The following is a 109,827-nucleotide window of genomic DNA, read 5'->3' as shown; positions in this document are numbered from 1 at the left end:
CTATTGTTGTGTTTCACTATTTTTTAGCTCTTTTAATCTAAAAGACTTAATCACTCAAAAACCCTTCAACTTTAATTTTCTTTTCAATTACATCATAACGTAGGAAAATCCTCTCAGAACCCTCCTACTTTTAGATTCCTTTTCAATTATATCTCAAAGTATTAAATTCATCTCTTTTCACATGAATTTTTTTAAAATAATCTTTTATTTTTAATTAATATTCTAATTAAATACTAATATTATTAATATTGTAAAAAATCATTCTTTCTAAAATTATATCCAATAATTTTTTAAAATCAAAACCATAAAAATTTCTAATTTAGAGTGCAATTAAAAAAAATATAAAGGTGGAGGGATTTCGAGAGGATTTTCCTACGTTAGGGTGCAATTGGAATGGAATTTAAAGGTGAAGGGTTTTGAGAAAAAATTTAAACGTTAGGGTGCAATTGAAAAAATGTTTAAAGGTGGAGGGTTTTTGAGTGATTAAGCCAATCTAAAATGTGCTAATAGTTAATTTTAACCGTTTGTATTGTTAATTTATTAATTTTTTTTTTAAAATTAAAAAATAACAGCATCTTCAAAAGTCATTATAATTTTTTTTTATCACTAATCACCATAAAAAAAATTATAATCACTCTTGAAGATGCTGTTATTTTTAAATGTATTCAAATATATTCCAAGTGGAAATTTAATTAGATATACAATTAACTAATATTTTAAAATGTTGTTAAAAAATAAATTAATTAAAAACCGATAAATGTCAACGCTTCCAACTCCTAATCTACCACAGTCTTTCCGGAACCTGCCACCGAATTTATTGTTGCTCGTCTTTCATGGAAGACGAACAGACCCTCGTCTTCCACATGTCCGATTGAATATAAAAGAATTCGGAGTCGGAATAGGAATTGTAGAGTCGAGGACGTTAAAATTTTGGAGGATTAAAAATTTCGGATTGAATATAAAAAAATAAATATCATTAATCTATATTAAATAAAAATATTACAATTATTTATTGGTACTATTTTTTGAATTTTTAAGGAATAAATTTTTTTTGTTATATTTATAATATTAAAGACTATTTAAAAATATGCTATTTATGAATAATTTATTTCGAATGTTATTCAAATAAAAAGAGTTCAACTTGATGTTTTAAGGTACAATTAAAAGTCAAAAATATATAATAGAATACTAAAAAAATTACAACGAATGGCTATTAAAAAAATCAACGGTTTTTTAGATTTTTTGCTGAAAAATTAATGTCATAGGGCAAAGATTCATCTCATTCTCTATGTATCAAAATATAATTATCTGTTTTTCTTTTATTTATAATTGAAGACAATATTCTCTAAATTTTCTTCATCCTCGGTTCTCTGTTATGGTTGTATATAAATCAATCTAAATATTAAAAATAATATTAATTTATAAATTTTAATTGTTAATAATTTTTATTTTTTCTAGACATATATTTCTAAAAAAATGGGCTTTCGAATCACTTCTCACTCTCTATTTTCAATTGGTAGAACACTTCTACCATCATGTAAGATTAAACTGGATTTTTGCATTATTTTATAATTTAAATGATCAGATATGAGCTGATGTGACTTGTTCTGAATAATCTCAACATTCATATTTTACAAAATTAAAATATACTTATATTGTTTTGGCCGCTGCCAATGATAAGTCCACTTTTAAATTTTTTTACTTAAAAATGACTCATCATTTTCGAAGAGATGGTCATTTTTTCTTATATTAGTTTGTTTAGCCAAAAAAAAAGGAGTATAGTTATGTACTAGTAAAGAAAGTCAACAATACGAGAGACGAGGTACATAGGCCTGTTATTAAAGTCAACTAATCTTAACTCTACAAAAATAAATTAATTGATAAAGGATTTTAAAAACAAAATAAGTGAACGGTTATTTCTAACAATTCAATAGTCATTTATTTGTCGTCTATTTATCTATAATTATTGATAAAAAAAATATTACTCATCAATTAAAAATAAATAAATACAGATAAACTTATTTATAAAAAATAAAATAAATATAAAATATTAGTTTATATCAATCATTTATAAAAAAATAAATTTTATAATATTTTGTAGTTATTTTTTTCTAGACAGAATTATATGCATTTAAACATCTATATAAAATTGCTTCATCTTTTTAAAAAAATTATTTATAAAGATGTATTAAACTTTTAAAATGAGCAAATTATTTTGAAACCTGAACATATATCATAATTTATAATTTTGTCTCTTTTGTTTGAAAATTAAACGATTTGGTCGGGGGTGTTTGATAACCCAATTTGTTACTTAAATTAATATATTAAGCACTTAATTGTTTTAAGTTGGTTTGATAACTCAAAAAAGTTCAACTAAACTTATTCAGTTAAGTCAAAAACCACTTAAAATAATAAGTCAAAAATTTTGACTTAATTTTTTTACTGAAAACATTAAGTATTAAATATTAGTTTCATCATTGAATAAACTTTATATTTTTATTATTTTCAATTAATTATTACTCACAAATAAAAATATTTTATCTCACATAGTATTTTTTTTAATATCACAATGAGTATATTGTATTTAGATCAGCATTTAAAATTTAAAGTACTATATTTTTCATTAGAAATATTTTATTTTTTATCTTTACTTTTCTTTTTATAATCTATATGCTATTTATTTTCTGTTTGTAATTGATAGAAACCGAACTCCAACATAACTATAATGGACCCAAGTCGTATAGGATCTACTCTTATGGGAGAATCCTAGCACTCGCCTAAACGGCAAAAACCTGATGGTATCGACACTCGATTTCATGAGATTCGCCAAATTTTAAGATTATAATTTTACAAAATTTTGAAAACTAGTTTTTTATTCTAAGGGCTAATTTTCAAATTAAAGTGGAGCATTTTTATAATCTTTAAAGACTAATTATCAACATATGCAACTAAAATTTAACATTTTTATTTATGATATATGTATTATTCATAATAGTTTTTATATATTCTTTATTTATATTTTAAAGATTTAAATAATATATAACTTATATTTAGTAATTTATTTTTAAAATAGTTAATTTTTAAATGTTTAGTATGTAAGTATAATAATTTCAGTAATGTTAAGTAATTGCAGAATTGCAGTTATCAAAAAGACTTATTTAATTCAGCACTTAAAAAAATCAGCAATTATTATTATCAGCACTTAAAATTCAGTTCTTAATTTTCAGCACTTAATTTTCAGTTTTATCAAACGTTGCCTTACACTTTTATTTTGCCAATAATTTATTCTTTCTATTCATTTTTGGTGTAAGTCAACTGAGTCAAACAACTTAACTAAAAAATTATGACACATGTAGAAAATCTGTAACGGCAATGGATGGTTGCCAAAATTTAGCCAATTTTAAATCTAATTTGAAATATCTTAATATAAATATATTGCTATTTTATTTTGATTTGATTAATGTATCTTTTAATAAAAGTTACATACTGTGAATGTAAAAATTTCCGCTGACAGACTCACCCACCATGTCAGGTGCGCGATGCGAGTCGGATTCGGATTAGTTAGGGCGAAGCTCTGGTAACCGGATGAGCAACCAAAATAAAAAAGATATATACATTATTTTAATCAAAAGATTAAATATTTTTGCATCTTTAAAGTTAATTCAATTTATTAAATCAATTCTTAATTGAATTATTTGGTTCAAATTAGTATTTTAGTTGGATTTTTATTCAATTGTCATTATAAATAGTAAATAGATACTGTAGTAGCAAATAACAAAAAGGTAGTTAGATGCTTATGTCCATTCACGCATACTTTGTTGTAGTCAAACCTTTTATAATTGCGTGCTGACTGTGTGTATTTTCTACTTTATCCTTCGAAGAAAAATTCTATATATTCTATTTTAATCATGTAAAATATAGTACAATTTGTGAAAAAAATAATAATTCATTTAAATACTTATTTAGTTTATTTAAAATTCCACTGATGTTTTACTAAACAAATTTACTATATAAATATAAATACTACCAATAAATAAATATTAATGATTAAAAACAAATTGTACTATACAAATATTTATTAATAATTATAAATTACACTTTCTACTATAACACCATTAAATTCTAACTTTTTTTTATTTATAAATTTGCAAATGTTTTGCAGCAGGTGGTACTCCGCAAGCAGCGGCCAGTCGTCGGAGTCCGTGACCAGAATTTAGCTAGCTGGCAATAGTCAACGTCGTTCAACAACAGTCAACAGTCAATTGTTAACGGTTAATTGTTTGATGACATCTCATGTTTATGAGTAAATTTTGATCGAATTTTAAATGTATATCGCTTAGTTGATAAGATATTTATCCAATTGATCTCAAAGTAAACTCCTCTCAACTTACCATGAAATTTAAAATAAATTATTAGATTATTTTTATCTGATATAAATATGATAATATAAAATAAATCAAATCCACCTAAAATATACAACATAGATCGACCTAAACTCCACGTTAGATCCACCACAAGTGAACATTGACAATAATAAAAACCACCAAAATCATTGTCAGATTCCACACGCAAATCATCAGATTAATATTAAACTTGAACTATGATCTGATTTGAATACTAAAAAAACAAAAAAACTATCAAAATTATCCGCGACTAATTCAGGCCGTGGGTTTTTAATGGCTTTTAAAACTAGTATTTTTATAAATATTTATTTTAAATAATTTGAGAATTATTTTTTGTGCTAATATTTTTGTAATTTTTTAAGACAGTCTTACAAAATCTTATAAAATGACTTAAATTTTGAATAAAGGGTTAACGCAGCTCCTAAACTTGTGCTCGGGATCAAATAATTATATTTTGGCTTTTTGGTGAGTTAGATTCAAAACTTGTATTTTGAACATCAAATAGATTAGCTGAGTCAATTAGGCTTCAAATTTACGTCTCGGGTCAAGTAAGACTATTTTGAGGTATATAAGATTATAGTTACTTCTTAAATTAAGTGAATTTGTGAATCTAATGAACTGATAAAATTAAAAATAATTTATTTGACTCAAAAATATAATTTTTAAATTTAATTTACTAAAAAATATTAAAATATATTTATTTGGTCTGAGATACAAGTTTGAGGACCGCCCTTATTTCATGAAAAAATAAAACAAGTTTCATGTTAAAGGGTAGTATGGTCAACAAAAGAAAAAGTCTCCATATGGGGCAAGTTGTTTATGTATTTGTTTGAGTGGGAAAAAAGGCATGAAAAAGCAATTTAACAGAAGAGCACATATCATTTTTCCATATTTAAGTTTTTAACATAATCATTACAATTTGATAGCAGAAGAACAAAACCAAAAATTCAGACAACAAACAGAAAAATAGGAGAAGGGTTCCAATGGAGCTTTTTTAGAAGATTTCAACTTCTCTGTACTAATTGTAAACTAGAAGAATCATTTTTTTCAACTTTTTTGTTCATTTGAGGACAGATTCGAGTTTGGGAATTGCACAAGAAAACAGGTAAAACACAAAGCTCATAAATTCTTCACCAACTCAAGAGATTTTATATTTTTTCATTTGGGAAAAATTAAGAAATGAAAAAGATCTAAACTTTGCATTAATGAACCTCAACATTTATTAGTTTCAGCTTTCAGGTAACGTCCCAACGGTACTGAAAGACCTCAGCTTTTATTTCGTTTCACTTCCCCACTCCATACCCAACATAAAATATTTCATTTCTTCATAAATTTATTCTTGTTTTTGCAGTTGTTGAAGCAAAAAGTTGATGATAAATGATGCTTGAAGAAAGAAATTTGTCAGTTTGGCCCTTCTTCACCTCAATTTTGGTAGCTATTTTGAGTATTGGTTATGGTCATGGGCATGAGTGTAAGAAATCTTGTGGAGTTGGTAACAAAATGAAGTTGGTTCCTTACCCTTTTGGATTTTCAAGTGAGTGTGAAGTTCAATTGAATTGCAGTGAAGAGTCAGGAGACATTAAAATTGGTGACTTTCAAGTCCAAAATTTAACTTCAGATAGTGTTTTAGTTTATGTTCCTGCAAATTGTAGCCGTTCACTTGATTTGATCAGAGTTTTATTTGGTCAAAATTATGCACCAAAATGGAAAAATGGTTTGCTTTTACAAAACTGTTCAAAGTCTTTAGATAGCTGTGTTATACCCTCAAAGAATTTCGTTAGCCAGTTGCATATACCGAGTTGCAACTCAAGAAGTGATAATATAAGCTGTTATTCTAGGGGGAATTCAGATATGGATGTGTTGAGTTATGATCATTTGAATTCGACTCAGTGTAAGTTCTTGTTCTCTTCATTTGCTGTTGGGGCTAATAGCCCTTCGGTTTCGCTCGAGTTCGAGCGAGTTGAGTTGGATTGGTGGCTTGAAGGGAGTTGTGAGGTTGATCGGGTTCAATGCGCAAAAAAGGCGAATTGTACGGATGTTAGACTTGGTGAGGGGAAGGCGGGATTCCGGTGCCGGTGTATAGAAGGGTTCACCGGAGATGGCTTTGAGAATGGGGAAGGTTGCCAGAGTGGTGAGTCAACTCAGTTTATTGAATTGTTTATTTGGTTGCTTTTGTTGATTAAATTAGTCTCTGTTTTTTGTTTATGTTTGGTCTAGTGGGGTGGGCATGGGTTGGCCTTTGACTGAGGCAACTGGGTATCTAAGATGATTAAATTAGAAAAAGACATTTCAATGAAATACTGGTTGGTCTATAGAACATAAAAGTAATTAAATATTTTCAAACCAAACCGAACTAGTCGATGCTGTCGATTTTTCAGTTCGGTTCAGTTCCGTGGTTTTGGTTTGGTTTGTACTATAACTTAACTGAAATTTGTTTACTTTCAAAACTGAATCGAACCGAACAACCAAATATCTTAATAATATCAAACAAACCGAATTTATCGATTTGGTTCAGTTTTTTGTGCACCCCTACTGCAGGAGGGTATTGGTTCAGGGTTTGTGAGCCATTCTCTTTTTTCAAACAATTTCTAATGAAACTATGAAAGCAATGCTATAATTTGGTTAGGGTTTAATGGCAAGGTCATTGCTTTGAAAATTATGTTTATATAATAAATACATGTTCATAGGGGAAAGGAGGAACAAGAAAAAAAATGCAAAGACTTTGACTTTAAGCTATGGATATGTGCATAAAGTCAACTTGGACCAGTTCAAAGCAAAGATTTTTTGTATTTTATCATATATTTTATCTAATTACAAAGTCACAGAATAACTAGGTATAATCTTCTTACATAGACATGGCGTGATTATAGCTGTAGTGTGTTGAAAGATCTTCCTCATGTTTTTGACTTTTAATTTGCTATTTCAGTTTCTTAGTTCTAACAAAATGTTTTAGCCTTACAGGGAACTAGCATTTGATTAAATTTTGTTTTAACCGTTTTACTTTACAACAACGTAAAGCTGAAAAGTATTTATAATCTATCCGGTCCTTTGGTCGTTGACTCGTTGTGATTTGAGTCTGAAATAGTTAAACATTTAAGAGTCTTGGTTAAACATTTGAGATTACAAATGTTTGAAGTTTTTTTAAGCAGAAGACAGTTAAGAATTTTATCAGAACTCGCATTTTAAGTATAGTTGGATATCTGAACAGGCGATATGGATGTTCAAATGTTGTGATTAGAAGTGCAGACTTTAATTTTGCAAATACTCAATTTTTTGTAATGATCCTTAAAAAAACGTAAAACTGGAAAAAAATTATAATCTGATGCTACACTATACATGTACCTATTCGGGTCCTTTGGCCGTTGTGATTTGAATCTGAATTAGTTCAACATTTAGGAGTCTGCAAATGTTTGAAGTTTTTTCAAGTAGGAGACAATTAAGAATGTTATCAGAACTCGCAATGCAAGTATAGTTGAATCTCTGAGCAGGCGATATGGATGTTTCAAATGTTGTGATTAGAAGTGCGGACTTTAATTTTGCGAATACTTGATTTTTTTTAATCCTTATTTCTTTGTTTGTGTCATCAGTCTCTAACTGCAATGCTTCAAAGTATATTAATGGCCAATGCGGCGGAACTACAAGAGTCGGTGTTCTTGTTGGAGGTAAGTTTCTTAAGCAATAAAGTTCCATTTTCATTGTTTATACTCTAGTGAAATCAATGGATTAACATTGAGTTGTCTTTTTCGTTCATGTTTCTTATCTATTTGTTTACAATTTAGAAAATCTGCAATTTAGAATTATATATACGTAATTACAGATCAAGATAAATAACATCAAGTAAATGTTCTATTGCTTTGCTTGATTTTGGAATTTGAAGATAATGTTGAAAATATCAAATTAGCTCCTAAGTTTGTCATCTTATAAATAGCTTAGCATGGTGTGCAATGTTGTGTTCTCAGGGATTATTGCTGGAGCTTCACTAATGTCCGGTCTGGCCCTTATCTGTTACTTTGTCCGACGACGGTCCAATTCTTGGAGAAACAGATTAAGTGCGAAGCGGCTTCTTTGTGAAGCTGCTGGAAACTCTAGCGTTCCATTTTACCCATACAGAGAAATCGAAAAGGCTACTAATGGCTTCTCTGATAAACAAAGATTAGGCGTCGGAGCCTATGGAACAGTTTATGCTGGAAAACTTCACAATGACGAGTGGGTCGCGATAAAAAGAATCCGCCATAGAGATATGGATAGTGTTGATCAAGTCATGAATGAAATTAAGCTCCTTTCATCGGTAAGCCATCAAAATCTGGTTCGCCTTCTAGGTTGTTGCATAGAGGAGGGTGAACCCATCCTTGTTTATGAATTCATGCCCAACGGGACCTTGTGCCAGCATCTACAACGAGAGAGGGGAAAAGGACTTCCGTGGACAATACGACTTACCATTGCTGCAGAAACTGCTAATGCTATTGCATTCCTCCATTCCACTATGAACCCGCCAATTTATCACAGAGACATCAAATCTAGCAATATACTACTGGATTACAACTACAGGTCAAAAGTTGCCGATTTTGGTCTTTCTAGGCTTGGCATGACCGAGTCATCCCATATTTCAACGGCGCCACAGGGGACACCTGGCTATCTCGATCCTCAATACCATCAATATTTTCATCTTTCTGATAAAAGTGACGTTTACAGTTTTGGAGTAGTTCTTGTAGAGATCATAACTGGATTGAAAGTTGTTGATTTTTCTCGAGCTCACAGCGAGGTAAACTTGGCTGCACTTGCTATTGATAGGATCGGAAGAGGTTGTATTGACGAGATAATAGATCCTTATCTTGATCCAAACAAGGATGCTTGGACGTTATCGTCCATGCATAACGTAGCTGAGCTGGCATTTAGATGCCTCGCTTTTCATAGGGATATGCGGCCTACAATGATGGAAGTTGCCGAAGAGCTAGAGCACATCCGACTCAGTGCATGGGTTCCAAATATGTACACAGCCTCACCAGCAGCTTCTACTTGTTCTTCACCGGACAATCAAAGTGAGAGGTCGTTAAGTGTTAAATCCGTTAAGAAAGCAGCGATAGCGAGCCGGAGATTACTCGTTCCGCAGACACCCCTAGATTGTTTGACTACATTGGAGGAAGTAAAGGATAGCTCCCCGGTTTCCGTGCAAGATCCGTGGTGTAGCGAACAAAGCTCGCCTTCGACGAACAGCTTGTTGGGTAACGCAGGTCCATCATAGAAACTTAGTTCTTTTTGTTGAACTACTTTCTGTGAATATTATTATTTTTTACAGTTATAGATTACAAGATATATAGTTTGTATGTTTGACCCACAGGCACTTTACAAATTTTGATTCTGCAAATTGTTCATGATGTTCAAAAAAGAAAGAATGTAAAAGCTATCACTACAGTGATTTTGCATATGTTCCGCAAGAATGTGACTGAAAATTTTGTCCACGAATAAGATGTTTTACGTGCTTTGCATTTGGCTCGTAATGTAATTCATTAATTTTCTATTTTAATTTTTTGAGAGAATCAATATTTATTTATTAATATTGTACTCATCAAACTAACATTAAACTTCTTTCAAAAAAAAAAAAACATTAAACTCTAATAACGATTAATAATAAAAAGTTAATTTCTAAAAGATACATCTAAAATTTCAAATTAAAATTCAACAAAATTAAAATTAAATTTCTATTTACATACAAAATAATATAATCATAGTTTATTATAATATTCAATATTACATCTAATAGTTTAATTATTATTGAAATTTAAACATATATAGCAATCATATAAATATGAGTCTACCTAAGAATTTTTCTCCTTATCACATCGATATATGTTTGATTAACATTTTACTTAGTACAAAATTAAAGTAATTCTAAATTATTAGTACATGATCATTACAAAATAAAATATTAAAAAATATAAAATTTTGGTTAATTGGTGTTTTTTTGCAAAATATAATTTTAGTCCCATAGTTGAATATATTCAGAAACATAAAATTTATAGATTTTATAATTCTAAAATTCTAAAAATTTAGAACAATTCAATACGGATAAAATTTTAAAAAATTGTTGTTCAATTTGGACTGTCGCAGTCCTTACATGCAATTCCCCGGCGGCGGAATTTAGGAATGTCAAGATGACAGAGGCCCGGCGCTGGTGATAACTTTGACGCCGGCTGCTGGAAGCAATCGGACGATATTATCGGTAACGGTAGCTTCGCCGGGAGGTAAGAATATCTTTAATGGAGCAGCATGCAAGCTATAGAAAAAATCGAACTCAACCGATTTTCGGTTCGGTTCTAAGATATTGAAAAAACAATCAGGTAGGCATATGATTTTCTCACTGGTTATTTGCATATTATCAAGAACTACTCTAATTTAATATTTGCATAGTTAATTAGTGATTAATTAGATAACATAAGATTAATTATATGCATATGTTTGGAAATTACTTTATAATTGTCATATTTTGGTTGAATTGCATTTTGCATTTAATAATTGGTCAATTCTGTGTGCATTTGTTAATCATTAATGTCATGATGGCTTGAAAAAGTTAAATTAAGCAAATAAGACTGCTCAGTCTTTTTTTCTTAATACAGTTTCTTGCTTAAACAAGCAATGGAAATAACTTATAATTACTTGCTGATTCTTGAAGACTATTCTAGACGTAAATTACATGTATTTCGCCGGCTAAACAAATATTCTTCCCCGGGTAGGAACTCATTTTCGCTGGATTATAAATCTAGTCTTTTAAGTTCCCTAGATTGTACCACTAACTACCCAAAACAAAACTTAGAGAATTAAGTAGAGATAACAAAAAGATTCAATGATCTTTGCTTATATCTTGATGCGTGTGATTATTGTCTTCGCATACCTCTGTGAAGCAGCAGTTTCTATTGAGATTGATGAGCAGGCATTGTCTTATTTCAAGGCCAAGATTAGTGATGACCCTCTTGGGGTTATGCTTTCATGGAACAGCAGCACCCACTTTTGTCAATGGCATGGTGTGACGTGTAGTAGTCGACATAAACGAGTGGTCATGTTAGATCTGAGTTCGTCATTTCTTGTAGGTTCCATATCACCGCATATTGGAAATTTAAGCTTTCTCAGGGTTTTAAATCTTCAAAATAATAGCCTTAGTCAAGAAATTCCTGCGGAAATCGGGCGCCTCCGTAGACTAGAAGAGTTAATGTTGAATAATAACTCAATCGGCGGACAGATACCTTCTAACATATCGCGCTGTTCTAACCTTGTGTTTATTAATATTGCTAGGAATAAGTTGGAAGGCATTATTCCTGAGGAGCTAGGCTCTTTGTCAAAGATGGAAGCTTTTGGTGCAAATAACAATCATCTAACAGGAAGCATCCCGTTTTCTTTTGGTAACTTGTCATCTCTTGTGAAGATTTTTCTGAACACTAATTTTTTTGATGGCAGCATCCCAGAATCCCTTGGTAGATTGACAAATCTTACAGATTTTTGGGTAGGAGGCAACGGGTTATCTGGAGACATTCCTCTCTCACTCTTTAACCACTCTTCTTTGATCAATTTCAATGCGGTAGTTAACCAAATTCAAGGGGTTCTTCCATCAAACATAGGAATTACTCTTCCTAATATTCGCCATTTCTCCATCTCTGTTAACCGGATTACCGGTATTATTCCACTTTCAATAGCCAATGCTTCCAATCTAGAGATACTTCTTATTTCTGATAACCAACTCATCGGAGAAGTTCCTTCTTTGGAAAACCTTCATCGGCTACAACACATAAGCATTACCAAGAATCTTCTTGGAAATAGCCTAAGCTTTCTGTGCTCCTTGAGGAATGCCACCAACTTGCGAAGCTTGAGCATAAATTTTAACAAGTTTGAAGGGATTTTACCAGAATGCATTGGTAATTTGTCAGGAACTCTAGCAGTTTTAACCGTCGATAACAACAGATTATTTGGAAGCATTCCAGTTGCGATTGGCAATCTTGTCAACTTACAGAGGCTTGACATGTGGAATAATCAATTATCAGGTGATATCGACTTCATTGGAAAACTCCACAACTTAGTGTATTTGCAGTTACAGTACAATAGTATTTCTGGTGAAATCCCAAACTCTCTAGGTAACTTAACTAAGTTAACCTTTCTAAATCTTCGAAAGAATAATCTTCATGGAAGCATTCCTTCGAGTATAGGTAATTGCCGAACTCTGCAGGAACTCGCTCTCTCAAGCAACAATCTCAATGGCTCCATAACCCCGCATGTATTTCTCATTTCATCCTTATTCTTGCTCGAATTGTCTGATAACCATTTTACCGGTGGTGTTCCTAGCGAGATTGGGAATTTGAAAAACCTCGGTAAGCTTCTTTTTCATGCAAACATGTTAAGTGGGGAAATTCCAACCGCTCTTGGCAGTTGTACAAGCCTTGAGATGCTATACTTGCAGGGTAATTCCTTCCAAGGCCCTATTCCTTCATCCTTGCATTCCCTAAGAGGTCTTGAAATTCTAGACATTTCTCACAACAATTTATCTGGCCAAATTCCTGAATTCTTGGCAACATTTAGTTTTCTTATCAATTTGAATTTATCTTTCAATGATTTTGAAGGAATGGTGCCAACTGAAGGGGCATTTAAGAATTCAAGTGCTACTTCACTTGTTGGAAACACTATGCTTTGTGGCGGTATGCCCGAGTTCCATTTACCTTCATGCAAATTAAAAAGGAGGAGATTGCTTGTTATTATTACTTGTTCTGTTGTTGGGTTTCTCTCGGCAGTTTCTGTGGTTGCCTTGCTGTTTTTTGTCAGGTTACAAAAGCGAACTCGTTCATCTACTTCCTCATTATTTCCAAATTCACTTTTGCAAGCCTCATATAAGGATCTCCTTGATGCCACCGATGGTTTCTCCTCATCAAAACTAATTGGTGCTGGTAGCTTTGGTTCTGTATACAAAGGAATTCTTCGAGAAAGTGGAGCAATTATTGCTGTTAAGGTTGTTAATCTCCAGCATCACAAAGCTGCTAAGAGCTTCATGGCCGAATGCGAAGCCTTGAGAAATATTAGACATCGGAATCTTGTAAAAGTGTTAACTGTATGTTCAAGCATTGATTCTCAAGGAAATGAGTTCAAGGCTCTAGTTTATGAATTCATGGCTAATGGGAGCCTAGATGACTGGTTGCATCCTCTTCCTAGAGTTGACGACACACCAAACAAGTTAAATCTTCTTCAAAGGCTAGATATTGCCATTGATATTGCTTCGGCCCTTGAATATCTGCATCACCATTGCGAAACTCCGGTAGTTCACTGCGACTTGAAGCCAAGCAATATTCTACTCAATGATGAACTAGTTGGGCACATCGGTGACTTTGGGATAGCAAAATTCATTTCAGATTTCTGTAGCAGTCATCAGTCTAGTACTATTGGATTAAGAGGAACTATTGGTTACGCTCCTCCAGGTTAGTAAGTTATCAGATGATCATTTTTATCACAGAACTATTTATCACTAATTCTATAAACTGCAGAATATGGGCTAGGAGCTGAGGTGTCAAAACAGGGTGATGTGTACAGCTATGGCATTCTCTTGCTGGAGATGTTTACTGGGAAGAGACCTACTCACGATATGTTCAAAGATGGAATAAGTCTTCATGAATTTGCTAAATCAGCTTTTCCAGATAGAGTGGTTGACATTTCAGATCCAATTCTCTTACATGAATTAAGGATAAGAGCAAATAATACTCCAAGTTCAAGTAGCACACCAAGTTCAAGTAGCACACAACACAACAGCGTTACAGAATGCTTGATTTCCGTAGTCGGAATTGGCGTTGCTTCTTCAGTTGAAGCACCCGGAGAGCGTATGATCATCAAAGATGTTACCATGAAGCTGTCTTCTATTAGAGAAAAGCTTCTGGCCGCTCGTCCAACCTGATGAATGACTTCTTGTTAGAGATGACTGCACTAAAAGCAAGCAGCTATTAACATTCTTCACATCCATGTCAGAATGCTTAATTATTTTTCTTCTGCTTTAGGTGCATAAGATTGATGACTTGTCAAAGATGCCAGTTCAGGGGGCTTGGTTTTTTTTTTTTAATCAAAGATAGTAATCGACTCTTTAAAGTCTCAATTGTTAGTGGTTAGTTACGGAGGCGTGGTTCGAACCCACAATCTCTTGATGCAGTTAGAGACACCTTAGCCATCTACGCTAGGCCCACATTGGAGGCTTGGTGGTTGGAGTGCCTAAGATTGATGAGTTGAAGTGAGAATACTTCAGAAATATTTATATTTAAAAATAGTGTTTTGGTGGGAGATGCCTAAACTTTTATTTCCTTTTCTATTCAAAATTCTTTTACTTTCCCACTCCACAAACTAACATGAAATGTTTGGTTCATGCTGAAGAATGATGCTTGAAGAAAAAAATATGTCTGTCTTTCTCTTTCCCATCCTTAGCTCAATTCTTGTAGCCATTTCAACTGTTGCTTATGGTCATGGCCATGATTGCAAGAAGTCTTGTGGCATCGGCGAGCAGATGAAGTGGGTTCCATATCCATTTGGGTTCTCAAGTGATTGCATAGTTCAATTAAATTGTACTCAAGAAACAGGAGAAATCAAAATTGGTGAATTTCAAATCCAGAACATAACCCCAGATAGTATTTTCACTCATCTTCCTGCAAATTGTAGTCGTTCACTTGATTCAATTAGACCTTTATTTGGTCAACACTATGCACCAACGTGTAAAAATGGGTTGCTTTTGCAAAACTGTACCAAGTCTTTAGATAGCTGTGTCATACCCACAAATAATTTTGTAAACCAGTTGCATATACCCAATTGTAATTCAAAGAGTGATAATATAAGCTGCTATTCCGGGGATAATTCAGGAACGGATGTTTTGAGTTATGACCATTTGAGTTTGACTCAGTGTAAGTTCTTATTCTCTTCGTTTTCTGTTGGGTCTGATAGCCCTTCTGTTTCGCTTGAATTCCAGCAGTTGGAGTTGGATTGGTGGCTTGAAGGGAGCTGTGAAGTTGATCAGATTCAATGCTCGAAAAAGGCAAATTGCACGGATGTTAGACTTGGCGATGGGAAGGCAGGTTTCCGGTGTCGGTGTCTGGAAGGGTTCACCGGAGATGGTTTCGAAAATGGAGACGGTTGCCAGAGTGGTGAGTCAACTCAGTTTATTGAATTGATTGATTTATTTGTTTAATGTTAATTTAACTAGTCTGTGTTATTTGTTTATGTTTACTTGTTGGTCTAGTGGGGTGGGCATGGATTGGCCTTGAGGCAACTGGGTATCTAAGTTGATTAAATTAGATAAAGACATTTCAATGAAATACTGGTTGGTCTACAGAACATAAAAGATATTAGTTAATACTATTGAATATGATCCGGATTCGATTTGAACCAAACCAATTTTTTAACCGAATTTATAAAGGTATAAAATTTTCAAACCAAACTGAACTAGTTCTTATCAGAGGTCTTGGAATTTTAGACATTTCTAACAACAATTTAGCTGGCCCGAATTCCTAAATTCTTGGCAACATGTAATTTGCTTATCAGTTCGAATGTATCTTCCAATGATTTTGAAGGAATGGTGCCAACTGAAGGGGCATTTAAGAATTCGAGTGCTACTAAGCTCTGTGGTGGTATGCTCAGCAAATCAGGAAGGAGGAGATTGCTTGTTACTATTACTTGTTCTGTTGCTGGGTTTCTCTTGGCAGTTTTGGTGGTTGCCCTGCTGTATTTTGTAAGGTTACGAAAGCCAACTCGTTCATGTACTTCCTCATCATATCCAAATTCACTTTTGCAAGCCTCATATCAAGATCTCCGTGATGCCACAGATGGTTTCTCCTCTTCAAAACTTATTGGTGCCGGTAGCTTTGGATCTGTATACAAAGGAATTCTTCGAGAAACAGGAGCAGTTATTGCAGTTAAGGTTATTAATCTCCAGCGATATAAAGCTGCTAAGAGCTTCATGGCCGAATGCGAAGCCTTGAGAAATATTAGACATCGAAATCTTGTAAAGGTGTTAACTGTATGTTCAAGCATCGATCCTCAAGGAAATGAGTTCAAGGGCCTAGTTTATGAATTCATGGGTAATGGGAACCTAGAAGAGTGGTTGCATCCTCTTCCTAGAGTCGACGACACGCCGAACAAGTTAAATCTTCTTCAAAGGCTAAATATTGCTATAGATATTGCTTTGGCCCTTGAATATCTGCATCACCATTGCGAAACTCCAATAGTTCACTGTGACTTGAAGCCAAGTAATGTTCTTCTCAATGATGAACTAGTTGGGCATATCAGTGACTTCGGGATAGCAAAATTCATTTCAGAGGGTAGTCACGATTATATTAGCAGTCATCCATCGAGTACTATTGGATTAAGAGGAACTATTGGTTATATGCCTCCAGGTTAGTAAGTTTATCAAATGATCATATTTAGAGTTATCTATACTAATTATCCATGTACTATTGCCTCTCTCCCGAACAGTCTCTAAATTTTATTTTGTACCACAACTGTCTTTAAACTTTTATTTAATAATTTGTTGTTCCTGCCGTTACTCTTGCGCCTTTTAGTCAATTTTAGTAACTCAGCGTGCCAACTAGAGTCCTAGATGGACATTTAGAATTTTAATTTTGCCACGTTTTTCTGTCAATTTTAATAACATGGCGTGCCAACTAGAATCCTATATGGACGCTTAGATTTTTAATTTTTGCCCTGTGGTGCTATGTGGCAATTTTAAGCGTCCATATTGGACTCCAGTCAGCACACCACATCATTAATATTGTCGAAAACGGCGAAAAAGTAACGGCAGGACAACTAAGTCATTAAATAAAAAATTAGGAACACTTAGAGTACCTGTTTAAGTTTAGAGATTGTTCGGTGAATAGCCCTCATTTCTATCCCACAACTCTTTGAAACTAGTATCATGAACTGCAGAATATGGGCTAGGAGGTGAGGTGTCAAAACAAGGCGATGTGTACAGCTATGGGGTTCTCTTGTTGGAGATGTTTACGGGGAAGAGACCTACTCACGATATGTTCAAAGACGGATTGAGTCTTCACGAATTTGCAAAGTCAGCTTTCCCAGATAGAGTGGTTGATATTTCAGATCCAATTCTTTTACATGAATTAAGGAGAAGAACAAATAATTCTCCAAGTCCAAGTAGCATGCAAAACGACAGAATTACAGAATGCTTGATTTCCGTAATCGGAATTGGTGTTGCGTCTTCTGTTGAAGCACCGGGAGAGCGTATGAACATCAAAGACATTACCATGAAGCTCTATTCTATTAGAAATAAGCTTCTTGCTACTTGTCGAACCTGATGATCGACTTCTTGTCCAAGATGACTGAACTAAAAGCAAGCAGGTATTCACGTTGTACCCATCCATGTCAGAATGAGCATACCTTCTTCATCAAGTCCGATACTAAAATTTCTTTCTTCTGGTTTAGGTGCGTAAAATCAATGACTTGTCAAAGATGCCAATGGGAAACATCGAACAAAAAAATGGCGAAACAATATTTTTATAAGAATGTCATATATATATAGAATTTGGAGTTCAAAAAAGTTTATGAAAATAGAAGTAAAGTGTCAAAATGTAGGACTCAATAAGTGGAACTGTGTTATTTCATCGTCTTCGGTTGTTGTCTATTTCAACTTGTAGTGATTTTACGTGGGCGAAGTTGGCCAAGCTCCTATACGGAAAATCTTGAGGAAATGAGTTCAAGGTTTCGCCGAAATGTAGAACTTGAAAAAATTCCATGCCACATAGTTTAAGCTGTTGAGGAATTTTGCAATGTTACAAAATGCTTGAATTTTGACATCTGAGATTCAATTTTAAACATCTTTTGACATCAAGAATGTGTATTCCTGAACATTTTTCTATACAATTTTTAAATGTTAAATAGTACACCTGAGTTTTTCCAAAATGGGTTCTACTACTAAAAAACTATCTAAGCTGTAGAAATTATATACTTTTTGCAGAAGTTAAATATTGCTTATAGGCAATTGAAAACAAAGCAGTAGCAAGTCCACCGGATTCAATTTGAAATATTCAACCTGCAGATATAAGATCATAAAAATTAGGCACCAATTTCTTCCACCATGATAAATTGTTACTAGTTTAAAAGTGATAACTATATCACCAAAAAATATCCAACCTTTTTAACTTTTTTCATTCGTGGCCCAACTTTTAATTTCGTCAATTGTATCCTAATTTCGATAAGTACATTTTAATAAAAGTCAAACCTTTTCGATTTTTTCATTTATGATCGAACCTTTTAATTTTGTCAAATTTTGATAGGTATCTTTCAATTGAAAATGGTAAAAGAGTTTCTCTTTTCTTAATGACTGGTTAGCTACAATTGAAATGACTTATCAAACTTAAGCAACAATTGACAAAATTAAAAGGTTGGGGCCATATATGAAGAAAGTTGAAAAGATTGGGCAATATTGAGTGATTAAGCCTAACAAAATTGATACTAGTAAGAATTGTAAAAGATGAGAAGAACACACATAAGCATATAAAAGATTACCTCAAATTCAGAGAAGAGAGTGGCATCTATCCATGACTTCTAGGATCAACAACTTGGTGCACTTTCCTTAATTCGGTGCTCGAATATTGTCCGAGGACACGAGCATGAGGAATGTCCGCTTCCCCTCGAGCAAGCGCATCGACATTCTCAAGGAAATACTGCCTTGGAAATCTACCAACTACATTGCCCTCTTCATTCCCTTGTTTGTCTAGAAATGCAAAGTGTGGAATACCCTCAACACCAAATTCATCAAGCTCTTGTTCCCACTTTGTGTTATCAACATTCAACATAACAAAATTAACCTTATCCCTAAACAAAGCAAAAGGGGGGCTAGTATCAACCTAAAAGGCAAAAGAAATGTCTACTTTGCTGATTAATAAAGACTTAAATGCAAGTATAACTCTCGCATGTTCTGCAATTTGAAACACAAACTTTTATATTTTTACGATTTGAATTGATCATTGAAGCTAAGATCAATACATGCTGATGTGGAATGTCGGAACCAAAATTGAATGGCATGGTAAGATGAGATTTAGCGTCCATAAATGATCAAAAGAACAGTATTGGAGAGGCATAAGAAGAGAAAGGTAAAGATTGTTACTTGAACTGTTGCTCAACTTTGTAAACATCTGGAGCTAGCTCTCGACATACTTCACACCAATCAGCATAAAACTCCACAACAGTAGGTTTTCCATTAGAAAGAGCCTGCATAATCAACCAATTTCTTTTCTTAACAATGTAATTGCTTGGATTAAATCACACTCAATAATATAAAAAAAAATCACCATGTCCCTCAATTAGTGAGCTTACATTCAATTAAAATATCAGAAAACATAGTAATTCTTTACAAACAAATAAAGCAGTAATTTTGATCTAAACTTAGGCATGATAGTAAGTATCCTATATCAATTTAACTCCAATTCATGCAAAACCATGTTACTTGATACATGATTTCATATTTTTAGAATGATTTAATTCTTGAATTCAAGCATCAATGTTACTCGAGTTCTTGAATTCAAGAATCAATGTTACTCGAGCTCTTGAATTCAAGAATCAACGTTACTCGAGTTCTTGATGTAACTTGAGATCTTGAATTATTGAATCAATTGCTCGGACATGCAAATTCTTGCAACTTTAAAATCACTATAATTGGACCTAAAGTAATAGAAATAAAAGAAAACCTCTTCATAGGGTAAAGCAGCAGCAGTAAGATCCTTCAAAGAAACACCAAAATCCAATCTTGCAGACAAGAAAAGCCCCACAGCAGCAACCAAAGAAACCGCTGCAATTCGCTTATTTACACTCTTATTTGGAAATTCAGGCAGCCCAGTTGAAGTTGAACCCTCATTTTTCACATCACTTGAAGAAATGGGTTCAACAGTAACCTTATCCTGCATCAAATTGAACCATCAAGATTGAAAATTTAGCATCAGAAAGTGAAAAAAATGAGCTTTGAACTTAATAAAGAAAACACAGACAAAAGTAGTTACAGTTGTGGAGGTTTCTGTGAGTTTAGGATCAGTTTGGCAAGCTACTAGAACATTCGGGAATCTGCGTGGTCTGATTTGGAAGCTGAGAGTGGTGTTGAAGGTGCATGAGCCATGAAAACATGGTCGGAATCTATGGAAGCTTAAAGGGTTTGAAACCACACGAGCCATTCAAGATAATTTCGTTTTCTTGATTATGCTGTGGTGTAATGATTCAAAATGGCTTATTTTGTTTTTAGTTTTATAATGGTGATTTCTTAAAATGGCTTAATTTAGATTAGTCTGTATTGCAAACTTCTACAAGATTTAATAAAGATTAATCGTTTTAAGGTCCTTAACTTTCAGTTTTTTTTATAAAATTTGGCTAACACTCATGGATTTTGATTTTAGGCCCCGTTACAAAAGAATTCCTAATCTTTAAAAGTGATCAATTAACTCCTAAATTTAGGTCTCTAAATCTAAAAAAACAACGTGAGCCTTCACTCTAATGGCGCCACATCAACTGCCATGTCATTAAAATATTTTGAAATTTAAAAACACTCTTAAAACTATTAAAATTTAATTAAAAAAAATTAAAAAAATTAAATCCAACCAAACCCAATCTAACAAACTCAAACCACCCATTTAACACGCCTGCCGCCGCCACTGATCACCTTTGTCGCATGGCGCAGTTGTCTTCTCAGGTATAGTCAAGTTAAATGTAAAACTGTCAATTGTTGAAACCAGAGAAATCATATTCTTGGTGTGGCGAGGCGGAGATAGCTTCTTAATATTCTTTGATGTGGTAAAGCCAAAGATGATAACAAAAGAATTGATTTCTATAAAAATATTCTAGTTCGAGGAAAGTATTGATTGGAGAAAATAGAATGATAATGCCGATTATTTCTTCTGTTTGAATTTACAAAAAAAGCAATTATTAACATTTGAATACTTTTATTAACAAAAATACACAATCCAAATATCTATTGTTTTAATTAGGGGGGTGTGCGTTAATTATTTTGATTACCGAACCGACCATAAAAAGTAAAACCTATCAATTTTTTGGACTCTAAAAAATCACACCAAAATAAACGCCCATGGAAGTAAGTTTTCCACTGAGCTAGTTAAAACTTCTATGTTATTTTTAACAAATTATATATAATATAACTTCGATTTTCATTTCGATTCAATTCAGTTTTAAAAATTCAAACCCAAAACTAACTAAAGCTAATTCAATAAAAACAAAGATGAAACCAAACTTACGCTTGGCTTTCGCTTAATCATTTCTTACACACACTTGGTTTCAATACTCAATATTTTCATATAGTTTTCTCCAATATCTTATCTTTGAGAATTTTTAATTTCAAAATTACATAATTATTTGAATATTGTGCAATTTTACATGTATTATATATACAAGAAACATTTAAATTAGACGCTAACTATCTCCCACTATGTTACATATAAAAAGTGTTGATCATGAAATACTTGATCTTTTACCGCAATCACGAAAAACTTGCGGATTGTAAAAGTCTGGTATTTAATTTCAAAACACACCGAAAAGATGAAAATGAAATGCTTAATTTACGAGGGCTTTCAGATAAGCTGATGAACACTCCAGCCATTGATTTTATTATTGATTTAAACTTAATTGTACTAGAATTTGTAAGAACTTAGATTAAGCTTCCCATATATAAAAAGTTATAGAGTTTCACAAGTGTTTCCAAAAACAGAAATGGAATGTCGAAAACATAAAACTCAACAAGTTCCAGTGCGATGTAGTGGTCAATAGTATGACAAACGTAAGGTCCAACACCAAATGGTAATATAATATACTATGCACGTGGCTTGTAATGTGATAAGATAATGATATTATATGATTTTAATTAATAATAAATTAAAAATAATATTTGATAATTCCATTTAATATTAATATCATCTTTAATTTATTTATTATTAAATAAAAAAATTATTATTGATTAGTATAAGATAAATTAAATATTTCCGTTTCAGCGCAACATAGCCTCGGGGATTCCTGGCAATTCTGTCTAACATTGCTGTTCTGTGCATGCTTGTAGCTGAAATAGCAATCATAAGATTCACAACACATACCATTAAAGCTTACAATTTCTATAACTGTTTATCAGAGAAATCTAATTCACATTCATCTAACTGAAAAAACATAATCAAACGACGAGATTCATATCATAATTTGGTTCATAAACGGAAAAACGACACAAGAAAGTTCTTAAAGTTTGTCATCAAAATGCTAACATTTAGTTTTCCATGTCATATACTAACTAGAATTACTTGGTGTCATGAAATATAGTAACTCCGAAGACATTCATCTCCATGAACTCGAAAACACAAATATCGCCTTCCATCAAATTGTTGTCCCTCAGAAATGCAGTCCATCCCTGCCCTAAGCTCAATTGCTTCGCCTTATTTCGTTGCACTTTAACCTTCCATTCTCTTCCATCAGAAAGTTGAAATGTTAATTCCACAGGAACTTCCTTCAGAATCTCTTTAACTTTAGCAGGCACATTCTGAGAAAAAATACAACAATCTCTACTAATTAGACTTTAAAAGGAATTACTGATATCGAGAAAAATGTATGTTTCACGAGAACTCATCGAGTCCTATATTTAAACATCTTGTTTCTGTTTCCGCAAATGCTTCTGAAACGCCGAAATTTCACAGTTTTCTTACAACATAGAGAAAAACTAATGAATTTGTCGAAAAAAAGACTTACCGCGAATCTATACCCAACACCGCGTCTTCGAATAATGATCTTGAAACAAGGCTTTTCAGTCTTGAAATTTACAAAATCAGCCATTGCTCTTTGTTCTGTCTGTGATGGAGTAGTTCTAGTGGAAGAATAGTCAATTTCGCAGCCAGAGTTATCGCATATGCGTACCCCGAAAGTGTAAAAACCTAAGAGTTTGAACACTAGCAAGTACTTCTGTTGGATTGAGTAATGCTTCACAAATTCATTCCAATTATGATCAAAGTAAACTTTGTTATCTGATTTTGTCAATCCTACTTCCCATGCAGTTCCAGTTGGGTCAATGAGATTAACTTGATCTATAAACGCATCAGGGTTATCCCTCAAGAACTTTTCAGGAATCTCCTGCAAGTAAATTATGCAAAAGCTTGTTTAAATACTGTTTAACAAAATGTATTAAACAGAATAAACCAATACGGAGCTCTCCTGTTGAACAACAGAATCCTAGGTTGCACGGAAACTTCTCGAGTCCTTTCCTTATCTAAAAATGCTTCTAAAACTCTATATTTAAAACATATTCTTTCGAAAAAAATGTCGTTTTGCTGTTTTTCAATTCGGATCTATTGTTTCAGGTTTTCGTTTCCGTGATATATAGACAGAATCAAACCGAAACTATACTTCATTTTATCTGAGGCCAAGTAAAGATCCTATAATTGATCTCATTTTTGCAAGCAAATCAGAAACAAAAACCAACAGAAAAGAAAATGCAAAAAGCAAGATAGAAGCAATATCATAACGAAAATAAGAGGAACAAGAAAAGAAATACTTACCAATTTCTGATCATGTAAAGTTTCTGTAAAACACACTCTGAAGAAAGATGGAGCCATTGAAGAGGCAACAAAAATTGCTTTGGTCTCTTACTTCTTGGACACAGGAGTTGTAGCCTGAAGGAATGGTATTTTCCAAGTCCATGGATAAACTATATTTACATTATTTACCAAAAAAGGGAAGCTATTAGAAAGTATTTTTGTTCATATTCTTGAATAAGCTAGTGAATCCTGTCAAATCTCAATGGCTGCTGTTCAAAAAGAGAGTCTTGATGAGTTATCTGACATTTCTGCAAATATGTACCTTTGCTTACAGTAATACTAAAATATGGAGTTTCCAAGTTCTTATCTAATGCTAACATTGTAGCTTCAAAATAACCTTAGTAGTTAGTAATTCTAACTAGGATTAGCTGCTCATTATTATTAAGGAAGAACACCATAAAATACTATATCGTACAATTGGATATTATTCATCACAAAAAGGAATTAATTATTGCATAAATTGATAGCCTTGAAATTGGTTTGGCTCAAATTTTAGACCAAATATAGTAATTCTATAGGATAATAGTTCTACTACAAGTTTAGCGGAATAAAAAATAGCTACTCTATTCCGTATCTATTCTACTACGGAAACTAGCTACAAGCATCGACTCTTTCTTTTCTTCATTTCTTGCTTCTTCAGCTTCACCAGCATTGATATGGCAATTAGTTGTGTCCAAGTTCTGCTCTTTTCATAGTCGGAGGATAGTGAACCTCACAGCCAGAGTATTCATATATGTGAACTCCAAAACTGAAGAAACCTAAGAACTCAAAAACTAGAAACTCTTTCGGCTGAATCGAGTACTGTTCAACGAACTTGTTCCAATTCTGATCGAAATAAACAGCATCATCTGATTTTGTTAAACCTACTTTCCATAGTCTCCCATTTGGAACAATGAGATTCACTTCATCCCCAAATGCATCGCAGTTTTCGCGATAAAATTTGTTCGGGATCTTCTGCAAGTTAGAGATCAAATTTAAAGAAAATGAAATGGAAAAACAAGAATCAAATACAACAGCAACATCAACAACAGGCATTATTACAAAGAAAAGTGTAGTATAAGAAAAGAAAATAGTTACCAATTTCTTGTTCTGCAAAGTTTCTTCAAGAATTACTTTGAAGAAAGCTGGGGAGGGTCTGTTTTCTGAAGAAGTAGCAGATAAAGGTAGACTTGGAGCAGAGCTCAGTTTCTTCCTGGTAGCCATTGATTTTGCTGGTTAGTGATACTTTCAGGGTTTGGTTTGCTTCTTTATTGAACAAACTAGTACCTTAAAGCTCTCTTCTTTTACTTCTTGGACCATGGAAATGTTTAATTGATCTTTTTAGTCCAAAAATGGAAAGCTAGTATAAAGAAGTCTTGTCCTGATTATCTGAAACAGCAAGTGAACTGAACCATAACCTGAGCTGCTTACAGCTGTTGAGTAATTGCCTAAGATTAATTTAATACTAATATCATTATATAAAGCAAAAAGTACATATTATGAAGGAAATTGTATTAAAAGTTTAAAACTAGTGAGTCTGTCAAAAGATCTGAAGCAAAAGTTAAGTTTCTGAAAGATAAAATCATACAGGATTTCTAGTCCTGAACTTTCTACAGGCATTGATTGCTCCTTCTTTTCTTCCAGGTATCATATCTGTTGTATCTTCAACTTCACCTGCATTCAATTATGAACATGTTACACATTCACATACTATAAAGGGTTCATAAACTTTATTTAAAAATAATTATGATTCCAGCATTTTGTGTTTCAGCGTTTCAATGCAACATTTGTATCTTATATAGCTTCTTGAATCGAATAAGACCCCGCGGAATCGTTCCGATTTCGATGTCGATGGAAATACATTCTGTTATCTAATTTTGACAGTCCTGTCTTGACTTCATCCCCACAAAACATCATAGTTAAGTGTTTATACCATTTCACACCTATACCATTTGAGGTATAGCTCGTTCCTAATTCTTACATCTTTCAGTAATAGCTTTAATCATCAAAATCATTAAATAGAATCATAAACATAAAGAGAAGACTTACAAAAATTTGAAGTGATATTAACTTAAATAAATTTAGTTTAGCAGCTGATTACATAAATTAAACACCAATTCAAATCTATTACATAACATTAAAATTGGACCAAAAACACTGTAGCAGGAACAGTGTTTTTGGGTTCCAAATTAACTTCTCTCTTTTAATGTTATTACAGAATTGCCATTTTCCTTATTTTACAAATAAAACTGACGTTTTGCTATCTGAATTTATGTAATAGATTACAATTTTGCCATTATACCTAATAGGGTTCCACTTACATCTCAATTTTATTTAATGCCATGCCTTTTGGTTTAAATTACAATTTTACCACTTAACCTATTAGGGTTTGCTATTTAACATTCTCTTCTTCACATAGGGTTGTCTCTCTAATATACTTTTCATGTTTCTTCTTCTTCTTGCAACGGATTCTTTTATTTACTTCCATTTTATTTTTATTTTTCTTATTCATCTTAATCTCCAATTTTTCTCTTTGATTTCAAAATCAATTGCCTACTGTTTTGTATTTTTTTTTGTTTCTCTAATTCATTCTATGGTAAAAAAATTCTTATTCTGTTCTTAAAATTAATTTTGTCTATTGTAATTATATAAGAAACATAAAACGATTTTGTCTACTTTTATTATCAAAAAAAAATTAAAACGATTTTGTCTGCTATTTTGCTTTTTAGTTTGTTTATTCTTAAATTTATGTATTTATTTGTTTTAAATTGCTATAATTTTTTTTAGATCTCTGATTTTAATTAATTTTGGGTTTAATTTTTTTGAGGGAAAACAAAACATAAAACGATTTTGTCTGTTGTTACTATCAACAAATTTAAAACGATTTTGTCTACTATTTTTTTTTAAAAAAATTGTTTATTCTAAAAATTATCTATTTGTTTGTTTTAAATTGCTATAATTTTTTCAGATCTCTAATTTTAATTAATGTTGGCCTTAATTTTTTCACTTTACAGTTCCTACATTTGTTTTATTCTTATTGTATAAACATGAGGTGTTTTGCTGAGATTTGATGCATGATCAAAACATGCCAGCTCAAATATTAATTTGACATTTGGATCTGAGGTGTTTTGCTGAGATTTGATGCATGATAAAAACATGCCAGCTCAAAATATAGTTTAACACTATGCTGCCAGCTCAAATATTATTTTGACATCTGGATCTTATTCACAGCACCTGATGGTTATTCTAGAGTGTTCATTTTATTGAGTATAAATAGTTTTTTTCCTACAAGATATAAACATATACAAACAAAAAAAGGTAATTTTCAGATAGCAACATATTCTGAATATTTTTTTATATATATTTAAAGTTTGTTGTTTTCTAATATTTAATTTTGTCAGTTTCTGCAGAATCTGGAGCTGAGATTTGCAGAATCTGGAGCTGAGATCAAAAGCATAAAAAGGTAATATATGTTTTATTGGTACTCTTTTTGTTATTTTGTTGTTGTGCTTTAGTTTGTTTTCCTTGCTATGAGCTCCACAACATCAATGAAAAGTTAATATTTTTTTTTTTGCTTTCTTAAATTCCAGATGACTTTGGTTAGAATACCAAATGATGTTGTGTTAGGCTGTATTCTGCATCAACTTGGTCTTCCACCTCACCATTATAAAAATTCTGAAAAAATAGAACCGGATATGCATGCATCTACAATTGTTTTTAATTTCTTTGATGCCCAAGTAGGCCAAAACTGCCATGAAATGATGGCCATGAGTTTTGAAAGTGTTGAAGAAGCAAAAGAAGTAGCTGCTCTTTATGCAATAGAGTTCTTGAAGCATCATTATGATCTTGACATTTATGATTATAACAAAATAGAGCTTTTGGAACTTAGAGCAAGGACTGAAAATGTTAATGTTGAATGTGAGTGTGAGAAGCTGGTGGCTAAAATCAGAAAATCAAAAAGGAGTTTTCGTCGAATGGAGAAAGCTATGCTGGAAGTGAATAGGATTACTGGAAAAGCTATCATGAAAAAAAAATATTTCTGATGTGTTCCATGTTTTGGATGGCTGGAAATGACTTTTTTTGGTAGACTTATATGGTCTCAATCATGTATTATAGTTTAAAATGTGATTGAGCTTTTGTTAGCACATGTAGTGCTATTTTTTGGGAGAACCAAATACAAATGGTTCTGTGATGTTCTCAGAATATATTTTGTAATGTTAATATGTTTGTATTGTAACCTTTTAATGTTAATAGAATGGTATGTTTATAATATAATTTTGTATTGTAAATATAATTATATGTTCTTATCATCAGTTATTATATTGTTAATATATATATAACCTAAGTTGAAATTATTGGCTAAGACTTTCTATAATTACATCTTTTGATTTTCTTAGATTATTGTAAAAACGTTTTGTTATCTTTTTTCATAAGTATACATTTAGGTAATATTTGTAAGTTGATCGAAATTTAAAATTCAATTTCAGACAAGTACAAAATATTAAATTTAAATTTCGATCACCTTTAAATTTAAATTTAGTTATAGAAACCACATAAATATATAAAATTGGTGGGTTTTTCGAAAAAGAAAATGTCTCCTTTTTTGAAATCTATAACACATGCTCATATATTTAGAGAATATATTTTTTTCAATTTTCTAAAAATAATAAATTTTAAAAATCAGTTTGTTGGTAGTGTTTTATTATGAATTTTAGTTTGGCTGTCTTCCATAAGGTCATTCAATATAAAATCCATTGGCAAAAAAGGAATATCAACTAATTAATTACATTTAAGGTTCTTTCTTGATAATTTATTTTAATTTATACAATTTTAATTTGCCATTCATATTGTAGCAATAAAGTTAAAAATATTACCTCCAATTTTATATGAATTTGCTAAACATTAATTTGTAAAAACTAAAAAAAATCATTTCACTTAAATAGTTTACACTTTTAAAATTATCACTTTAATTTATTTGTTTTTTTTATTGTCAATATTTAAGTTTTTGATTGAATATTTTTATGTTGGATGGTTGATAGATGTGATTTATATTGACGGTAGATTTTCAACTACAAAACTACAGCTATTGAAGTCATTTAATAAAAAGAAACAATCTTTTTAATTAATAATTTCATGGTTAATGATTGTAATTGGCAGTCCTTGATCGGAGTTGTGTTAGAAGCATATTTTCAGTTACAACTATTCTTTCAATATATCTGCCTATATTTACTGTTTATTTCTAATGCTTGATATAAAAAATGAAATGTTCTATTACTCAACAATAAACTTCATTTTACTTAAATATTTTTTTATATTGCAGGTTTTATTATCCCTTCAATACAGGTCGGCTTTTCTTTGCAGAGGTTAGTGTTGTATCTATTTTATCGTAGTTATTTACGTTTTGACATCTTAAATTTGTTATGTACTGTTGTTTCTATGAATTATGTACATAGTCCATAATTTTGTAGGTCTTTTAACATATCTGATAGTATATGAAAATAACACATATTGACTAACATACACGGTCACAATTCAAATTAAGAAAGGTCTAACAAAGACAAATGATGTTATATGCACATGTAGAAATAGAATTACAAGTTATACTATTATTAATGAAAACAGTAAAAGAAAACTTTAAAATTCTAAACTTATATTTTTTCTAAAATGTTACTTTTTGAATTTAATTGTTTGATATTGTTGCCTCCCATCGCTTAGACGATTTTTGCAGAAAAACACCATTAATAAAATTGCTAGAACTAATATTTATCCATATCTTCACTCTCAACATAACTATATATCGAATCACATATATATATTTCGTGTTTGAATCTAGAATCTTAGTATATGATCAAGATTGTTCGACTTCAGCCAAAACTATAGTTTGTTCACAGTTGATGGTCAAAATAAAATATTGTGGGCAATTCTGAACAAAATAATAAGGACAATATTTACTAGCTTTTTTAAACATCATCTCAATATTATTTCTCAAATCAATTGAAAGTCAATGTTATGACAGCTTTGCAAACCTTTTACATGTAGAAAGTATTAACAAAAAAATAAAATTTATGGAAATTTTCATAAGATATGCACATGCCAGAATTCCTAATAATAGAACCATTATGGTTACCAATTTAATTTTCTAAAAGTTCAGTATTAGTATAATATCTTAGTTTCTTAAAAAAATTGAAACTACCAAATACAGTTGATCATGTAAAAAAAATAGCATCCCAATAGATTTGCAAATTCGCAGCAAATAAAAGGAAGTTGTAGAAAACTTTCTATCTACGTTCAATTGTTTTTTAAAATAACATATAACAAGGATTTTTTTTATCGGTCACAGATGAAAACTATAAAGATTCCTTCTGATGTGTTGTTAAGCAATGTCTTGGAGCAATTGAAACTACCCTCTCAAAGTTATGAGTTTGACGAATCCAAGAGGGGTTGGTTGTACTGTCATGTTTATTTCGCTTATCGACATCCAACCACTCAAACTTTAGTGAACGACTTATGTATTTCACGGTCAAAAACTGATGTCGGAGCAAAGGAAAAGGCATCGTTGCTTGCCTTGGACTACCTCAAAGAAGTTTGTAATCTTGAAATTCTTGATGTTAGTTCGACTGAGATCCAAAAGATAAACAAAACCTACGGAGACTTGCATGATTTTCATAAAGAACAAATTCATCGTTCATACCGTGATCTTCAATTAGAATACAAAACTTTACGAAAGAATATAAAAAGTTATCTACGTTGTTTGAAGACCGCTTCCAAAATCATCTCGAAAATGAAGCGCCTGTCTACGCACGAATAAAATATTTTCATGTGTTTTGACTTATGTTTTTATTTCTTATTGTCGTGTACTAAAACTTCTAATGATGTTTATAAGTAATGTATTGAAACTTAAGTACTTTTTTGTATAACATAATGTAGATTGCCTAAACTTAATCAAAATTTTGTTTAAATTGTCTTAAATTAATCATCATTTTATATTTTCTCCAAACAACTACAGTAATTGTCGCGTGACGTGCCAGTGTTTTGCAGAATTGTAAGTACATATATACAATTTTAATATGGACATCTACAATAGTAGAACTCGAAAACGAAGAATTGATGCTATTCTATCAAGCATGAACCATGATGATACTCATGACGATATTGAGATCACTTCAACTTATTTGGATTCTAATGCGCCAGAATGTGAGTGCCCACATTGCGGCGCTCTATTCTGGCGCTGTGAGGCGGTGAAAAAACAAACAAGTAGAACTCATCCACAATTTAACCTTTGTTGTAAAAATGGACTTATCATTCTTCCACAACTAAAAAAAGCACCTGAAATTTTACATTTGTTATTGAACGATGATACAAGTCAAACAACTAAAAAGTTTAGAGAAAATATTAGAATTTATAATTCCATGTTTGCATTTACTTCTGCTGGTGGTAAAATTGATTATGATATTAACAAAAAACCAGGTCCATACATATTTCGTATTAGTGGACAAAACCATCATGTAATTGGTTCTTTATTACCCATTGAAGGCGAAAGACCAAAATTTGCTCAGCTGTATGTTTTTGATACTGATAATGAGGTTCATAATAGAGCATCATGGATGAATCAAAATGATTGTTCAAACTCTATTGATCAAACTATTGTTCAAAATCTTATTCAAATGTTTGATCATTATAATGAAATTGCTAAATCGTTTAGAATGGTTAGAGATAGATTCATAGACGTCACTCCTTTACCTATCCGGCTCAAATTAATAGGTAAAAGAGAAGGCGACAACAATCAATATAATGCACCTTCTACAAGCGAAATAGCTGGCCTTTTAGTTGGAGATTTTGGCTATTACGACAAGAGTAGAGATATTGTTGTCGAATATAATACTGGAATGCTTAAAAGAATCAGTGCATTACACCCAAGTTTTATGTCTATGCAGTTTCCAATTTTATTTCCTTATGGTGAAAATGGTTATAGGATCGATATAAAGTATAATAATTTTGTTAAAAAAAATATAAAAAGACAATATGTAACAATGCGAGAATATTATTCATATATGATACAACAACGTTTTTCCGATGAATCTGCTTTATTAAGAGGAGGACGATTATTCCAACAATTTATTGTAGATGCGTTTACATGTATTGAACAAGAAAGATTAGATTTTATCAAAAGAAATCAAAAGACTCTTCGATCTGAAATATATATGGGAATACAAGATGCTTTCTATCGCGGTGATAGAGACAGTAATAGTATAGGTAAAAGCATAATTCTTCCGTCTTCATATACAGGCAGTCCTAGATACATGATGGAACATTATCATGATGCAATGGCAATTTGCAAATTTTATGGACATCCAGATTTATTTATAACATTTACATGCAATCCTAAATGGAAAGAAATAAAACAAATGTTAAATCTCATTGTTGGTCTAAAGGCAGAAGATAGGCCAGATATAGTTTCTCGCGTCTTTAAAATGAAAATAAATACATTATCTTCTGATATTAAGAAAGGCAAATGTTTTGGAGAAATTAGTGCATTTTTATATACCGTAGAATTTCAAAAAAGAGGCTTACCACACATACATTGTTTAATATGGTTAAATTTGAAACAAAAACCTATGAGTGTGAATGAAATAGATACTTTTATTTGTGCAGAGTTACCTGATAAAAACACTGACCCTCTATGCTATAACTTAGTAACTAAATTCATGATACATGGACCATGTGGTAACATAAATATAAAGTCACCTTGCATGCGTAATGGAAATTGTTCAAAATATTATCCAAAAAAATTTAATACTGAAACTTTTATTGACCAAAATGGATTTGCTACTTACAAACGAAGAAACGATAATAATTTTGTTGAGAAAAATGGTATAAAAATTGATAATCGTTTTGTTGTTCCATATAACAGAAAATTATTGATGGACTATGAAGCACATCTCAATACTGAGTTCTGTTGTTATTCTTCATTAGTAAAATACCTTTTCAAATATATTAGTAAAGGATCAGATAGAATTCGAGCAGTTATTGAAACAAATAATCCAATAGACCAAAATACAAATACCAATAATATTGAAAGAGATGAAGTTAAAAGCTACTTAGATTGTCGTTATATTTCTCCGTGTGAAGCTGCTTGGAGGATTTTTGAATTTCCAATTCATCATAGAGAGCCTGCTGTTGAAAGATTGGCAGTACATTTGCCAAATAAAAATATTGTATATTTCGGTGAAAATACAAGTATCAATCAATTGCTAAATAATAATTATAATACAAAAACAATGCTAACTGAATGGATGACAGCAAATGATTTATTTGAAGAAGCACGTCATCTAACATATATTCAATTTCCTACACAATGGACATGGGATTCTAGAAATAAAATGTGGCATAAAAGAAAAAAAGGACATGTAATAGGAAGAATTGCATTTGTACATCCTAACTCTGGAGAACTTTATTATCTCCGCATGCTTCTTAACATTGTAAAAGGACCAAAAAACTATGATGAAGTCAAAACTATTAATGGGATAAGATATGAAACATTTCAATCAACATGTGTAGCTTATGGATTATTAGGCGATGATAAAGAATGGATTCAAGTAATTAAAGAATCAATCTTATGGGCTACATCTAATCAATTGAGGCGTTTATTTGTCGTTCTTTTATTGTTTTGTGAGGTTAGTGACCCTAATAAACTGTTCAATATGTTCTGGAAAGATTTTGCTGATGACATACAATATAATATGTCAAGAAATTTAGGATTGCCAAATTTATCAATTTCTAATGAACAATTAAAGACATATGTACTCATTGAATTAGAAAAACTCATAAATCGTAACGGATATTCACTTGCAGATTATAATTTGCCGTTGGTTAACAATATTTTATTAAATGATCAGACAAATAAATTAGTACTTGAAGAGTTAGCTTTTGACGTTTCAGAGATGAAAATAAAATATAATGAGATGATTGTCACTTTAAATACTGAACAAAAAATAATATTCAATGATGTTATAGATTCTGTTTTTTATAATAAAGGAAAACAATTTTTTATTTATGGTCATGGTGGCACTGGAAAAACTTATTTATACCAGACAATCATATATAAATTTCGTTCAGAAAGTAAAATAGTCATCGTTGTTGCATCATCAGGAATAGCTGCTTTGTTGTTGCCTGGGGGTCGAACTGCTCATTCTAGATTTAAAATACCTATCAACTTAAATGAATGTTCAACTTGTGAAATTAAAAAAGGAACGCAGTTGGCCGAACTAATAAAAGAAGCTGTTTTAATAATATGGGATGAAGCTCCAATGAATCACCGTAATTGTTTTGAAGCGGTTGATAGATCATTGCGTGATGTTCTATCATCATCTGAATTTGATAAAAGTCATTTACCTTTTGGTGGGAAAACAATTTTACTTGGAGGTGATTTTCGACAAATATTGCCTGTCATCCCACAAGGATCAAAAGAAGATATACTTCAAGCTTCATTAACCAAATCTTTAATTTGGAAAAATTTTAAGGTTTATAAATTAAAAAAAAATATGAGATTAGATCACAATCAAGATGAGAATATAACTTCAATTAATATATCTTTTGCTGAATGGCTACTTGCCATTGGAGACGGTCAAATTATTAGTAAAAATATTCACATATTCGATGATGAAAATAATTGGATCGAAATACCTCGACAATTTCTAATTAATTATGATGATAATCCAATATATAGTATTATAAATCATGTTTACACTGAATTTGAAAAAAATTATACAAATATAATATATTTAAAAGAAAGAGCAATTGTATGTCCTAGAAATGAAATTGTAGATAAAATAAATACAGCTATGATCGACCTTTTGCCTGAAAATGAACAAATTTATTATAGCTTTGATAATATATGTAGTAATACTCCTAATAAGGAAGAATTAGAATTACTTTATCCGACAGAATTTTTGAATACCCTTAATTTCAATGGATTTCCTCAACACGAATTACATCTAAAAATAAATGCCCCTATAATGCTGTTAAGAAATTTAAATCCATCAATAGGTCTATGTAATGGTACTAGATTAATAATTGTTCAACTTGGAATACGAGTAATTGAGGCTAAAATTATTAATGGTTCTTTTGCCGGAGAAAATGTTTTCATTCCTCGAATTGTTTTATCTACAACAGAAAAAAGATGGCCGTTTACTTTAAAACGAAGACAATTTCCTATTAAAATTTGTTATTGTATGACGATAAACAAAAGTCAAGGACAAACTTTAAATAAAATTGGAATATATTTAGATAATCCTGTATTTACTCATGGTCAATTATATGTTGCACTTTCCAGAGTTACAAATAAAAATGGAATTGGAATTCTAATCCACAAAAATCAAAAAGATGAAACTTACAATTATATGAACTTTACAAAAAATGTTGTTTATGATGAAATATTTGAACAAATATCTATTTTTTGACCATCGTGTGTTTATATATATTTTATTATTGTTCTTTACTTTATGTAGGATGGCATCCATACAAATATCTGACATCTCAAAAGAAACAAAAAATGTCAAGTTTATTGCACGAGTCGCTCGAACTTGGAATTTTATTAACCCTCATAATGCTGATGATATTTATAGTTTTGAGTTTCTACTCATTGATGAAAAGGTATAATTTTATTTTTACATGCTTCATATATTTCTTATTGTAATATTTGACAATATAAATCATATGAAAATGATTTTTGGACAGGGAACAACAATTCAAGGAACTGTTGGAAAAAATATTGCTGATAAGTTTCGCCCCCTGCTTAGTCAAGGAAATATTTGCTGTATATCTGGTTTTATTGTTATGCCTGCTCAAAACAACTATAAAATCAGCGATCATGCTTTTCGTATCAAATTATTACCAAATGCCACTATTAAATTGATCGATGATGTGTCACTTTCCATCCCCTTTGACAAATTTAATCTGCTGACTTTTGATGAACTCAAAGACCGAATAGGAAAGATTGATTATCTATGCGGTTAGTAAACAGTCTTATCCTCTCTCTCTCTTGCACACACACATATATGATGATGATTATTATTATTATGATTGTTATTACTACTTATTAATTTACATTTATGTTGTTTTAAATTAGATGCCATAGGTCAATTAGTTACTATGGAAAACATTCAGCAAATAAGAATATCAAACAGAATCAAAAACAAGCGGACAGTTTTCATACAAGACTCAAGGTAATTCATATTTTTTTTATTTCAATTTTTTAAAAAATCATGTTAGTATAATTAACAGTTTTTTTTTGTTAGAAATGAAAAAATAGAAGTTACACTGTGGGAAAAAACAGCAATGGATTTTCCAGAAGAACAAATAATTGCGTCCGCAGAACAAGAACCCGTGATTGTCGTTTTTGCTGCCATGACTGTGAAATCATTTAATGGTATTTACGATTGACTTACACCAAATCAGTATTATTTGTCTATAACCATTTTGTAAATTACAATTTTTTTTCTTAGATGCCACAATTCTAAGTGGAACATCAGCAACAAAACTCTACATTAATCCTGAATTACCTGAGATTGTTGCTTTTTTACAAAGGTAAAATATTCTTCTAAATTTAATGTTGTATCTCAACTTACTGGTTGTAGGTTCTAATCCTATTTGGGGAGATTTTTTAGTTCTCGCTTTTTTTCTATATAAAAATTACAAATTATTTGAGTAACTTCATGTTACGTAGCCTTTTATATCAATTACACATTTTTGCAAATTTATTGTACTTATTATTCTAATTGTCTTTAGCTTGCCAAATCCACCTGCTCAGTTTTCATCTGTTGTCCATAATTCTTTGCCACCTTTGGATCCTGAAAGTGAAAAGAACACAAATAGAAAAACCATTGCTGAATTACTGGATCTCGATATTCATACTGACAAGGTACCCTTATGATAGATTAATACATATCGTACGCATAAGTAAAATGATGCTTATCAAATTTGCACTTTTAAATTGAAGGACGAAAAATTCACTTGTGAGGCTGTTATCAAAGAAATTGATGCTTCAGATGGCTGGTGGTATAGAGCATGTGCCCGTTGCAAAAGTGGTATTCAGAGTTACAACGAAGATATCTATTGCAAAAACTGCGGGGTTATATCCGACCTTCCAATACCTTGGTATTCTTAATAAACGCTTTATAAATCATTTTAATCTACAACATACATTATTATTAAAAAAAAACTTATGTAGGTACAAATTAACTATCATGGCTGAAGACAATACAGGAATCGCACCTTTCATAATTTTTGGAAATATGGCTACAGAATTGGTCGGACTGCCGGCGAGTAGCCTTTCTACTATGTCAAAAGACCGATGTCAAGCTCCTGCTCTCATGGCAAGGATTTATGGTTTAAAGAAACAATTTCAGATAAAATTAAGTGATCGGATACACGATTCTTCAGAATTGTCTTTTAAGGTTATTCATATTTTCAAAGACACAGTGGTTATCAAGAAAGAGACTCCAAGTCCGACAAACGCATCATCATCTCAGTTGCTTATTCGAGATGCCAATTATGCGTTGTCCTCGCCAGAAGGACGGAAAATATCAAAAAGCACCGACGAAAGTTCAACTTCATCAGCAACTAAATCAGCAAAAAAGTCTAAAATAGAGTAATTATTACTTCATCGTGAATGTTAGCTTATGTTATACTACTCCTAATAATTTCATATTATACTTTTGAACATCCACTTCTGTAAGATATTAATAATATCGAGTGAATCCACTTCTGTAAGATATTAATAATATCGAGTGAATGTTAATTTTTAATTTCCAACTTTGTTTGTCTTCATCTATGTACCTGTTTGAATAATTACATTAACACTAAAGCTGTTTACCCATTAAAATTATATATGCAATCTTTTAAATTACTTTTAGTATCTAGAATTACTAATTTAAAGACTTCATTAATATACAAAACGAACAAATAACACGCAGTTCTGTTGATGTAAAATATATTGAAATTTAATTCATAAAATAAACATTATTAATATTATTATTATTATTATTATTATTATTATTATTATTGTTGTTGTTGTTGTTAATATAGTTTAAATCATAGTATCTATAAAATATTATTATCATTAATACATATTAAATTTCAAAAAGCAACTCGACCCGAAGCATCGCGAGGGTTTCGTACTAGTTACAAAATAAATTTAAGTATACATAATATAAAGCAAAACAAAATTATAAAATAATTAAGATTTTTGAGCTTCAGGTCCTAAAATTCCATTAACAATAGAACTAGCCACCAACACACCAATAAATTCCGCCCCAACCACAGCACCAGCCTGTGGCAATCCTCCAAATTTAACCGCCTCTTCAATCTCTTTCTCCGCCGTTTCAATCCCTTCCTCCGCCGTTTTAATCCCTCTCTCCGCCGTTTCAAGTCCTTTCTCCGCCGTTTCAAATCCTTCTTTCACTAATTCCTCCGCTTCTTTCTCCGCGTTCTTCAGCTTCTTTCTCAGTCCGAATAACGGAATATCCTGTGCTTTGGCTGGTGCGTCTCTCAATGTCAATGCCGGCGCTGCTGTAACCGCGTACAGTAAGTTTCTTCTGCTGATGAGTGTGGATTTTGGAATTTCTGCATTGCGAGATGGAGCGTGGTGGTTACGCGCTTGATTGAGTGAGAAAGCTTGGATAGTATTTGGTGCAGAGATTGTGGAAGCCATTGATTCTCTGCTACAGAAGGATTATCTTTTCTGTTTTTGGTAAATATAGCGAAATAAAAGACCTTCTGTGGTCGTTTTAAATAACAAAACAGTCAAACAGTGTCGTTTTATAAGTTAGCATCAAGATGCTGAAAATTTGACACGTTCCTATTATTTTTGAAGTCTAAGCTAACTCAAACAACAGAAGGGAAAAGGGTCAAAAAAGCCCCTAATGTTTACTCCAAGGAACAAATTGGCCCTTAAAGTCAAGAAAGGTCAGGACGGGATTAATGAATCCAGAACGGGCCTATTCGGCCCCTCACACTAACGGGCATCAAATCATCGTTAGTGAATGACCATGTGGCAGATGATTTGGCATGTTATCGTTGGTGACTTGCCAAATCACCTTGCCCCTTTAAAAAATGACCTTTAAGAAAATGAAGCTGCTGTCGATCCAGCACCATCAACCTCGTATACATATTGGTTGTTTCTTCGTGGTTTTTTTTTCATTTCTTCTTCGTTTAAACATCAATAGACAAAGGACAGTAACGACTCGACGTTGGTGTCATTCGTCGAAGCCATGCTCCAGTTCTTTTTAAAGCAACCAGTAAATGAACGACATGAACAACACATCAACAAACGGTGAAAAGGGTGAAGAAGATGGAGTTGACAGAGTCAATTAGTTTTTTTTTAATAATTTATAATTAGGTTAGTTAATTGGATTAATTGGAATTTCAATTAGAATTAAGCATGACTAATTACGGTTAATTTGACCGTTTTTCTCATAAATGACCTTTTTAATCTTTTTAACAAGTTGAAGGGGTGAATTGATACTTTATTCACTGTTTTTCTATTTCCGCCGGGAAGGAGGGGTTTTTCAAGCGCTAAAAACACAAAAAATAAATAAATTAAAGCACTTTAAGTTTTCAATTTCCCCCTCTCCTTCCACTTCCATTCATTTTAATTCTCTCCAAACACAAAAAATAAAATAAAAAATCAAACTCTCAAATTAAATCGAAATCAATGGCAGTAGAAGAAGCTGCTGTCATGGTAACGGAATCAACAGAGACAGTGACGGTAGAACAAACCCTAACCGTAACCTCCGTCACCGTCAAAACACAGACGTCAAACGAAGCCACAATCGAATCCAACACGGAAGGCGGCACTGAGTCAACTTGCAATAACACTAACAACGGAGAACAACCGCCAGCTATTAACTCCGACGATTCGTTAGAGGAGGCGGTTGAGCTTACTGAGAAAGGAACTAAAGCTCTGGATGAAAATGATTACGGCGAAGCTGTTGAGTGCTTCAGCCGTGCTCTTGAAATCAGGTTAGGGTTCTGTTAAAAAAATTAGGGTTTTAGTAGTTAAGATTATAACTTAGTTTTTTTTTATCTGTGAAATTAATTTAGTAACTGTTATAATGCTAGGGTTACACACTATGGTGAGCTGGCAGTTGAGTGTCTGAGTGCTTACTATCAATATGGGCGTGCTTTGTTGTATAAAGCTCAAGAGGAGGCTGATCCGTTGGGAACAGTACCTAAAAAGGAGAGTGAGATTAAACAAGAATCTGATAAAGATGGGTCTGTTAAGAGTTCTTTGAAAGCGGAATCTTCGACTGCTTCTGCTGTTTCTAGTAATGTCGAAGAGGATGGGAAGAAGCCTGATTCGAATCACGGAGAAGGAGCGGTGGATGATGGTTAGTATTTTTTCGTCGCTTTTCTTTACGGTGATTGTTTATAGAAGTAATTCAATATTTTAGAGAGAGGTTGTTGGAGGCGTGATATGTAGGTGTGTTAAGATGGTGAAAAATGAGTAGCATCACTCGTGAGAGTGTAACATTGCTCACTATTTTTTTTTTGTATCGTCATTCTGTGGCAGCTTCTGGAGAAGATGGTGAGGATAGTGATGATGAAGACTTGGCCGAAGCGGAAGAAGATGGCGGTGATGACTCTGACCTTGACTTGGCATGGAAAATGCTTGATGTTGCAAGGGCAATTGCTGAAAAACACTCTGGTGACACAATGGATAAAGTGGATGTGCTCTCAGCGTTAGCTGAAGTTGCTTTGGAAAGAGGTATTTTAGCTCAACTTTGTAAAATTGATACCTTATTGAACTTACTAAAACTTGCTGATACATGCAGTTGTTTTCTAGAGGCCTCTTTTCTCCTTATTTTTCACTACTTTGCTCTGTATGTAGAGGACATTGAAACATCGCTCAGTGACTACCAGAAAGCACTTCTCATTCTAGAACGACTTGTTGAACCGGACAGTAGACATCTTGCTGAACTGTATCTTTTTAAGGTTTAAATACTACTGCAATATGGGATGATAAATATCACCTATTCTAATGAACTATTTCCATCACAACCTTAACTATATTTCAGAAATTTCCGTATATGTTTGTGTTTGGAGGTCGGCTCAAAACCTCAGGAAGCAATAACCTATTGCCAGAAAGCTGTATCAGTTTGCAAGTCAAGGCTAGAGCGACTTAGGAATGAAGTAAAGGGTTCTTCAGAATCTAATATATCATCAGCAGTTTCTGAATTAGATGACTCTGTTCAGCAGTCATCCAATGGCGCAGAAAACTCCTCCATGACAGATAAAGAAGCAGAGATTGAAACACTTGCTACCCTATCAGGGGATTTGGAGAAGAAGGTAACTACGACCATTGGAACTAGGGGTGTGCATTCCGTTTAAACAAAACCGAATTAAAAGTTTGATTTTTCTCAAAATCAAACTAAACCAAACTAGTCAGTTTGATTTGTTTCTTTGGTTTGGTAATTTTGGTTGGTTAGTATGAAAATTTAATTAAATGTTTTGTTTAAAACCAAACCAAAACCCTATTTTTTTTATAATAACATACCAAATGGAAATAATCGATTCAGTTCGGTTTTTGCACACCCCTGATTGGAACTAGCATCATAGATATTTTGTTTGAGTTTGTTATTAATGTCATACCAAGATAGAATTTGTCGGATGTTTGCACACCGTGATTAGAACAAGTATTATAGATATTTAGTTTGAGTTTGTTGTTAATCTCAAATTTTGGATTTGCAGCTGGAAGATCTTCAACAGCTTGCCATAAACCCGAAATCAATTCTATCTGAAATCCTGGGAATGGCTTCTGCAAAGGCAAAAGATGCAATAAAAATTCCATCTTCTGCCATTATGAGTTCTTCACAGATGGCCACTGCTGGCAGCAGTGGAGGTTTTGACTCTCCAACTGTTTCAACTGCTCACACAAACGGTGCTGCAGTCACTCATCTTGGTGTTGTGGGAAGAGGAGTCAAGCGAGTGTTGACGAGTGCTAGTTCAACAGGATCTAGCCCTGTGAAGAAGCCTGCATCTAATTCAGCAGACAAAGATGACGGTACCCACTAGCATTTCCAAATTGAAAGGTCCTTGCTTTGGTCGTAGTAGTGTTCCGAACTCGTGTAAGTTCCGTTATTCTGATATTAATGTTCAAAATACTGTGATCAAGAATCGTCATGAACAGCTTGGTTGGTTCTGCCTAGGACTGTTTTCATGAACAGCATGCTGTTGTCCTATGAAAGTCGTAGAAACTATTTAACTATAAACCTATAATTGATCTTGTGAAATGAGTCGACGAACAATATTATCTATTATAATATCTATGCATAGAGTTTCTTGTTTGAACATATTTTAAGTTAAAATTCGATATGGTGCTGTTTTCTGCAACTAAAGGCCGATTCTGAAATCTTCTGTTGTTTTGAATTTTTTATTTACCAGTTAAGTCATTAGCTTGCATAATCTGTGATTAGTTTCTCAATTATGTGTTTAGCGTTTTTGTTTCTTCTGTTTCTATGGAGTTTGGGTTTAATTGCAAATAAATGTTTAGCATTTTTAGTGCTTTAATCACAACTTTTCAAATTTTGGCAAACTAATTGCTAAACCTCTGTAAGTTTTGCATTTCAATGCGTAAAACCAATCGACCGTTAAATTGTGCTGTAAAATGTCGTCATTTCATACATATTCCGGTGTTCCATCAGTACAATTTCACCCCCTTCTTGCTTTATGCATTGAGTTGCAAAACTACATATGCTTTAATAAAAGAGTCAGGGCGATTATTCGCAATTATTAATAACTTTTCTGATTAATTGCAATAGCAGATGGGAAACTGATTATAATCAGGTATTAACGTAGCACAGCATACGCTATAATAAAAACATTATTTTTATCTAAAAAACCATTATTTTTCCATCGTTATTGATGAAATAAATATTATAGTATAATAATTTATATTATGATTATTTAACTAAATTCTCCAAAGCTCACACTTGTAGACATTGTATTCCTAGCAAGCTGGCAGATAAAGTGTTTAGGAACTTATAATAATTGAATTCTTTTATAGACATCTTTTCCCAGCCTTGTTTATTTATTGTGTTTATTTTTGTTAATGCTGTACCTGCTTATAGATCTGCCAAAATTTTCCTTGCAAGCAAAGTGTTATCTGCCTTCTGTGCTTTTAGAAAGCTATTCCTGCATTGTTTCCTCTTGCTAGAAGAATGTACTGTTTGAGCAGTAAGCCACTAATTATAAACGAATAATTATACAACGCAATTGTTGCGCCACGTCATTCGTGCAACAAACCAATGAGACATTAGCCATGTGCAAATGTCTAATGATAAAAAAATAAGCAATAAATAAAAATTCATTATTGGCTTGTTATAAAAATGACGTGGCACGTCCGTTATGTGGGATAAACACTCATTATAAACACATGAATTTGACAAAAAAAAAGTTGATAGATTTAGTCCACCATTAAGTCAACTATTTTAAAACATATTATTGAATATGTAAAAAATTAACAAATAAAGTTACATTAATACTACTCTTTTAATGATGTATTTTAAAATAATTATTTTAATCTATGAATGATATGTTAAGTTTGAGATCAAGACAATAGATAATACCAAACCAGTGTTGGGTAGCATAAAAAATCTTAGTCCCTTTGTTCCATAATAATAAACCTATATGGTTAATTGCACACAAGTTAAAAAATTATTTGTTATAATTAGAATAATATATTTTTCTATAAATTCCTTACTTAAACTATTTCTTTTTTTGATAATTGGGGAGGGGGGAGCGCTTGTGGGAGGAATTGAACCCACGACCTAGCAGTTTGCTGCCTAGCGCTTATACCATTTGAGCTATAGCTCATTGGTACTTAAAACTATTTCTGTTTCACAAAAATAGATATAATTATTATTTTAGGTGTATCAGAATATAGGTGAATTTGTTATTTTAATATGAAAAGTTAAATTAAATTAACAAATATATTCTTCGTTAATTCAACTAGTCTCTCCCCTCTTTGTAATTGTCGTTTAAGTGAAATATTTTTTCTATAAATAGGTGATGTTTTAGAATCTTTAGATGACTTTTATTAGTTATATTTAAAATTTGCTCTTCTTAATTAATCATTCTATTAAACCAAAAAATTAATTTATATAGCTAGACTCTTTATTTATGAGCTTGATAAGTAGACATATATTAATCTTTAAAGTGTTTATGCACCAACTGTTCTGAAAGACGAACAAAGTAGTTTCTTAATATTAATATTTTATTTTAAAACGACAACTAAAACTAATAGAGAGAATACATCTATTATATAATATGTTCTTAGTCATTATTAATAATTGATTTATCCAACAAAGATATTAATATCAATTTAGATTTTAAGATGTATTGTTCACACCAAAAAGTAAATTTTTTACGATTAGCGAAAGAAAGTGTTTATGAAAGAAATAAAACTCACTAAAAACGCTCAACTCTTGAGCAAATAATTCCGTCTACACATAATTGACGAGCTAGTAATAAATACATTTCTAAAAAATTCAAACATATTAATTGTTTCTTCGTTATTTTTCACTATCATTCTTGGCGTCACTTCTTGCTTTCTTTTACTCAAAAATTCTTGTGCGCTAATGCATAGTTGCCATTGGATTAGAAGAAGGCAATCCTAGTTGATTTGATATTCAACATAGAAGTAACTACTATTATTTCGTCCACCATGCTTTTGGATTAGAAGCTTGACTGTTTATCGAAGCCGACCGTAGCTTCATCCTTCGATAAAAGATAGGATTATTCATTCAATTTATAAATATTTAAAAAAATTAATCCATTTAGTTAAAAATAATACATTTATTGCACTCTTCTTTCTAATGTAATCTTATTAGATAGGAATCTTAAATGACTTAAAAATACATATAGAATTATTGTTTATATTAAAAGTATCAAAAAATCGAAAATTATTGTTAATATTAATGTCACAATCAACTTAATTTAGTTGGTTAAAACTTTTTTAATTGAAAGTATTTTAAAAATTTATCTAGTTAATCGATTAAAAAAAATGAAATTAAGTTTATAATTTAAGACGTCCGAAATAGAAACCAACTTATTCAAGTAAGACATCATAATCAACTGGCTATATTAATTGGTTGTATAAATAGAGACGATGGATTAAATGATTTATAATTCTCCTTGATTTACATATACCATGTCGCCAACGATAATGTCTAAGAAATTTTGTTTGTAACACTAAGCTTAGATCGATGACATCAAAGTAAAAGAAGTTGGTGTATATATAACATAGTTTAATTTGATGATTGAAAACAAAAAAACATCAAAACCAATTGGAAAGCACGAAAAATAATAATAACAAAAATGTGTTTGAGAGTGGAATGCAAGCAATGTAAGAAATATAGTTGGGCTGGTTGTGGTGAGCACCTTGCTGCAATTTATGCCAATATTGAGAATGGTAAGCATTGCATGTGCCGCTCATGGCCCGGTGTTGCTATTCCAAAAGTGCAGCAACCTATCGACCAACCACCGCAACCATCAGCAACAACACCAGGTATACGTAAAGATGCGCAAAATGCACATATACTTTCTTTAGGACGCCGTGTTCCAAAAAAAAGAAGGCGTAATGCCTTAAAAAAACTCCGACTTTATAGCCCCCTTTTCGATCCTATCACGACGTTGAAAATTTATCAATTTACCCTATTTTCGCATTTTATCGTTTTAAGTATACCATGAAATATTAAATTGACGGGGTTACAAGTTTTCAACATCATACACGTGCTACTTTTATTAATTCTATTGATTATATGCGAAGTCTGCTCACTTGAAATTATTCAGCTTGAATTTGCTCGTGTATCAATCAAAATCATACTTGAAATAAAATTTTCGAATCAGATCATAGTTAATACAATTAATTTTTTTCATTACTATTGATAAAAAAGATAAAATATTTTAGATTTTTAACCTTATGTTTTTAAAATATATTTCATTTTTGAGTAGAAAGTTTTTTTTTTATCTTCAAGTAATGTTCAATCAATTTATGTATTAATCAGTTTAACAGAAATAATTTGTTAAATCGCTTTGTTTACTTGTGTTCAAGTTTATTCTTTTCGTTGTGACCCGATTTTTTTGAAAAATCTGACACAGCTCCATTTATAGTATTAGGTCCAAAGTCTAATAATGAAAATAAATTTTTAATAGTACCACAAGTATTACAACATATTTAAACTACAATTTACCAGTTGGTCGGAATTTAAAATGCATATTTATATTATATATGTGAAACCTTACAACAAATAAATGTGTGCATTGTGCAGGAATTGCAAAATCTTAGAAGAAGGGATGATATTTTTAATTTATGCATCTAAGAATATTTTAAGCTTGGCTATGCCTATGGCAGAGAGAGTGAGATTGTGGAAGACAAATAATGTAATGTGGTAAACGATGGTCAATGCTGTATTGACCAATTATGTGTAATATTTTTAAATAAAGTTGCTTTGTTTGGTTGCAATGTGTATGGGTTAATGAATAAAGAAATAATGTCTGATTATCTTGTGCAGAGTGCCCTAATTATGCTTAAGCTTAACGCACTAACTATCTTGGGTTTTGCTCTATTTTTGGATTAAGTAGTCATGCTCTTTGAGTTGTTTTTGAGTTGTCTGTTTAAAATTTTAGGAATTTAAAGTTCTGAAAATTAGGAGTGTACTTTTAGTTTAAACTGAAGCAAATCAAATAGTAGATTCTTTTAAATCGAATCCAATCGATTTAAAAAATTACTAATTAAAACCGAATCAAATCAAATCAGTCAGTTTGATAGTTTTTTTTGGTTTAGTTCAATTCTTTTTGTTAGGTTTATATCTAAATCAAACCGAATTCTTTTATTACTAGAATTGAACATAATAAAAAAAAATTATGTATATAATATTAACCAAACCAATTAAGAAAATTGTGTTTTTACAATCTATATAAGACAATTTGACCTATTGATTAAATATTTGGTATGACCTTTCCATATAAACTGAAGTTGGGGTTTTTTTTATCCGATCGTCCATTATGGATTAACAAAAATTATAGTCATACTATATTAAAATGATACGGATGATGACATGAAACGCAGCCGATGAACAGTTGTAGAAGTTACATGAAACAATACACCCACAAAAAGAAGGGTTTTTGATATTTGGGTGCCTCAAAGGCACCCAAAAATCCAATATAGTGCCTCTTCTGGAATTAATTCCAGAAGAGTGCCTGGGACCACGTGGTCCGCATTCTAGGAATGCGGACCACGTGGTGGTCCGCATTCCTAGAATGCGGACCACGCTAATCCGCATTCCTAGAATCCTCATACGTCTTCCAACGCGTGTCGAACATTTTAACCATCCGCGCAAAAATTGCCTCAAGCATTGATGTGATCGGAAGCCCCCTTATATTCTTCAGTGTCGCGTTGACAGACTCAGCATAGTTAGTTGTCATCACATTGTGTCGTTGCCCTTTTTTGTCATACACCCTTGTCCACTTTTCTTTAGGCCGCTTTTCTTGCTTAGTCAGCCATGCATACGCTTCTGGGCTTCTAATCTCGATCGCTGCCATGTAGCGTTTATACTTGTGCTTCTGATATGCTCGGCCTATGTGGCAACCATAATATTAGCGCATAATAATAACCTATGTAGCGTTTATAATGACTCGTAAAAAATCATTACCTGCTTTATCCGCCAGCTTCTTCAAAACCTTGTTCCTAAACTTGGTCTGAAAATTACTACAGAAATGTCTGATGCAAAACTTGTGGGCGACACCGGCCCATTCAGGACGCTTCAGAACCGACAATATTCCAGCGTGCCGATCAGATATAATGGCCACCTTCCTTTCGCAAATCACGTGCTCACGCAAATGTTCAAAAAAGTACTCATAACTGGCAGTACTTTCAGATTCAACAAGTGCAAATGCCAGTGGCATGATGTGACTGTTCCCATCGATTGCCGACGCGATCAACAAGGTCATTTTGTATTTGCCATACAAATGAGTACCGTCGACGAACAAAACTGGCTTGCAAAAACGAAACCCTTCAATTGTCGGTTTGAAAGTCCAGAACATTCGGATGAACGTTACGACTTTCGGCTGAAGGATCCCGTCGGTGTACACCTCAGCGCCTACAAATCACAAGTTCAACAAAATTAGAATTATTACTTGAAGCAACTCGTTATATAACAAATTAGAGTTATTGCGTATACCTTCTGCATCCCAGAAAGATCCAGGGTTGACATGCATCATCTCGTTCATGAACTTGTGAACCATACCAAATGATTCATACCAGCCACCGTAAACATCAGCTATTGCCTTTTCCTTTGCATTCCAGGTTCGTTTATACGGAGGCCTAACTCCAAGTTGTTGCCAAATTCCAGCTCTGAGGGTATCGATCCGTATATCACGTTGCAGCTTTACTTGACCCTTGATATAGTCTGCGATTGCAACAGACCCAAAATTCCGATGGTTTGGATCAGGTAACAGCTGATTGCACGTGTGCGGGCCAATATATTTTGTCAACGTCCACGTCTGAGTTGCTTGCAGAAGTGTAGCGCGCAGCCACCATTTACATACAGGGTTCTGCCTGCAAGCCAACACTATTGTCGAGTTGGTAGTCCGGCGACCCTTGAACTCTCTTCCCACCCCGACCGAATAAGTAGTCGCACAAGCTCGGACGGCATCGCGATTTGGGAATACCATCCCTACTCGGAATTCCATCCCAGGATCCCACATAATCTTTTCATCATCCTCTGGGGCGACGTCAAAGTCGCAAAGATCCGCCGTTCTTACATGCTCAGGAAGTTGCGACTCATATTGTGAATCTGCTCCTAAGTCTTCCTCGACATCCTCTTCGTTGCTGTCGTAGAAATCCTCTTCTTCCTCTTCTTCCTCTTCACCACTACCCCTCTCAGACCCGCTTGAATCACCTAAGACCAACTGATCTAGTAAAGTCTTGTTGCGAACCACGGCCTCGTATTCCACGTACAATTCCAAAATCTCGAGTTGCGGATACCGCACGACCTCGTTCAGAATTCCAAATACATGCTCGTTATTCTCCACAGAAAACAACGAGTACGACCGTATCGCACCCTCAACTATTCTTGGAAGCCGGAAGTAGATTTTTGAAATTTCTACTTCCCCGTCGGTAGAAACTGCTCTTCTACAAATATTTTGTAATTCCTCGAAACTCATTCTCTCGCTAAGCGCCATATTAACCGGACGACCCCCGTGGTATTCTATTCCACACGGAGAACTCACAATACGGCCATCACACCATATCAACAAAGATATATTTGGACTCGTCATTTCTAATTAATAAACAGCAAATTTTAACACCGTTATATTTAAAATGCTAATCTTAAATTTATAGCGTTAACATATCAATCGTAATTACTATTACTTTATTTCTAATATTTTTTTCAAATAAAAATAAATTAAACATATCCTAATATAATTGTATGAAATTTCTAATTATACACTTCCTTATTACATGCATTTCTAAGTTATAATTAAAGTCTAATATTTTGCTATATTAAAATTAATTTTATAACAATTTTACATATTATTAAATTTCTAACATTTATAAACACTAAAATTATTTAATACAATAATTAAAAAAATTACACGTACTAACCTCTTGTAGTCCTTTAAATAAATATCGAATAAAAAATATAACACTTCACGAATAGATCCGTTTAGCTCCGAAATATAACTTCTTCCAACTTTTTCCCGAAATATTTTTCAAAATATAACCTCGAAACTACTTTTTTTTCTCCCCTCTACTCTCATTTTTTTTCTTTGATTTAGTAACTATTTTTTCTTACAAATCAAAAACCCCCCATCCCTTTTATAGGCAGCCTCACCGTTGGGAGCTGGTCTCCCAACGGCCAATTAAATGCGTTCCGCATTCCATGAATGCGGAACGCATTTAATTTACCGTTGGGAGACCAGCTCCCAACGGTAAATTGGCAGTGTTCCGCATTCCTAGAATGCGGACCACGTGGTCCCAGGCACTCTTCTGGAATTAATTCCAGAAGAGGCACTATATTGGATTTTTGGGTGCCTTTGAGGCACCCAAATATCAAAAACCCCAAAAAGAAAACTCTAAGATTATCCATCAATTTAATTGTGACAACTTAATATTTTTCATATATGACAATGTTTAAATTTAGTTCTCTCCATTAGCAAAAAGAAATCAACAAGAAATAAGTCATCAAACTTATCTATTTCAATTCCGCAATAATAGAACAACTTGGCTCTTCATTCTTTTGTGAGTGTCCTTTTCAATTAAGACGAACAATGAAACCATAGACATAGAAACAAAAAATTTGGTGTGTGACCCAATTAAGCCATTCCTGTTCTTTTATTTTGTGCATTTTGTCTAATGATTAGTCACTAAAACACGTGAAATGTAGAAGTAAAAAAGGCTCCTTCCATTAGTCTACTCCAGCAATCATCTCCCTATCTTTTTGACACTTTCATTTAACATACAGTAGCAATTATTATATCACAGAGATTCAGTTTCTATGCAAGTGGGGTTTCTTTGTTGTTTTTTGAACATCCACACCCACTATTTCTGACATTATTATTTCACTATTATCAATCTCCCTTAAGTCTAAAGTTTAGTTTAATTATTTGATAATTATGCATATGACTCACTAACCCTATTGTTACTATTCAATTTATTTCTTATGTATGATCTGTCCAATTAGTCATCCATAAACGTAGATAATACTATACCGCATCATAGAACGTTTACTCATAAATCTACTTTTTTTAGTTCAGTAAATTTTATTTTAAGGTGTTTGGTTGTTTGGATTTTATTTTAATTGAATAAATTTCTAAAGTCTTCACAAAGCTTTGATCCGATATTTTAGATCGTTCAAAAATCTTTAGTTTTAGAGCTTTAGATCCATATTCTTGTAGATCTAAGAATTGGAAGATGATATTTGATGTTGTGCTTGCTTCTTACTAGATCTACTCTTTGGATTCATGTTGAAAATGACACTCGAAAAACTTAAAGTTTTAAGGATAGAGCGGTTTAAAGATCGTATTTCAATATTGGATCTATAAATGTATTGGGTGACCATTTAGTGGTTTGTAAAATCCTTATTGATGACTAATCGATCTGTATGTACTGCTGTATTTACAGCTCTCATCACTATTTTAAAATCGTCTGTCAACTTATTGACAAACCGTTGATTTATGTAATTTTTGTTATTATTAATAGAAATTTTAGCCTTTGACAAAAAAAATATATAAATAAATATGATTTGTTTATGTTTTGAATACCCTTAAGACATTATTATTTTACAGTTTTTACTATCCTCAATCTTTATTGGGATATTAGCAAATAAAATTGCAACTTTTCATTAAATTGTAATTTTGTCACAAATTTTAGATTTGACATTGTTATATACGAATTAATTTATTTTCATAGGTCATGTTTGGTTTACGGAATAGGTGCGGAATGGAATAACTATTCCGTATAGAATGACAATTCTTTGCTTTGGTTCATGGAATAGGTATTCCAAAGAATTGCTATTCCATGATTTTGTGGAATAAGGACTCCTCTTAAAAATTAAAGAATGCCTATTCCATTCCTTATGGAATAGCTATTATATTCCATACTATTCCATTCCACGAACCAAACATGGCCATAATTCTATCATTGTTTCAAATTTATGTGGCAACCAAACTTTTGCTGCCTCCAAGTTTGGTTGGCATATCAACATAAATTCACCAAAAATCAAAACCATGATAAAATTTTAAAAACTTTATTTTGTAAATGACATTGCTGATCGTCGAAAGCTGTGATACAATTAAAATCCAGTACAAGGGTTGCGATTTTTTTTGCACATATCCCATCTCTATCAAGTTTTAAGTTTATTTACCAATGAGCTATAGCTCAAATGGTATAAGCGCTGAGCAGCAAACTGCTAGGTCGTGGGTTCGTTTCCTCCCACAAGCGATCCCCCCTCCCCAAATTATCAAAAAAAAAAAGTCTTTAGTTTATTTCAATTATGATAAGATAATTATGCATAGGACTCACTAATCCTATTATGGCTAGCATGTTTTATTATACAGATTAGGTAAAGGATCCTCTAGCTGTTCATGGATTTTCATACTATTTATATCACCTAATTAATATGGTTATAAATGCTGGGATGGAAGTTTAGGGTGGTAGACATGCTGCTATAAATGATAGTCATAGTTGTCAATTTTTTTACCTTATTTTTTTTTTATTTCACACCTTATTATTGAAGGTGGGAAATCCATCATCAGGAAAAAATTTCAAATTTTCAAATAATTCAGCCATCCAAATATATTTGGGTCATGTCCTCCATGTGATCATTTATGATATCATACAAACATTTTGAATGAATTTCAATGTAAACTCAATATATAATATATAGTACTAATTTCATTTATGTGTATAGTTTAAACCTTATATGGCAAAAATGTCTCCCTTTTGAAGCATATTCTCTCTATGACAGTGTTGTAATCAACTATTTTAGTGGACCGGCCAAAAGTAATGTACTAATTTTATATTTTGATTCGATTATGACATAATTGCTTCTAAAATAAGAGAAAAAACAAATCACTAAAACCCAATCATCATTAATTTTAACTCATAAAAGTAATTATGAAAATGAATGTTGTTAATTGTACTACAGGACATGCTTCAAACTTAGAGTTGAAAAATCTGATATCAAAAATCATTTCATGACTTCTTATTCTCATACCCCACCTACCCTTTATTATTCTATCAATAATAAAGCTAATAGGACCTTGGAATTAGATTGATTGAGCCATGCCCAATTGCCAATCCAGATTAAAAACTAAACTGAGTGTAATTTCAAGAATAAAAAATTCCATAATTTACGCAAAAGCAAGCAAGCAATGAGCTAACTTCCACTGTGAGGTAATGATGGTCCTTTAGAAGGAAAGAAGAAAATAGAAATTTCTTCTAAAACAAGACTTTATTTCTTCATCTTCTATAGAGAGAATTAGGCATATAAAGAAAGTTAGTTTGATTTTTTTTGATTTTGAGTTGGAGTTGTTAAGATTCTGATGTAATACAAAGAAAAGACACTAAAAAAGAAACATAATATACTCTTCAACTTTTTCGAAATCTGTTTCTAGCTTTATATTTGTCTTGTTTTGAGTTTATATTTGGATTCCATTACTAACAGTTTTTATGTTCTAAACACTCATCTTCCTCGTCTCTATACTCATCATGGATCTGGCTTAACTCTCTACAAATATTTTAGAGACAAGAAAATATTTTCTTGACCAAGAATGGCAGCTGAGAAACAGAGTTCCAAAGGGCAAGCATGGTTAGACTAATACTAAAGTTCCATTTTCTTGTTCTTTGAATAACTGTCTTTAACCTAAAGAGACTCAAGAAAATGTTTATTATGCAGGTTTTGTACAACTGGGTTACCAAGTGACATTGTAATTGAAGTTGAAGATATGACCTTTCATCTCCATAAGGTTTGATCAGCCTAATAACACCAAAAACATCGGTTTTTTTATGTATATTTTCTTGTTTTGTTCTATGGTTTCTTGATTGTCGTTTTGTTTTGTTTTGTTTTCTTTGGTTCAGTTTCCTTTAATGTCAAAGAGCAGAAAACTTCACGAGCTAATAGCAGAACAAGAAGCAAACACAGAAATAAAAGCAAAACAAAACGAAGAACAAGAAATAGAAGAATCCGAACCTGATGAAATCGAGGAGGTTCACTGCCATATTACCCTCCCGGATTTCCCGGGAGGTTCGGAGACATTCGAAATGGCCGCCAAATTCTGCTACTCCGTGAAAATAGAGCTCACTTCCTCCACCGTCGCGCCGCTCCGTTGCGCCGGAGAGTTTCTCGAGATGACGGAAGAGTATTCGGAAGACAATCTGATCTCCAAAACAGAGCGTTTTCTCTCACAATCTGTACTCAAAAGCCTCAAAGAATCAATCAAAGCATTAAAATCATGCGAGAAAGTAATGTCTCTAGCAGAAACCCTAACCATTACACAGAGATGCATTGATTCAATTGCTTCAAGAGCCTCAACTACTGATCCAGCAGCTCTGTTTGGCTGGCCGGTTAGCGACGGAACAACTGAGAATAAACCGTCCGCTACTTCAAACCAAGCGTTATGGAACGGAATTGAATCCGCTGTCCGACGGAAAAAATCTTCCGCTATAGCCTCCGTCGCCGCCGGTAGAGGCGGCACTAATGCAGATTCCTGGCTTGAATATCTATCGCTTTTGAGTTTGCCGTTATTTAAACGGTTGATTTTTGCAATGAAAGAGAGAGATCTGAGTCCGGAGATTATAGAGAGCTGTTTAATGTACTACGCGAAAAAATACATTCCAGGCGTTTCAAGATTGAATCGGAAGCCACCGTTACCGTCATCTTCTTCTTCAACTGTAACGGAGAATGAACAGAGAGAAGTATTAGAAACAATAACTTCAAATCTTCCGTTAGAGAAAAACAGCACCGCCGGATCTTCAACGACAACAACTACGGCGACGAGGTTCTTATTCGGTTTATTAAGAACGGCAAACATATTAAACGCATCGGAATCGTGTCGTTTAGCTTTAGAAAGAAAAATCGGTTTGCAGCTAGAACATGCTACACTCGACGATCTGTTAATCCCTAGCTATTCGTATCTTAACGAAACTTTATATGATGTTGATTGTATGGAGAGAATTTTAGGTTATTTTTTGGACGGAATTGAAGAGAGAAATACCGAGGTGGAAGAAGAAGGTGTTGATCGGAATGTGCGAACTCCGTCGTTGATGCTGGTTGGAAAGTTAATCGACGGTTATTTAGCTGAGATTGCTTCTGATGCAAATTTAAAACCGGATAGATTTTGTAACCTGGCGGTTTCTTTACCGGAGCAAGCTCGGCTTTTCGACGACGGTTTATACAGAGCTGTTGATGTTTATCTTAAAGTAAGCGTACTGTAATGTAATTTAATTAGTTAGGATTTTAATATAATGTTTTTAACTGTGAATTTGTTGTAATTACAGGCGCATCCATGGATATCAGAGAATGAGCGGGAAAAGATCTGCGGAGTAATGGATTGCCAAAAGCTTACATTAGAAGCTTGCACACACGCCGCTCAAAACGAGCGGCTACCGCTACGTGCGGTGGTTCAGGTTTTGTTTTTCGAACAGTTACAGCTGCGACACGCAATCGCCGGAACTTTAATAGCCGCCGAAGTAGCTCCGCTGCAGGATCCAGCAAGACCGTCGGTGTTGAGAAGAGAACAGGAGGAAGTTGACGTGGAGGAAGGAGGAGGAGCAGAGGTGGCGGGAAGTAACACGTGGAGGAGCGCAGTGAGAGAGAATCAGGTGTTGCGACTAGACATGGATAGCATGAGGACGCGGGTGCATCAGCTGGAAAGAGAGTGTTCAACGATGAAGAAAGTAATTGAGAAGATTGATACGGAGAGTGAGAGTACACGTGGCAGTGGATGGAGAGGGTCAATAACGAGGAAGTTTGGGTGTAAGTTTAAGAGTCAAGTGTGTGATTCTCATGAATCAACGGCTGTGAATGTAAGGAAAGGAAAACAACATCATCATCACCAACAATAGACATTTTCTAGTACGTAATCATTAATTTGTTTATCTAGGAATGGGCGTGTATGATTTGTTCTAGCTGGTACATTGTAGTGTAATTTAGTTTTGCCACGTATGAGCTTCGGAAAAGCTGGAATAAAAATTGAAAGTGAACTTTTTTTCTTTAAATTTTCTGACCAAAGTTTATGATGTTTGATCGTCCAAAATTACGCTACTTTTGAGGAGAAAATTATTGCAAGGATAATGTTTTTATGCCATTCCTTTCTAAATCAAAATCACCCTGTGCCAATAGAGGAGATTCACATCTATACTATATATAAAAGCACGGATGGGGGGACAGGCAAATTTACCGAATAATCCTTTTCAGTTTAGTATTAAATAAAGGTTTTATAGTCATTACCTAATTAGTTATTTAATTAATCACTATTGTAATTAAAGTCCTAATTAGAATAGGTAGCTAACTTATCTCCAATTTAGTTTTAATATGTAAAAAATAACTAAATTGTCTCCAAATTAGTAGGAATACCTATCTTTTAGTTTGATTGAACTACAAAATTAAAATATTATATTTGGTCAGTATATTATTATTTAAATTTCTATCTTATTATTATTTTTAAAGATATTATTAATAAAATTAAATTAATTATTTAATTATGGTTATTATAAAACCAAAAGAAGAATAAATTCAGTATGGAACAAATTTGATAACCGAATATATTATATTTACTTTTACAAAAATTCTTAACTAATTTAATATTAATTATAAATAAAAAATTAATATAATTATAATAAATTTACTATTATGTTCATTAATGAGTTACGTTACGAGCCACGTGCATAGCACGTAATGCGAAACTAGTTGTTTAATAAGCTTTAATACTAATACAAGTATAATTCTTTTTTTATATTTTTCTATATACTACATCATTTTTTTTTCTGAAGATTAAACAAATAGACAAAAATATAAAAGGTTTTCTCTTTGAATACGTGCCCATAATATACATATTCATAGATCGGGTTTGGACGTTTGATATTTTCAAATGCAATTTTAAATACGATACATAACTCAGTTCGAGTCTGAATATTTAATATTCAAGTCCGATTTTATAATATATTTTTATTGTTCAGGTCGGATTTTGATGGAAAAATTAATCAGTTGTATAAGTTCAAGTTTATCTGTACAAATATGTTTCTATTTACTCGTATTTGGGCTTGGGGGCCGAGATTTATGCAACGTTTCAGTGACAAAGTCCGGCTCAAGCGGGCCTTACAAAACGTAATCCCATGCTAACCAATCGAGACAGCCCAACAAACCCACCCTGGCCCATTATGGTACAGCCCAACACGCATAGTCTTACTCTTACAACACTTAAAACGACAGCGTTAGAACACTCATCATCCTCATGTTTCGCTCATGGCTAAAGCTGTGAAAGGTTAGTCATCAGGCAAAGCCACGTGCAATTAAGCGCGGGTAAATTCAATCAGTCAACACCTTAAAATAAACAGACAAAAACACAAAACGATCCGAAATTTAGTTTAATTACATTTTCCTTTTGAACATTCAGATTGGAAATAAGCTAAAAACAAGGACCCACCTCACAATCACACTCAAAAACGGTAAGACTGTCTTATGATTATCCACATACAAATTTTAATTACGTGTCTATCCAGCTTCTTAATTGTCCTGTTCTTATTTATAGAAATTTTTTAGCTGTTCAATTGCTTTCTTACTTACTCTAATCTGGTTTTTTCTGGGTCTTTTTTAAATTTCTAGATCTGAAAGAAAAAGAATCAAGAAATTATGGGGAGGATTGAGTATCTGAAAATGAAAACTGAGGATGCAGCTGGTATGAAAGGTGATGATAATGGTAAATTGATTGAATCTGATTTCAATGAACTCAAGGTTGCTGCTAAGAAACTTATGAATGACGCTACTAGACTTGGTGGCCTTGGCTTTGGTACTTCTTTTCTCAAATGGGTTGCTTCTTTTGCTGCTATGTGAGTTTCTTTCTGATTTATCTCCTTTGTTTTTCTTGAATTGTACGAGCGTTTGTGGGAGGAAATGAACGCACGACTTTAGCAGAATGCGCGCTTTTTCTGTTTTTTTTTTCTATTTTTAAAGTTAATGTTGGTGCTATGATTTAAAGTGTTTGCTTTTTGTGGGATTAGTTGTGTTAAAAAGGAAAGGGGGTTCCTTTTTTCTGGTATGAAGTATGCATTGTGTGTTTAGGCTCTAATTGTAAAACTGTTGGACTATTTTTGTTTCATTTTTTTTATCAATATCCTTTCCTTATGTCATAATGGGAATTAATGATTTAAGCATTGGTTATTGTTTAAGAGTATCTATGGATGTAGAGGAATTTTTTGATAGAATTTGTTTTATCGCGTCGTCTGTTTGATAGAGCCTATGATATGCTAACTCATATATGATATGAATGAAGTGATGAAATTAATTAAAAAGAATTAATCATTTAATGACGTGTTGGAATATTAAATCTCTGTCCACGAATATGATATGGAATATATATCCTTAAACCAGGTGGAATAGAAGAATCGGATCCAAACCTGGCCTAAAGACTTAATTAAGTTGAGTTGAGGAATTTCATCTTAGCTGAAGTTTACGTAGAATTTGCGATTGATTGGTGTCTAGAACTTGGAAGTCATTGACTGTGGTTGAATCCAAAAAGTCATTAAAGAGTTTAAATGAATTGATTCGACTATCAGAAGTATATTTGATCAGCATTACTGCATATTACTATTAGTAACTTTCTAACTGATGTTCATTTCAAGTCTGTATATTCTTCCAGAGATATTTGTATGAGTTTCGTATGGAAGTGATAACTCTCAATGTTCAATGCAGATATTTGCTGATACTGGATCGGACAAACTGGAGAACAAACATGCTGACTTCACTCTTAGTCCCTTACATTTTCCTTAGTCTTCCTTCAGTGTTATTTAACTTCTTTAGGTAATAAACTCATGGCTATGTAACTTATTTAGCTTTTCCATTGTTGAATCTTCTGCTCAATTTTATTCATTGGCGTTTGTATCTAACTTTATTCAGAGGTGAGGTTGGAAAATGGATTGCTTTCGTCGCTGTAGTGCTTAGACTTTTCTTTCCTCGACACTTCCCAGGTATTGCTCGCTCTTTTCTTTTTTACTTCATCTAAATTTACAGTTTCATCTGGACATGATATCTTGCATGACCATTTATTTTCCTTTAAATTTAGTTGCTAGTATGTGGTATTACTCAAGCTAACCATAATATTCTATGTTGCACGGAACTTTGTCGATTTCTACGTTTCCATGATTTATTTCCTGAAACATTTCTGAAACTTAAAAAACTTTTTGCTATAAGTCTATTCTTGTAAAATAATGTCATTTCCCCCATTTTTCAATTCAATGTTTCTTGTCTAAACATTTTCATTTCTGTACAACATGGAGGTAATTGATTTATTCATTATGCAACCTCCAGTTCTGTTTACCACCTCTGCTTTTCTTTCTCACACCATCTATGTCAGGCTGGTATAAACAAAGTGTTATTTAGGAAGTTCGTCAGCTCATTAGCGCCTTCTATTATCTTAGGTAACAAGTAATGAATGCAACCACTATCACTTATCAGCAATAAGATTGAACATCATAGCCTATTTGTCACTCATTGTTACTCGAGTCATACATAGATGATGAAACAATTTTGTTAAGTCAATTAGTACTAATGTATATACAGATTCGCGTGTTTGGTTGATTTTGCTGTGTCGTGACCATTGACAGATTGGCTGGAGATGCCAGGATCTTTGATCCTACTACTGGTTGTGGCTCCCGGTTTCTTTGCACACACGTTGAAGGAGAGCTGGGTCGGTGTCGGGATATGCCTCGTCATCGGTTGTTACCTATTGCAAGAGCACATCAGAGCATCTGGTGGATTCAGAAACTCATTTACACAAAGCCATGGAATATCAAACACTCTTGGTATCATTTTCCTCATAGTTTATCCAGTATGGTCCCTACTGCTCCACGTCCTCTAAGCTTTTGTTGTTTATATCAACTTGGTGCGTCTCTACAATGAGACTTTGATCTGTGATTTCATGTTACATTTATATCCATTTCATAGTGCTGTTCATTTCAAATGTCCATTACAATTCTGAGTATCTATCTTAAAACAGTTCTAACTAAAGTGAAATATTTTTTTATGTTTTAATTAAATATGTTTTTTAGGCAAGTTTTAAATATGTTAATTGTTGTTTCTAAATAAGATATTTATTTAATAATTAGTCATAATTAATTTCAAATACAAGTTCTTATGTTATTAAAGCAATTAACTGTATAGAATTATCCAATATGTTTTTGGTTTTGAGTATTCTTGTTATGATATTATGTGATATTTGCAATACAAATCCTAACGTTTCACTTCTTTTGTGATTTAAGCCTAACATTTAAAATGTCAAGAAACAAATTCTAACCTTTTCAAATTTTTGCATTTGCAGCCCAAATCGTTTTTCGGTCATATTTTGCATATGTGATAATCATATTATTTGACATATTAAATTCTAACGTTTAAAATTTTTGCAAATAAAATCCCAACCTTTTATATTTTGGCACTTTGTACTAGGATGATAAAATGGTTGGAATATGAGATAGGTTACAAATTGCAAAAATTGGAAAAGTTAGCATTTGTTTTATAAAGTTTTAAACGTTAATGCTAAAATCGCTAAAAAAATGGAATGTTAGGATTTATTTTTCCAATAACCCTAAAATTATTTATGAAGTTTAATTATAAATAATTAAATATCAATTAATAGACATTAAAAAGTTAAATAAAATAAAAAAAAACAATGAGTTATAATTCAAATATTATAAGTATCTATCCACAAATTGTTAGGCCGTGGGTTCAAATCCTTCCAAAAGCGTTTTTTCTCTCCCATTTTTTTTTTAAAAGTTAAATAAAAAACATTTAATATAATGTTTCTCAAACTTATATGCTAACTTCAATAACATAAAATATTTCAATGAATGTAAAATAAAAAATTAGAGATTTTTTTGTCAAACAAAACACATCTAATTTCTAGCTTAGAAAACAATTGCAGTCCAACTAAACAACCCACAATGTTGCTATTAAGAGCGTTGAAAGTTAGGGTTAGGGGAGAAAATGGGGGCTAAATCTAAATAATAAAAGGGTAAATAAGTAATTGGAAACCACCCAATCGAAACCCTAATTATGCCTATAAAAACAAAGCAAACCTTAAAGTCTCACTCATCAGTTCCTGCTCTTGTAGCTGCAGTCGGAGTTAAATTTACATTTTAAAAAAATTTCGTGTTCAGATTTCTCTAGTTTTTATGTTTTTTTAAGTTTTTTTTAAGTCATTGTTAGATTTTCTTTTTTCTTTTTTCTCAACAATTAATTTTCTTCAACATGCTTTATGTCTGTTATATTAGAATTTTGGGTAATTCTCGGTGATGAAGAAAATCATAGATGACGAGTCCGATCAATCCATTCTTTTAAATCGTGACGACAATCGAGGCATTTGTCTGAGAGAAGTCCCAATTTTTACTAATTCGTTTTACATTTTCTGTTCATAGTAATTTTAATTTTTTTCTTCTAAAACTTGCATAAATTTAATTTGGCAGTAATGAAGATTGTTTATCATGTTCTTATCATTTTATATGATTTGATGATGTAATAACCTCCTACTCATTCTGAATTGCCTTATATTTACCAACTCTTTTTTCACATTTTGACTTGAACTTGAAATTATCTATTTGATTAACTTTTATTTGTTTAGAGTATTTAATTGAAAGGGATTAATGCAGCAATGATGAGAAGAATTGAACTCAATAATTATAAAATTGAGGCGTTTGCCTTTGATGATCCTTCAAGCACTTTTGAGCTGCTTAATCTCTATTATCGGATTACATTAAAAATAAAATTAGATTGATTCCGAAGTCATAATCTATTTTGCAAACAAGTAACATCTAAGACGATGTTTTTAATTTATAAAAAGGACTAAATTAAGCACCAGTTTTAAAGCAAAGACAGATTGAAATATTATGGAAATAGACCGGAAATATAACCTAAATCATAAAAACATATCATAGATGAAAATGATAAAAAATATAAAACAAATTAAAATTCTATAATTGATTGAATTTTTTTGACACCAATTTCACCGACTTAACTTCTATTGATACTTTGTTCCATTTTAAAATGTAAAGAAGTGTGTCGAAAAACAATGAAAAATGTGATTTACTCGCTCTCTTAATTTGATCTTCGGTTAGAAGCCGAAAAATACAGTCTCCTATGCTCGAAATCAATAAAAATCGGCCTATTGACTTGATGCACTTTTATGTGCAATTTGACTTCTTTGGATACAGATCAGTTAAGAGTAACAATTTGTGCCCTATACCTGAACTGAACGTTATGGGTCTAATGCCAGCGCTCAAACAAATCTTCTACGATTTACGGATATTGTTGTTTTATGATAACCATCTGAACAATTGGCCTATTAGCTCAGCTGGTTAGAGCGTCGTGCTAATAACGCGAAGGTCGCAGGTTCGAGACCTGCATGGGCCATTTTTTCGCTTTTTAAACTTTGGAGAACAGCAAGCTTTGTTGCAGTATGTACAGTTGGATTTCATAAGTAGAAAACTGTAGATGGTTGAGAAAGCTAATGAAGTTGTATTTCAGTTAATGTATCTTTTTGTGTTTCAGTAGCCTTATTCATTATCAGAATTTTATAATGGATTAACTTATGATTTATTTTGGTATTAAGACTCTCTTAAAAAAAAATTATGATTAAATGAAAAGTATAATTTACGTGAATTAAATTTCTCATATTCATGAAAATTTAAAATTAGTTTAATTTTATATTTTGTGCGAGTAACAAAGGCATAGTTTTATATCCATGTAATGTTTTTTTACAAGTAGTTTCATAATCCTTTTAATTGTAAAAAACAGTAATATTTAAAAAAATTGAGATAATATTAAAAAAATTCATAAACTGTACATGTTTTTTCAATTTAATCAAGAACTTTAAAACGTTTCAATTGTATGTATGAAGTTTCATTTTTTTCTCAAATTGATACAGGAGATCATAACATGCTGAAGTCGCTGTCAAAAATGATATTCATCTCAGCAAAATCGCACCAATAGATGAGTGTCACGTCAGCATATGTATTGAATTGAGAAAAAAAATGAAACATCCTGCGTATGATTAAGACGTTTTTAAGTTGTTGGTTAAATTGAGAAAATAAATATAATTTGTGAATTTATTTAACATTACTCTAATATTGTTTTATATATTATATACACCGCATCTTTCTAAAAAATGCATTATTAAAAAAAAGCTTGTGTAAAATAATTTTATGAATAAAAATTATCAATCAAAATGGAATACTTTAGAATAGAATTCTCTCAATTTAGAAGAGACGGTTAATTAGTAGAGAATTTAACTCTGTGGTCAATATAATAAATAAATTTAATTTTTTATTTCAATTCACCTTATTTTTTGCACATGTTGTTCACTCCCAAAATTTAAATAGCAATTTGCCCTTCGACTTAAAAGCAATGATCAACCAGTAGAGATTTTAACCTTTTAGTCAATTTAATATTAAATTTAACTTTTTTATCAAGTTATTTCGTTTGCGCATATGGCTTAGCGCTTGGTTAATTAGCATATTTTTTATTTTTTAAATTTAAAAAATAAGTAATTATTAAATTTAGCATGATATATTTCAAAAAAATATATCTAATAGTTTTGACTAATTAAATAATTAAAAATTAGTTATCAAATAATTATAAATCATTAATGTATGAATAATATCTTAAAAAAATTTAATTTTATGAATGAACATAAATAGAAACATATAATACCTTATCATAGTTTTTAATAATTACAAATTAAAAAAGGCCTAAAAGTTCCATATTTTTTTGGAAAAATTAAGCCTTTTATGAACATTTTTAACTTTTATTATTAGTTAATTTTTTTATTAGAATTTAATACCACCTCGAGCCAGCATAAATTCAATGCATTAATAAAAGATATCAACTCAAATTGAATTCAGATTGAATTTAAATGTGAATATTAAGTGGCATGGATACACATACAAAACAAATGGACACTTGGACTCATAGACGGAAAAATAATACTAGTATTATTTTTAAACTTTTGTATGTTAACATGAAAATTTGTGTTTGGAACAATAATTTTTCGACACAATTTTAAAACAGAAAATATTGATTAAATAAGAGTCGAAACCAATTAAGCCTTCTATTATAAATATATTTTATTTATTAGATCAACTAAAGCTCAATCAAATCCCACCCATAATAAGGTATATGCTATAACTTATTTTATATATATATATAAAAAAACGGAGCGTTTGTAAAAAAATTTAAATTCAAAATTTAACAATTTATTTTCCAACACTTATACCATTTGAGATATAGCTCATTTTTCTATCACTTAGGTTAGGTATGCACCAGAACAATCATTCATATTTAGATGTTCTACAGTCTAGGAGTTTTGGCATGGTTGACAAAATTTTTAAGACATCTTCCTGAAATTTTAGCTTCAATTCAGGCCTCAGCAGCCAGTAGGCCGATTTAAAAAGGAATGTATATAACTACAACTAGACTTTTTTTAAGTCCGCTAAAGTAAAGTAGGTCTATTTTCGTGAAGAAAAAAAATGTTCCACAAATTCTTAATGTCTCTCACAAGGCCCATATTAATGGTTGTAAGTTCTTGAAATCCCACTTCCATGACTAGCAAAGCCCATTGTTGAACAATGAATGTCCTCTCACTTCCAATGACAAACAAGAAAAATCAGAAACTATGAATTGATTCAAGGCCACATGACCTTGGAGTTTTGTCCACACAACATCATCCACCCTATAAAAAAACAAGAGTATCTACATCCCAATGACAAAACATGACACGTGTCATCTCAATAACAATTATCATCACCTTCAATCAACCAATAGAAAGATTAGAAAAACCTTATCCTATCCTCTTATTATCTTACTCACACCATAGCCACCAAAATAACTTTGCCACACAAATAACATTTATCACTCGTTCACTTTTATTTCTTCTTAGCACATTGCACACTAAGAGGAAAAATTAGAAAAATGGCAGCCTCACTACAAGCTGCGGCTACACTGATGCAACCAACTAAAGTTGGTGTGCCATCTTCTAGGACTAGCTTTGTTCAATTTAGATCATCTCAATCTGTTTCCAAGTCTTTCGGGCTAGAGCCGAGTAGCGGTGGTCGGATCGCTTGCTCTTTGCAATCTGATCTTAAAGATTTGGCTCAAAAGTGTGTTGATGTTACCAAGATTGCTGGTTTTGCTCTTGCTACTTCCGCCCTTGTCGTCTCGGTATGTTTTATTTTTACCTATTATTTTGTTTATCTTTCCGTAAACGCTTTCTAAAACGTACAATATAGGTTGTCATTTATGCATAATTTATAGTAAGATCATGTCTTTGTGTGTTCTTTTGTGATATACTAATATGATGATTCTTTAATCAAGAGTAAGTCAAGATAAGTATTCTTGCTGCCTTAATTGATTAGTGCAAATTAATCTTTTTAAAAATACAAATGATTTTAAGAAACTACATTTGTATTGCCCTCCAGCATGTAAAATGATTTAGAGATGATGTGTACGTAAATTATGTGACGTTCAATTTTCGAGAAAATTTTAGATGATGAAGTTCACCGCTTATAAAATTATCAACTTATAAAATGTGATACGTTAACGATATGAATTAAAATGTTTGACATAAAAAAAATTATGGCCTTCTTGAATTAGTAAATAATCATGTTATATGTGTCATATTCAAAATGATTTGCGTATAATCTTATTTGGTGAACTGATTCACTTAATATTTTTTCACATAGATATTATAAAGCTATTCAATCACGTAAATAATATTAATAATTATTTATATTACATGAAAATAGTAAATCAACGGATTATATTCGAATTGGAAATAGCAAAATGATAATTAGATTAAATTTCAAAATTATTTTTAAAAAAAATAGAAGAATAGACTTCATGATTATTAATTAGTTATGTTATGCAGGGAGCTGGTGCTGAAGGAGCTCCAAAGAGACTAACCTACGATGAAATTCAAAGCAAAACATACATGGAAGTTAAAGGAACCGGAACAGCCAACCAATGCCCAACAATCGACGGCGGAGTCGACAAATTCGCCTTCAAATCCGGCAAGTACACCGCCAAGAAATTCTGCTTAGAACCAACTTCCTTCACCGTCAAGGCAGAAGGCATAAACAAGAACTCCCCACCCGAGTTCCAAAACACTAAACTCATGACTCGCTTAACCTACACTCTCGACGAAATCGAAGGACCATTCGAAGTTGCCTCCGATGGCACCGTCAAGTTCGAAGAGAAGGACGGCATTGACTACGCCGCCGTGACAGTGCAACTACCCGGAGGCGAACGTGTGCCGTTCCTTTTCACCATCAAACAGTTGGTTGCATCCGGCAAACCCGAAGCCTTCAGCGGAGAGTTTCTCGTGCCCTCGTACCGTGGATCCTCATTCTTGGACCCTAAGGGTAGAGGAGGATCCACCGGATATGACAATGCAGTTGCATTGCCTGCCGGCGGCAGAGGTGACGAGGAGGAGCTACAAAAAGAGAATGTTAAGAATACTGCTTCGTCCGTGGGGAAAATAACCCTAAGTGTGACCGGAAGTAAGCCGGAAACCGGAGAAATTATCGGGGTTTTCGAGAGTGTGCAGCCGTCTGATACCGACTTGGGAGCTAAAGTTCCAAAGGATGTGAAGATTCAGGGTGTTTGGTATGCTCAGCTTGATTCATAGAATGTGTGAGAGTTCATCTCTTTGATTTTCTGTATTAATATTTTTCTTGGTTCAGATTTTGCTAAATGTTGATGAAGGTGTTTGCTAAACTTTTCTGTGACACAATTCAGATGCTCAAACACTAGAATCTTGTATATTAATTACTATTATTTTACTATCATTATCAGCATTTAGCTACAAGTTTTAGTTGTGCGAGGAAAATGGAAACCAGTTTAAGTTTGAATTCATAGCACATGGGAAAGTTTAAAGTTCAAACTCGAGCCCGAATAAATTTAAGTATTTAAATTAGAATTCTTTTGCAAAAAAAAAAATTAAAATTCAAGTTGAAGTGTGCTATACAAGAGTTTAGTTCTCAAATTGAAATTCGAGCTTGAATGTATTATAAAAACTCAAGTTCAACATCAAGTGAGTTTAAATTTAGCTTAAGTTCGATTGCGTTATACAAGTTTGAGTTCAAACTTGCACTCGAATGAGCTTAAATTTTAAAATTTCAACTCAAACAACAGAATGAATTACTTGAGTTATTTAAAAATAAAAGTAAATTATTCAAATATTTATCATATTTAATAATATTAAATTTTTTAACAATGAATACAAAATTTTACCAATCAAAATTGGCAATTCACAGACAATGATCAATTAATCAAATTTCAACTTTATGTCAATTTAGTCTTACATCTGGCTATTTTTAATAATTTATTTCATTTTTGATAACATTAATAGAAGAATCAATACCATTGATTTTAAGAAAAAATAGAAGAAAAAGAATGTAGGCTAAATTAGATGAGAAAATCTCAACTCTAATACAAAGTAAAAGGATGATATATCTATAAGGAAAATACTATATTACCTTTAACATAATGATAAGCATAACAATCTATTTAACAATTCTTACACCTAATTCGGCAATGTATTGCTCACCTTCTCTGATAATTATTATTTTAAAAAGGGGAAATTTATATAAAAAAAATAAGTTTATGATCAAATTAACTATTAAATTAAAATATGTACTAATTAAACTTGGCTTATAAATTGAGAGGAAAAATTTCCATTTACGTCAAAATAAAATTGATGGCTTCGCAAAGACAGGCTTACTGTTGCCTGTTCTATGTTACGTGAGATGGCAAAACTGTATCTCTAATGTCCAATAATCAAAAAGTCAATTAGGAACAGTTCCATTTTCCTATTGGTTTGCTTTACCTTTTTCATAATCAGATGCTTAAAGAAAGATTTAGTGCAGTGAGCATATTTACTCATTACCTCAAATTTGGCTAATTTAGATTTTCAGGTCATTAAATTTTGTAGAGAAAAAGCAAATATTCTTTAAATTGTGCTAAAATTGGCCCTGCACTAAATGTCAGTGATTAATTTATCTAATAATGTTAGCCAAGTTGTGATTTGTTAATTTGTGAATAGAATGGAATTTTGAATTAGAATTTCAAAATTATAATTAAAGGTCAATCATGCCGTCCGTCCGTTTCCTGTTACTGAAACTGTTGTGTTAGGTGAGACAGAATATTAAGAAATCAAACATGTTTTAATTTTGAAAATAATACTATGAAAAATGCTAGCCACTCTTTAAAATCGGTTTTAAATCGGTCGGTTCGATAATTGAATCAAATCAAACTATCCGAAATATTTTCTTTAATTAGATTGTAGTTGAAATTTACACATAACCGAATTATAATTAAATAAAATAATATGTTTGGATAGAGCGGCTATATGTTAGAAAAAGGAAAATTTTATCTAGAACAGATTCACAAAAAATTTATCAACCCATACAATTAAATTTTAAAAAATTGGAGTAAAAATTCATCCAAATTCAATTAATCTTTTTTTTTTCAAAAGAATTACCTATAATGAACAAAACTAATCAAAAATCAAATCAAACTGAATTCTAATTTAGTCAGTCGATTATCCAGTTATAATTAAATACTAGTATATTTTAAGAGATACATAAAATTGAGTCGGAGAGAAACCATATTTCAAGTAATTAGACTAGTAAATTAATACACATTATTTATATATGATTATTTAACTTAAAAATTTATATAATTGAAAAAACATAATATTTTAAATATAATTTAAAATTTCAATTAGAAAATAACTTGAATATGTTGAATTGATTTAATTCGGCTTCTATTCCACAGTGACAGCCAACTGATAGTGTGTCTATAATCTTAATTAGCCACTAGCATTACAAAGGCCCCACACTCACTAATTAACGTATCAACCCCAACCTTCAATCAAATTAATTAATCACTAATCCAATAACTAACCAAATGGAGTTTTTCTTTTTCATAATCCCTTTTTAGCCAAATCTAAGAAAAACTGTGTTGATTTTGAGACAGCATCAGAGAAATGAAGCACTTATAAATTCTACCGGAAATTAATGAAGAGAGAGTGGCATGCCGGCGGCGGCAGGTGAAGAACATGACGGAAAGAGTGCCGGGAGCTATCGGAACAAGCGCCAGCTTGGCTCTCCGATTAGGGCAGACCATTTTTTCTATTGCTTCTCTTCTCTTCATGTGTTTAGGCATTGATTTCTACAGTTATACTGCTTTCTGGTACTTCTTCTTCTTCTTCTTCAATTCATTGATTACAATTCTATTTTATGGTTTAACCTAAATTTCTGAAACTTTGAGATAATTTTAATTGTTAATTAATTAATTGCAGTTATTTGGTGATCGTTATGGGATTAATGATTCCGTGGAGCGTAACTTTGATGCTAGTCGATATATATTCTGTTTTTATCAAGAATTTACCTCATCAATCAAAAGTTTTATCAGCTATCATAATTGGAGATTGGGTAAGCATTCTTAGACTGACTTAATTGTTTCTTATCAATTAACCCTAATTATAAGTATAGTTATTTATATATTTATCTGGACGTTTCACTTTTATCGCGGTTTAATCTCATTCTTTAAAGCGTTGAGGGTTATTGACATAAATGGTTTCAAACCTTTGCACCTTGTATCAAAATAGTACCAAACCTTTAATTTGTATCTTTTTGATACCCAACTTTTTATCATTTGTTTCAAAATGGTTTTTTTTTACAAATTTCGGCCATTTTTAATGATTAGGAGAGGCGAAAGAGAAAGGATGAACCACCAAACTATGGTATGTGTCATGTGATATGGCATCTGATGTGGTAAAAATAAATAAAAAAATATTTCTTCGGTCGCCACGTCATTAAAAATGGCGTGAATTTGTAAAGAAAAACCAATTTGAAACAAATGATAGAAAGTCGGGTACCAAAAAGATACAAATTAAAGGTTTGGTACCATTTTGATACAAGGTCCAAAGGTTTGGTACCATTTTTGTCAATAACCCGTCGTTTTTATACATTTTATTTTTGGTAAAAATCGACTACATGCTTCATAATATAAAAACACAAAAAATCTGGGTGTGTGATGTATTAAAAAATGAGGTTAAATTGCTACAAATGTAAGACGTTGGGATTTAATGTACGAGTAACCCTTATAATTATGATATAAATATTTAATTAATTTTATGATAACAGGTATTATCGTTTCTAGCATTAGCAGCAGCAAGCTCAACAGCAAGTGTTACAGATCTTTTAATTGAGGTCGGAAATTCATATTGTCCTGATAAATTATGTAGCAGATATCAATTATCTGCTGCTATGGCTTTTTTAACTTGGTTTCTATCATTTGTTTCTTTTCTCTTCAATCTTTGGCTTTTCCCTTCCTTGTAAATTTACATTTACAGCTATATATAGAAAAATATAAATTGTGACATGTAATTGTTAGGAAAAAATTGTAAAGAATTTCTATTGTCCTATTCCTATAGGCAAGTAATTTCAGAAATATTTCAGTTTGATTGCCACTTTTGAAGGGGAAATACTTTAAGATGAAGAAGCTATAACAGATGCTTATGCTGCTCGTGTGTTTAATAGGGGTATGCACTGCAAATGTTTGATAAAATGTCTGAGAAATTTATTGGCAAAAAACCCATCAAGAGTCCATGTACTTCCCACTTTTCTTCAATGATTTTGAAGTCCTTACTTGGACGGAATTTGGTAAATGCGTCTCACTTTCCGTTAGCGAGAGTCTAAAAAAAATTATATTATAATTGATGTCCTTAAGGACCTTTTGAACAAAAAAAGGTATAATACAAAAACTCATGGAGCAATTTTATCTATAATTTCATATGCACAAATTTGGTAACGTTAGCATTTAATAGCGAATGGGCACATTTGCCATATTACATCCAAATAAGGATGTTAAAATTGAAATAATAGGGACTAAACAAATTAAAGATAAATAGTTAGAATGTTCTGAATAAAAGTGATATAATATAGGGACCTTGAGATAGTTTTAGCCAAATTAGTTTTATTAATAATAAACTCCTAAAATATTTTACTTCCTAATTTATTTTATTGTTAATACATTCCTAAATAGGAAAAGAATCTCTATCTAATTAGGATTTAACATTAGCTTCTATATATATATATGTGAATTATTTCAATGAAACTGATACAAAATTTGAGTTCATTAAACAAAATTATGGAGTCTTTTTCATAGTTACAAGCATTATTACAAACCAAATTCTATGAGTCATGTAAAGTTCATAATTCAAAATGTTATAATTTCTTCTACTTGGATTGCATTAAATCTACATCAAATTTCACATTATGTGAAATCTGCAAGAGAGATCGAAATGATCACGAAGATCACAATATTATTCAAGTATGTATTATAATTAATCTTCATCATAATTAGATTTTATTATATCTCCAATTGTTGTTTATTGTCCTTACTATTATGTCTCAAATTATTTGTTTTTCGTCCTTATTTTCTGTCAATTGATGAAAAACAGATTGAATAAAGCTTAATGTGTAATGGTTAATTAAAAATTTGTGTCCGTATTTTGTTTTAAGTTTCCTCTAGACTGTATCACTAATAATTAATTACTGATACACCATACAAGAAACAAAAAACAAATATCAACACTTGCTATATGAGTGTAATATAATATGCGGTATGAGTTAGCTGATAAACAAATTCATTAATCTTCAAAATATACAAATTCACTATATTATTCGAGTAAATTATAAAAGTCAATTATTTTAGAAAATAAATATGATTTAGTAACCAAATGGTAGTTCCATAATTTAATATTCATCTATTCTTCTCTCTAAAAAAAATCATCTATTAGGTTTAATTTTAAATTGTATCGTTTATTTTCTATCTAAATATTACTGTGGGAATAAATATTTTTCTTTAACCGATAAGCTGGGGCGGAGAGATGGTGGGGTGTTGAGAATAAACCCAACTCGTAGTAAATCCGGAAGTACGGAATCGATCCCACGAAGACAAGGGGTTTAAAATGAACGAACACGGATCTTGAATTCCAATTCGGAAAGCAACAAACAAATGATTTGGATCTAATAACTACGGACTAAAAATAAGGTAATCAATAATTAATCTATCGATAACAACCAAACAATCAACTATTTAACTTAAAGATTGAAACAATAATAAAGGTAAGTTCAAGGGTTGCTAGCTTAAATTGATAGAATCTTAGAGTCGGGGTTGTAGGATGGCGCCGGTTTTGGGTCAAGCTATTCGAAAGCCCTAAGTTCCGCTCTCTCGAGTCTAAAACTAGGAAAATTGCAATGAACTAATCAACCGATAACTAAATTGCCCTAGCATAATTAGTTATCGACTAACTAGCAAATTACAATTAATCAAGCAAACTTAAGAGACCACCTAATCCCTAAACCGCCCTCGCGTGATTAGGTCCTAGGTTCAAGACTAATCAATTCCGTCTAATTAATTGACCCTCGCCTAATTAATTAGACCAAAATCCTAGGTTAATAGATCACACTAACCTAGGCATTAAGAGCACATAGCCAAAACAAACACAAGCCAAACACAAACCCAATCCAAATCAACTAACAACCTAAATTAACAACCCCCAAACAAAGAGTTTAGCCAACCATACTTAATCTAACATTAATCACAAGGTAATAACTAATAAGCATAATGGAAATAGGATAGATTACCTTGATTAGAAAGTAGAACACCAACATAAACAAGATAATGAAGATTGAATCATAAGAACTTGCATTAAAGTGGGTATAAATCCCAAAATCTGGAAATGTATTAAGAACACTAAAAACTAGAAATATTCTCTAGAGCAAAAGGAAATTCTCTCTACTTTTAGTTGATTCTTACAATAATGAGGTAATGACCTAAAAATAGAGATAAAAGGGGTTATATAGTACTCCCCAAAAAGGAAATAAAAGACATCCTATTACATGGGTGTTTAGCCAAATAAGGAAGTGGGCCTAAGTCTTGATTCTTCAAAATTCGAAATCTGAGCCCATCTCATAACCCTTGTCTCGATCGAGACACTCATTAAAAGAGTGTGTCTCGATCGAGACACTAGTAGCTCAAAAGCTACTGCCTCAATTCTTGGCCTTGTCTCGATTGAGACACTTCCTCTTGTGCCTGTCTCGATCGAGACAAGCTTCTGGCTTCTCGAAGGTTTCGTTTCTTTGCTTTCTTGACGATTCTCTCGCTTCCTTTAGCCAAAACCGCTCTAAAACACTCAAATGCCCTGAAAAGGTAAAGCACGTAATAAGGTACTCAATTCATCTTAAAACACTATGAAAGTAGCATAAAAAGTGCTTTAGAACACCCTAGTAGATAGGAGTATTTTACTCCTATCAAACCTCCTCACACTAAACCTTGCTTGTCCTCAAGCAAGAAATGCATCAAACCACAATTCACTCTTAGCAACTTTGGCAATAATGAACAAGCATCAACAATCAAACTCCACATCAAGAATGCACAAATGCAAATGTCTAACATCAACAACTAGAGACAATGCAACAAATGAGCAATTCAATTGTCATGACATATTCCAAAGACAAAGAGAATACAATCGCATTAGTCTATGGTCAATCTCGAATAGTCAAGTTATCGCCATCATCTACGGGACATGCAAATATTTGGTTAACAAAATATTGGGCAAGCTATGGCAAATCGAATATAAAAATTGAACCTAGGCATCAAAATCCTCACTAGGTATCACTCTAACACACAAGTGTTTGGATAAGAAATTTAAGCACACAAACACGGAATTCCCATAGGTTTGCTCATAGTCCTAAACTCCACTACTTAGCTCGGTGATCAACAATTATCTTATGGGCTTGCACGGTTTGTAACGTGGCCAAGGGTCGGGGTAGGTCAAAGTTGATATTTTAGGCTAAAACTTGACTTGAAACTAGTTAAAATATTACTAAGAACTTGGGCTAGCTTGGACTTTTTACATTTTTGAACTCTTTTTTGAACGCTTAACTCAATCTCATGCCTTTATTTCTTTTCTATCTTTCTCTTTTTTTTTTTTTTTTGAATTTTTCTTTCCCTTGCATATTTTTGTATTTTTCTTAGGCACTAATTTCACTTGTAGTTCAAGTTCACTCTTCTTTATGTTCATCAAGCTATTACCCTCTCCTCCTCACACTAGTTGTCAAGTCAAGTTGGGTGAATGAAAGTGGAAAATTAAGAATGGGATTGTGTTGTTAACATGGTAATATCAACAAGGGTCTAAGCTCAAAATTGGCTATCTAAAGGTTTAAGGTAGGCTTTTTAAGCGGTCTCTAGAATGGTTACACCTAATGCCATAATCATTTAATTATCAATCACTCAACAATGCAATTTTGAATGGACACCGAGCAAATTCTAGGAATTCCGGACAAAGTAACACTCACAAAGACAAGTAGGCTCGAAATAACTCAATAACAAAATTGTGGTGTTATGCCTATTGTTCAATCCCTATGTTTTCATGCCAATTATGCCCAAATTATGCTAACACAAATTTTTTACAATTTCGCACATCATGCAACCGTATTACGCTAAACTATCATTTTCAAGAATCAACAACTAAAGGTCAATTTTTTTTCGATCTCTTCGCAACATGTCATGCCCATCACATTTCATTAAGCAAGCATTAAGAATAGTTGTTTAGGCTAGACAAATGCATTATGACATTTAAGTACAAGAGATAGTAAAAGTTGATGCTACTCAAGATATTGCCAAATTCATTAATCTTAAACAATCAACATTTCAAGCTTGGTACAAGAGTTTAGTGGAGGCGACTCAAACTTCCTACGACAACTAGACTCAAACATAAAGAAAACACACAAACATAAAGCAATAAAGATAAAGCGAGATACAATTTCACAACCCTCCTCACACTATTTCTAGCTTAGTCCCCAAAGCATAGAAATATAAAATAAAGCAAGAAATTGTAATGAGAGAGTTAGAAAAAGCAAATCTCGCTAGTCGAAGTCCGGGGTGGCGGGAGATTGAGGTGGAGTGTCAATCCAAACGATTCCCGAGCCATTCACATAATTGCGGAAATTTTCATCTTGGCGGTCCATCTTTGCTCTCAAGCGCTCTTGCTTGTATTCGAGTCTCGCCATTCCACGCCTTTGCGCCGCTTCCATGCGCTCTAACATCAATCTTTGCTCCTCCCAAGCCCGGCGATTTTCCTCCGCCAATTCCTTGAAACGATAATCAAAAGTCGACCATTGAGCTCCCCCTTGCTCGGGTTCGGCCCCTTCGGTGGCTCGCTCGGGTTGAGACATTTCTCCCACTTTTTCTTTTCCCTTTCTCCTCACACGCTCCTTAACCGGCCGAGCAATTGGTTGATCCCCTTCTTGTCCCACATTGGGAAATTCCGCTCTAAACGCCGCATCGGGTCCATGTCTATTGATCCAACTAGCACGCTTGTAAAAAGGAACCACTTCCCCCTCGTGAACATAAGACGCCGCTTTCAAATGATCGATCCCAAGCCGCCTTGGAGCATGAATAACCCATGGTGCCAAATCCTCATTTGTAATGCCTCGCTCCCAAGTCCGGAGAAGTGTTAGAATCATCCAACCAAACCCCACTTTCTTGTTTTTGTTGCCCGGAACTTCCAATAGCATTTGCCTCAAACGGAATGCAAGGTTTAGCCGAATAGCTTCATCTTCGGGATGCAAAATGGAGTTCAAAGCAAGCAAGTCCTCCTTTGCAACCTTAGAGTATTCATTCCGCCCCATGAACGAATGTCCATACCATTTTAGGACCACCACAATGGCGGTGTCCTTAACCTCATTCACCTTCGATGTGTGAGGATCATAGAAATCCTCATCCGATAACTCCTTCCAAACAACATCCGCATCAAATTCTTCCGGCATAGTAGTCAACCCTTCTTCCCGCATTTCCAAATTCGCACCCAAGTTATGAGCATTACTAACACACTCATTTCCCCTAAGTCGGAAAATGATATTGTCATCCTCCTTTCCGGCCTTGATGGTAGAGAAAAATTCGTAAGTCAATTCCTCCACATAATCGTGCGGAAGTTCCGCCAAGTAACGCAAACCCAACACATCCAAGTGTCTTTTCACATCTCCTTCAATCCCCAAATCCCTCATAGCTTTCCAATCAATCTTGAATGGCTTGGCAATACCCCTAGCACGGAGTTTTTCGTATGTCTCCCCCTCTTGTACCGAACGACATTGGAATGGAGTTTCAAAACGCCTTGTTAGGGCCTCGGGGGTGTTCGGTCCGAATTTCCTTGCACCGGAGGCGGATTGCTTGCGAGTAGCTCTCTTGGGTTGTGGTTGTTCTTGAGTAGGAGGAATTGAGCTTGTGGCGGCATTGATGGTGGCGGTGGAAGCTTCCTTAACGGTCTTAGCGGTTCGAACCATAGTGAGAAGGACGAAAAGGGTATCCGAAAACGTATTTTGTTTGAAGTTTGGTGGTGGTTTGGTGGTGGCAATAGGGTGGCCGAATTTTCTTGGAGGAGAGATGAAGAAGCTTTGATTTTGCTAAAAATGGCTAAGATAGATGGAGAAGATGAAGTGGTGGGTGAGCTTTTATGGTAAAATTCTAATTTCAAAATGGAAGCCCAAGATGTTGCCACTTCATCCATCCATGTCTTTTGTGTTTCTTAAGAATGGCTAGGATCGTGCCACCTCATCAATCCATGTGCTTGTGTTTGAACCAAATTTGAATCCCCCTCTTTAAATGTTGTCTCGATCGAGACACCTGGGTAAGTGTGTGTCTCGATCGAGACACTAGTAGCTCAAAAGCTACTGCCTCGATTTCCCTTCTTGTCTCGATCGAGACAGCTCCTTTAATGACTGTCTCGATCGAGACACCCAAAAATGAGCGGAATTCCATTTTTTTCTTACTTAGCCTACACAACACAAACAACACACCCGGCATAAAATCCAACAACAAAAATTTAAAATAACAACTAAAATACTAAAATTAATTGACTAAGAAAATGAAAAGACAAGGATTAAAAATCGAACCTCTCGGGATTGCCTCCCGAGTGCGCTTGTTTTAAGTCGAAAGCTCGACCGTTCCATCACATGAGACTTAAGAAGGAGGGGCTAGATAGACTTGTTCGCCTATTTGATCCGTCAAAGGTCCCAAGTAGGGCTTGCAACGGTGTCCGTTGACCTTAAACGTTTCCCCCTTTTGGTTTTCCAATTCTAAAGCTCCATGGGTTGCTACATGCCGAATCTTGAAAGGCCCACTCCACCGAGATTTTAATTTTCCCGGGAACAATCTCAACCTTGAATTGTAGAGCAACACAAAGGCTCCTACCTCAAAAGTCTTGGGTGAGATGTGAGCATCATGCCACCGCTTTGTTTTCTCCTTATAGAGCTTAGCATTCTCATAAGCATTGAATCGGATTTCATCCAACTCATTGAGTTGTAACATGCGCTTCTCACCCGCCGCCTTGAAATCATAATTCAACTTTTTGATGGCCCAATAAGCCTTGTGCTCTAATTCCACCGGTAAGTGGCATGCCTTTCCGTAGACAATGCGAAAAGGGGACATACCAAGCGGTGTTTTAAAAGCCGTCCGGTATGCCCACAAAGCATCGTCTAACTTTAAGGACCAATCCTTTCGAGACCCATTCACCGTCTTTTCCAATATTCTTTTCAACTCACGGTTGGACACCTCGACTTGGCCGCTAGTTTGGGGATGATACGGAGTTGCAACTCGATGATGTACGTTGTACTTCTTCATTAAGGCGTCAAATTGCCGGTTGCAAAAATGAGACCCCCCATCGCTTATGATGACTCTTGGTGTGCCAAAACGATTCACGAGATGCTTGAGGAAACTTAGGACAACCTTGGCGTCGTTTGTAGGCAAAGCCTCCGCTTCCACCCATTTGGACACGTAATCCACACATACCAAGATGAAAAGCTTCCCGTGAGACATTGGAAAGGGCCCCATGAAGTCTATCCCCCAAACATCAAATATCTCCACTTCTTGAATGGAGGTCAATGGCATCTCATCCCGTTTTGAAATGTTTCCAACCCTTTGGCAACGGTCACAATGCCCTACAAAGTCCTTGGCATCACGAAATAGGGTCGGCCAAAAGAACCCACTCTCAAGAACCCTTGCGGCGGTTCTAGATGACCCATAGTGCCCGGCATAATCCGCTTCATGACAATGGCTCAAGATTGGCATCATTTCCTTCAATGGCACGCACCTCCGAATCATCCCATCCCCACATACCTTGAATAGGTAGGGTTCATCCCACAAAAATCGTTTCACATCGCTTAAAAATTTCTTTCTTTGATGATGGGATAGATCCGGAGGCATGATATTCGAAGATAGGTAGTTTGCAATATCCGCATACCAAGGTGTATCGACTTCCGAGATCACCATCAACATTTCATCCGGGAATTGCTCATTAATCTCCACTCCAATTGGGATTGCTTCCGGGTTCTCAAGCCTTGATAGATGGTCCGCAACCACATTTTCCGTTCCCTTTTTATCCCGGATTTCAATATCAAATTCTTGCATCAATAGGATCCACCGGATTAGGCGAGGCTTTGCATCTTGCTTGGCGAAAAGATGCCTCAATGCCGCGTGGTCGGTAAAAACAATAGTCTTGGCCCCAAGTAGATAAGACCGGAATTTATCAAGAGCAAAAACCACGGCGAGCATCTCTTTTTCCGTGGTGGTGTAGTTCAATTGAGCCCCCGCCAAAGTTCTACTAGCATAATAAATCACATGGACTCGCTTCTCCTTACGTTGCCCCAACACACACCCTAGAGCTTGGTCACTTGCATCGCACATGAGCTCAAAAGGTAAACTCCAATCCGGAGTTGAAATGATCGGAGCGGTCACAAGTGCTTCCTTCAATTTCCCAAACGCCTCACAACACTCCCTTGTGAACTCAAATGGGGCATCCTTCACTAGGAGATTCGTCAACGGTCTTGCAATAGATGAGAAGTCCTTAATGAATCGCCGGTAAAAACCCGCATGGCCTAAAAATGCCCGGACTCCCTTCACCGTGGTCGGGGCAACCAATCTCTCGATTACCTCCGTCTTAGCTCTATCCACCTCAATACCTTTCTCGGAAATCTTGTGCCCGAGCACAATACCTTCTTCAACCATGAAATGGCACTTCTCCCAATTAAGTACCAAATTTGCTTCCTCACACCGTTTCAATACGCGTTCAAGATTTACCAAGCACTTATCAAAAGAATCCCCAAAGACGGAAAAGTCATCCATAAACACCTCCATAATATCTTCAATCATATCATTGAAGATTGAGGTCATGCATCTTTGAAATGTAGCGGGTGCGTTGCATAGACCAAAAGGCATCCGGCGGTATGCGAAGGTACCGTAGGGGCATGTGAAGGTCGTCTTCTCTTGGTCTTCCGGGAGAATTAATATTTGGTTGTATCCGGAGTACCCGTCGAGGAAACAGTAAAACTTGTGACCCGCTACTCTCTCCAACATTTGATCGATAAATGGTAGCGGAAAGTGATCTTTTCGGGTTTCCGCGTTGAGCTTTCGATAATCAATGCATACTCTCCAACCGGTCACCGTTCTTGTGGAGATTTGCTCTCCCTTGTCATTTTCCACCACCGTTATACCTCCCTTTTTAGGCACGCATTGAATCGGGCTAACCCACCCACTATCCGAAATAGGGTAGATTATCCCGGCGTCGAGGAGCTTGACAATCTCTTTGTGCACAACTTCCTTCATATTTGGATTCAATCTCCTTTGCCTTTGAGTTGATCTCTTCGACTCGTCTTCAAGATGAATCTTGTGCATCACAACTTGAGGGCTTATCCCTCGGATGTCGGAAATTTGCCATCCCATGGCCAACACATGACTCTTCACTACTTGAACAACCCTTTTCTCTTGCTCTTTTGAAAGCTTATCGGAGATGATGATGGGGAGCGTTCTGTTTTCTCCCACAAATGCATATCGGAGGTGAAGTGGTAACGGCTTCATTTCAACAATTGGTGGCACCTCGGAAGATGGGGGTGTCACTCCTCCTTCTTTTATCAAGATTTCCGGCCTTGGCTCCTCTTCTTCGGAATACTCACCCTCAATGTCATCGGAATGGAAGACAACCTTTGAAACTCGAGAAAAATCAGTAATTTCCCCATTACAGCTTGTCTCTTTCGAGACAGAGGGGTCCAAAACGAGACAAGGAGTGATTTTCCCTTGTCTCGATCGAGACACCCCTGTCTCAATCGAGACTAGGCCAAATTTTGGGGCAGTAGCTTTTGTGCTACATGTGTCTCGATTGAGACAGTTTTCTGGGTGGCTGTCTCGATCGAGACACCCCTTGCAGTGGTCAAAATCTTCCAAATTCCGTAAAACTCCTTGGTTGATGACTTCCACATTCTCTTTCAATTGATCTTCCACAAGATTATCCACCAAATCAACCCTCATGCACTCTTCGTCCTCGATGGTGTTCCGCATCACCCTCTTCATATCAAACTCCACTTTTTCCTCATCAATTCTCAAGGTAAGCTTTCCGGCATGCACATCAATAAGAGCACGCCCGGTGTTCATGAATGGGCGGCCAAGGATCATAGGACACTCTTTATCCACCGCGTAGTCCAAGATTACAAAATCCACCGGAAAGATGAATTTATCCACCTTAACAAGCACATCTTCTACTATCCCATACGGCTTCTTGAGAGAATGATCGGCTAGTTGTAGCACCATCGAGGTATGCTTCACCGGTTGTTCACCAAATAAGGACCTAAAAAGAAACAAAGGCATCAAATTAATACTTGCACCAAGATCACATAAACAATTTATAGCATTAGTATTTCCAATGGTGCAAGGAATAGTGAAACTCCCTGGATCCTTTAGCTTTGTTGGTAGGTTGCTTTGAATTATAGAACTACAATTCTCCGTGAGGGGTATTGTTCCGCCTTGCTCCCAACTACGCTTATTCATGATGATGTCTTTCAAGAACTTCGCGTATTGGGGCATCTCTCTTAGAGCATCCGCCAAACTAAGGTTGATTTGAAGTTTCTTGAAAACCTCAAGGAACTTATGGAACTTTTGGTTGTCCGGTGCCTTCCTTAGCCGGCTTGGAAATGGTACTTTCGGAACAAAGGGTGGAGGTGGTGGAGGTCTCACATATGCTTCCTCGATGTTAATAGCCACCTCCTCACTAGCATTAGGTGGTTCTTGACTAGAGCTAGCGACATCAATCACCACTTGAGGCTCATCCTCCTCTACAACATGCTTCTTCCCATTGGCCTTCTCAAGATTCCTCCCGCTTCGGAGCTCTACCGCTTTAAGATGCTCTCTTGGATTGTTTTCCGTAGTGGATGGCAATCCCCCTTGAGGTCTACCTTGAAGCGAAATTGCCATTTGAGAAATTTGAGTTTCCAAATGATGAATAGTGGAAGCTTGGTTCTTCTCCCGTTGCTCCATTTTTTCCAATTTCTCAAGTACCTTGGCAAGCACATTTCCCTCATCCGTGTTCCGTGGTTGTTGAAAACCGGGAGGGTGTTGCGGTCTACCACCATAGTTGTTCCCATGGTTTGGATTTCCTTGGTAGGGACCTTGTTGTTGTGGAGGTCTATTGTGACCTTGAAAGTTTGAACCCGCTTGATTTGACCCTTGAGCATTGCCTTGCCCCTCTTGATTTCTCCACCCAAAATTTGGATGATTCCTCCATCCGGGGTTATAAGTGTTGGAATAAGGATCATTGGCTTGCCTTTGACCCCCGATGTAGTTCACTTGCTCACTCATACTTTGCCCCGTAACTAGGCATTCGCCTCCCGAGTGGTTGAGATCCCCACAAAACTCGCATCCTACTTGGACATAGGCCACCGGAGCATTTCTTGGGGCAACTTGTTTCCTTAAGGCATCCACTTGCGCTTGAAGTGAAACATTTTTCTCCTTGATAGCTTCCATCTCTCTAACTTGGTCAAGCGTCATTACCGACTTTTGACTAGCCGGTGCTCTTCTATCCGTGGGCCCCCATGTGCTACTAACCATGGCCAACTTTTCTACCAACTCAAGAGCCTCTTCATACGTCTTTTGCATCAAAGACCCCCCCCGAAGCCGCATCAATAGTGGCTCTAGTGGTGATATTCGTTGCATCATAGAAAATTTGAATCACATGCTCCTTGTTAAGCTTATGATGGGGAACACTCCTTTGTAGATCCTTAAAGCGCTCCCAAGCTTCATAGAGTGACTCCCCGTCGAATTGCATAAACTCAAGAATGTCTTTGGTTAGCTTTGTTGTCTTGCCATGTGGGAAGTACTTGTTAAGGAAAGCTTGAGCCAACTCCCTCCAAGTATGGATCGATTCATTGGGTAGAGATTGAAGCCACAAACTAGCTTTATCCCTCAAAGAGAAAGGGAACATCCGGAGCTTGATTTGGTCCGCGGTTATCCCATGAAGCTTGAACGTGTTAAGGACCCCCAAGAACTTGGCTATATGGGCATTTGGGTCCTCATGCTTCAACCCAAAGAAGGCACAACGGTTCTCCAAGAGTTGGATAGTACTCGGCTTGATCTCAAAGGTCGCCGCTTGAACCGGCATAGCAAAACATCCGAACGTGGCATTATCCACATCCGGCAAGAAGAACTCGCCCAAAGTTTGCCTCGGTTGATTTTGCACTTGCGGTTGCACCCGAGGGCGAACATCCCTTGGTCGCTCTTGTTGCCTTTGTTGATTCACATTCTCAAGTGGAGGAGGGGGTGGATATTGTTGTTCCCCTTCATCCACTAGAGGATTGAATCCTTCTTCTATCTCATAATCATGTCCGTCACCCTCCATAACTAAGGGAATTCGGGCTCTTCTTCTCACGCCTCTTTCGTAACTACCGAGATCCTCTTGGAAAGGTTCTAGTGGAAGATTAGCACGTCGTGTATTATGCATACACGAAGGGTAGATTCCTACACACAACAAAGACAAGAGAACCGAGCGTAAATCACGAAAACACGCAAGATGAACAACAAAAAGTAAAAACAGAAAATAATGCTAACTCGACCGAATTTCAAAATACTTTCAATCAATTAAACGCAACCTTGTCCCCGGCAACGGCGCCAAAAACTTGTTGAGAATAAACCCAACTCGTAGTAAATCCGGAAGTACGGAATCGATCCCACGAAGACAAGGGGTTTAAAATGAACGAACACGGATCTTGAATTCCAATTCGGAAAGCAACAAACAAATGATTTGGATCTAATAACTACGGACTAAAAATAAGGTAATCAATAATTAATCTATCGATAACAACCAAACAATCAACTATTTAACTTAAAGATTGAAACAATAATAAAGGTAAGTTCAAGGGTTGCTAGCTTAAATTGATAGAATCTTAGAGTCGGGGTTGTAGGATGGCGCCGGTTTTGGGTCAAGCTATTCGAAAGCCCTAAGTTCCGCTCTCTCGAGTCTAAAACTAGGAAAATTGCAATGAACTAATCAACCGATAACTAAATTGCCCTAGCATAATTAGTTATCGACTAACTAGCAAATTACAATTAATCAAGCAAACTTAAGAGACCACCTAATCCCTAAACCGCCCTCGCGTGATTAGGTCCTAGGTTCAAGACTAATCAATTCCGTCTAATTAATTGACCCTCGCCTAATTAATTAGACCAAAATCCTAGGTTAATAGATCACACTAACCTAGGCATTAAGAGCACATAGCCAAAACAAACACAAGCCAAACACAAACCCAATCCAAATCAACTAACAACCTAAATTAACAACCCCCAAACAAAGAGTTTAGCCAACCATACTTAATCTAACATTAATCACAAGGTAATAACTAATAAGCATAATGGAAATAGGATAGATTACCTTGATTAGAAAGTAGAACACCAACATAAACAAGATAATGAAGATTGAATCATAAGAACTTGCATTAAAGTGGGTATAAATCCCAAAATCTGGAAATGTATTAAGAACACTAAAAACTAGAAATATTCTCTAGAGCAAAAGGAAATTCTCTCTACTTTTAGTTGATTCTTACAATAATGAGGTAATGACCTAAAAATAGAGATAAAAGGGGTTATATAGTACTCCCCAAAAAGGAAATAAAAGACATCCTATTACATGGGTGTTTAGCCAAATAAGGAAGTGGGCCTAAGTCTTGATTCTTCAAAATTCGAAATCTGAGCCCATCTCATAACCCTTGTCTCGATCGAGACACTCATTAAAAGAGTGTGTCTCGATCGAGACACTAGTAGCTCAAAAGCTACTGCCTCAATTCTTGGCCTTGTCTCGATTGAGACACTTCCTCTTGTGCCTGTCTCGATCGAGACAAGCTTCTGGCTTCTCGAAGGTTTCGTTTCTTTGCTTTCTTGACGATTCTCTCGCTTCCTTTAGCCAAAACCGCTCTAAAACACTCAAATGCCCTGAAAAGGTAAAGCACGTAATAAGGTACTCAATTCATCTTAAAACACTATGAAAGTAGCATAAAAAGTGCTTTAGAACACCCTAGTAGATAGGAGTATTTTACTCCTATCATGGGGCGAGCTGCGGCGGCCGTCCCACTCCTCTGGTGAAATGATCCACCCTCCATGCCCTATTCGATCCACCGTTGATGGTGTGATGAAGAACTGGTATAAGAATCAGGGGAGAATAGTAAAAAGAAGAAAATTAAATGTTATTTTATTCAAATGAACCCTAAATTTTTTTATTGTATTTCTTTTAAAAAAAATTAATGAGCCATTAGATTGTTTTATTTTATATAATACATCAAAGTTTTCACCTAAATAACCACACAAAATTGTTTAAAATAAATAAATAACAGAATCACAAAAATGAGTTCATTTTTAACTAAAATCAACGTCGTTTTGGCGACGCTGGAACGACATTGGTTTACCAAGTATCTTCGCCCCACCCTATTTAATGTCTTAGCTCCGCCTGTGCTGATAAGTGTTGATACATGAGTGTAATTCCATATGCCGCCACAACCAAACCTATAAATCCGGTCTGTGGTCACCACCGTAGTTTTCTACTGCCACTGTAATCTTCAAAACAAACAAATTCACAATATTATTTAAGTAAATTATAAAACTCAATTATTTTAAAAATTAAAACTATTTAGTAACCAAAAGGTAGTTCGATTATTTAATATTCATCTATTGTGTTTTATTTTAAATTATGTTTAAAGTCAGTATCGTTTATTTTCTATCTAAATATTATTGTGGGTATAAATGTGCTCCTTTAAATTAGTGTGTGTTTTAATTTAAACACAAACTTTCAACTTTAGTCATTTATTGTCCTTATTATTATGTCTGAAATTATAAAACTCAATTATCATACAAATCAAACTATTACAAAAAATTATGGAGTCTTTTTCATGGTTATAAGCACTATTACAAACTAAGTTTTATGAGCCATGTGAAATTCACAATTCAAAACATTACAATTTCTTCTGCTTGGATAGCATAAAATCTACATCAAATTTCACATTATGTAAAATTTGCAAAAAAAATCGAAAACATCACGAAAATCACAATATTGTTAAAGTAAGTTTTAATATTACTCATAACTAAATTTTATTACATTATATTATGCATCTAATTGTTGTTTTTCGTTTTTATTATTTTCTCTTTACTATTTTGTTAATTTATTTTATTGTTAGTACATTCCTAAATAGGAAAAGAATCTCTATCTAATTAGGATTCAATATTAGCTTCTATATATATGTGTGAATTATTCTACTGAAACTGATACAAAATTTGAGTTCATTAAAAAAAATTATGGAGTCTTTTTCATGGTTACAAGCATTATTACAAACCAAGTTCTATGAACCATGTGAAGTTCATAATTCAAAACGTTATAATTTCTTCTGCTTGGATTGCATTTAATCTATATCAAACTTCACATTATGTGAAATCTGCAAGAGAGATCGAAAGGATCACGAAGATCACAACATTGTTCAAGTATGTATTATAATTAATTTTCATCATAATTAGATTTTATTATATCTCCAATTGTTGTTTGTTGTCCTTACTATTATGTCTCAAATTATTTGTTTTTCGTCCTTATTTTTTATATTATTTTCTGTCAATTGATGAAAAGCAGATTGAATTAAAGCTTAATGTGTTATGGTTAATTAAAAAAATTTGTGTCCGCATTTTGTTTTAAGTTTCCTCTAGGCTGTATCACTAATAATTAATTACTGATACACCATACAGGAAACATAAAACAAATATCAACACTTGCTATATGAGTGTAATACAATATGCCGTATGAATTAGCTGATAAACAAATTCAGTAATCTTCAAAATAAACAAATTCACTATATTATTCAAGTAAATTATAAAAGTCAATTATTTTAGAGATTAAATATGATTTAGTAACCAAAGGGTAGTTCCATAATTTAATATTCATCTATTCTTCTCTCTCAAAAAAAAATCATCTATTGGGTTTAATTTTAAATTGTATCGTTTATTTTCTATCTAAATATTACTGTGGGAATAAATATGCTTTTTTAAATATTTAGAGATAACTACATAAAAAAGATTAGTTTTAGTGTGTTAAACCCAAACTCTCAACTTTTGTCATGTAATATACAAATTATCAATTTCTTTTTATAATTCGAAACGCCAAATAAATTTCCAATTAAAAAAATGTCAACATGGTAAGAATATATATTACCATTTTGTTGTTTTAGCATCCATTAAAGCTTTTTTTTAGCAAAAATTTATTCGGTGTTTTAAATTATAAAAATTTAATAGTTTATATCTTAAACTGTCAAACTAGAAAATTCTAATTAAATTGAAAAGAACGTTAAAATTTATTGTTTATTTTACAAGTATCCCAAATTTTTCCATATATTGTTCAATGTGATGATGGAAATATTTCTCATTAGATTATTATTATTTTTATATTTTTTATAGGTTTATAAAGCTTCACACCACACAGGTGTTCCTCCCACAACACTTACAAAATCATATGATGTATCTAAAATTCAAACTTACAAGATCAATAATACTACCATCATCTATATTAATCCAAGACCTCAAAAAGAAAGCGAAAATGGAAAACTAAATAATTATTATTCAAGATGTGAAACATGTAAGAGAGATCTCATACAACATCATCAAATTCATCATTCATCGAATTACAAATATTGTTCAATTGGCCGCCAATTAAAATCAGAAGAACAATCATCACCTCTCTCTAACGAGTCAATTATTCCACATGCTAAAAGAAGACGTAGAAAAGGATTTCCTCAACGATCTCCATTTTTTTAAACTCATTGTAACATAGATATTAGTTGTATGGTTAAATATGAATGAAATCATAAAATTTAGCGTGTTTAATAATTTTATTATGTATTTTTTATTTTTACTAACTAAAAATTAAAAATATTTTAATGCCTATCAATTTACGAAAGGCTTAGTATATATTTATCACCGGACTTAGAGATGCCATTATTTTTCTTTTCTTTTTTTCTTTTGAATCGTATTTATTAGGCTAAATCCTTTTGGAGTCCTTAAACTGTACAACTTTTGATTATCTGGTCCTTCATCTTTATTTTGCCTCTTCCGGTCCCTAAACTTCTATTTTTTTTATCAATTAGGTCCTTTTAAGGGACTTGAGAAGGATCCAACTGCTGAAAAAAAAGTTTGAAGTTCCAATTGCTGAAAATATAGAAATCTAAGGATTCAATTGACCACAAAATAGAAGTATAGGGACTAAAAAGATATAATTAAAGATGAAAGGCCGGATAATCATGAGTCATATAGTTCAAGATCCCGAAAACAGATTTAGCCTATTTATTATGGTACTATGATTTAAGTTTTGTTGCTAAACCGCCAACTGCCATGTTCAAATATTTAACCGTTGCTTCCAGCCTTAATCAAACCACAAATTCATGCCTAAATTGTCCTCAATAGCCTCACTAATCAGACTCTAACTCTTGGCAAGTTAATATCTTTTTGTGCTGTTTCTGATAAGGGCAATCTAGACAATGCTCAGCTAGTTTTTAATCAAATTTCAATACCCAATAAGTTCATGTACAATAGTCTAATTAGAGGCTACTGCAACGGTAACAATTCAATAAAGTCGATACTTTTATACTAATGAATTTGCGTATTGGATGTGCAGGATTGTTTATGGTCATGATACAAAGTTGGGTATTGTACCCTTTAGTTGTGACGAAATCCTAAAAGAAATTAATTCCTAATTTTATTTTATTTTTAATACATTCCTAAAAGAAAAAGGAATGTTCTCACTGAAAAATAAATACTAAATAGGAAGGAGTCCCAATATAGTTAGGATTGAGCATTAACTACTATATATACGAGTAAATAATATGAATCAAACTGTCACATAAATTCAGTTCATTAAAAAAGTTATGGAGTCTTTTTCATGGTTACAAGTGCTACTACAAACTAAGTTTTATGAGCCATGTGAAGTTCATAATTCAAAACATTACAATTTCTTCTGCTTGGATTGCATAAAATCTACATCAAATTTCACATTATGTGAAGTTTGTAAAAGAGATCGAAAAGATCATGAAGATCACAACATTGTTCAAGTAAGTTTTAAAATTAGTCACAATTAAATTTTGTTAGATTGTATTATGCTTCTACTAGTTTTTCATCCTTATTACTTTCTCTTTACTATTATGTTAATTGATTAAAAAAACGAATTATGGCTCAAAATTCAAATTTTATGGTCGATTAAATCTTGCATCTTGTGTTTGCAATTTATTACTATTATTTGTGACATGACTCTAATTTCCTCTTTATTTTTCTAAGTGCAATCGGTTGTGTTATTTATCTCTTGTAAAGTATCGAATTCGACTATTCATTGTAATTGTGAGTAGTTGTAGTAACTGTTATATTAAATTTAATACATGATCTATTGGTCATACATCTTAATTTCGTATAATTAGTTAATTATTTTTTCACTTTGTAATTTTTTTATATTTTTTTTGTAGGTTTATAAAGCTTCATACCATATTGGTGTTCCTCCTGCAACACTGTTAAAATCATATGATGTATCAAAAATTCAAACTTACAAGATCAATAACACTACCATTATCTATATTAATCCAAGACCTAGACCTCCAAAAGAATGCGAAAACGGAAAATTAATCAATTATCATTCAAGATGTGAAACATGTAAGCGAGATCTCATACAACATCATCAAGTTCATCATCCATCAAATTACAAATATTGTTCAATTGGCTGCCAATTAAAATCAGAAGAACAATCATCACCTCTCTCTAACGAGTCAATTATTCCACTTGCAAAAAGAAGGCGTAGAAAAGGATTTCCTCAACGATCTCCATTTTTTTAAACTCATTGTAACATAGACATTAGTTGTATGGTTAAGTACGAATGAAATCGTAAAATTTAGCGTGTTTTATAATTTTATTATGTATTTTTTGTTTCTACTATTCAAAAATTATTACTTATACCTATCAATTTACAAACGGCTTAATATATATTTAGGATTAAAGAAGACATAATTAAAGACGAGAGACCAAATAATCATAAGTCGTATAGTTCAGTGACCACAAAATAGATTTAGCCTATTTATTATGGTATCTCAGATTTTAATTTTGTTGCTAAACCGCCAACTGCCATGTTCAAATACTTAACCGTTGCTTCCCGCCTTAATCAAACCCTAATATCAAACCACCTATTCAAGTCCCAAACTCACCAAATTCTTCATAATTTGCTAGAAAAATGCACTTGTATGAAACAATTGAAACAAATTCATGCCCAAATTATCCTCAATAGCCTCACTGATCAGACTCTAACTCTTGGCAAGTTAGTATCTTTTTGTGCTGTTTCTGATAAGGGCAATTTAGACTATGCTCAGCTAGTTTTTGATCAAATTCCAATACCCAATAAGTTCATGTACAATAGTCTAATTAGAGGTTACTGTAACTCTAACAATTCAATGAAGTCGATACTTTTATACCGCGAAATGATCGAATTCGGTCATTCTCCTAATGAATTCACTGTCCCTTTTGTGCTTAAAGCTTGCGGTAATGAACTCGCGTATTGGATGTGCATGATTATTCATGGTCATGCTATAAAGTTGGGTGTTGTGCCACTTGTTTGTGTGGAAAATGGTTTGATAAATGCTTATGTTACTTCTGGGTTTATCGGGTATGCACGGCAAGTGTTTGATGATATGTCTGATAGAAATTTAGTTTCGTGGAATTCGATGATTGGTGGGTATTCTAAAATGGGTTGGTGTAAGGAAGCGTTTTTGTTGTTTAAAGAGATGAGGGAAAAGGGAATGAAGCCTGATGAATTTACTTTAGTTAATTTGCTTTCGGTTTGTTCGCAGAGATGTGATGTGAATGTAGGTAAGTTTGTGCATTTATATGTTGAGATTACTGGCATGGAGATAGATTTAATTTTTAAGAATGCTTTAGTTGATATGTATGCTAAATGTGGGGATCTGCAGTCAGCTGAGAGAGTTTTCGAGGGGATACATAATAAGAATGTGGTTTCTTGGACTTCTATGGTTAGTGCTTATGCTAGACATGGCCTTGTTAAATTTGCAAGGATGAGTTTTGATCAGATGCCAATGAAGAATGTAATTTCTTGGAACTCAATGATTTCCTGTTATGTTCAGGGAGGTCAATGCGGAGAAGCTCTAGATCTATTCCATGAGATGCTTAATTTGAAAGTAAAGCCGAATGAGGCTACTTTACTTTGTGTTCTTTCAGCCTGTAGTCAAAATGGCGATTTAGTCATGGGAAAGAAAATCCATGATTATATCCACAACATTAATAGCACAGATATTGTCACTCTATGCAACTCACTTATAGACATGTATGCAAAATGTGGTGCTCTTAGGATTGCCATCGACGTGTTCAATGAGATGCCGAAAAAGAATGTAGTTTCTTGGAATGCAATTATAGGTTCCCTAGCATTACATGGCTGTGGATCCGGAGCTGTTCAGCTTTTCGAAAAGATGCAAGTTGAAGGCATTTGGCCTGATGAAATAACCTTCACAGGATTGCTTTCGGCTTGTAGCCACAGTGGCCTTGTCGATAGTGGATTACATTATTTTGACAGAATGAGCTCTGTTTATGGGATTAAACCCGAAATTGAGCATTATGCAGGCATGGTTGATCTTCTTGGAAGAGGAGGTTTCTTAGACGAAGCGGTTAATTTAATAAGAGGAATGCCGATGAAGCCTGATATTGTAATATGGGGTGCTTTACTTGGCGCCTGTAGGATCTACGGAAACATTGAGATAGGGAAACAAATTCTTAAACAAATCTTGGAATTGGAGCGGTACAGTTCAGGTGTTTATGTGCTTCTTTCAAATTTGTTTTCTGAAGCTGGAAGATGGGAAGATGTTAAGAACATCAGAAAACTAATGAATGATCATGAGATCATCAAATGCAGAGCTGTTAGCTTAATTGAAATCGAAGGACGTGTTAATAAATTCATGGTTGACGACAAAAGACCTGAAATTTCGAGCGATGTGTACTCTTTACTCGATCAACTGACTGATCATCTGAAGTCAGTAAGAAATTTCTACATGTCCAGTGAGCTATCAGAATCATGGGAGCTATAATGGATAAAAGCCTTGACAAAGTTACAGAACATCAGAATAGACTAGTGCTAACTGTAAGTATACACTAACTCTTATTTATTTGCAATATTATTGTTCTATTATTTGTTTACATGCTAATGTTTATTAAAACATTTGGATATCCTTCCTATATGAGGTCATGCATAATGTCATCAAATTGTCTCCTTTGTTTTCATATTCGTTTTTAGACACATCAACCATAAGCACGGAAACAGAAACGGCCAACTAAGAAATCCGAAATGGAAAACAACAAAATAATATTTATAAAAATCGAGTATAACTATAGTATAACTATAGAGTTTTGGAGTTTCATAAAAGTTTTTGAAAATGGAAACCGAGCGCCGAAATATAGAATTGTAGATATTTTTGTGCAACACAGCGAATCGATTAATTTAGAAGCAAGTGCTGACACTTCTAGAACAGAAATCACAACTACAAAATCTCTCATCATATGATATGTGCATTTCTTTATTTAATTAGTCTATCTAATTAAGATAAGGCGTATATGTCAAATCATGAATTAATGCTACCAAATGTTTATCTTCAAAACACATAAATTCAGAACATACAATAATATTTGTGATAATTTTATTATTAAAGCTGTGCATAAGATAATGTACAAGTTCATGAACACCTTTCTGATATTGATGATTGCAACTATTAAGTATCTTAGGGGATGAATGTATGTACGAAAGATGACTCAAGTCAGGCTACCTACCAATAATCAATGATAAGCCTAACAATTCTTAAATTGGTTTCAAGTTGAAGGAAATTTCCCATCAAAAATAAAAGCCAGGTCCTTTATAGTAAGTCCATGAATGCATCAAAATAATACTATAAATTATATGCCATTTGGTTGCTAGCATCAGTGTTTTAAAAGCCGAACCGGTTTGGCCACAAATTCATCGGTTATTACGGGTTAACCAGTTTAATGGTTTCTAGTTTTGCAATTTTTAGACAAGAACCGAACCAAACTGGCCTCACGTTCTCAATTGAACCGGATGGTCTGGTTGGCTCTTAAAACACTGGCCAACATAAAATCTCTAACATATCTAACTCAAGTAACTTAATTTACATTCTTGTCTAGTTATCTCTGCTGTCTTTTTATGTTCTCTAACTTATAAATTACTTGCCGGTTGTTGAATTTCTGGTTCTTGTCTAATATGAAAGGATAAATGTTTCATTTTATTTTATGGTTCAATGTACTTCTATTTGGTCATTCAGATCTGCTAAATTTTTCATCTCTATAAATTATAGTTATAAAATTTATTGACTTTCACATGGTATCTTAATTCTCTTTAGAGAAAGAAAAATAAAAAAGTGTTATTTGTTTTAAGGTACACATAATACTTTAACTTAAAACTATTTGAAGACCAATTATTATGGATTATGGTCATATTCCTTTTTCGATTATATGTCGATCGATTGAGAAATTTTTACATAGACTCTATCCACCATATCGTCCGTGAACGGAGCTCATAAAATGATGTGAAATCATTTTATAGAATCTGTCGTACGTGGTGAACGAAGTCTATGCAAGTATTTTTCGAGTTTTGAGCGAGAAATTTAAGATACATGTACCAAATAATAGAATCATATGGAAAATTTATTGAATAAAGAGTTAAAGACATAAGTTCTTTGTTGGTTATGATTGAATAGTTTAATGTTGATACTATTATATTACTTTATGCCAAAAAAATTCAACATCTGATTAGTGAATTATAAGCACCATTATTATGAAAAGGGGCCATGACAACCTTGCATTAGCCGAAAGAGAGATACTAATATAGGAACTTTCTTGGTACTGACAAGAGCTAACTTTTACAATGTCAAAGATACTATTTAGAAATATTGTCTCAATTGTAAAGGTCATAAAACATTTAATTAGCATTATTTTGTTTAATTAGATTATGTTTAGTTTTGTAGTAAAGATTAGATGCACTAATAATTGTGATTAGAAATTTGTTATGTGTTTTTGCTTGTTGGTGGGTTTTACTACTTGCTCTTGCCAACTATTTTTGCTCCATAATTTGGCAATTGTGCAAGAACATGACCTTGAAGTGTCACTGGTCTAGGTCTTCAAAACATGGATTATTATTTTTATGGAAATAATTGTTTTTGATTTAAGACAGAGTAATTAGCCACATAACCTAATCTATTATTTCTTTACAATGTAGCTATGCAGAGTCAGTAGGAAATAGGAACATTGTTTATATTGAAGCAATACCACGTACGGGTGTGCATTTGGTTCGAACTTAACCAAATCGAATTGAACTGACTTTTTAATCGGGATGAAAGTGAGCCGAGCACGAGTTATGTCAAGTTTGAGTTGGAAAGGGATTGAAATTTTTAAGGTTGAGCTAGAGCTTGAACTACATCCGAGCTACTTGACGAGCTCAATAAAAATAATATTTTTTTGGTAAAGAAAAGAAACCGTGATTGCTCTTTACTAATTCATTGATTCTTTAGGATTTGGAATTTGATTTTGAGTGGGGAAAGGGAAAAGGGTTTGAAGCTTCATAAAAAAGGGTTTGATGGGTGGGAATCCTCATTCCTCAATTATTATTCCAAATTATTAGCCTACAAAAATTAAAGTAATTAAAAAAGTTCAAATCTTCCACACAAGATATGGGGTTTAGAATGTATTAGATTTAGAACATGCTTTCTGCACACACACTATTGTCCCTCCCTTTGCCATGCCCTAGGGTTTGGATTCATTTCAATTTTATAAATTGTTTTTCCAAAATCAAAATGATCATTTAAGAATTTAAAATATCTTAAACCGAATCAAACTAATAAATTTGGTTGAATATTTAATTCGATTCAATTTTTATTTTATGTTTGCATTTAGTTGATTTTTTTATCATTAAAACTGAATTCGATTTTTTTTTCTTTTTGCAAGCGATGGCTTAGCCTAAAAACTAGGCCCTTTCAATGCATTACAAGGTCGCTGATTTGAACTCCAGCGTCCGAGGTAATGTGGTCTCGGCTGATCTAAATTAATATAATATGAGAGTGTCGTCTTTCGTGTGCAATCTAACATCTACCTCTGTTTAGAAATTAGAAAAGGAAACTTTTAAAAAAAAATTAAATTTATCGGTTTAGTTCACTTAATATGCTTTGGTTCGGTTGTAGACACCGCTATGGCCACTTTCATTTGAAAAATCAAGATTTTTAAAACATACAAACATATAAAATGAACTAAAAATGTTGGAGTGTAGTACATTTTATATGTACAATGTATATGTACTCTTTTATTTTACTTTGGCTCGAAGCATTGTAAGCATGTGCTCATTTTATTTTTAACTAAAGAACATGTGCTACTCATTAATACACCATCGTCTTTCTCATCTCACCCGACACTTTTTCTTATTTCTTTTCATTATTGTCACCACAGGGTAAGCATCTATTTTATCTTACGTTTTTTTTTTCTAATCAATTTTAAACTAGATATTTCTTTCTTGAAACAAAAGTATTACATTATTTTATAATGATAAATAAAAGTATATAATTCTTCATTACTTGTTTTTTTGTCATCCTCCTATCTATTTTATATAGAATGTTTTTGTTGTAGCATATCTATTAGTAATGAAAATCTATAATGATAAAAATAGCATTGGTAAAATATAATTTCTATTAATAAAGCTTTTTTAATGATCATATAATATTTTCTAAAATATAAATAATAAAAACTATTCTCATTTTTTAAGAATTGGTAAAATAAACAACTCCTAAATTTGATTATAAATATCAATGACCAAAATTTTAGAAAAAGCATAGTAGTGGTATTTGAATTTTTAATAACAAGTTGTTTTAGTGTCTGTTTACTTTTTTAAAATATAGGGTTTTAACTTTTATAAATCTATTAAATAGTGGTTTTTAGCTATTTTTCAGCCACTAGTATATGTTAAAAAAATTAATATCTTATTCGCTCAAATAGTAGGATCATATTAGCAACACTATCGTAATAATATGAGCAAATGATATACTTACATATAGTAAACTACATCAATAAATCTGGCTTTTTAATCGTTATTTGTTGATTGATGATAAAAAATAATTACAAAGACTCATCCATCATTAGTATAATTTTTCTTAAATGTTGTAATAGAGTATATAAGTTTTTTCGTTTTGATTTGATAGTCACTATTTTAATTTTTATTTCAAATTATAAACATACAATTTTTTATTCAATTGTCATACAAATATATTCTTATTATTATAAGGGTGGCTCTATTATCAGAACAATTGCTAATGACAAAGCAAAAAAGTTCCATTGTTGATAAGAAAAAGATAGAAAGAAATCAAAATAGAATAATTTTGTCAAAATAAAACATATTAATGTGTACCTAGCAATTATTTTTATTTCAATAGCGCCATTTTATTATAATAGAATATTATGTTGGAAAGAAAATAATAATGAAAGATATTATACATCAAAACATGATCTAAATTTTATAAGTTGTCTCATTTTATATAGAAAAAATTTAAAAAAATATATTTTAAATTGTTTATTAATTTAGCGAAAGAATTAATTTTTGCCAAGATTGTTATTTTCTATTCAAACTTAATACGACAGATGTTTGGAGAACCAATCAAATATTAAAATATTATATGACATTAATTTTTTTAGAGTTAATTTATATTAGTAATTAGATATATCTAATGTTAAATCGACATGGCCACTAAGATTCGAAACCGAGGTCTCAGTAATATACTTGAAGGACTTAACCACTTAGCGTTATAATTACATACACCAATTCATCAAAAGTTAATTAAATCCAATCAAATAAATAATAAAATGTATTTCTTTATAATTTTTAGTTTTATTTGTTTAGATTTATGTAGATACGGGTAAAAATTCTTTTAAATTTTTAATCTTCTGAAAAGTTATAGTATAACCTAAACCTCGATATAAGCAAAAGAAAAGAAACAAAAAACTGAGTAAAGTGATGGGAAATGAAAAAGAAAAGGACGAGCAAATTTTGTTTTGGTGTGTATATTACAGCCACAAGATCGAACAAAATGGTCTCTGCAAATAATATTTTATACATAATGATCATCAGAATCATATGCAAATTGCATAACCATTCCAACCAAAATCTCAGATCTTCATTACGCAATCTAATTTGTCTGCATTTCAATTCCATCTACGTTTATGTATTTCCACGTGTCTTCCTATCGTCCTTCCACCGGACCTCCTTTTCTTATTCATATTTTGCCACGTTTCTCTTTTCTTTTCCTTCTCATCAGCTGATTAAATAAAATAAAATAAAAACAGACCATTCTGTTAAAATATTAAGTACTAGTACAAAACCCTCGCGTTGCTTCGGGATATCATTTTTTTTTATGAAAATCACGACATTAAATATTAAATAAAAACAAATATTTAATAAACATTTAAAATATACCAAGAAATGAATATTTAATAAAATTAATTTCACTTGTATGACTTAAATACAATTTAAAATTATAAATTTATTTTCATATAAACTGACTTTTTATGTATCATCCACAATGCATCAAATCACTATTTAAAGGTTAACTGATTTCAGCTAAGATAAAGAATAATAAATAAATAAATAATAATAATTACCACTACGAATGAGTTTAAAATCCAACTCTTGGAATTATATGACCACTTGCTAATTCAGTGACTTAATTTCATGGCCTCAAAACCCCTATAGTTACAGGTGCTTCCGTCATACATTCATACCAACGAATGGACAAAACTGATGATTTCCAGAATCTCTAGAATGTTGAGGATCTTCAAGACTGTTTTTGCATTCCTCCATATGGGTTGAAACACCTTGAAAGATATTACAACATTAAATTTCAATCACAACTCAGCGATCACTCTGAAAAATCACTGATAAAACAAAACACAATACCACCATATTATAATCTACTTTTTTTTCTGAAACCTGAACTACCTTCCTGAGTTGAAATACGTACATGTCCATGATATTTCAAATTTAGAGGCAATACCATACAGCAAGAAAAAATTTGAACCTCAAATAAATTTTCTTAACTCTCTTCTAAACTACAAAACAAACTGGGCGAGAGTAAATTTGAAAAGCAATAATAAAAATGATTGGCAATCCCAAAATGAAATGCGAGAGACATCAAATTCATTACAAATTCTTTAAGAGAATGAGGCCAATGCTCCTAAGTCCTAAAACAAATAACAATAAAAATTCAAAATTTTAGTATTCATTTATGAAATCAATTAACCATACATACAGAACTTCAATTGAATTCATTTATATAATATCATGTCACTTTATTTCTCTCTTTTTGAATGATTTCTATGACTTTGGCCAATGTTTAAGACAAAGCACATACAAAACCAAGTTATACCATTATGTATTAGTGAGACCATAAGAGATAATGCAGCTGTAGAGAGATAATGCAGCTGTAGGTCTCCTAGCTAGCTGATAATGGGATATTTCTAAAATTATTCAGACAAAAAAGATACAATTCAATGAATCTATAACATTACTAAGCAATCAAATAGCATAAAATCAAAGATTATGCAGGGTAAATATTTAAACCACTCAGTTCAAATCAAAATATCAAAATCATCGATTAATGAAAAAAAAAACTAACTCAATTCCAACTGAACAACAAAGCACATTAAATCATATTAAAAAATCTGATACCTTAGTCGATAGCTCCTGCAATGCTTGGTTCTACTCGTACATCCCGCTAGATAACAACAAATCAAGTATTAGCTTCCTCTCTAGTGGTAATAATCTTTCACAAAGGAGGGTTTTTATGAGCACTGCATATGCCATTATTTGCTAAAGATATGCACACAGGCTTCCCTATGCCGTGGTACTCGTGGACCGCCACCTCACCTGAAAAAATAAAACAATATTTAATGGTGAATATCAATAAGAAAAAGAGAAAAACATGAAGTATTTTCACGACTGGGTTTAGAACAGATTCCTAAGAACTAAAACTCCAAAATTTCTTGTACCAATTCTTATGTCGGGCGCCATAAATAACGCCGGAGTCAGCACAACGACGAGACTTCTACAAAACTACTCAATCAATTAATCAATCAATAACAAAATTCATTTTCATATTCAAAAATATAATTATAGAAGAATTAACAAATATACAATTTGAAAACAAAACTGGGTTTACAGCGGAAGAACTTCGAGTAGGTCGATTTTGGTCGATTTACATTCACGATCGAATGACAATCGAAGAGAAGAACCATCCCGGCCGAGCACATCGTCAGAATCTCAGCAATTAGAGTTGAATTTTACACTAAATAGACCCGAGCGGTAAAGAACTAAAACTCACCTGTAAAAGAATTAAGCATCGCCATCTTCATGAAAATTAAGCAAAATAGGGTTTTAAATTCATCACAGAACATCCGAATCCAAACTCATCCGGTGACGGAAAGTGAGAACGAAGAAGAGAAGTCCGAAAATGGGAATTGATAGTGAAGAAGATAAGTAATATCAAAAAATATCCAAAGAAAAAGATAAGTGAGAAGTAAAAGATAAGACCAAAAAAAAGAGAATTGGAGAAGAAATGAACCAAAAGACACATAAGTCATATTTTGATTGGTAAAGGGTAAAACAGATAAAACACTGTTCCTGCTACAGTGATTTGGGTTCAACTTTAATGTATTAGATAGATGTTATCCACACTCAGAAGTTATTTGTACAAGATTGAAAAAATATCTGACTTAGTTAAAAGATAAAGATGTTGATTTTAAAAGTAAAAATAAAAATATATCTCAAAATTAAAAACTTTAGTACTGTATATTGAAAAGTTATTTGGCCAAAACTCATAAATGTATTTCTAATTTATTTAATGAAGATATTTTTTTCGGTCTACAATGTGTCTGTTTTTGAGAAATATTTTGGTTCACGATAGTTTTTGTTTTATAATATCAAAAAAGTATCTTCTAAATTTAATTTTTTAAAAAATAAGTCACAATCTAAAAATAGTAGTAGTAATTAATATGAATAATTTAATAAAATTATATTATAAATTAAGATTTTTTTTAAATTTATATAAAATTGCGTAACTAAAACGACAAATTAATATTATGAACTTGAGAGAGCAACGCTCAAATTTGAACATTTTTAGATATTTTTTGATTATAAATAAATAAAATTATGGAGATATTTTTAAAGTATATTATTAAAAACAAAAACAAAAAAAATATTATAAAAATATCCTTATCTTTTGACTTGTAAAAACCAGTAGTGGATATTTCTTAGATATTTTCTTTACTAAATTAGGTTAAACATAATCACTAACCTTTCTTTTCAACTTGAACTAAAATCTCCATAAACAGAAAAGCCTCACATTACAAGTTGAACAAAAATTGATGATTAAACTTTGACATTATACGCACAAGAGTTGTGACAAATTAGGACCAAACATAATAAAAACATACATATAAACACACATGTGATAAAATATGTACAATTACATCCATTGCTAAAAATGGAATAGACGATCCATATTATGAAGTTAGTGGATTTTAGGAGCCACCATTCAACACTATTTCACGTGAAACCCTAGCTAAATATTTGTTGAACGATTCACTTCATTTTTCACCATCAATGTGATATGATATGATATGATACGCATTTCGTCACTCAATAACTATTTTCAGAGACTTGGTCTACATTTTCGCACTCAATTTAACTCAAATTTGTTAAAGCTTAGCTATATAAACCAAACCAATCAACTTTATTACTATTTCTCATATTCATAGCCATTACGTTTCTTCCAACCAATCACTATAAATGACTAGCAATAGTGTTTTAAATATCGAGCCGATGTAAAATTGATGTAGCTATCTGTTCATAATTCAATAATAAATTAGAAAAATAGGTCAATATATTACAATTAAATTAGTAAAAAAAAAAAAAGAATTGAACGATTTTTACAATTAAGTTCAATAAATTTTTGGTTTTTATGATTTTTTTGATTTGTTCAAAAAAACTGAATTAAAAATTTGACTTTTTAAAATGTATATCAAATTTGATAAATTTCTAGTTTGTTGTCAAACCAATTAAATTAAATTATTCGGTTTAATTTTTTAAAATGTTTATCATAAAAATATAATAGTCATTCAGGTTTGTAAATTTATATTATAAAATGAATTAAATTAAAATTAAATAGGCTCATTTTTTTTTAAAAAAATTACATTAAATGCATCAAATTTAATATAGAAAAAATATGTATCTACTTAACCTAAAATTATGAATCTATTAATGAATTAAATTGAGTTTTTGATATTCAAATTTGTGAATAAAAAAATCAGTTTTCTCATTTATAATTATGGTATATTGTTAAATCCACAATCTTATAATTTTGTTCAAAATAAAATGTCATAATAGAGGGCACTAAAATAATCAGATTTTTTTATCATCTAATGATCTAAAGCAATTCGAAATTCTCAAATAACTGTTATATTCAAAAGTAAATTAACAGGGCCTTGCATTAAAAAGAAATTTATAACTAACATAAACATATTTTATTAAAATTAATATCAGTCAATATGATTAACAAAAGGTGATTCAAAAGAAATTAAATAAAAAAATAAATTGCTTATAAGTAACATAACATACATACAAGCTGTCTCCAACAACCTACAGCCTGGCATCTCCTGCCCACTGATCAATGTATACACTAAACGACACATCCAACGTGGCAATGCAGTACAGTTTACGAGGCACCATCCTATATATAAACTCTCCCCATTTCCATTTCTCTCCATATAAATTTAACCTCTCAAACCAACAAAACTTTATATTAAAAAAAATATTCAAATCTCCGTTAAATTCCGTTAAATTTAACAGAATGGGTATTTGTAATTCCTGCGAGTCAACCCACGTCGCCACCGCAAAACTAATTCTACAAGACGGACGGCTTCAAGAATTTTCGTACCCCGTTAAAGTCTCGTACGTTCTTGCAAAATTTCCGTCGTATTTTATTTGTAACGCCGATGAAATGGAGTTTGACGACGTTCTTTCCGCTATAAACGACGACGAATCGCTTCAACCCGGTCAGCTTTACTTTGCTTTGCCGTTAAACCGGTTAAAATATCCGTTGCAGCCGGAGGAAATGGCGGCATTGGCCGTTAAAGCTAGCTCTGCTTTGATGAAAAGTAACGGTTTTAATAGTGTTGATAAATGTGGGTCTCGCCGGAAAATGGGGTTTTCCGGTGATGTGAAGTCGAGTAGAAGAGTTGCTTCATCTACCGCCGCTGGTTCCGGCAGTGGTGGTGGGCCGAGGAGAGGCGGGAGTAGAAAGTTTACAGCTATGTTGAGTGCAATTCCGGAGTAGCGAAGGGTAGTATAGGAATTAGAAGGGTATAAGTGTAAATAGTTGTGATGGGAAGGGTTTATTTTGGAAGAATTTATTGTAGGATTGGACTGATTGGTCTTCGTCATGTGTACATTGCTTATTGTGACGGTCACGAATTTAAGGGTTGTATTACAATTTTGTCCCTTATGAGATGATGAGGTTCTTTAATTATTAGTTTAAATTAATTATATTAAATAATTTAATAAGTCTTTTTTTTATAAGAAAAGGAGTTGAAAAGTGATGTCAAATTAATGAAAGCTATTACATTGGTTTGCTGCGTACGTTGATGAGATTTCAGATTTTCATATATTATATTTTTTGTTATCATTTCATATTTTCATGAATTTTAAAAATTCTTGCTTGAATGCTAATTTGAAAAAAAAAAATACTGTATAAATGAACACAATTTTTAAGCATAATGTTCAAATTTGATAGAAAAAGATTCAATTTTTTATTTTTTGATATATTTAATAAAAATCCATTTTTCCACCAAACGATACTATTTCGACGGCTTTTAATAATTAAAACGACGAAAAATAATGACTTTAAACGGTAAAATGCCATAAAATGGAAAGTTAAGATATTTTAGGCCAAATTTTAAATATTATATTTAAATCACTTTAATCGCGAAAGGTAAAATTATTTTATACCAAATTCTAAACGTTGTACTTAGATTTTAATAAGCATGAAAAGTGTTACCATATGTTTAAATATTGTACTTAAATCGGTATAAATGCGAAAAGTTGAATTATATATGCAAATTATCCAAAAAAAACTAAAGTCTAATACCAAGTTAGATATTATTAGGTAAATTATTATGGATAAGTTTAATTCTCAAAAAGTAGAATTGGGTGAATGTCATTTGTTTTTATTAGAGAAAGGAGCCAAAACTTCCACTTTCGAGATTAATGGCAATATTTTGTCCAGTTGCTGATAGAAACCGGGAGGAATCAACCCTCACAATGGACAATCACTTCTCTAATTATTAGTTTTCGGTTCTTTTATTTTTTTTATTTTTTTTATTATGTAAATATAAAAATTAATTCAATTCTTTAATTCATAAAACAAATATAATTATACATAATTTATTTGTTAATTCCTGGGCTTTTAAAATAAGTTCAAATAGTATTTTTTTATATTTTTAAGAAGTATAAAAACAATCGTAAAAATTAATCACAAACATATTAAAATTAATATTAAATATTAAATGTTCAAATATAAATATATATGGCACAGAATATTAATTAAATTTTTATGATTGTTTTTTATGCTCTAGAAATATTTAAATGAATGAATATTACGATTAAAATTATTAAAATAAATTAGATTTTACTTAAATGAATTCCCTCATAAACTAAATTTTATTGGAGAGGATAATTTTTTAACATTTATGAAAGAAAACAAACTCACGGCTTTAGTACAACGTAGCTTATGGCGTATACTATTAAACTATATCTTATTGGTTTTACGCTCTTCTTTTTATTTTTTGTTTTTTTATGTATGTACCGAAACCGGTAATGAATAAAATAATAAATAAAAATATGTTTCAAATAAGAAAGTATTTTTTGAAATTCGGGTCTTCTGTAATTTTTATGATAATTTTTTTTGCCAAATACTTTTATGGTAATTAAAAGTATAAGGAATCAGAATCTTTGGGAAGTTATGTCAAATCTGATTACTAAAATTTACCGAATCCTATTAGATTTGGTTATTCTTCTCAGCAAATCTCTAAAATTATCTTTATCAAGTGAGTTTCTTGTGATTCGGCTATAGTTTGTTTGGGCAATCCGCATGATCATTTGGTGGGCGAATCGACTTGGTTCAGTATATCATTATGAAAATCTTAATATAAAAAAAGGTACATTATAAAATGTCATGATTATTGGCAATTGATCAATTTAATGTCATGATTGATATAGGGACTCCAAATAATTTTTATTAAATTTGGGGATCTAAATATAGGTTTGGCCAAATTAGAAACAGACATTATGAGCCATCATCACATAACAAGGTTTTGCTTAAGAGACGAACAATAAAACAATAGCGTGGTACTGGTCCATGTTAGAGTACGTATCTCTTTAATTTACGCGGAATGGGAAGAATAAACATCCACATCTTATATATCAAATTGAAACGGACGTTCTATAAATGAGTAGCAAGACATGAGTGTTGTTAAATCTTCTTATTATTAGAATTATATTTTGTTTGTATTATACAATTTCTATAAAAATATATTTGAATTTACATATATAATATTATGTATAATATTAAAGAATTAGTTATAATTCATTGAAATAAACTTTGCAATAAGATAAAATTATCATCTTTTTCATACTCAAATATATAGTTTATTTCATTCATTTTAAATTTTATCCAGTCATAAAGTAGATGATCTATTTATTTTAATTGCTAAACTGCCTTGTAATGTTTTTATAAAAAAAAGTAAAGAACCATTGCAGTCTTTTTATTTGTGATCCATGACCAATCAATTTGTTTCAAATTTTTAGATTAATTATAAATAAAATTTATATTTTTAAGTTGATTAAGAATAAAGTTATGTAATATTAATACATTTAAAGACCTAAATGATCTAATTTTGTCATTAATTAATTTAAAATTAAAGAATATAAGCGCTGGACATAAAGTGTTAAGGTCGTGAGTTCAATTCCTCCCACAAGCGCTCCCCCAATTATCAAATAAAAAATAAAAAATAGTGTTTTTAATGTATCAACATAGCCGAGTGAATTATTTAATCCGAATTACAAATTTAAAAACAATTTGAGTCTTTTATTTTTAGAAAAATTGATAAATTGACAAATGGAAATGGGTTAGTAAATGTTTTAACCTTTCCATATATAGATATGTGGGAGCATGGGTAGATTTAATTTGACTAAATATGAGTAGGATGATGGAGACATTATATAATTATCTATAAAACATATTTTAAATTAAGGAGTTTTATTTTAAATGAAGAGAGAGGTATAAAATGGTTAAACTTTAAAGGGTTATTTAATTTGTAGTTGGTTTTGATTTTGAAGAGAGGGAAAAGGATTGAAAATGGGCAGTGAAGTGTTTTGTCCTGTCAAACGGATTTTTGCATGCAAATGGACACAGCTGTTGCCATATCGTCTTGCCACCTTCCATCACTGAACACGTAAATTTTGAGCATCGGTCGGTTTGATCAAAATCAAACCAAAAATCCAAACCAAATTAACGGATCGATAAATTGCTCAAAATCGAACAGACCGAATAAAGAATTTTAACTAAAACCAAACCGGCCGAATAAAAGTAAAATAATCAAAACCATTTATTAAAAGTCGGCAATTCGGTCGGTTCGATTAAAAAAACATAAATAAAAAAACTAACAAAAATCACAAAATCAAAAATTAAATTTGCAATTTATTCAGTCGGTTCGAGTTAAATAATCAAATTGATAACTAAAATGCAACAATCTTTTATTAAAATCAAACCAACCAAAACGATCAAAAGTTATTAGTTCGGTTGACTAGTTTGGTCAGTTGATGTTTTTACATTTTTTTAATTAACATATAAATCTTTATATTATATGTAAAATTTAGAATAAAATACATCTGACAAAAAAATGCTACAATTATATATATTTTAATCACATATTTATTTTATAATTTTGAAATAAATTATATAACTGCGTTGTAATTAATATAAATTTTACTTTTTTCAAAAGTTTTATGCTCGGAAAATTTAAATTGTCATAAAAGTTGTTGAAACTAACATAAATATGTAATAAATAAAAACAAACTCAGACCATCATAAAAATTTTGAACAAATTGAACTATTATAAAAATGAATTCATAATCAAAACAGGTTATAGTTCAAAATAATATATTTTAAACAAATCCGAAAAATCATCAACAGAATAACTTATCAAATACAAAAAGATAAACAAAAATTCTATAACAAATTTTAGTAAATGAAATGCACAAGTAAATGCTTCAAATTCGAAAAAATATTAAAAGACAAGAAAATAATACTTGAATAGAATTAATAAATTATAAGGCACCATGAGAGCCAGCTCCTAAGTACAAGGATCCAATGTTTTGCATTGCATGCTGCATCAAGAAGGTAGAAAAGCAATTACCTTTTTTTCAAAACTTAAAAAAGAAGAGGCAATTTACCTAAACAATATATGTATAAAAAGGGGACTATTTAATAATAATAATTTATTATTGCCATGTGACTAATTCGAACCATCTGTAATGCAATTCTTTTTTGAACGCTTTACAATAATAGGGTAGGATTAATCTATGTATATTTTTGTGGGTAGTTCAAGCATTGGGTAATTATTTATTTTTGGACTGAAAAAAGAGAGGAATCAGCAATATAGTAATTTAATTATATACTTAAATTATCATATGTTGTCATTTATGAAATATCCGATAAAATTATAAACATCTTAAAATCTATATTCAAATCCATCACTACCGATCTCATGTGATAGCAAGAAAATCCAAGTATAACATATATTGATCATTATCCTTACATTATCAATGTTAAATTCAAATCAAAACGTAACACTTATATGGAATAATTGGATAATTGTTTCTCAAGGTACTCAAACTATCATCTTATTTTAATTTAATGATTAAATTTTGATTTGTTTGTTTTTTTGCCATCCATCTTTGTGGATGAGCTAATTCATTGATCATTTAACCCAAAGAAAAATTATTTGTTTTATTTTGATTATTATAATTTAATTATATTTCAACGGAATTTTTTTAGTCAAAATGTAGCTGATTTTCGCTTATTCTTGCCACATGGTAATCGAGTTTTACTTGTTTTCTTAATTCTATAAACTTCTCACTTATGTACAATTTCCTTTCAACTGAGAATTTAGTCCTAAACTATTTTGTAGAAATAAAATTATAATTATTAAATTAATATACAAAATAATGATACATTAGGTAACCCAGAATCAATTATCTGAAATACATTCTTATCATTACTAGATTAATTTAAATTTAAGAAGGTTCGTAAATTTAGGTCAAAAAAATCAACTTGGTTGCTTCCTTCTAATATGTCGTGTAAACAGTAAAACCTCGATTAAATTATGAGATATTCCTAATTAATCTTGACTCTTGATACCTACTACTATCTAAACTGAGCTGTACTCTTAATTGATGATATGGTCACACAACATCATCTCAAATTAATACTTTCCTTTCTAATTCTCATTATTCAAAAAAAATGTCATTAACGAATAATTAACTACTCTCTTATTTTTGTAAATTATAATATAAAAAAATCGGTTTTTCTGATTGAGTAAAGGGTTATTTTGGTTCTTGCATTTGACACAATTTGATAATTTAGTTCCTAACGTTCCAAAATAAATTCAATCACATTCACTTATCTATTTTCATATCACATGAAAGCAACCGTAATAATATAAAATCCAAACTTATTAAAAATAAATATAAAATTTTAAATACAAATATCTTTACAATTGCTTTCTACGCACTTTAAACATATAAAAGTGAGTATGATTACTTTTATTTTTAAAAATTGTAGAATAGATTGCTAAGTAAGTCAAATTTAAATTATAATAGCTCGTTTTATAAGTTAATTCGGAATAATTTTTTATTCTTTTTTAAAATTATAATAGAAAAATCTTCCAACTTAAAAATTCTGATATTGAATAGATTAATTTTCCTGCCGGATAAAATCTTATATTATGTGCCTTAATTAAAATGATGGATGGGGATAGATTGTGACCATGCAACTTGGTGGACAGATCATTTAAGCCCCCACATTTATTAATCTCTGCATTTTCTGTAATTGAATTTGAATGTTATGGACGCATAAGGCCTGCGGTTTGTACCAAACAAGAAAAAACATAGCAGGTCAGGGAATCCATGAATTACATATTTGTGCCTAATTTTTCAATTATGCCCTAGCTTGATAATATCCAAAAATAAATATGCACAAAATTAAATTAAATAATAAACAAATGCTCCCTTTTTAGTTCAATAAACACCACATTTCTCATCAGTCAATATGATATTTATAGAAAATATCATCATATAATATCTATATTTATTCAAGCAATTCAATCGGTAATAAAAAAAATGGTTAGACTATGAATCTCTAGCTATGTCGTGTGTTCCTCTGTTCCAAAAAAAAAAAAAAATTGCGCCTCTCAAAAAACTTTTATGGATAATTGATTTTCCGGATATCACTTTATTTATATTTAAAAGTCTAATTTATTTTAATTTAGCAGTTGAATTTCATTTCCATTTCAATATAAAAATTTCCGTATAAAAATGCTGATTATGGCTATCGGTTTTTTTATTACCGGACAATTAAAATTTACTTCTTTTTTACATGAAAACTTATCACGTATGTGTAATTGCATTTCAACAAATAAGAATTAAATGTGTATAGTTTTCAATAAAACTAGGTAAAATCCGATCTTCACATGTATATTTGACAGAATTTGAGAAACAGAGAACAAAAAACTATATTATTGGATTGTAAAATTACAAATCAAAGAGTAAATTTACAGCTACTACTCTATTTATACACAGCTAAAACCGTTTCTAATATCATGTTGAACACACAGTGAAGCACCCCATGGGTTTGATGAGCTGGCTACGAGCTGTCCATTAGCTGGCTATGAGCTGTCTCTGAGCTGGAATAAAAGCACAAGCAGGAGGATGGAGTTTTGTATAATCAGAGTAGAGCATGCTTGATGAGCAGAAGCATATACTTTGTTACCCCCCCCCCCCCCCTCAAGCTAGGCATAGGTGTCAAATATGCCGAGCTTGGTAAGAGTAGAGCATGCTTGATGTAGCAGAGAAGAATTTCAACAAAGATAATATCTGCAATGAAACCTCAATATCGCAGCAGTCAAAAAGAGAAAACAGATATGTTATAGCTTGAAAAAGAAAAGCCTTGAGCAGCCTTGGTGCATTAGAGTTGCAGGTAGAGCTTTTATGACATTCCAACTCTAAACATTGTAGATTGCAGTATTGGATCAGCTGCTACGAAGCCTTGAAGTAACTCAGAACCATAATGCCACAACCTTGTAATTTCTGCTTCTTAAACATTGTAGACAACAAGATATTTGTTCAATGTCAAATGGCAAATGGATTGCCAATACACATATATAAGATTTTTTCTATAATATACTAAGAACTCATATGTGTTGACTATAATATGTTCCAAGCCCTTCTCATATCACCATTACCAAACCAAGATGAGAAATCATATGAATTAATGCTATAGGAAAACTCATTGAGGAGTTTTATCAAACAAGTATACTGAGCATTATTGAAAAGCTGACTTGTTTCTAGAAATTAAAATTCTGCTAATTCTGCTCCATATGCAACAATAACAAGCCTAGTTTGTAACTTTTCATGAAGAAAATGTCTACTACTCTTTCCCTTAATGAACAACCAAAGCTCCAAGAATCCAGTAATGGGATAATGCAACAATTCAACCATAAGCTTGGTGTACGAGTTTAACTCAACAACTCCAAAACAGAAGAAAGTTGATTTTCGCTGAGGAATTTTATCAAACACAAAATGTGCTCAACTTATGATCCATTGTCTCCTCAAATAAAAGAACTGATCCTCTCAAAAACTAAGATTCAAACAAATTTTAGAAGTAACACAACACAAAGAACAAGAATAAGAGATCATAAATCTGAATGAAATGAAGACGAAAATCAAAATGAAATCAATCTCTAAAAAAAATGGAAGAATTTGAGAAAAGAATGAAAACAAAAGAGTATATGAACATGAAGATCTGAATCAAATGATTACTTATAAACTGGAATCGGAAGTCAAATGATAGAAATTGATCCTGAAATCAACAAGAATCAATCAGAAAACAAGAACAAAGTCTATAGAGATTGAAATTTGAATCAAATTTGAGCTAAAAACAACATCTGACGATAAACAAAATTGAGCCAAAAATCAATTTTGAGAAGATGAACTAAATCTGCTTAACAAACAAAATTAGAGCAGATAGTGGATTTACTGAAATCAGTAATTGAAAACAACATCTATGAATTGATAGAAATTTATGGATAAGAACCTTGAAATGAAGCTGAAACTTTCAGTTCATGATAACGAAGAAATGAAATCGAAGCTGAACTTGAAATCACAGAACAAAGAAGATAATCTGCAACTGAAATATGAATCGAACTTCTCATTTGCCGAAT

The 109,827-nt window shown here is 32.4% G+C and overlaps 19 protein-coding genes, 1 long non-coding RNA gene and 2 other non-coding genes across 32 annotated transcripts; 15 read left to right on the top strand and 7 right to left on the bottom strand.

Moving 5' to 3' along the window:
* The first annotated feature begins 5,272 nt into the window (after positions 1-5,272).
* Positions 5,273-9,828, top strand: LOC126655205 (wall-associated receptor kinase-like 14). Of its 2 annotated transcripts, none has more exons than XM_050349255.2 (4): positions 5,273-5,508; positions 5,755-6,534; positions 7,991-8,065; positions 8,363-9,828. In XM_050349255.2, the coding sequence occupies exons 2-4, from the start codon at positions 5,781-5,783 to the stop codon at positions 9,643-9,645; spliced, it is 2,112 nt and encodes a 703-aa protein (XP_050205212.1). In that variant the 5' UTR covers positions 5,273-5,508; positions 5,755-5,780; the 3' UTR covers positions 9,646-9,828. The 2 variants fall into 2 exon arrangements, with proteins under 2 accessions (XP_050205212.1, XP_050205213.1); XM_050349256.2 differs by lacking the exon at positions 5,273-5,508 and adding an exon at positions 5,534-5,642.
* A 590-nt stretch (positions 9,829-10,418) lies between these two features.
* On the top strand, positions 10,419-14,715 carry LOC126655204 (LRR receptor-like serine/threonine-protein kinase EFR). Its single transcript, XM_050349248.2, has 2 exons — positions 10,419-13,852; positions 13,919-14,715. Exons 1-2 carry the CDS (start codon positions 11,245-11,247, stop codon positions 14,320-14,322), a joined length of 3,012 nt encoding a protein of 1,003 aa, XP_050205205.1. The 5' UTR covers positions 10,419-11,244; the 3' UTR covers positions 14,323-14,715.
* Positions 14,716-14,789: 74 nt separating this feature from the next.
* Positions 14,790-18,211, top strand: LOC126655207 (probable LRR receptor-like serine/threonine-protein kinase At3g47570). The gene is made up of 3 exons (XM_056103591.1): positions 14,790-15,550; positions 15,977-16,798; positions 17,328-18,211. Exons 1-3 carry the CDS (start codon positions 14,791-14,793, stop codon positions 17,711-17,713), a joined length of 1,968 nt encoding a protein of 655 aa, XP_055959566.1. The 5' UTR covers position 14,790; the 3' UTR covers positions 17,714-18,211.
* On the bottom strand, positions 18,196-20,638 carry LOC126655208 (thioredoxin-like protein HCF164, chloroplastic). Of its 2 annotated transcripts, none has more exons than XM_050349262.1 (5): positions 20,402-20,638; positions 20,105-20,314; positions 19,525-19,628; positions 18,924-19,232; positions 18,196-18,447 (listed from the first exon to the last, which is right to left on the bottom strand). In XM_050349262.1, exons 1-4 carry the CDS (start codon positions 20,579-20,581, stop codon positions 18,950-18,952), a joined length of 777 nt encoding a protein of 258 aa, XP_050205219.1. In that variant the 5' UTR covers positions 20,582-20,638; the 3' UTR covers positions 18,196-18,447; positions 18,924-18,949. The 2 variants fall into 2 exon arrangements, with proteins under 2 accessions (XP_050205219.1, XP_050205220.1); XM_050349263.2 differs by having other exon boundaries at positions 20,414-20,636.
* A 1,924-nt stretch (positions 20,639-22,562) lies between these two features.
* Positions 22,563-24,091, bottom strand: LOC126655209 (B3 domain-containing transcription factor VRN1-like). Its single transcript, XM_050349265.2, has 3 exons — positions 23,945-24,091; positions 23,142-23,519; positions 22,563-22,935 (listed from the first exon to the last, which is right to left on the bottom strand). The coding sequence occupies exons 1-3, from the start codon at positions 23,999-24,001 to the stop codon at positions 22,696-22,698; spliced, it is 675 nt and encodes a 224-aa protein (XP_050205222.1). The 5' UTR covers positions 24,002-24,091; the 3' UTR covers positions 22,563-22,695.
* Positions 24,092-24,558: 467 nt separating this feature from the next.
* LOC126655212 (B3 domain-containing transcription factor VRN1-like) lies at positions 24,559-26,080 on the bottom strand. Of its 4 annotated transcripts, none has more exons than XM_050349270.2 (3): positions 25,551-26,080; positions 25,061-25,410; positions 24,559-24,937 (listed from the first exon to the last, which is right to left on the bottom strand). In XM_050349270.2, the coding sequence occupies exons 2-3, from the start codon at positions 25,184-25,186 to the stop codon at positions 24,647-24,649; spliced, it is 417 nt and encodes a 138-aa protein (XP_050205227.1). In that variant the 5' UTR covers positions 25,187-25,410; positions 25,551-26,080; the 3' UTR covers positions 24,559-24,646. The 4 variants fall into 4 exon arrangements, with proteins under 4 accessions (XP_050205227.1, XP_050205228.1, XP_055962437.1 ...); XM_050349271.2 differs by having other exon boundaries at positions 25,061-25,395; XM_056106462.1 differs by having other exon boundaries at positions 25,061-25,299.
* Positions 26,081-26,748: 668 nt separating this feature from the next.
* Positions 26,749-28,237, top strand: LOC126655211 (uncharacterized). 3 transcript variants are annotated; one of them, XM_050349268.2, is made up of 3 exons: positions 26,749-27,280; positions 27,373-27,425; positions 27,553-28,237. In XM_050349268.2, exon 3 carries the CDS (start codon positions 27,553-27,555, stop codon positions 28,003-28,005), a length of 453 nt encoding a protein of 150 aa, XP_050205225.1. In that variant the 5' UTR covers positions 26,749-27,280; positions 27,373-27,425; the 3' UTR covers positions 28,006-28,237. The 3 variants fall into 3 exon arrangements, with proteins under 3 accessions (XP_050205225.1, XP_050205224.1, XP_055962435.1); XM_050349267.2 differs by having other exon boundaries at positions 26,751-27,280; positions 27,364-27,425; XM_056106460.1 differs by lacking the exon at positions 26,749-27,280 and having other exon boundaries at positions 27,287-27,425.
* A 2,792-nt stretch (positions 28,238-31,029) lies between these two features.
* LOC126655597 (uncharacterized) lies at positions 31,030-35,421 on the top strand. Its single transcript, XM_050349830.1, has one exon. The coding sequence runs from the start codon at positions 31,030-31,032 to the stop codon at positions 35,419-35,421; it is 4,392 nt and encodes a 1,463-aa protein (XP_050205787.1).
* A 49-nt stretch (positions 35,422-35,470) lies between these two features.
* LOC126655592 (replication protein A 70 kDa DNA-binding subunit A-like) lies at positions 35,471-37,614 on the top strand. The gene is made up of 8 exons (XM_050349826.2): positions 35,471-35,614; positions 35,699-35,972; positions 36,090-36,186; positions 36,259-36,389; positions 36,466-36,547; positions 36,749-36,881; positions 36,960-37,117; positions 37,191-37,614. Exons 1-8 carry the CDS (start codon positions 35,471-35,473, stop codon positions 37,612-37,614), a joined length of 1,443 nt encoding a protein of 480 aa, XP_050205783.2.
* A 449-nt stretch (positions 37,615-38,063) lies between these two features.
* On the bottom strand, positions 38,064-38,727 carry LOC126655210 (uncharacterized). The gene has a single exon (XM_050349266.2). It carries the CDS (start codon positions 38,670-38,672, stop codon positions 38,199-38,201), a length of 474 nt encoding a protein of 157 aa, XP_050205223.1. The 5' UTR covers positions 38,673-38,727; the 3' UTR covers positions 38,064-38,198.
* An 868-nt stretch (positions 38,728-39,595) lies between these two features.
* LOC126655206 (uncharacterized) lies at positions 39,596-42,306 on the top strand. The gene is made up of 6 exons (XM_050349257.2): positions 39,596-39,982; positions 40,082-40,350; positions 40,533-40,727; positions 40,851-40,941; positions 41,038-41,308; positions 41,711-42,306. The coding sequence occupies exons 1-6, from the start codon at positions 39,675-39,677 to the stop codon at positions 42,032-42,034; spliced, it is 1,458 nt and encodes a 485-aa protein (XP_050205214.1). The 5' UTR covers positions 39,596-39,674; the 3' UTR covers positions 42,035-42,306.
* A 4,987-nt stretch (positions 42,307-47,293) lies between these two features.
* LOC126655587 (uncharacterized) lies at positions 47,294-49,982 on the bottom strand. The gene is made up of 4 exons (XM_050349823.2): positions 49,629-49,982; positions 48,202-49,302; positions 47,674-48,120; positions 47,294-47,598 (listed from the first exon to the last, which is right to left on the bottom strand). The coding sequence occupies exons 2-4, from the start codon at positions 49,298-49,300 to the stop codon at positions 47,294-47,296; spliced, it is 1,851 nt and encodes a 616-aa protein (XP_050205780.1). The 5' UTR covers positions 49,301-49,302; positions 49,629-49,982.
* Positions 49,983-52,789: 2,807 nt separating this feature from the next.
* LOC126655522 (BTB/POZ domain-containing protein At5g66560) lies at positions 52,790-55,742 on the top strand. Of its 2 annotated transcripts, XM_050349743.1 has the most exons (5): positions 52,790-52,919; positions 53,269-53,334; positions 53,422-53,491; positions 53,604-54,944; positions 55,023-55,742. In XM_050349743.1, the coding sequence occupies exons 2-5, from the start codon at positions 53,297-53,299 to the stop codon at positions 55,587-55,589; spliced, it is 2,016 nt and encodes a 671-aa protein (XP_050205700.1). In that variant the 5' UTR covers positions 52,790-52,919; positions 53,269-53,296; the 3' UTR covers positions 55,590-55,742. The 2 variants fall into 2 exon arrangements, with proteins under 2 accessions (XP_050205700.1, XP_050205699.1); XM_050349742.2 differs by lacking the exon at positions 52,790-52,919 and having other exon boundaries at positions 52,942-53,334.
* Positions 55,743-56,993: 1,251 nt separating this feature from the next.
* Positions 56,994-59,793, top strand: LOC126654448 (cold-regulated 413 plasma membrane protein 2-like). 2 transcript variants are annotated; one of them, XM_050348303.2, is made up of 5 exons: positions 56,994-57,191; positions 57,349-57,572; positions 58,435-58,542; positions 58,639-58,709; positions 59,346-59,793. In XM_050348303.2, exons 2-5 carry the CDS (start codon positions 57,376-57,378, stop codon positions 59,597-59,599), a joined length of 630 nt encoding a protein of 209 aa, XP_050204260.1. In that variant the 5' UTR covers positions 56,994-57,191; positions 57,349-57,375; the 3' UTR covers positions 59,600-59,793. The 2 variants fall into 2 exon arrangements, with proteins under 2 accessions (XP_050204260.1, XP_055959823.1); XM_056103848.1 differs by lacking the exon at positions 56,994-57,191 and having other exon boundaries at positions 57,251-57,572.
* Positions 59,794-61,020: 1,227 nt separating this feature from the next.
* On the top strand, positions 61,021-61,109 carry LOC126659003 (small nucleolar RNA SNOR75). The gene has a single exon (XR_007634565.1). It is a non-coding gene; the product is annotated as a small nucleolar RNA SNOR75 (small nucleolar RNA).
* A 959-nt stretch (positions 61,110-62,068) lies between these two features.
* TRNAI-AAU (transfer RNA isoleucine (anticodon AAU)) lies at positions 62,069-62,142 on the top strand. The gene has a single exon. It is a non-coding gene; the product is annotated as a tRNA-Ile (tRNA).
* Positions 62,143-64,636: 2,494 nt separating this feature from the next.
* LOC126655666 (oxygen-evolving enhancer protein 1, chloroplastic) lies at positions 64,637-66,572 on the top strand. Its single transcript, XM_050349913.2, has 2 exons — positions 64,637-64,947; positions 65,654-66,572. Exons 1-2 carry the CDS (start codon positions 64,699-64,701, stop codon positions 66,410-66,412), a joined length of 1,008 nt encoding a protein of 335 aa, XP_050205870.1. The 5' UTR covers positions 64,637-64,698; the 3' UTR covers positions 66,413-66,572.
* A 2,035-nt stretch (positions 66,573-68,607) lies between these two features.
* On the top strand, positions 68,608-70,389 carry LOC126656203 (CASP-like protein 5C3). Its single transcript, XM_050350717.2, has 3 exons — positions 68,608-68,979; positions 69,089-69,221; positions 69,936-70,389. The coding sequence occupies exons 1-3, from the start codon at positions 68,846-68,848 to the stop codon at positions 70,128-70,130; spliced, it is 462 nt and encodes a 153-aa protein (XP_050206674.1). The 5' UTR covers positions 68,608-68,845; the 3' UTR covers positions 70,131-70,389.
* Positions 70,390-76,456: 6,067 nt separating this feature from the next.
* On the bottom strand, positions 76,457-81,669 carry LOC126655585 (uncharacterized). Its single transcript, XM_056103603.1, has 4 exons — positions 81,469-81,669; positions 81,181-81,317; positions 77,933-81,073; positions 76,457-77,431 (listed from the first exon to the last, which is right to left on the bottom strand). Exons 1-4 carry the CDS (start codon positions 81,667-81,669, stop codon positions 76,819-76,821), a joined length of 4,092 nt encoding a protein of 1,363 aa, XP_055959578.1. The 3' UTR covers positions 76,457-76,818.
* Positions 81,670-89,241: 7,572 nt separating this feature from the next.
* Positions 89,242-91,410, top strand: LOC126655005 (pentatricopeptide repeat-containing protein At2g22410, mitochondrial-like). The gene has a single exon (XM_050349012.2). The coding sequence runs from the start codon at positions 89,301-89,303 to the stop codon at positions 91,260-91,262; it is 1,962 nt and encodes a 653-aa protein (XP_050204969.1). The 5' UTR covers positions 89,242-89,300; the 3' UTR covers positions 91,263-91,410.
* Positions 91,411-96,855: 5,445 nt separating this feature from the next.
* On the bottom strand, positions 96,856-98,882 carry LOC126654942 (uncharacterized). Of its 2 annotated transcripts, XR_007632799.2 has the most exons (4): positions 98,595-98,882; positions 98,263-98,318; positions 97,943-98,140; positions 96,856-97,089 (listed from the first exon to the last, which is right to left on the bottom strand). It is a non-coding gene; the product is annotated as an uncharacterized LOC126654942 (long non-coding RNA). The 2 variants fall into 2 exon arrangements; XR_007632797.2 differs by lacking the exon at positions 98,263-98,318 and having other exon boundaries at positions 98,595-98,864.
* A 2,147-nt stretch (positions 98,883-101,029) lies between these two features.
* On the top strand, positions 101,030-101,795 carry LOC126656071 (uncharacterized). The gene has a single exon (XM_050350538.2). The coding sequence runs from the start codon at positions 101,121-101,123 to the stop codon at positions 101,604-101,606; it is 486 nt and encodes a 161-aa protein (XP_050206495.1). The 5' UTR covers positions 101,030-101,120; the 3' UTR covers positions 101,607-101,795.
* The last annotated feature ends 8,032 nt before the right edge of the window (positions 101,796-109,827 follow it).

Source organism: Mercurialis annua, linkage group LG7 (assembly GCF_937616625.2).
Source record: "Mercurialis annua linkage group LG7, ddMerAnnu1.2, whole genome shotgun sequence".
Taxonomy (NCBI): Eukaryota; Viridiplantae; Streptophyta; class Magnoliopsida; order Malpighiales; family Euphorbiaceae; genus Mercurialis; species Mercurialis annua.
This window is presented reverse-complemented; position numbering and strand designations above follow the sequence as displayed.

Bases quoted from the DNA above. Each gene is read 5' to 3' on its own strand.
- LOC126655209 (XM_050349265.2), bottom strand. From the start codon at position 24,001: ATGGCTCCATCTTTCTTCAGAGTGTGTTTTACAGAAACTTTACATGAT. The intron at 23,520-23,944 runs GTAAGTATTTCT...ATTTACTTGCAG, and splicing joins CTTTACATGATCAGAAATTG to GAGATTCCTGAAAAGTTCTT. The intron at 22,936-23,141 runs GTAAGTCTTTTT...ATTTTTTCTCAG, and splicing joins GTGTTGGGTATAGATTCGCG to AATGTGCCTGCTAAAGTTAA.
- LOC126655207 (XM_056103591.1), top strand. From the start codon at position 14,791: ATGATGCTTGAAGAAAAAAATATGTCTGTCTTTCTCTTTCCCATCCTT. The intron at 15,551-15,976 runs GTGAGTCAACTC...ATGATTTTGAAG, and splicing joins TGGAGACGGTTGCCAGAGTG to GAATGGTGCCAACTGAAGGG. The intron at 16,799-17,327 runs GTTAGTAAGTTT...CATGAACTGCAG, and splicing joins TATTGGTTATATGCCTCCAG to AATATGGGCTAGGAGGTGAG.
- LOC126656071 (XM_050350538.2), top strand. From the start codon at position 101,121: ATGGGTATTTGTAATTCCTGCGAGTCAACCCACGTCGCCACCGCAAAA.
- LOC126655204 (XM_050349248.2), top strand. From the start codon at position 11,245: ATGATCTTTGCTTATATCTTGATGCGTGTGATTATTGTCTTCGCATAC. The intron at 13,853-13,918 runs GTTAGTAAGTTA...TATAAACTGCAG, and splicing joins TATTGGTTACGCTCCTCCAG to AATATGGGCTAGGAGCTGAG.
- LOC126655210 (XM_050349266.2), bottom strand. From the start codon at position 38,672: ATGGCTTCCACAATCTCTGCACCAAATACTATCCAAGCTTTCTCACTC.
- LOC126655205 (XM_050349255.2), top strand. From the start codon at position 5,781: ATGATGCTTGAAGAAAGAAATTTGTCAGTTTGGCCCTTCTTCACCTCA. The intron at 6,535-7,990 runs GTGAGTCAACTC...TTGTGTCATCAG, and splicing joins TGGGGAAGGTTGCCAGAGTG to TCTCTAACTGCAATGCTTCA. The intron at 8,066-8,362 runs GTAAGTTTCTTA...TTGTGTTCTCAG, and splicing joins AGTCGGTGTTCTTGTTGGAG to GGATTATTGCTGGAGCTTCA.
- LOC126655208 (XM_050349262.1), bottom strand. From the start codon at position 20,581: ATGGCTCGTGTGGTTTCAAACCCTTTAAGCTTCCATAGATTCCGACCA. The intron at 20,315-20,401 runs GTCTGTGTTTTC...AATTTGATGCAG, and splicing joins CCACAACTGTAACTACTTTT to GATAAGGTTACTGTTGAACC. The intron at 19,629-20,104 runs GTTTTCTTTTAT...TTGATTATGCAG, and splicing joins CTGCTTTACCCTATGAAGAG to GCTCTTTCTAATGGAAAACC.
- LOC126655585 (XM_056103603.1), bottom strand. From the start codon at position 81,669: ATGACGCTTGACCAAGTTAGAGAGATGGAAGCTATCAAGGAGAAAAAT. The intron at 81,074-81,180 runs GTACTTGAGAAA...GCTTCAAGGTAG, and splicing joins AGGGAAATGTGCTTGCCAAG to ACCTCAAGGGGGATTGCCAT. The intron at 77,432-77,932 runs GGAAATGATGCC...TCCGTATCATCC, and splicing joins CGGAGGTGCGTGCCATTGAA to CCAAACTAGCGGCCAAGTCG.
- LOC126655206 (XM_050349257.2), top strand. From the start codon at position 39,675: ATGGCAGTAGAAGAAGCTGCTGTCATGGTAACGGAATCAACAGAGACA. The intron at 40,728-40,850 runs GTATTTTAGCTC...CTCTGTATGTAG, and splicing joins TGAAGTTGCTTTGGAAAGAG to AGGACATTGAAACATCGCTC. The intron at 40,942-41,037 runs GTATCTTTTTAA...ACTATATTTCAG, and splicing joins AGTAGACATCTTGCTGAACT to AAATTTCCGTATATGTTTGT.
- LOC126655211 (XM_050349268.2), top strand. From the start codon at position 27,553: ATGACTTTGGTTAGAATACCAAATGATGTTGTGTTAGGCTGTATTCTG.
- LOC126654448 (XM_050348303.2), top strand. From the start codon at position 57,376: ATGGGGAGGATTGAGTATCTGAAAATGAAAACTGAGGATGCAGCTGGT. The intron at 58,543-58,638 runs GTAATAAACTCA...AACTTTATTCAG, and splicing joins GTGTTATTTAACTTCTTTAG to AGGTGAGGTTGGAAAATGGA. The intron at 58,710-59,345 runs GTATTGCTCGCT...GACCATTGACAG, and splicing joins CTTTCCTCGACACTTCCCAG to ATTGGCTGGAGATGCCAGGA.
- LOC126656203 (XM_050350717.2), top strand. From the start codon at position 68,846: ATGACGGAAAGAGTGCCGGGAGCTATCGGAACAAGCGCCAGCTTGGCT. The intron at 68,980-69,088 runs GTACTTCTTCTT...AATTAATTGCAG, and splicing joins TACAGTTATACTGCTTTCTG to TTATTTGGTGATCGTTATGG. The intron at 69,222-69,935 runs GTAAGCATTCTT...TTATGATAACAG, and splicing joins CTATCATAATTGGAGATTGG to GTATTATCGTTTCTAGCATT.
- LOC126655666 (XM_050349913.2), top strand. From the start codon at position 64,699: ATGGCAGCCTCACTACAAGCTGCGGCTACACTGATGCAACCAACTAAA. The intron at 64,948-65,653 runs GTATGTTTTATT...TATGTTATGCAG, and splicing joins CTTCCGCCCTTGTCGTCTCG to GGAGCTGGTGCTGAAGGAGC.
- LOC126655005 (XM_050349012.2), top strand. From the start codon at position 89,301: ATGTTCAAATACTTAACCGTTGCTTCCCGCCTTAATCAAACCCTAATA.
- LOC126655597 (XM_050349830.1), top strand. From the start codon at position 31,030: ATGGACATCTACAATAGTAGAACTCGAAAACGAAGAATTGATGCTATT.
- LOC126655522 (XM_050349743.1), top strand. From the start codon at position 53,297: ATGGCAGCTGAGAAACAGAGTTCCAAAGGGCAAGCATG. The intron at 53,492-53,603 runs GTTTGATCAGCC...TCTTTGGTTCAG, and splicing joins TGACCTTTCATCTCCATAAG to TTTCCTTTAATGTCAAAGAG. The intron at 54,945-55,022 runs GTAAGCGTACTG...TTGTAATTACAG, and splicing joins CTGTTGATGTTTATCTTAAA to GCGCATCCATGGATATCAGA.
- LOC126655212 (XM_050349270.2), bottom strand. From the start codon at position 25,186: ATGGCTACCAGGAAGAAACTGAGCTCTGCTCCAAGTCTACCTTTATCT. The intron at 24,938-25,060 runs GTAACTATTTTC...TCTAACTTGCAG, and splicing joins CTTTGCAGAACAAGAAATTG to AAGATCCCGAACAAATTTTA.
- LOC126655587 (XM_050349823.2), bottom strand. From the start codon at position 49,300: ATGACGAGTCCAAATATATCTTTGTTGATATGGTGTGATGGCCGTATT. The intron at 48,121-48,201 runs GTATACGCAATA...TGTGATTTGTAG, and splicing joins ATCTTTCTGGGATGCAGAAG to GCGCTGAGGTGTACACCGAC. The intron at 47,599-47,673 runs GTAATGATTTTT...GTTGCCACATAG, and splicing joins GAAGCTGGCGGATAAAGCAG to GCCGAGCATATCAGAAGCAC.
- LOC126655592 (XM_050349826.2), top strand. From the start codon at position 35,471: ATGGCATCCATACAAATATCTGACATCTCAAAAGAAACAAAAAATGTC. The intron at 35,973-36,089 runs GTTAGTAAACAG...GTTTTAAATTAG, and splicing joins AAAGATTGATTATCTATGCG to ATGCCATAGGTCAATTAGTT. The intron at 36,187-36,258 runs GTAATTCATATT...TTTTTTTGTTAG, and splicing joins GTTTTCATACAAGACTCAAG to AAATGAAAAAATAGAAGTTA.